This window comes from Cryptomeria japonica, chromosome 8, assembly GCF_030272615.1.
Source record: "Cryptomeria japonica chromosome 8, Sugi_1.0, whole genome shotgun sequence".
Classification (NCBI taxonomy): Eukaryota; Viridiplantae; Streptophyta; class Pinopsida; order Cupressales; family Cupressaceae; genus Cryptomeria; species Cryptomeria japonica.
Genome location: NC_081412.1, coordinates 175,760,065 through 175,904,243, shown reverse-complemented (window position 1 = coordinate 175,904,243; position 144,179 = coordinate 175,760,065). Strand labels below are relative to the sequence as shown.

At 36.9% G+C, this 144,179-nt stretch overlaps 1 protein-coding gene across 1 annotated transcript; it reads left to right on the top strand.

Annotated features, from left to right (window-relative positions):
* The first annotated feature begins 122,173 nt into the window (after positions 1-122,173).
* LOC131050645 (heavy metal-associated isoprenylated plant protein 39) lies at positions 122,174-123,741 on the top strand. The gene is made up of 3 exons (XM_057984850.2): positions 122,174-122,280; positions 122,380-122,455; positions 123,068-123,741. The coding sequence occupies exons 1-3, from the start codon at positions 122,272-122,274 to the stop codon at positions 123,541-123,543; spliced, it is 561 nt and encodes a 186-aa protein (XP_057840833.2). The 5' UTR covers positions 122,174-122,271; the 3' UTR covers positions 123,544-123,741.
* The last annotated feature ends 20,438 nt before the right edge of the window (positions 123,742-144,179 follow it).

The window sequence follows — 144,179 nt, the reverse complement described above, 5'->3', positions numbered from 1 at the left end:
ATAGGAGAGTTTCTGCTATCAATGTTAAACTCAGGAGTAGTATTATCTAGGGTCTCCATGTTAGCACCGGTAATTTTATCATTGGGAGGCAGAGTATCACCTTCCTTCACTATGTTCCCATCTTCTTCAATATCATCTGTTCTTTTATTGGGGTCCAAAGGATTGGGTTGGACATTTAGAGAATCATTCCCTTTCTTTGGGCTGATATCAATGATGACAGGGCTCCGCTTATTTTTCTTCTTAGGCAATGGGGTAACATAATCACTATCAGTCTCCATCCCCTCATCATCCTCTTCATCTTCTTCAAGCCAATTGTCCTCCTCCTAAACCTTACTCCTTTTTCCTTTAACCCCTTTTCCAGCTTTCTTTTTTCCGGACCCAGAAGCCATATCTTTGTCCTTCCCCTTGCTAGAACGTTTAGCAGAGGTAATCCTGTCACCGTCATCTTCCTACTCAGTATCAGACCCACCATCTTCACTATCTTATAAGTTCTCATACACATCATCCAAATCTGAAATATCAGTGATAGAATGCTGCACAAAGGAGGCCTTGACATGGTTTTATAAAAGCAACATCAACCCTTCATGCATGGGAGGGTTACTATCTGGATTTTCCCTAAAATCCTTAATGCTAGTGTTAAGGGAGCTAAACAGATAGAAGGGTATAGATACCAAATCTTTATGGAGAAAATTATTTAGAAGAAAAAAGTGATAACCATAGACATGAGCATATCTACCATCAAGAGTAACATATTGCATGATAGAAAACAAAACCCATCTCCATACCTTCTTAATCACTTTCAGCAAGTAGTAGCTCTTGCTAGATTTCACCAACTTGGTTTTCTTAGACTCCTCCTTCGGGAATCGCTTGATAGAAGCCTTTGTGAACTTTTTCTCTCTGTAAAACTTTCTACCTCCCATCTTCATGCCAGTGAATTTCGTGATCATCCCTTCATCAATATCAACCTTTCTTCCTCCTATGGTAATTTTTCCTTCTTTCCAATTCCTCTTGAAAATTTTGGTAACGGTAGGGTTTTTCGCAACAATTCTCTCCATATACCCTATCATCTTGGTCATTTCCAGAACAACCCATGCCTTCGACTTATCTTTCCATTCATCATAGGAGAGCAACTCAATTCTTTTCTTGTTACCTCCCATGGCATCAGCTACTAGATTTTATCTTTCATTCAGAATGTAGAACAGGGTAAAAATAGAGATCAAAGTGTAGATCGGGAAGATCTTCAAAATAGAAATGGGCACCCACAAAGCATGCAAAGTCTTGTCTGTATTAAACGCCAACTCAATCTTCGAGCACTACTCTTTCTGATTCATTATGGCTATTTTCATTGATAAGTATGTTATCATTATTTTTTATCACTCCCTCATATCCATGCACACTATCATAAATCAGGAAGGCACGGGCCTCATGAGGAAGATCTAGTTCACTTGTCCAACTCATAATATGATCGGCATGAACAACCATGTTAGCAGCCCAATCAGCCATAGTGTTGGTTTCTCTATAATTATGAGATATAACACACTGCTCAAAAGACTTAATCATCTCCTTGGCTTGAGATATGGTATTTTTAATGGTCCATGATGGGGAGGACAAACCCTTTAGGCATTTAACAATGTTATTAGAATCTCCCTCGAGCCAAACTTTACTAAACCCCAATGATTTAACAAGGGCAAGGGTTCGTTAAGAATCCATGGCCTCAGCTAAGTGGTTAGTCTATGATCCCATGGAGAGTGTCACCACCACAATACAATAGCCAGCCTCATTTCTTATCACTCCCCCACACCCAACCAACCCCAGGTTTCCCTTGGCCGCCCCATAAGAATTATCTTTGATCCAACCAGTTGGAGGAAAAGTCCACTTACTACTTTCTCTCTTATTTTTCTTGTCATCTCTGTCTATGCAAGAAGAAACATTTCATTTTTTGAAGAGGTCCAAATCATCCTTTCTCCTAAAAAGAAGAGGCTTTCCATCAGCTTTCAAATTTTCCACAATGGCCCGCTTAATTTTAGTAAACACCACTTTAGGAGAGGAGAAGGAGTCTCTGAAAATCTTGTTATTCTTTTATTTCCAAATTCCCCAAACCACATGAGGCAAGATGAGGTCCCATATAAATTTGATGGAGTTGTTCAAGGAAAGGCATCTCCAAGTAGTGAAACAGTCTTGAATAGAAGCAGGAAAGACCCAATTCACGTTCCAAAGCTACAAAATCTGTGACCAAATAGCATGTGAGAAGGGAAATTAGATAGCTATATGGTTAACATTTTGTTCCTAATTATGGCAAAGGTAACACCTATTTGGCAGATGGAAGCCTCTTTCACAAAGATTATTAGTGGTGAGGATTTTATTATGCAGAAGGATCTAAAAAAATATATTGATCTTGGGAGTAAGACCACGAATCCAGGCTTTAGACCAGAAAGGGGGAGGTTCAAGAGATTGGGACAACAACATAACAACAGAGGCAATCAAATAACTACTAGAGGAAGTTCCTACCCAAATGATTTTATCTTCAAGCAGAGGGTCCATCAAAACAGAGCAAAACCATAATAGGGTTGAGGGCTAGGTCTATGGAACTTAGATTCACCCAGTCATTATCCCTCCATTTATTAGCCACCCTACTACCAAATCTGGCCTTGCACTTAGAGATAAAGGGAGAAGAAAAAACCTTATTGGAGAGGGGGGTCTCCAACAACAAAGAGTCCTCTCAAAAATTAAATTTTTTGCCATTACCAATAGTCCATCTTCTACCTAATCCACCGACCATTTTAGATTCGACAACATTGTTCCAAGTTGTAGATCCAGAAGGGGCTTCATAGGAATTAAAAAAATCTATAAGAGATGTCTAAGGTTGCATATATTTGGCTTGCTAGATTGAATTCCAATCACTAGTTTTTCCAAACAATCTCCAGATTTGTTTGGCAAGAAGGGCTTTATTAATGGTTTTAATGTTTCTCAGACCAAGGCCACCCAATTTTTTAGGTCTACAAAATTTTTCCCAAGCTATCAGAGAAATCCTTTTCCTCTCCTCAACCCCTAACCAGAGGAAGGACTTTTTAATCTTTTCAATAGCTTTAACAAGCTTCGTCAAAATTATAAATAGACTTAAAGCCTACACATGAAGACTCTGGAGGGAGGATTTTAATAATTGGATTTTCCCTACTTGGCTTAGAAGGGCCCCTTTCCAGCCGGCTATTTTTTTTGTGAAATCTATCCACCAAGATACTCCAAAATGTCTCAAGGGGATTTCTGCATAGAGGGAGACCCACATAGATAGAGGGGAGCAAGTTGATATGACAATCCAAAATTCTAGCAATTCTTCCTTGCGTATCTTCAAGAGTGTTGAGGAAGAAGAGGGAGCTTTTCATCTAGTTAATTAGCTAACCCATGGCTTGGAAATAGTTGACCAGAGCCGATTTTAGGGTTCTGGCTTCCTTGATAGTATATGCACCCATCAACACCGTGTCATCAATCAATTATTGATGGGAGTAGATCCTGCCAACTAATGACAGTCTGGCACCTTTCAGTTGACCTTCAGAAACAAGTTTGTTGATATATTTGCCTAGACTCTTAGCCAAAATAACAACCAAAATAGAAGATAAAGGATCCCCTTGTCCGAGACCCCTTGAAGACCTGAAGAAGGGGGTAGGAGAGCCATTGAAAATAACCAAAAGTGAGGGAGTAGAGATTAGTCAAGAGATCAACTGAATCACTCTCTTACCAAATCTGAAAGCTTTATGGATTCTGCGAAGAAAGAACCAATCCACTTGATCATAAGCCTTTGATAGGTCAAGTTTCATCAGGAAACCTTGGTTTTTGGAGACTTCCAAGGAGTGAATAACCTCATGTACCGATATGATGGAATCCAGAATCTGCCTTCCAGGAATGAATCTGGTCTGTTGTGGATAATTGCTATCTGGAATAATAGAGAGAAATTTAAGGGTGAGAACCTTAGATATAATCTTGTAAAAGGAATTGCACAGACTAATCGGTCTAAAAAGCTCCATAGAATCAGCACCTGGGGTCTTAGGGATAAGGACCAAAAATGTGGCATTGATTTCTTTCAAAATCAGCTTAGATCCAAATAATTCTTGAACACCCTTAGCAATGTCCTGGCTAATAATGTGCCAAAATGACTGAAAGAAGAAAATCGGGAAGCCATCCAAGCCAGGGGATTTATTACCTTCAAAGGAAAAGGCAACTTGCTTGATCTCAACATCAGAAGGGATAACAGAGAGAAATTTATTCTAGTCTCTCCTAATCATCTTTGGGATTGCAGCAAGGAATAAGTGTTGTGCACTTTTATCTAGATTGCAATCCACTGACAAGAGAGACGAGAAGTAGGATCTAGCTTCCTTTTTATTTCATCTTCCTCAAAGGATAGAGTCCCCCATATGGACATTTTTGATATTCTATTGGCCGCCTTGTGTTTTATGGAAATCATATGAAAGAATCTTGTATTTTTATCACCTTCCTTAAGCCACAGAGAACGGTAGCATTGCTTCCAGAATATCTATTCTTTTTTAATGATATCATTATACTTAGATAATATCTCATTCTCAACCTCACTATACCCATTAGCTTGGATTTTGGCCTGAATATCCTTAAGATCAAGTTGGATCGCATATTTAGAGGCAAAAATATCACCAAAAACTTCCTTATTCCATCTCTTAACCTTGTCCTTCACATGCCTTAACTTTTTGACCACCTAAAACATGGCAAACCCCTCCACCAAAATGTTCCACCAATATTTAATAGCTTCCTCAAGCTTGGGGTGGCTCATCCACATCTTTTCAAATCTGAAGGAGAAATTTCTCCTCCTAGAGATGGGGTCTGTCGCAAAAGAAATCAAATAGTAATTCAAGCCAATATGAGGAAGTGCATTTAAGGAACATATGTAATGATTAAACCAATCATTAGAGATAAGGGCCCTTTCAAGCCTCGCCTTGATAAGATTGGAGACAGTTCTTCTATTAGTCCAAGTATAATTACCACCCTGCAGTTCCACATCATGGGGCGCCTAATTATCAATGAAGTTCATCAAATCCATCCTACTATCAAGATGGGAAGGAAACCCCACAAATTTCTCATTCTCCTTGAAGGGAGTGTTAAAGTCTCCCATCACTAGCCAACCTTCATAATTAAATTGAGCTCTGATAGAGTCTAACTTATTCTAGAATCTACTTCTTCCAAGTTTAGAATTCGATGAATAGATATTAGATAAAAGCCAAGCAGTCTCAACTTTAATATGAAATCTAACAAACATCATATTAAATTATCAAGCCAAACAAGATTCCCCTAGACATGTTGAAGGTTCCAAAAGAGAGAAATACCTCCAGAGACACCATCCGAGCTACCCCAAAAAACCCAATAGTTCTTAAACACTTTGATTTTTTCTACTTTATCCTTAGGCATTTTAGTTTCTTGAATCATAACAATATCAGGTTTGTGATCCCTAACTAAGTTCTTGAGAATCCCTTGTTTATCTAGACCATTAAGTCCGTAAATGTTCCATGAAATAATATTCACATTCGTTTAAAAGAGCATACCTCATGGATGGTCAACTGGGTACCATCTGCTATATTCTTGCTAGCTTCCAGCTCCCTCATTTGAGTAGGTGATCTCCTTCCCGGCGTTACTGGATTTGAACCCACATTAGCTTCGGTCCTCCTAGTTTTCACAGGAGTAGTCTGGGGTGTAGATTTGGGACCCTTTTTTCTTGCCCACTTTTTCTTTGTGACATTATTGATCTTGATTTCATCATCCATAGGGTTCTGGGCATGTGCTTTTTGCAAAGCATCAAATTTTCCTTCTTCATCTGCCCATTTAGAGATTATATTGAGAAGAGAAGTTGTCGGTGACAACGAAAAAGTGGATTTAACATACTCAACAGACTTTTGGGATTTAGAAGAGGAGTTTCCACCAAGAATATTGCATTGATGGGCATCTTCAACTCTGGGATAAGGCTCCTCACTATTTCAATACTTAAAAACAGAGTTTGATTCCTCCTCCACATTGCTAGCTTGCATAACAACATGGATTTCAGCTTCCTCTAGGTCTTCATCCTTCTGCTCATCACAATTGGAGCTAGGCTTTTCTCCTTCGTCAGATCTATCCTGGTCGCCTTTGAAATATTCCTTCTTTGATTCCTCAATACAAACCATATTATCATTTTCCTTTTGATCAAAGGTATCAGGAATAATGGCATTCAGGATCTTTGATTCCTTCTTGTTGGTTTTTTTAGCTTTCCACTGCATCCTCTTATCTTTCCTAGCTTTATATTTTTTACCTTCAGGGGGCATTTTTTGGAAATATGTCCAAATTTTTTGCAATGGAAACATGCAAAAGGAACGCTCTCATATTCTAACAATTGGATCCATTTCCCAAGCCTAGAGTTAATCTCAATGGAGAGAGGCATATATGTTCCTTGAGAGACACCCACACAAATTCTTGCATAGGTAAGTCATCTTTTGGCTACTCTAGTAGGATCAATGGAAAGGAGTTCACAAAAGGAACATGCCAAACCATTAAAGACATCTTCAACCCAAAATTCTAGGGGTAGACCCAAGAGTCTTACCCAAATAGGGGCCTAAGAAAAGAAGGGAGCATTAAGATCAGCAATGGAAACCACTCCTGAAGCACCAAATCAATCTTCTCAATAACCCAAGGACCACCATAAATAATCTTAGTCCTATCTTCTTCACAAGAAAAGTTGAGGGCAAGAGCCCCTTTTGGCATAGCAATTATTTCCACCTGTCACTTAAGAAGCCACTTTTTCCTAGCATACTCCCTAATGACATCAATATTAGGTCTAGGACCTAGGAATTTACCGACTAGAGTCAGGGCCATCGAAGAGATATTGTGATCAATCACCGGATTTGGGACTTCAATAGAAAATCTCCCTTTCTTAGGGTCAGAAATATTGCATACCTTAGGGAGAGAAGACTTCCCGCATGGTTTGATGCCAAAAAATGAGGACTAGGAGTGAGATGTGTCCACCCAATTGGGCCCCCTTCTTGAGAAATCTCCATCACTTGTCGTTCCCCCTCCACCCGGATCCAAGGGTTTGTCACCCCCTTGTTGTTTCCTGATGATTGGATCCTTGCCATCCTCCTGAGGATCTGCAGTCTTAGGAGCATCACGTGATCCATCCTTACCACTAGCATCCTAGATTATAGGGACAACATAGGGTTTCCCACCTAAATCATAATTCAAAATTCCTCTCTGCATCTCCGCGTTCATGTTGTAATTAGTAAAATGCTATTATTCAACTAAGAATGTTATTTATTTATAAGTTCAAAATTTTCAATCAATAACACTAGAATAGAACTAGTTCTTTAAAAGAAAATATTTTTTCACACTTATAATTAGAAAGAATAAATTTAAACTAGATTATCCTATTTTTATAAACATTCAACCATTATTCTTCACTAAAATAAAATATAATGCCAAATGGGAACTATAGACACCTAAAAGTTGCACAATGAATTAAGTAAATTTAATTCATTTAATTATTCTTAATTCTTCCAATTAATTAAATTTAAGACTTAATTAATATACCCTTCTTCTATCTAAGACATTTAATTAAATACCCCCTTCTAGCCATTTTAATTAAATTCACATTTAATTAAAAATATCAATTTATCCCCTTTCCCATTTTAATTAAATCTACATTTAATTACAATCTCCTTCGCATTTAAATAAATCTAAATCTATTTAAAAATCCCCCACTTGCATTTTCCTACATCTCCCACTTGCTTCCTAAACCCCTTCTATATTCTTCTAATCAATTTTAAATTAGCCTAATCCATCTCCTAAATATTGTCACATCCCTAAGCAAAGGGAAGTCACTTCTCAAACCCTCAAAGTCTTCCAAAACATTTAAGGCTCTTACGTAACCATTAATGGTTAACTCAACCTTCTTACATGTTTAGAGACTTTCTCTCTAACTCAACCCTCATCTAACCCAAGGGTCTCATCAAGCATTGATGGTTTTAACCTAGGGTATCCCTTTAACTCTTGCACAAGAGTTTATCCCTTGGGTAAAAGCTTTATCCAATGGATAACCCTAACCTAACCTTAACCCTTACCTCCTAAGGTAACCTTCATGTCTTCTCAAGCATTTAATGCTTCTTACATCTCCTCTCAATCAACCTCTTGTTGACAATTGTCACCATTTCATTGGTGATAATTGTAAACATGGATTGATAACTTTCAATTCTGGCCCTTGATAAGATTATCCAATCTTGACCATCCATTGCCCTATTTTTCCTATAAATAGAGCTCTAATTCTATCATTTTCAGAGATCCAAGTTTCATGCCTCTAATTTATAGTCATTTTTACTAAGCATCAAACCTCTAGTTGTTAAAAATACATTAAACATTTAGAAGCATTTTAATATCACAGCATATCCATGTTAGACTAGTATATATTGTTAGGATAGGATTTCTAATCTTTATCATAGCATCATATTCATACTAGTTAAATCATTCTAGTTTCAATATTATACATGTTGTATGAATGCATTCATACTTATAATATAAAATCATGCGTTCTTGGAGTTATCATTCCCAAGTTACTTTGCTTAGTGATCTAAGAGAAAAGACATTGACTTCAGGGATCATGTGAGATAGAGAACAATGGAACACCCCTTGGAAAGTTGAGTTATTCAATATAGTTCCTATAACTTACACCTAGAGTCTTATTGGTGTGTGGACACTTTGAAAATTAGACTTTTGCATTTATGTCGCCCACATTTCCCACACACAAGAACTACTAATCAAAAGAAATGTGAGACACAAAATTAATTAACTTTATAATTCTAAATGAAAAAAAAGGGAACCTACAACTAATGTTTGGAAGTCACTTCCAAGGATGCAAATATTAAATTATATTTCCTACACAAAATGTAATAGAATATGTTGCTAAAACTATGTCTTTTCCATCAGAATCCATGTGCAGCTACACACAAGAAACAAGGACAAAAATGTATCCATACAAGGGGGAATAAATGAAAGAAAATAACTGTAATGGTGAATAATTAGGGTTTCACCATTAAATGTAGTAAACAACTAATTTTTTCTTAGTGACCATCACATTAGGGAAATATGGAATTTGATAGATCTAGATTCTAATCAGATTCCTAGTTTCCTTGAGACAACTCTTCTTTCCCTTTAAACTGAATTGAATTAATTAAAGATGTTTAAATTAGGGTAAATGTGTGGATATTGAGCCAATTATGCATAAATAGTGAGATACAATCATCAAAAAGAGCCACAAACTTGGATCTAAGCAGTAGGTGAAGGTTTGGACTTGTTCCCAGAAGTCCAACCTAAACTGTCAAGACCATTGTGGTGGTCACCCTGGTCCTTTGAACTTTTTATTATCCAAAAGGGATCGTCTGTCTTTGTGAATCCTATCGCTCCTCTAAAATGTATCACTATACTTGTTTTGCACATAGTGAAAAGGTGAAAATGGTTGGGAATAGGGGTTTGCCTAAGGTCAAACACTTATTTTGGAATTAACCGTGAAATAGAGTTGAAATGTAAATGAAGTACTATAATGGAAATACTTTCCTTTTGAGGGAAAGGCTATTCAAATGTCTAAAACACTAATGGTATACCTTTTAATGAAGTTTTGTTTGTCTTCACAAGGAATTAGGGTTTCATGTAGATAGTCTTCATACAACATAGAACATGAATAGGTAAAAGCACAAAACTATGCCACATTTTAGGCCAACTTATCAACACAAGTGAATTTAAGTAATTCTAACTAAAAATTAATTTTAGTCAAGCATATTGTCTATATAGATTCTATTGGAATAAATGAACATTGAGAGGGGGGTGAATCAATGTTTTCCAATTCATAAATTTATTAAACTGATCTATAAACCACCAGATGCATAAGAATGAAAGTAAAGTGCAGAAACATAAACCAATCAACCACAAAACCATAAAACCATAATTTTTATGTGGAAACCCGAAGAGGGAAAAACCACAGTGGGATTTGAACCCACAATATTATTATACTTTGATCAAGAGTATGATAATATTACAAAAAGGGGAATGCACTTACATTCAAGCACATTGCCTAGAGCTCACTGCTTAAATACAAAGAGGGCTACAACCTAGAGGAAGGCTCATTGCCTTAAAAATGTTTATAAGTGATTACAATAATGAATGAACTAAAGAATAACATCTACTAATACCAAATAGTAGTTCTGGTTAAGCACAATTTATCTTCTGGAACTATTCTATCTCTCTGTTATGTTTTGTTCCTGTGTCATATACAAGAGCACTAAAACCTTCAATCATATTCACCAAACTTTGCACATTCTCTCATACAATATTTTCACACTCATGTCCTCATCCAAAATACTCAACCAAATCAGTCTTATATATCAGCATCAATAAAATATATCAATTCCCATGTCAGCTTCCAAAAGTTGCATAACATGCAAAACATATATATGTACAAACAAGCTGACTAAATTCATCCACAAATCCATATGCGGACCTAATCAAAATGATAAGAATCTTCTCACGTGTCGACACAATATCCTTGAACTCAACAACAACCATCGAAATAATCCCAAGGATTCTGAATCATATGTTACACCAAAACAGCTCTGTTCTACCTGAATTATCAGATACCAGACCTTGAATCTTGCTCATGAATCAACACCGGATATTGGGATTACAAAATAAGCTACCTCAAACCTCGAATCATCTTCCTCTATTACCGCAACCAAAGTTATGTAACCAAAATCAAGATCTACATACTGTACTCATACTCTATTGGATACTGTATTCCACCTTCTAGACTTATGCCTAATGATGATACAACTTCCGGTAAATCAAATATGCATGTACCAGATATGATTTTTGAACTAAGTTGCCATCAATGACAACTCCTAAAAATTTCTCATGCAACAATCTTCATCGAAACAATGTCTCTTGCCAACAGATTCATTATAGCTATATTATATATGGGCCAGAACTTTTTCAATTGGAATTGTCTACTAAATGTATCTTTTATACCATTTTGAGTCTAATTACCAATTTTTTTATTTTTATTTTTAAAACTCAATGTTTCAACAACTCCTACTCTTATAAATAATACATTTTTTGAAATGTAAAAATACCCTTTTATAGATCTATAGGTGAATTTTCCAAAATATACATATTTTCATATTTTAATTAGTTTTTATATTTTATATTTTATTTTTATTAAAGGCAGGTCATCAGCGCTAAAATATAAGGTTGATTATCTTGTAAAGGAAAAATACTAAAATTTATTTTAAAATTTTGAAAAAATTATTTGCACTAGAGAAAAGAGTCTAAGTCAAGATGATATAATTATTTTCTAATTTGGATAAGTAATTAGAAAAAAACGTGTCACCAAGAGATAAGATAGACTAAGACTCCAAGAAACTTTAGGATCTCACTACTTCAATATCAAGATAAAAGGGACATTGTAAGAAAGAGGAAAGAGAGAGAGAATCATGACTACTAGCCTAGTAAGATTCGCTTACTATGAATCATGAAAAATAAAAAATACTAAATTACAAAGAAAAAGGCTTAGTTTGAAAAGTAACTTGAGTATCAAAACATGTGATAGTGTGTGCATAAAGTGAAACATTGAGCAGAGTGTATGCCGCCACATTAAATCAATTGCATATATTTTATTTGGATAAATTACTTTAAGGTATCATGCATCCAAAGACAAGAACGTTACCACAATTATATGCCCCCAAGAAAGGACAAATGAAAGGATAATGGTCATGAAGCATAAAACACATAAGGGATTCCACCAACTCCGGGGTTAGTATGCTCTTATGATAAATAATGTATATCATGAATATTTGTATGGAATTGAACTCATCCCCAAAAGGTAGTGGACCCACAAACACAATGAGAGAAGAGCACACGTGCCTTTTGAGTAAACATGAAAGAGACCAAAATAGATCTCAATGCTTTGCATCATCCCCAAGTAGACAACACAACGGACAACAAATAGAAGAATTGAGATACAAATAGAATAATGTCATGACAGATTCGACCTCTTTATTACCTTGCACCAACACAGTGACAAGGGTCATCCAAAGAGAACCTCACATAATAGAAAAACACATCATGGGGGAAACACATTATGAACAAGCAAAAGAGGAGAGAGGGAATCTACGACATGAATGAAGCTAATCAAGAAAATCATCCACCTCCCAATCTTGTTGAACATTTTTTTGGGAAGGTAGACAAGATGCAAGAGGAGAAACTTCAAGCATGGTAGATGGAGCTAATGCAAGTTCCAAACAATTAAAAATGCTCTAATGATGAGTCACTTTGTCTGACACTAGAAGCTAGGATTAATACTTTTGAAAATTGTTTACATAAATCATTGTGAACATCAAAAAGCTCATACATATCATCAAAATCATTGGAATAAACATTGTTAGCATGTACAACATCATCATCCATGTCTTCATCAAAATTAATAAAAATAAGATCTCTAATATGAATAGAACATGTGCTATCATTTGTCTTAAGAATTTTTAATTTTGGTGATTTAGGTTAAAATTCCTTCCTAGGGATAGGAGAAGGTTGGACAAATGGGACTACGTCAACATTTGGTGTCTTCGGGGAGGAAATGGTTTGATAAGAAAGTTCACAAGCCTTAGCACGATGTCTCCATCGGTATTCTATTGCATAAGATTTTCTTTTAGTTTTATCCAATGGTTGTGGAGGTTTAGGATCAATCGACATAGGCTTCTTATTTTCCTTTAAAGGAGGAGAAATAGGAGAAGGTCTACTAGGTTGAAAAATAGGAGATGTTGGGTGCTTTCCTTTGTAAGATGTAGGAGGTGGGACTTTGACATATATAGGAGGAATAGAAGGTATAGTAAGGATACTAGGTCCATCATGAGGATGAGGAATAGGTCTAGGATCTCTAGGCTTACTCAAGGATAAGATCATCTCATTCTTCCACATTTGATTAGATTGAAAAAGAGCATCACTTCAAGGCTTAAGTGGATCAAATTGTCTAGGGAAAAGTAATCAAGAGTAACATCTCCATGCATCATCGTGGGTTGATACATCCTATGATTAATTGTTATTATAGTGCAATTATAAGGAAATTTCAGATATTTATGAATTGTAAAAGGGATCACTTTCATGGAAGAGAGGCAAGGATGTCCCAACTTCATATGAAGTTGATCTGATGTAGAAATGATAGAAAAAATGGCATCTAAGAACTTAGTACCAACCTCAACGAGAAGAATGATAAAATGAATAGTAGGCAAGAGAAACCATCATACACCTTGACTATGCTACATCAGATAATATATCATATATTACTTGGTGCAATTGTAAAGTATAAAGATATTCTTCAGTGGTCACACTCACCATACATGTTGGATCAATGAGCACCCCTTGTGAGAGTTTGTCTTTGATATTTGTAGTGATGTATAGTCGGACATTAGGTACAATAATAGTCACACTAGCATCAAAGGTAATACATAGGTCCTTATGAGGTGTAGGTTTGTCAACAAGATTCACAACATTATTGGACTCAACATCAAGGTCATTGGGAGAAAATTCAAGAGGCTCAGATTCAACCAGATTAGTAGCATGGGCAAACAAATGATTATTAAAGATTTAGAGATTTTGATTAGGAGCTGTGGATTTGTTTCCTTTGCCATTCACACTAGATACAAATATGGCATTGTTATAAATAAATTCTTAAATTCTACTCCTTAAGGTATAACACTTATAAGTATCATGAACAGGTTGATGATGAAATTGGCGAAAGGCTTCGGGATCATGATAGAGTGGAAAAGGTTTGGAAGTATCAATTGGCTTGATGGGAGGAAGTTTCAACACATTTTTATTTATTAATTGTTTCATTATGCTATGAAAAGACTCAAAAATAGGAGTAAATTCTTTTTTAAAGTATTTGGATAAAGAGTCAACACCTAATGTCATGGCTACCACTTAAGTATCGATGTTTTCATTGATCTTGATGTATCTCTTATTTGCTTTAAAATTCACAAAATATTGTTGAGTACTCTCATTCTTATCAACTGGGGCCATTGAAGGAGATGATTCAAATTGACTCACTTGAAGTTCATAATTATGAAGCACTACGCACAACTGCATAAAGGAAGTAAACTTAGAAAAGAGAAGCTTATCCCTAATGTCCTTTTGTAAATTAGAAATAAAAATTCTTTGAACATCTTGATCAGTCATAGGATAAGCAATTTGAGAATACAAATGTTTGTATCTACCAATAAAATCTCTTTTTGTTTAACACCTCACTAAAAATGAATCAAATCAGTCAAAGTAATCTTAGGACCAATATTATTGTTGTTAGACAGTTCAAATAATTGGAAGACAACTGAGAGGGGTGGGGGGGGGTTGAATTAGTTGTCACAGATTACTAGAACTGTTAGCAATTTAAAACTTTAATACTAGAACTCAAAACATTAATACTAGAATAGCAGTTAAACCAGTTAAGCATAAACAATAATCACATAATAAAAACCATCCACATGACACCAATATTTATATGTGGAAAACTTGGTAAAGGGAAAAACCATGGTGGTAAGCCTACCCACATTCAGATAATACTTCTACAATAAGTATGTGAATTAGAATTGAGGGGTATGTACTTGCAGGAAGGTCAACAGCCTAGATCGCACTGCTCATCTCAAAAGGAGCCTCACCGACTACATATAAATCCATACTACAATATGGAGAAGTGTTGAACTGCAAAAGATAGCATCTCCTATGCCTGAGTACAATCCTGGTTAAGCTCAATACCGAAGGACTAAATCCTCTTACATAAACCCAATTTGATCTCCAATGATCGACCAAATCCTCTACCTAAATGATATTACATTATTCGTACATTACATTCCTTGACCATGACCTCTAACATAACCATGATGATCTACACTGAGATCTTACATCTATATATACAAACCCTCGACCATAAACAATTAGGTCGACCACTAGATAATAAACCAATTACATAATTATAAACCATGTTGGCCTTAGACCAAACAAACAATATCCAACACATAAGACATCCTGGAAACACATCGAGAGGTCCAATCCACACATTACATTAAAGTCAATCCATAACCTAGATCAACCAAGATCCAATATAGGTCCAGATGCTACAATAATGATCTCCATCCACCAAGTCTCGAACATGATCACCAATAGCATCCTAAAACTCCACCAAAAGCTTCACCAGCACCACTTATGCAATTCATCAAAGATCATCAAAATCTCTACTAGTGAAACCCTCGTCGGAACCAGGAACCAAGCTTCTAAGCAAGTGGGATAGCATCCGATTACCAGATCAAAACCAACTGACTAAATATGAGCATGAGTATCATGAATAGGCCAATTCCATCACCAAACTATAGCGGATCATGCCAAATCTAGAACAACCAGAATCCACTCAACCTACTAGGACTAGAAGGGTACTAGTAAAACATCCAAACAGCTCTAGTGTTGGCATCAATGACATAACATCAATGCAACACATAATCAATTCCACAAAATGGCCAACAATATCCCCCTTTGGAATTGATGGCAACACTAGATGTGAAAAACATTTAAGTACCAAAAAATTCCAAACAAGTCTCCCCCAATGGAAGACATCCAACAATCCAGAATCCACTCAACCTACCAGATCATATGGATCCTATCGGATCATGCCAAATCTAGAACAACTAGAATCCACTCAACCTACAGGGACCAAAAGGGTGCCAGTAAAGCATCCAAACAACTAGTGTTGGCATCAATGACAAAAAACATCAATGCAACACATAATCAATTCCACCAAATGGCCAACAATCTCCCCCTTTTGAATTGATGGTAACACTAAATGTGAAAACAATCTAAGTACCAAGAAATGCCAAACAAGTCTCCCCCAATGGAAGACAACCAACAATATCCCATATACAGCTCTGAATATCAATATCTCTCCCCTTTACTTTTCTTATTCATATCTCTCCCCCAATGATTTATTTCTTTTTCTTTCTTTGTCTTTTTCACTTCAATATCTCTCCCCCTTGGACATCAATGCTAGAAATCTGACAAAAAATATCAAAACAAAAACATAAACCACTGAATCATAAAGTTGACTACTCCCCCTAAGCAGTAGCATCCCACATCAGTGCTAGAATGAATAGTATCTCTGATAATGCATTTCGGACTGATGCCAAATAGTATCAATTAAGTCTCTACTGGAGGGGTAGAAACTCCCAATCTGTCTCTCAGGTACTCAAATAATTCCTTTGGAAAAGGTTTAGTGAAAATATATGCAATCTTCTCTTTAGTGTTCACATAAACTAGTCTAACTTCATTTGCTTCCACCTTTTCCTTCAAAAAGTTATACTTTATAGATATGTGCTTTGTTTTAGAATAAATACCAGATTCTTTGATATATAAATAGCAGCAGAGTTATCATAGTGAATAACTACTAGTGCATCACAATCCACCTTTATATCCTTCAACATTTGCTTTATCCATAAAACTTATGTACAGTTAGTAGCAGTAGCAACATACTCAGCTTCAACAGTAGATAAAGAAGTACATGATTGTTTCTTGCTGATCCATGAAACCAACTTCTTTTCAAGACAGAAAGCTCCACCGAAAGTTTTTTTCCGGACATCAATAGCTCAAGCCCAATCAACATCTGTATATGGACATAAAGTAAATTTATCATCCTTAGGGTACCACAAACCATATTCTCATGTACCTTGCAAGTATCTAAAAATCCTTTTCACCGCAATCTCATGATTTTCTCTAGGATCACTCTGAAACCTTGAAACAATACAAATAACATTCATAATGTCAGGCCTAGTCTGAGTCAAATAAAGCAGACCTCCAATCATAGATTTGTATCTTGTAGGATTTATTTGTGCAGAAACATCTTTTCTTGTCAAATTCTCACTTGTCACCATAGGAGTACTTACCAATTTAGAATCTCCCATAGCAAATTTCTTCAACAATTTCTTAGCATATTTAGTTTGACAAATGAAAATATCCATGTCAGTATGAGTAATCTACAAAACTAAGAAAAACTTCATCTCACCTATCATAGACATTTCAAATTCTTTCTCCATATTCTTAGAAAATTTTATGCATAGCTTATCTTCACCTCCAAAAATAATGTCATCAACAAATAATTCAATAATCAGTATATCATCATTAGTGTTCTTATAATATAAATTACTATCAGCACTGCCTTTATTAAAGCCAAGATTCACAAGATATTTATCCAATCTTGCATACCAAGCTCTAGGTGCTTGTTTCAATCCATATAAAGATTTCCTTAACCTGCAAACCATATTTGTACCATTTAATAGTGAAAAACCATCAGGTTTCTCAATATAGACTTCCTCATCAAGATCCCCATTAAAAAATGCACATTTAACATCCATCTGATAAACCTTGTAGTTTTTATAAGAAGCATAGGCAAGAAATAATCTTACAACTTCAATCCTAGCTACAGGTGCAAAAGTCTTTCCTTAATCAGTTCCTTCCTGTTGAGAAAATCCTTTACAAACCAATCTAGCCTTATTCCTTATAACTTGATCATCCTCATTCAATTTATTCCTACAAACCCATTTAGTTCCAATAATATTTTTATTTTTAGGTCACAGAACCAAGGTCCATGTGTTATTTTTCTCAATCTCATCTAATTCCTCTTCCATATCTTTCAACCAATATTCATATTTACATGCCTCAATTACTGATACCAGTTTAACTTGTGAGATTAAACATACCTCATTAGTTGTCAGTCTTCTTCTTGTCATCACTCCATTGCTCTTACCTCCAATGATCTAATCTTCTGAATGATTCAATCTCACATACCTAGGAGTCTTCTGACTTTCTGTTCCCCTTCCCTATTTTTCATTTACTGTATAATTCTCTGATAGTTCTGGAGTAACTAGTTTGACACTCTGTTCTAGTAAAGGTGCTACCAGTTTAGATATAATCATTTCCACTGCCGGTTCCTTCTCATAAACTCTAATTTGACTTATGTTCAGCTCATCTACTTTGAAATTAGCACTCTCCACAATTCTCTTCAATCTCTTTTTATAACATCTATATGCTTTTCTTTCATTAGAATAACCAAGAAATGTGCCTTCATCACATCTAGGATCAAATTTACCAATGATATCATCTCTCATGATATAACATTAACTACCAAAAATTCTGAAATACTTAACTGTAGGTGTATTTCCAAACCATAATTCATAAGGTGTCTTACCGGTTTCTCCTTGGATATGTACTCTGTTGAATGTATAAACCGTTGTGCTTACTGCTTCGCTCCAATAGATATGAGGTAGACTAGCTTCTATCATCATTGTTCTAGCAACATCCAAGATAGTTATATTCTTCCTTTCCACAACTCCATTCTGCTGAGGAGTCCGGGGAGCAGAAAATTGTCTTCTTATACCATGCTTCTCATAAAATTTATTAAACTCACTAGATGTGAATTCTCCACCATGATCTGACCTCAAACATTTAATCTTCAATCTTGTCTTAGTTTCCACTTTAGCCTTAAAGATTTTAAAATTTTCAAATGCTTCAAATTTTTCTTTAAAAAAAGTAACCAACGTCATTCTAGAATAATCATCAATGATTAGCATGAAATATCCACCACCTTGAAAACTTTTAACTCTAGTAGAGCCACACAAATTAGTATGAATAAGATCAAGAACACCATTCGATTTATCTTGTATAATCATAAAAGATGTTCTGACATGTTTACCCATTTGACATTCTTTACATACCCGATTATAGGGATTCATAATCTTAGGTATATCCCTAACTTCCTTAGTTGAAATGATCTTCACAATGCAATCAAAATTCACATGACACAGTCTTTTATGCCATAGCCAACTCTCATCAATCTGTGTAATCAAACATGTCATCTCACCAGAGTTCAAATGAAATATATTTCCGTTTGTCTGTGTACCAATTGCAATCTCCAAACCAGATCTGTTAATGATTTTGCATTTTCCATCCTTGAACTATAATTGAAATCCCCTATCCACCAATTATCCTACACTCAAGAGATTATGCCTTAAACCTTCAACATAATAAACATTATCAGTATTGTTCTTACCATCCAATGATATAGTTCCTTTTCCTCTTATCATACATGCTTTGTCATCTCCAAATCTAACTAGACCACCATCAAATTCTTGCAAAGATAGAAACTTTCCTTTATCTCCACTCATATGATGTGAACAACCGATGTCAATTACCTATTCATCTTTGTCTTCAATTTTACCAGAAAGTGCCTTCTCTTCAGGTACATTCACTTCTAATGCCAGAACATCTTCCTTGACATCCAGGAATGCCCATTCCTTCCCATTGTTGGAACCACTAGTAGAGTCTTTTGTCGGTCCATCATTAGAATCAGTATTGCCTTCCACATCCGCTATGTAGCATGATGTGTATCTATTTTTCTTGTACTTGTACTTGTACTTGTTATGATATCTAGGGTTAGGCTTAAATGATCTTCTAGCTCTTTCTTCGAATCTTGAATTCCTTTCAAGACATCTAGATGCAAAATGACCATTCTTATTACATGCAAAATATTTAAAAGGTGTGTTTCCTTTATACTTACTTCCTATCGGTCCTTTAGGTACTCTTCTAGAAAATAGTACTTCAAGTTTCTCAAACTCATCATCTTCTCTCTTCATATCTTCTAATTCCTTTGCATTTAAAGATTTCCAATCTTTCTTAATAGTTGTAGATGTAGATGCATGAAAACAAGATTCAGGCTTCAAAGCTCCAGAAGGTCCAAATTCTTCAAGCTCTAAAGCAGATAGCTTCCCAACCAAAGCATCTCTATTGACAAATGTATTAGCCATTGTTCTTAATTAATTAATAGCAATTGCCTTCATTTTGTAGGCTGGTGGTAGGGCTCTCAGAACTTTAGAAATAATTTCATCTTCGCTCAAAGTTCCACCACAACATTCAATTCCCATAACAATCTCATTTACCCTTTCCATGAATATAGTAATCCTTTCATCTTCTTCCATCTTTAGGTTTTCATATCTCACCCGGTAACCATCAAGTTTAGCAATCTTCACTATAGGGTCACTTTCATTAAGAGTCTCCAACTTATCCCATATCGCCTTTCCAGATGATTTGTCGGTTAATGCCATTATTTGGTGATCAGAAAGTGCATACAAGAGAGTTTCTCTTTCTCTACAATCATTCTCAAGCTCCTTGTCTAGGTTTTCCAGAGGAGGATTGCCAGATCCCATATTATAATGTGTGACACTATTCTGTGTGATCTCCCAAATCTCCTTGCCAATACATCTCAGATGAGTCTCCATCTAAATCTTCCATACTATGTAATTTGTTCCATCAAGCCTTGAAATATCCCTCCGAAAGATAGCTCCAGAAGAACTAGATGAGCTTGAACTGTTAGTCACTATAAGATCTTCCTCAAGTGGTTAAGCTTTCTATAGAGAGGACAAAATCTCTAATACCAATTGTTAGACAGTTCAAATAATTGGAAGACAACTAAGAGGGGGGGGGGGGGGTGATTCAGTTGTCACAGATTATCAGAACTATTAGCAATTTAAAACTTTAATACCGGAACCCAAAACATTAATACCAAAATAGAAGTTAAACTAGTTAAGTATAAACAATAATCACAAAATAAAAACCATCTACATGACACCAAGATTTATACGTGGAAAACCTGGTAAAGGGAAAAACCATGCTGGGAAGCCTACCCATAGTCAGATAATACTTTTGCAGTAAGTATGTGAATTATAATTGAGGGGCCTACAATTGCAGGAAGGCCAACAATCTAGAGCGCACTGCTCATCACAAAAAGAGCCTCATTGACTACATATAAATCCAGACTACAATCTAGAGAAGTGTTGAATTGCAAAAGATAACATCTCCTATGCATGAGTACAGTCTCGGTTAAGCTCAATACTGGAGGACTAAATCCTCTTACATAAACCCAATTCGATCTCCAATGATCGACCAAATCCTCTTCCTGAATGACATTACATTATTCGTACATTACATTCCTTGACCATGACCTCTAACATAACCATGATGATCTACAATGAGATCTTACATCTATATATACAAACCCTCGACCATAAAAAATTAGGCCGGCCACCAGATAATAAACCAATTACATAATTACAAACCATGTTGGCCTTAGACCAAACAAATAATATCCAACACATAAGACATCCCGAAAATACATCAAGAGGTCCAATCCACACATTACATTAAAGTCGGTCCATAACCTAGATCAACTAGGACCCAGTATAGGTTCACACGCTACAATAATGATATCCATCTGCCAAGTCTTGAACATGATCACCAACAGCATCTTGAAACTCCACCAGAAGCTGCACCAACACAACTTATGCAATTCATCAAAGATCTTCATCAAAAGCTCTGTTGGTGAAACCCTCGCTGATACCAGAAACTAAGCTTCTAATCAAGAAGGATAGCATCCAATCACTAGATCAAAACCAACAGACCAGATACGAGCATGAGTATCATGAACAAGCCAATTCCATCACCAAACTATATCGGAACCTACTGGATCATGCCGGATCTAGAACAATCAGAATCCACTCAACTTACCGGGACCAAAAGGGTGGTGCCTTGTGTAACTTCAAGTTCAGCATTTTATCAGCAACTAAATTATAGTGTTTACTTTATAAAAAAACTACATTCAAATATTTTTTTAAAATTTTCTTAAAATTACAAACATAAAATAGACAAAAGAACATAAATTTTATTAGTTTACATCATTTCAAAATTAAAAACATATATTTCAATTTCTATTGATTTACTTTAAAAATTTGAATCAGCATTGACCATTTCCTTTATAAAAGTGTGACACGACTTTGTACTTTTACCCGAGATCGTTGAATGAAAGAATTAGCTAATTGTTGAAATTATGGAATAGAATAAGGAGGAAAATAATAATACCATTGCAAAGCTTTATCCCTAAAGATTTGTGTAAACAATTTAGCCATAAGTCTTTAATCATGAGAAAATTCACTACACAAAGTTTGAAATGTTTTCACATGAGAGTCAAGGGATCACTTTTTTCATTGTAAAGATCCAAATGAGGGACTTCCATATGTTTAGGAGGGACAACACAAACAATGTCATCAGATAATGGGCTCTCTACATCAAATTATGGGCACATTAAACTTAGATTGGGTAATGAAAACCAACTATTGTTATATGGATGAGATAGTTTGGGCTAAGTTGTTGATGGTTTCTTTTGTTGGCACCTTCAATTTTGAGAGAAATTTGAAGTGCCTATGTGTGGAAACCAGTTGCAGCACTCAGAAGAACGAAGTAGACTAAAGAAGAACCCAGATAGAGGCAACAATAGAATGGACCTTCTAAAAGCTCTAAGCGGATATGGAGGAATTTATCATGAGGTACATAACTCTCGATGGCCTCTTTGCTGGTATATTTTCCTCTCAATTTACTATTCTGAACCACTTTAGGCATAATAAAAGAATTTCAACTCCGTTCTATTTATTGTCATCTCTTGAGAAGTTCATCCATAAGCATCTTGAAAATGAGGAAAACCCAGTTGTGCATGAGGGTTTAATCCTCCTGATAATAGAGTTCGCTAAGGCCCGTGAGGTTAAGCCCTCCCTAGTTATGAGAGACCCTAAGACCTTATCCATCGATGAGATGCATGATGTTTTTGATATAGAGTTTGGCGAGGTGGAGGGTGAAGTTGCTATGAACTGGAATGACATCTAGGTTTCAGAGGTTTTTGAATATAAACCCTCGGAGGATGAGGGTCCCTTGTAGAATCCCACACCTGGCATAAATAACAGAAGGAAAAATCCACCTAGATGGGTAGATAAAAAGTTGAAATCCTCTATGTCTCATTCCCAAAACTTGGGCCCACAAAATCCTTAAGAATACAAAACTTGAAGAAAGGCGCGTATTCAAGGAAAAGGGGAAAATGAAATTAGACTTGATATTCCCCTAAATGTGGACCCCAATGAGATTAAATGTGATGAAATGGATATTTACAAGCTCCTAGGTAATTTGTTGGCTAACCAAAAAAAAGCTTCTAAAGGATTTTTGGTGAAATTTTATAAACTTATAAAGAACTGAGAGGGGGGGGGGTGAATTAGTGCAAGCAAAAACAATAACACACATCTGATCACCACTTTAAATAACTCAAAGCTTAATAAACATAAAAGAAATATCACCACATAAGCTAACAACCAATATATCAAGCTCCTCATAACACAAAGATTTATACGTGGAAACCCAAAAGGGAAAAACCATGGTGGGAGTTAATACCCACAAGATTCACTATCTGTAGAATATAGATCTTTGACCAGTTAAGGTCTTACAAATATGCCCGGTTAGGAGCAGACCCTAATAGAAATCACCCTGTTAAGGGATTTACCTAAGCCCTGTTAAAATCTTTTCCCTGTTAGGAGTAACCTCGCAAGAGGATTTAGACTCAAGTTAATGAGCTACCCTACTAGGGGATTTACAATTTCAATCCTGTTAGGACCTACCCAATTAGGGGATTTGACTGCTGCAACTATTAGGAAAACAACAGTAAAATGATCTGCATGTAGAACCTCTATGCTTGATAAGATCTGCTTTAGTTCTACTTAATACATCAACAAAACATCAATAAAACATCAATACAAAGCTTCTAAGATTACCACACAATCAAACTCTCAATATTCGCTCACGATCTCATACAACATCTCATAACTCATCACACTTTTGTAAGCATCAACTTAGTCAGCTAATAACTATGGAACAATTTCCTGGGTTCAATGAATCTAGACAATCTTGCACTGAATGCTTTACTTATGTCGGCCACCAACATAACAAGCCAAAAATAAAACATTATATGTACCAGTTTACCGATCTTAGTGACTTTATTCTATCGGTTAGTTGTTCTTCATGATTGAGTGCTCTTCACATCATAACCTGCTCATCTTATTGAATCTTCCACTGCGCTATGAAACATAGCTACCCGATACAATCTCCAACACTACTGCAAAACCGCATCACCTAACTCTTCATTGATTGCTCATATAGATTGCTTGAATACAACTCTGTTCCTGTTTACTGGTTGAAGTCCTATTTGTCGGTTCACTGCTAAATTGTCTCCTCTACCGGTTATGCTTTACCGGTTCGCATAAAAGACTCAAATGGCTATCAAAACATAGTTTCCATCAATGACAACATAAATCAAATCATCAATCAACCTATTACATCAAAACATCATCATCAAGCCAACAATCTCCCCATTTGGCATTGATGGCAACACTTAGGAAACATTTTGTCTAAGTGTGAAATACAAAAATTGACTCAACTCATGACACATACTCCCCCTTAGCAATTACAACATTTTACAAGACTCATGTACTACTCCCCATTACAATTCAAAATTTTAACTATACTACTCCTCCCTCTTTGACAACAATGGCAAAGGTAAGAAAATACTTGAAAGATAAATGCAATATAGACAAAAAATTGCATTATCATATATAGATATAAACATTTGAATTGTTTTACAATGCCATCTTAGAAAATGCATCTTCAAAATGAGACTTTAACTGCTTCAAATTATTATGCCAAGTTTCCAAAAGAGTGCTTGTTATCTCAACATGTGTTCTAATCTGGCAAGCCAAATCCTCCATGGCATCAATTTTACTCATCTCAGGTAAAGCTAGAATAGCTTAAGTTTCCTTGTAACCTTTCTACAAGACTTCAACCTTAGGGATCAAAAGTGTTTGTAGCTCCGACAGTGACTTAGTCCTTTTGACCTAATCATTCTCATAATATTTTAGCTTATGTTGAAGTTTGACAATCGATCTACCATAAGTTATAGAAGAATCATTTAGGGGGATAAATGATTCACTTAGAACTTCAAGTTCCTTTTCATCTTCTTGTTTCTTTTTTATCATATCATCACAAAAAAATGAAAACTTTGCAACAGTGGATAGGATTTCACCTTAGGTTTCAAATGCATCTTTAATATGATCTTTATTAACCGTCAGAGAAACTTTGTCTTTATCAATATCATTCAACAAGTGCTCTATTCTTTTCTTCTTAAATTCCTTTTCCACATTCAAATATGTTGCATCTTCAAAACTTTTCATCTTTTCACTAGCATTAACAACCAATTGATAGCTTATCAATAAGTGTAGATAGTCTATTAGTGTCCGTTTATGGTAATAGACTAGACAAAATCTCAACTGCACATTGTATTGATTGAGCTTCCTTTTGTTGTTCCTTCATTATTTTCTTCTTAGCTCTAGATTGCATAACAAATGCAATATCCATTAGTTTTGTATAACTCAATCCATATCGATGGGTCCTTGTATACTTAATGCATCATCATCCTCATCATCATCAATTTTTTGCTTAGAAGTAGGTGATAAAGGTATCACTAATTTCAATTCTTCCTCTTCTTTCTTTTCTTCTATCTTCTCCTCTTCCTTCTCCTTGTCCTTTATCGGTGGTGTTTGTGTATCAACTTCTTTAGTGATTACCAGTGGCTATCTCTTAGTCTTCTTCTCTTCTCTTCTCTTCTCTTCGGTTCATGTTCTTGTTGTTTAGTCATCTGAACACCTTCATCTTGTATATCCTCAGTGTGATCTTTCTTTTCCTCCTAAATACCAGTTACCTTAACTTCTATATCATCATCTGGAATTATAATTGTTTCAGTTTGTACATTTATCAGTTCTGTCTTTTCTTCTTCATCTATCGGTTGGTTTTCCATAACAATCTCATCAAGAGTAAAATCACTGATATTAACATTTTTTGGAATATCTTGTGCCTTAAACTTCTCTGGTTTCTCTTCTTCAATATCTGCTCAGTTTCCATATGAACTGATTGGGTCTTACCAATTAACAGTCTTGTCAACCTTTTCTTAGATCTAAAAGATGATTTAGCCTTTGCAATAATTTCATCTATCTCCTCCTTTGTGGCTTCAGGTTAAAAGTTTATAAGAATAAATTCAATAAATACTCTATCCTATTTTATGGCTACTTGCCATCTAGCATCAAGCTTATCATACAAAGAATTTGAAATCCGCCCTTGCAATTCAATCAAGGCTTTACTATATTTATTCATCATAAAAACAATTGCATCCTCTATCTGCCTTTGTTCATCCTCACTAAACTTATCATACAGTTTATCCAAACCCTTAATAACACCATATTCCTTAATATGCATTAACATCTTTTCAAAAGGTGTAAGTTTAGTTACCGGTTTCTTGATAGATTTGACAGTAGATGCACCTACAACCTTTGACTTTTTTCCACTAGCTCTCAGAGCTTTCTTCTCACCTTCTGATTTAGTTGCTTCTTCATCATCAGCTGTTAGTTTCTTTGCTTGCTCCTTTTTCCTCTTCCTTGTAGTTACCAGTGGTTTAGGTGCAGGGGGCTCAATGACTTTACCTTTTCTCTTAAATTGTATCTTGGAAGTCTTCTCCTTCTTTGCCTCTGCAGGTTTATCCTTCACCACTATACTCCTTGTTTGTCTAACGGTGTTTGTATCGGTTGGGGTACTAGATGCTTCTGCTTGTTTAGCTTCGTATTTTTCTCTGTCCTTTGCTATTAGCTCCTTAGTAAATCCTTGTTTCTCAGCAAAATTCTCAACTTCCTTTCTCACTTTCATAGCAATTACTGGTCTGGAAAGCTTAGAATGCACCTTAATAGATTTCTCCTTATAGGTTCCAAACCTATCAATAGTAGTATCTACTGGTTGTGCTAGAAAGTGTTCAACATAAGCAACCAAAAGATATTTTTCAACATCGTATACCATAGGCATCACCCAAGTTGTCTTGGGATCAACTGCCTCCATCTGACATGTGTCTGTGTCAACCAAAAAATAGATGGTATCCTCATATTTCTTAACAACCTACGTTAGTATCCTCTCTCTTGCATGCAACTTTTTATGAAAATCTTTGAATTAACCCCAAGCAGTCTTACCAAAATCATTACCCAACATCCTGATGCTTTTCTTCATCTGTTATAATGTCGGTGTGTCCTTAGACTAGTGAACATCATTGATACCAGGAAAGAAATTCTAAAAATAAAAGAACAATCCAACAATCAGTTGTCCAAATTTAAACTTCATTCTTTTGTCTTTTTTGATGGATTCAAGATTGAGCACCAACTAACTTGTCAATGCCTTAGATAAATCATAATCAACATTTTCTTTGATCATCCGGTAAGCAGTATGGATGGCTGCAACAGGGATGTTATTCATCCTGCTAGAGTGATATACACAGTATCCTATGACCATTGAAGCAAATTTTAAAGCAGGATCATCAATCTCATTAATAATCATATCTCTTTCATCCCTTCATGACTTGGTCAGGTTGGTAACATCATTCTTAGGAACTGATCTCAGTACTGGACTTCACTAGTGGAACACAATCTAGTTACTGCATGAATCACTTCCTTAGTGATCTTATGTGGTCGATCAAGCTCAAAACATATCTCACAAGATCATATTCAAAATCATCAATAGAATTCAGTGCATGATGGAAACCTTTATCGGTAACCCTCCTATATTGTTCTTTTAATACTCCATCTTTGTCACACATTACCCTATATTGATCAAATATAGCAAAAATTCCAAGATCTTCCAACTTACAGTGAATGCATGATCTAATATCCTCTACATACAAAACTCCATATGGGACTCTGGATAGGGCTTCGATAGGATCAGTTTCAATGGGTTTAAAAGGGTGCCTCTTAAACTCTGGACGAGGCCTTACTGTAAAATCAACCAAATGTGGTGCATCTATCTTCAAAGATTCAAAATTAGAAGCAGATGATAGGATTTGTTGGATAAACACCTTTCAACACTTCCACAACTAGGGTTTCAACATTGACTATGCACTTTTATCGATTATCAATCGTAGATCACTCCAAATATTCTATTAATTTGATCAAATGTTTCTCACACAAGCTCATCTCTGCTCTTTTCTCTCTCTGAGTGTTCTCAAGAATGCAAAGTGACAAATGATATTCAAAAAGTCCTTTTATTTTCTCAATACCTACCGCATAAATTGTTATTCCCAGTTGTATAAACAAATAAACCCTAAAACACCATTCAATATACTACCAGTTCTCATATCACATAAAACCTACTGGTTGTTAGTCCCAACTGGTGCTGAGAGGGGAGGCGTGAATCAACACTTTATCGGTTATATCAGATTTAACCTTAATCAAGTTTTCTATTCAAACTTATTACTTATTAGAATAAGCAACATTAATAAATTACATGCACACACATGCCATTCACACAAGAACACCAATATTTATCTCGTGGAAACCCAAATGGGAGAAAACCACTGTGTGAGTAGAAACTCACAAAATCTGCACTCTTCTGGAGAACGCTTGGTGAGTAGCCATCCTTGAAAGGAGATTACAAAGGCACTGTTAGGTGCCACCCAGTTAAGGGATTTTCTTTAAGGCTTGTTAGTGCCTTTACCGTATTAGAGGTAGCCTTGTTAAAGGACTTAGGATTATCAATTAAGATGTCACCTAGTTAAGGGATTTTATAAAGGGACCTAATAAAGTCCACTCGCTTAAGGGATTTTGAGTTGCAATGGTTAGAAAGTAATAGGAAGTTGATCTGTTGGAATAACTATTGATAGCTTGATCATATCATAATAAATCGCATACTCTTTCTCCATCGGTTGTGTCTTCTCATCACTACATCGGTTCTCTACTCATACCCTTGGCTCTACACTCTGTTGATCCTCTTCTCATACCCTCAGCTCTACACTCTTCCAATCTACTTCACACACACTCTGCTCTTCTAAATCACTTAGCACTTCCTCACTCTTCACTCTGCACTTTAGATCGCCTCTCATAGGATTTGCACTATGCAAATTTTTCGATCAATCTTTTTGGTTTTCGCCAAAAACCTTTATACTATATTTTGCCAGCACATACATGTTGATTCCAATTAGTTTATACCTAACACTATGTAGATTTAAAATTCAAAGCTTTCCAAATCCTCCTGCACTCTCTGCACACTCTCCATCATTCTCGCCAACAACTAATCCTTATCTGCCACCTCAACTTGGAATTTCTGCAAATTTAGAGTCATGTTCTGTCCTTTTAATGCAAACCGGTGAATCACCACAAATCTTGCCTTAAATGACTATTAATTGCTGTAAAATTGACCACTAGAGTGATTGGTGATATCTCTCTCTGACTGACTCATCTTTGGTCATCGCATCCATCATATTGGTCACCGCTCTGAGATTCTTGGTGGAAGGTATCCTTCAACTTGTATCACCAGTTCTTCAACCTGTATCATCAGTTCAGTGATGTATCTCTTTATCTTCTACCATCGGCCATTGATCACTAAGAAGACTAATCACTTGTTTGTCCAAAGAGTTCCAATCATGCATAAGACTACTAAACTTCAATCTGACTCAACTCTTGTGACCGCATCATCATGTAAACTACATCATATGGCGATTGCTTCTTTATTCAGTGGGAGTCCAGTTGTTTCTTATGCAAACATCCTACATCATACAAGTTGTCGGTTGACACTTCTACACTAACTCACTTGTCAGTTGGAAACAATGCACTACCAGCATATCACTTACTGGTTTGCAGTCCTTGCACAAGTCAATCACCAACTTGTGTACCGGTGACTTCAAAGGTCTTTGTGTTGAAAGACATTTACTCACTTATCGATGAATATCAAAGACATCTCATTAGGTATGCAACAATAACAATACTGTACAAACATCTCTTACACTGGTAACCATCCTATACTGGTTGACATCAATGAAAATCACAATGCCAACAATCTCCCCATTTGGCATTGATGGAATCACTTTTGACTCCTCTTTAGCCATCACTCACTTTTGCTTCTACTGAATCGATTGATCTTTGAGTAATGATCCTACTCCCCCTTTCAACTAGCTTCCATTCATATTACTTTTGACTTCATTGTCACATCTGTCTCTATCTTCCTTCATGTTACATCATCCGTATTCAAACTTCTCCCCCTTTGACAACAATGCCAAAGGTGTAGTCTAGACACCCTATTTCACAAACCGCACTGAATTCTCCCCCTAACAGGAGTATTCCATAATCATCAGTCCAAATACATATATTTTTTCAGGAATAATTATACCGAATTGATGTTGTTCTGATCTTTACTCACTTTAGAGTATGCAGAGGAATTACCCCTAGCTTACCTCTAAGATACTCCAAAGTATCCTTATGTAGCAGCTTAGTGAATATGTTTGCAACCTATTCCTTGGTAGACACATATTCTAGTCTAACTTCTTTATCCTGCACCTATTCCCTAAGATAATGCAATTTTATTTCAATATGCTTGGTTTTAGAGAGCATTATCGGATTTTTTGATACGTTGATGGAACTTGTATTGTCATAGTGTATCACCATAGGTTCGGTCACCTTTTCCTAGATACCTTCCAATATCTTCTTGATCCATACTACCTATGTATAGTTGATTGCAACAACCACATACTCTGCCTCAACTATGGATTGAGAGATGCAATTCTTTTTCTTGCTTGTACATGACACAATCCTATGTCCACGAAAGAATGCACCTCCACTAGTGCTCTTTATGTCATCAATGTTCCTTGCCCAATCTGCATTGATGAAGTCACTTAAGTTGAAATCTCCCTTATATGGATACCAGAGACCATACTCATCAGTCCCCTTAAGGTATCTAAATATTCTCTTAACCGCCACCATATGAGTCTCTTTTGGATTTGCAGCAAATCTAGCAACCAAGCCAACTGCTTGTGCTATATCTAGTCTATTGTGTACTACATACTATAATTTACCGATCATGGATCGGTAAAGTATCTCATTTACTTCATTATCCTCATCATTTTTGGAGAGATTGCAACCTGTAACCATTGGGGTTCCAACAGGTTTGAAATCTTCCATTCCAAAAGTCTTCACTATTTCACTTATGCACTTGGTCTGGCTTATGAATATACCATTCTTTAGCTGAATGACTTGTAGACCAATGAAGAAATTTATTTCACCAATCATGGACATATTTCAAATTCTCACTTCATTTCATTTGTAAAAAATTTTCTCATCTCATTATCTCCCCCAAAGATGATGTCATCTACAAAAATCTCTATAATCAGATGTTTATCTTTTTCTCTGGTTTTCAAATACAAGTTGTTGTTGTCATTGGTTCTCATGAACCCTATACTCATCAGATATGAGTGCAACCTCTCATATCAAGCTCTTGGTTCTTTTTTAGCCCATACAAAGCCTTCTTTAGCTTGCATACCATGTCTCTTCCATATTCTGATACAAATCCTTCTGGTTGCTCAATGTACACTTCTTCCTCTAATATACCATTCAAGAATGTTGATTTGACATCCATTTGGTAAACTTTGAACTTCTTGTAAGCAACACAAGCAAGCAATATTCTAACCCCTTCCAGCCTGGCTACCGGTGCAAAGGTTTCTCGATAATCCAAACCTCTTCCCGAGCATATCCTTTGCAGACTAACCTTGCTTTGTTTCTTACTACTTGACTAGTTTCATCCATTTTTTTTTCTAAACACCCATTTGGTGCCTATCACATTTTTGTTCTCCGGTCTGGGCACAAGAGTCCAAGTTTCATTTTTCTCAATCTGCTCTAGTTCTTCCTCCATGGATTTGATCAAGTCTTCATCTTTTAGAGCCTCCTTTGTTGTTTTGGGCTCAATTTTGGAGAGAAAACATGTATTCTCTCTTTCTCTTCTTCTATTCAATATTCCAGCATCTTTGTCACCAATGATATTGTCAGCAAAGTGATTTTTTTTGACATACCTTGCTAGTACCGGTTCATTTCTTAGAGCTTCTACTACTGGTTGTGCAGGTTCTAATTCACATGCTTCCTCATTTGCCGCTACAATAGTATTCTCTTCAGCAGGTTCAACTGGTATAGTGTACTTGAATCCTTGATAATCTTCTGGTTCACTCTTGCTATCCTGTTCATTTTTCTCAGAGAACTCATCTACTCTGACATTGGCACTCTCCACAATCTTTTAGTCCTTTTGTTCAAACATCGATATGCTTTAATCTTTGTGGAGTAACCTAAGAAGGCTCCTTCATCACTCTTGGGATCAAACTTTCTATAGTACTCATCCCTCTTGATATAGCATCTACTTCCAAATACTTTCAAATAGATCACATTGGGTGAGTATCCACACCATAATTCATAGGGATTTTTATTTGTCCCATTCTTCACATGTATCATGTTCAAGGTATACACAACAATACTTACTTCTTCTCTCCAAAAGACATGTGGAATATCCTTTTGTATCATCAGAGTCCTCACACAGTCAATCAGAGTTTTATTTCTTTTTTCAGCAATCCCATTTTGCTAAGGTGTTCTGGGTGTAGACATCTATCTCATAATCCCCTGTTCTTCACAGTAATTTATGAACTCTTGAGAGGTGAAATCTCCTCCTCTGTCTGATCTCAAACATTTCAGATTCTTACTAGTTCCTCTCTCCACTCGATCCTTGAATACCGTAAACATGTGAAAGGCTTCAAATTTTTCTTTCAATAACACAACCCACATCATTCTTGAGAAATCATCTACAAACAACATGAAGTACCCGTCCCCATAGAAACTCTTAGTTCTCATAGGACCACACAAATCTATATGCACTAAGTCTAGCACATTCTTAGATGAATAAGATTTGTTGTTGAAGATAGATCCAGTCAAGTTTACTATTTTACATTCTTTACACATAGCATTCTCAAGTTTCATAATGTCAGGCATACCTCTAACAAACTTCATTTTACTAACCTTTTCTATACTATCAAAATTTACATGACACAATCTTTTGTGCCACAACCAACTATCTTCTACCTTTGCCATTTGGCAAATTCCTATAGTGGATTTTAGGCAGAACATATTTCCTCTAGTTTGTTTACTGGTAGCAATTAGACCTCCTGATTTATCACTTATTTTGCATATTCCTTCATCAAATTCTAACCGGTAACCCTTATTGTTAAGCTGTGCAACACTTAACAAACTATATTTTAGCCCTTCTACCCACTAAACATCTTCACAATTTTTTTTATCATTTACGGATATAGATCGCTTACCTTTTACTGCACAAGGAGCATCATTGCCGAATCTCACTATTCCTCCATTACAGTCCTCCATGCTAAGGAATTTGTTTCTGTCACTGGTCATATGGTGAGTGCAACCACTGTCAATTACCCAGTCTCCACACTGGTTTGAACTAGAGAATAGTGCCATATCAATTTCCTCTATGTTATCTTCCTTTACCACTACAAACATAATTTCATCTCCATCAGATGCTTCTGATTCTTCATCGGTAACTCCTTCTGCAAGATAGCACTCATTCTTTCTCTTGTCTTTGTAGCTTCTAAAATTATCCTTCATATCATTGTCAGGACATCTGGATGCAATGTGACCTATTCTATTGCAAGAGAAACACTTCAAGGAAATTTTAACTTTATACTTTACTTTTCCTCTTGGAAAACTTCTTGCTAATAGAGCTAAAATCTCATCTTGTTCCTGTTCTTCAGGGAACAGGTTGTCACGTTCATGAGAATGATCGTTTCTTATAGTAGAACTATTTCCGGTTTCTTTTCTTCTCCTTGTTGGTGCAAGTATCATGGAAGCTTTGAAGGCAACATAAATCTTTGGCATACTATTATCATAGTTGCTTAGTTCAAAGGCAGTTAACTTACTGATCAGTGAGTCAAGTGAAACACTAACTGTTCCCAAGGATCCGAGTTCCTGAATTACAGAAACCCTTATGGCATATTGTGGTAGCAAGGTTCTCAATATTTTTCTGACCACATCATCTTCTTCAAGATTTCCTCCAACACTTCTGATGGAATTTACAGCATCCTTTATTCTTTTGTTATACTGTTCTATATTTTCTCCTTCTTGCATCCTCGTCTTATCAAATTTGCCTCTTAAGCTATCCACCTTAGCCTTTTGTACATGAGGATCTCCTCCATAAACAGTCTTCAACTTATACCACATCTCATAGGCTATTTTCAGATCTTTAACTTCAACATACTCATTATCAGATAGAGTGCTAGCAATCACATCCATATTTGCAATGTTGTCTTGCCTATCTTTGATCTGATCTGTAGTGAGAACCCCTGTAGGTTCATTATACTCTATGTTCACATGATTCCAATATTGATCTCCTAGGGTTCTTAGGTATAACTTCATTATACCACACCATAACGTGTAATTATCCTTAGAGAACTTAGGGCCCTCCTTTAGCATCATCTTGGATCTTTCCTTAAGCTGTTAAGCTCTTCTAAATCTAAGGACCAGATCTCTAATACCAATTGTTAGTCCCAACCGGTGCTGAAAGGGGAGGGGTGAATCAACACTATAGTGGTTATATCATATTTAACCTTAATCAAGTTTTCTATCCAAACTTAATACTTATCAAAATAAGCAGTATTAATAAACTACATGCACACACATGACCATTCACACAAGAACACCAAGATTTATCTCGTGGAAACCCAAATGGGAGAAAACCACAGTGTGAGTAGAAACTCACAAAATCTGCACTCTTCTAGAGTACGCCTAGTGAGGAGCCATCCCTATTAGGATATTACAAAGACACTGTTAGATGTCACCCGGTTAAGCTATTTTCTTTAAGGCCTGTTAGTGCCTTTACCCTGTTAGAGGTAGTCTTGTTAAAGGACTTAGGATCATTAATTAAGATGTCACCTAATTAAGGGATTTTACAAAGGGACCTGTTAAAGTCCACCTGGTTAAGGGATTTTGAGTTGCGATGGTTAGAAAGCAACATGAAGTTGATCTGCTAGAATAGCTACTGATAGCTTGATCAGATCACAATGAATCTCATACTTTGTCTGCACCAGTTGTGTCTTCTCAGCAGTACAACGGTTCTCTACTCATACCATCGGCTCTGCACTCTATCAGTCCTTTTCTCATACCCTTGGCTCTGCACTTTGTCAATCTACTTTACACACACTCTGCTCTTCTAAATCACTTAGCACTTCCTCACTCTTCACTCTACACTTTGGATCACCTCTCACAAGATTTGCACTGCGCAAATTTTTCAATCAATATTTTTGGTTTTCGCCAAAAAACCTTTATACCATATTTTACCAACACATACCTAGTGATTCCTCAATCACTTTACACCTAACACTTGGTAGATTTTAAATTCAAATATTTCCAAATCTTCTGGCACTCTCTGTGTGCTCTCCATCATTCTCACCAACAACTCATCCTTATCTACCACCTCAACTCTTAATTTTTGTAACTTTAGAGTCGTGTTCTATCCTTTTAATGCAAACCAACAAATTACCACAAATCTTGCCTTAACTGACTATTAACTGTTGTAAACTTGACCAACAGATTGATTGGTGATATCTCTCTCTAACTGACTCACCTTCACTCATCCCATCCATCATATCTGTCACCGCTTCAATATTCTTGATGGAAAGTATCCTTCAACCTATATCACTAGTCCTTCAACGTGTATCATTGGTTCACTGATGTATCTCTTTATATTCTACCACCTATCACTAATCACTAAGCAGACTGATCACTTGTATTCCTAGAGAGCTCTGGTCATGCATAAGACTACTAAAATTCAATCTAAATCAACTCCTGTGACCGCATCATCATGTCAACTACTTCATATTGTGACTACTTCTTTATTTGGTGGGAGTCCTATTGTTTCTTATCCAAACATCCTACAAAATACCGGTTGTCGGTTGACACTTCTACACTAACTCACTTTTCTGTTGGAAACAATGTACTGCTAGCATATCACTTACCGGTCTGTAGTCCTTGCACAAGTCAATCACTAACTTGTGTACCGGTGACTTCAAATCTCTTTGTGCTGAAAGACATTTCCTCACTTGCCGGCTAATATCAAAGACATCTCATTAGGTATGCAACAATAACAGTACTGCACAAACATCTCTTACACCGATAACCATCTTATATCGGTTAACATCAATGACAATCACAATGCCAACATTGGTTTGATCACAAAATCACTTCAAAACATCATAAAGCATCAAGATATGCAGTTTTATCTTACTGCACACCATGTAGGGGGGTTCAGAAATGGATCTAACATTAAGCTCCCCCTAAGCCTTTTAACAACTTAGTTTGCTGGTGATGAGTTCTCCACACTAGGTGAATAATTAGGATCTTCTAATGGTTTCTCATCACTCTTCTTTTTCCAGATCTTGTTCATCTCTACTTTGGTCTCTTCCACATCAACTTTCTTCTTCCCTTTCTAGTCAGCAGATTGATTTACCGGTTGACTCATTTTAGCTCTACATAAATTTGCAAGGTGTTCCGATTGGTGACAGTGAAAACATGCCATATTAGATGCTCTCCAGGGTCTTTCGTTGCCTCTACCAGTCATTGTTATGCAATTCATAGCTACATGACCATAGTTATGACAAATTGTATAAATCAAATTCATTCTCTTTTCCATCTCATAGGGACTAGACCAGTTAGCATAAGGTCTCTGCCAAGTAGGGTTTCTTCGATCATTAAAATTTCTTTGCCAATTTCCACCAGATCTTAGATTCATATGGGGTGTCAGAATATTTGCTCAATACCTGCATTCAACAACTCTATGCCCATACATGTTGGAAGTATAACAATATCCATTAAAGGTTCTAGGTTTGTATCCTTGATAGGCATTAGGTCTATAACCATCAAAAGAATTAGATCTACAAACATTAGCAATATGTCTTGGCTTATGACAATTAAAGCATACTGGTTTGTAAGGTTTCTTACAGGTGGATTTTTGGATCTTAGGTGCACATTTACCTTCCTTAATATTGTCCTTTGTACCGGAAGCCTCACCTTTCTAAAAATTAGTGTATCCCAAGCCATGTGTATCTCCATTCTACCTTTGTGACTGGATCTTCTTAAACTTTGCAAGTGTTTCATTAGCATCGACAAGTTCCTTTATAAGATCTTCATCCTTTTTCATCAGACTTTCTCTTAGAGACATTGCCACGTCTAGATCAAACTTTATTTCTTCTTGTTCATCATGAAGATGAGCATACAGGGTTCCAACCTCTTGGTTCAGCTTAAAGATCTCATGTTCTTTTTCTCTGATCTTGTCTTCAGTTGTCCTCCTTGCTACAACCTCTTGACTCATCCTGATGGTTAGGGCTTCCAACTCTCTCCCTAGGTTTGCCTTCTCCTCATTCAATTTTTCAACTTTAGTAACCAATGCATCCATGTTTGCTTCATCAAATTAACTATTTTTAGTAAAATCCATCAATTGTTATGCAAGCTCTCTTCTCTTCGCAAGTAAGGCTTTATACTTGCCTTTCAATGTATCTAGGACTTCTTCATATTCTGCAAGTCAGTTAGACAACTCTCTATAACTCATATCCCTCATGATAGCCTTAGGGATATTTCCCAAGTAGTTAAGCCTTAAGGGAATTAAGCTTTGATACCAATTGATAAACTTATAAGGCACTAAGAGGTGGGGGGGTGAATCAGCACAAGCAAAAATAATAACAGAAATATGATCACCACTTTAAATAACTTAAAGCTTAATAAACATAAAAGAAATATAGCCACATAAGCTAACACCCTGTTACTCCACTCGTAAGTTTTTCTTTTTAAAAAAAATATTCCAATTCGCGGGTTGCCTTTTTTGTGCCTTTTGTTTCCGTCAGGTCATTTGTTCTCCTCATACTTGAACAATTGAACTCTTTTTCAAAAGGTTCAAGGTTCAAGGCGCAGTTTAAAAATAAAGTTGTTTCGGTCTTTGTCACCAAATTTCAAGCGCGTTCCTTTGTTTTCGGTCATTGAAGTTTGAACCCGTTGAACCAAATTTCAAGAAGTTCAAGGTTCAAGGTTTGAAATGCCTTTTTGTGAGTCGCGGAAATGTATTTTTATATGACGAGAGCGAGTCTTTTTATGTTGAGTTGATATGCGGTCTTGAACCTTGAACCAAATTTCAAGCGCTTCAAAAGGTTCAAAGTTCACTTTAAATAGTCCTTTTCTTTTTCCGCTTGTTCTTGGTGTTGTTTATGTGCCGAGCATTACTGTTTTATTTCTTAAGTGAATTTGAACCATTGAACCTTGTGTTCAAGTGGTTTAAGGTTCATAAGTTCTTTTCTAACTAATCAGAAAAGCTTTTTGGTGGAAATAAAAGCGGCGCGATAGGAAGGAATATTCCCTTATTCAGCCTTTTAAAATTCTAAATGTGGAAAGTAATCATTAAAACATCAAATTGTCTATGCAGAAGTGATGGGTAATTAAGAAGGTCTCAACTTTCTTATTTCACAGTTACTTCGCATGCTTGAGTGAATCATGATGAGGCATGTGTAGCCCTATTGATATTTGCTCGTTTGATTAAAAGGAAAATGTATAAGTTTATTTCCATATTTAGGAAGGTCACAGTTGCCATACTTCAATTAATTGGAGGTTCCGAAGGTAAATCTAGCTTTGTTCTCCAGAAGAATTTCTAGTTTTCATGGTGTTATCAGGTAAGTTCAGTTTTCTTCTCCTATGTTGTGTTTCTTTGTGCACTGAATTTTTAACAGTATATAAAAGGGGTAAATCTAAAAAGAATTGTTGGGGTAGCATACTGGATTGCTATTATAATTTCTTAGTTAAGGGAATAGATAGTTAAATTGAGGCCAGTGCTGTCAAAGCTTGACCAAACCTCATGTTTAGTGAGTATCTTGCCAGAAATAGAAGACACCTCCTTAGTTCATGTAGATTTGGAGAGTTTCCTTGAAAGGACTAAGAATCCTCAGAATGGGTCACTAATGGAGAAGATAGTTAAGAGTGGTCTTGTGGAAGTTGTTGCATTCCCGCTAGCCACACCGTGTCTAGATTTAGTGTTGGCTTGTATGAACAGATATGACTCTGAGAACAGGTATATCAGAACCAGTGACAGTGACGTGTTAGTTAGGATTAATAGGGAAACGGTGATGGCAACAATGGGTATTCCGCATAAAGAGGAGTATGAGGATTGGACCATTAGAAATTCATACGCCTATTTCTCTGAGAGGAAGAGCAAGTATAGAAGTGTAATTGCAAGAAATTGTCTCTTGAGGGTTCAAAAAGGAGGATCACGACTACCCAAACCCTTCACTAGAGAACACCTCATCACTGAGGTGTGGAACATTGTTGTGCTTTTAAACAGAGTAAAGGGAAATTCACATTCCTTCTACTAGGAAGATTGGATGTACTTTTTCGTCCAAGTGGTTCTATCTGGTGACAAATTTTTGGATTGGTCTCAGGTTATTGTGGAGAGGCTTCACGAAGGACTAAGCAATTTTGTGGGTATGACTGGGTTTTACATGTCTTCTTACCTGTTTTATATTTTAGCTTGCACAAGAGATTAGCCTGGATTACCCAATGAACCTTGGGTTGACGGAATGAGGGTTTACAATTTTTACCCTTTGTTGCAACAACAAAGATGTATTGAACAAATTGACAAATGGAATGGAGTCTTTGCAGGAAGACTGGCCTTTGAACTTCAGGGTGATGCCAACAAGAGAATGTCCATAGAGACTATGGAGTTTGTGAGTATTTATGGGAGCTTCTTTATCCAATTTGCATGGTTTACTTATATATGGGTAGGTGTTTTTGAAGGCTAACCATTCAAATTGCCTGGGTACACCTTTGATAGCTTCGTACTTACATAGGTGAGCAGGCAACTGGCTCATATAGATAAAAGACTAGGAGAAAAGGGAGAATCTGGGGTGGTTTTTCCCATTGAGCTTGGGTATTACAGTTACAAATCGATATCAGATGCTCTGAATCTGGAACTAGAGTTCAAAAGGATGAACTTGTAGCCATATGTGGCTAAATAAAGGTTTGATAGCAAAGGTTATGGAAGGGAGAACCTTAACATAGATAGTCATTTCTGCCATGAACCTCAGATAGAGGATTATTGGGAAAGAGGTTGTTGTCAAGATTCATTTTGCGGCAGATAGTTGTCTTGAGGCTCCCAATTAATACATTAGGTGTATTGGAAGATACAAAGGAAGATGTTCTGGACCCTGAGTTTGGTACTAAGATTGAAGGGAAACCAATTCCAAAAATTGACTTGAATAAAAAACAAGATGATAGCATTCAAACAAGGACCTTCAATTTTGTCAGGAGAACAGAGAGATGGTTGAGGAAACTGAAATTCAAGGAGGGTCCTTCCATGTCCCCACACGAATCAAGAAGTGATTCACATATCCTAGTTCAATCTCTTGTTTTTGCTACTAATAAAATTACTGATATTGTAAGTGTCTCAAAGCCTGCTATAGAGAAAATACTGCCAAGAAGGTCAGGAAGGTTATCATCCTGTCTTACTGCTGCCTGAGTAACCCGGTCAAGAAGCAAGAAGAAGAGTAGAGAGCTTGTTCTGCAATAGATCGTGGTGGACTTAGACCCCAGTGAAGAGCCTGAAAAAATAATAGACCCACATGATCAAAGCGAGCCTGGGATGCAAGAAATGGATACAAATGAAGAAGTGGGAATTCAACAGAATCCCATAAATACTCTGGAAATCGTTACTTCCTCATATGCATAGATCACCCCACCACCTAAAGAGCCTACCGAGGCACCAAGATCATTGGAGGCTGCCATTGGAAAGAAAAGGAGTGTGGTGTCGGTCACCATTCCATTGGAGGACATGGTTAGTAAATTCTTAGGAAAAGCATTAAATCCCAAAAATCTCAAAACACAAGCAATGCTTGATGTGGATAACACAATAGGACACTGGACAACTGAAGTGGCCAAGCCCATTCCTAGGAGAGATGCAGATAAGTGCATAGAGGAAGATTTTACTGTGGAGAAAATAGATTTGGGCATTACATCAAGGGCCATGGATGTAAAGCATTTGGAATCTTCTACAAAGAGGATAATCTCAAGGACTTGGAAAGATGAAAAAGACAAGAGAGAAATGAATCAAATGGTCACACAGATGGTAGAGTACATCAAAACTAATCATAATCCAAATCCTCAACCATTGTCACAGATACCAGTGTCATTTGACCCTAAGTTTCCAGCAAATCAGAAGATGCTTGATCAAGTTCAAAGGAACAAGGTAGTGACAGAGATGTTCAACAAATGGCTGGATCTAATAATTCAACAAGGATCAGAATATATTAATAATCTGGTCAAGGTTTATAAGGATGCAAAAACTATGAGTAAAGAGCTTGAACTAGAGACAGTCACCTAGGAAAAGGAATGGATTAAGTGGGTAGCGGTTCTCGAACAAATGCATGATGTTCAAAAGTATGGAGTGATGAAGTTCCTAGCTGAGAAACTAGTAGAGAACCTAGATGATAATGTGCTATACGTGTCAAAGAAAAACATGGAATGATGCAACTCAATCATTGGGCAGGGCCATGAAGAGTCCACTTAGCTACTCAGGGGACTGACTGATTTGATTGACACTATACAGAAGGACCTTAAATGTATTGATGTCCAACTCATGAAGGAGGGAGATAAGGTGATTGAGGAGGTTTTAGACATGATTAAATTTTTTCAAGATAGATTTCGTTCCATTCATACCACAAAATCTTTGACTACCGATGAATTTTTGAAGGTAGCAAGGATTGCATCAATGCTCATTGTCTATTCGGATAACTTGGAGGTTCATAAAGAGAAGGTCACGCAGGTGAATATGGACAAGGAAGTGTGGAAGAAGAGGATCATACACATTGGCCTACCCTATTTCCAAGTTATCTTGAACTTCAGCTACACACCTAGAATGGCGAGGATCCGCGACAAAACTGGACAAACTCGTAACTTCCTCAGTTGCGGTAGATGCTTAGTTGTGCTACAATGAAATGTTGGCCTTTCAATGGCTATTAGTTTAGCTTTCTTTTGTGTCATTTGAATGGTTTCTTTCAACAGTTTCTTTTACTGAAGTGAAAGTAAATGTTATTTGTTAATTATGTAAAAACTATGGCCTAGTGGCTATTTAAGCTGAAAAGCTTTCCTTTGAACTGGTTCTGAAACTGTGATTTTGGAAACAATAGAAAAAAAATTTGATACGAATTGTGGGAAATGAAATAATGGCTGATTATTAATGGAATGTCATGATATCTTCGAATCTGTGCATTCTGAGATTCGTAATTCTTCTTAGGTTGTTATGTGGGCATAATTTAATCTGATAATCAGTTATCTCTGCATTTCTATTCGGTTCATATTTATTATAGATTGTTGGATGACTCACATGGTGTTAATGTGCTTGATCCCCCTTGCCCTGTGAGGCATGAGAGAGTCTTGATTAAGCTACTAGTTTCTCTTGTTGAGTTCCCATTTTGTTTTTGAATGTATGTAGTAAATATATATATTAATCAAAGTCTGTGAACTCCTCTTTGAGCAATTTTCTCAGGAAAATTTAGGCATTTATTTGTGCTGATGGATATATGCTGAAACCTTTTCAATACTTTCTGGTTAAAAGTGTTACTAAAATCAATTGTATAGTTAATTCATTGTAAATCATACGAGGAGCTGCCCTCTAATGCAAAGGTTGAATTATCATTAATTCTTCCAACTATTGGTATAGTTGTTTCTTTCTAAAGGGTGAATCAGAGTCATATTTTGTTTTATATTAAGATTTTAGAAAAGAGACAAATTCGTTTACCAACTGATTTTTGGCGAATCTGCTGGGGAATTGAATTATAAGATTGGTTGCCTAGTTGCAAGTCTAGAGTCAAGGAGATACACTAGGTCCCAAAGAAGGGAAGGGGTTTTTGATTCTCTTTCAAGAGTTACAGAACCTAGATTTTCAACCCACTTTCTCACCTCAAAGAAGGGCAAGAAGTAGGCCTCCTTCCTCTTCGCCATCACCACCTGTGTCCTTAGTTTTTCAAGCTTTGACCTTGTACGGTGTTATTATACCTAATATAATAAACCCCACTCCCCTCAATATCATATTTCCAATGGCAACGAATAATCCTTGGGGGCAGCTGTAGGCCCATTGAACTTAGGTCTGAATCTTAATCCCTTACCAAAAGGTGTTAGGGATCATTTGCCAAAATTTAGTGGTGATGGAAATATTACCATTGATGAACACCTAAATTCCTTTAATGTAGCATGTGGAATAATAGCAGTTCAACATGAGGATGTTGCAGTGAGATTGTTCGTCCAGACACTAACCGGGGTAGCAGCATATTGGTTTTATCACTTACCAAATAGTGTGATAACGACCTGGCAAGATCTAAAAACGCGATTTAAGGCAAGATTTAAAGTAGCAGAGGATGAACATTCCCTCTTAGCTCAATTAGCCCAGTTAAAGAAGGAAATTCCTCAATCTATGAGGGATTTTGTAGCAAAGTTTGATAAGATCTTGCACAAGATTCCAACTAATCAAAAGCCCTTAGATGACAATCTTAAGTATTTTTCTATTAATTCTATGCCTTCCAAAATAGGTTTCCTCATATGTGTAAAAAGAGTTGCAGATTTAAATGCTACAAAAACCCTTGCAGTTGAATTAGAAGATGATCTAATCACAACAAGTAAATGGAAAAGGGAAGTACATACACCTAATGCTCAACCTTCAACTTCTTCTTCTTTTGATCTTGTTATCTAGAGGTTAATGAATGACGTGATCACCCTTAAAAGATAGTTGCCCAAAGCTAGTACCTTGTACCCACCCCTTTACCAAGATATATCTAGAAGAAATGTGAACCAGTCTCTCGGCTATGGGAATAAGACCATACAGTTACCCCCTGCTCAGCAAAGATTAGCAATTGAAGCACCTCCTGCTAAAGGGAATATGTTTGTATTTCACCTTACTAATAAACATGATGGTTGTTCTTGTCCTGATATGGTACGGTATGCGCAATTGATGAATTTCAAATATACCTCGAATGAGTGGGGTGAAGAGGAATCTCCAAAGCAACCTGGCGACTCTGAAATCCATTTTCTTGAGTACGAGTCAGATTCAGAAAGAGGCGGTGATATTTTGATTACTTTGGAAGATCCTTCATGTGTTGTGCTCACAAGAAACCAACAAAATATGAAACCCCAAGTGTCTTCTTCTTCATCTTAGATGGCCTTCAAAGGTAAAGGGATTTATTCAAAATTGCATAATAATGATAAAAAATTGCAAGAGCCTTTATTTTCAAAGCCTATTGAAAAAGAAAGTTCTTTTGATATAGTAGAATTTTGCAAGTATTCTCAAATTCAAATCACACTTGCTGAGTACCTAAAGCTAAATCCTAAAGAATTAGATAGACTGGTACAATTTGTGAAAGGAAATAATGCACAATAGACTAATGGTATGCAACAGTCAGTAAATGCCATATTGCCCTCACATAGCAATGAGTTGGTTCATCCCTCAGTTTGTGAAAAGATTCTTGAAATAACTACTCTTCAAACAGATGATTATGTTCCCCTTCTTAAGTCAAAACCAGAGCCCTTTTATATATCCTTATTCATTAATAGTAATAGGTTGAATAATTGTATTATAGACTCAGGTGCATCTGATAACATAATGCACTCCACTGTAGCCAAAGCATTGAGGCTATCCCTGACCAAAACCTTTGGTAGATGCTATTCCATGGACTCAAAACAAATTCCTCTACTAGGCCAAATTAAGGATGCTCAAGTAGCTCTTGCCTCCCACCTAGATAAAAGGATCAAGTTGACGATTCTGATAGATGATATCCCAGTTAGTTATGGCACGCTGTTAAGTCATACTTTCTGTAAGGACTTAAGTGGTGAAATCAAAATGGATTGGTCCCAAGACACAATTCCTATTGGGAAGTAGCAAGTCATCCTGTAGCCTGAACCAAAGTCCATATTCACTGTTTTCCCATCTGATGACCCTAGGGCCCAGATTTTGTATCATGATTATCAATTTGGGAAGTACATGATTTTGTCGGATAGTGAGGTGGAGGGTGATTCATCTCAAAATGAGGGAAAAGAAAGCTTGTGGCTAATGGAGTTCGATGGCAGTTGTGCAGTGGCAGGTTCTGGTGCAAGGGTCATATTAATACCACCTTCCAGCAATCCTATTCCTTTTTCCTTCAAGATAGAGTTCAAAATAACCAACAATACGACTAAGTATGAAGCCTTGTTGTTAGGCTTAGCCGAAGCTAAGAGATTGGGAGTGAAACTCCTGTAGGTTAAAGGAGATGCTGAACTTATTGTGAAGCAGGTCAGGGGTTGTTTAGTGTTAAAAATGAAAGGCTGAAGCACTATCGAAATAGAGTTTGGGATGAAATTGAAGGTTTCGATGCATTCTCCAATGAAGAAATACCCAGGGAGTTGAACTCAAAAGCAGATTCATTAGCAGTCTTTGCTTCATTACTTGTCCCGCATCCTGAATTTGTTGAAGAAATTTAGAGGGTAGAGTAGGTGTATTGCCCTAGTGTCCCAGACAACTCTGACTCATGGCAGATATTTGAGAATGATAAGCAAATAAATAATTTTATGCATGGCTTAGATATGTTTTCTGCTATGTATTTTGAAGGTTCTATGCGGAGTGCAAAGAATTTTTGCCAGAACGAGCCAAGGAATTGCCTAATGGATGTTGGCATTATGTGAACCGGTATGAGGACATAATGATATTGTATGTTGTCATTGATGTCAATATGTGATATGAAGAGAGAACTGGCATATGTGAGAACCGATATATATGCCAAAGTAAAGTGATATATTTGTTCAAGGTGAACCGGCATGTAGTCATGGGAACTAGCCCATGGAAGCATTGTATGACTACTGGTTGGTAGGTAGTTTCCACTTCAGGATTTCCGGTTGGAGTATCTTAAGCCTATGTGACTCAATCAGTGATCTTTATGTGATGAAGGTAGCATGATAACGAAGAACAGGTAGTGTTGCCATGTAAGCCTTGTGCGCGTGAAGGATCTTGCATAAAGAAGAGTGTTCCTATCTACCTCAGGAATGTGCGAAGTCTGTAAACGGTGATAACGTGTGATGGGTTATCAGCCGCCATGAAATCAGTGGAAAACGAATGATGGAGAATGTCTTGAGATTGGATCAAGACCGTTGCATTCAATATAGTATGATCAACAGTCAGGAATGAACCGTTTGAATTCCTTAACCTATTAGGTTTAGGGTTTAGGGTTTATGCTTCCGACCTAACTATTTTCTATAAGGCGATGTTGTGATTCTTTCAAAGTTTGTTGGCAAAAGTTGTGTGTGTGTATCTAAGAGAAGAGATACATGATTCTTGCCAGATCAGAGGAGAGAAGTCATATCTGCAAAGCGTAAGTGCAAAAGGTGAAGAGGAGCTTAAGCGGATTTGCATTGGCATTGAGTGCTATTATCAGGTCACTGATATACTTGTTGATCTTTAACTACTTCAACAGTTGTGAAATCCCCTAATAGGGTAGCCTTAACCGGCTTGTTAAAAATCCTCTAACAAGGTAACTCGAAGCTATTGAGTCATTGATATCCTTTAGCTATTGAGTTCTTGAAATCCTCTGACAAGGTACTCTTAACAGCGTTTAACCCTTAACCGGGTGATCCCTAATAGGATCGGTTCCTAAAAGAACCTATTGTATTTGTCTTTAACCGGACAAGGCTCCTAACAAAGAAGACTTCCAAAGAGTTCAAAAACAAGCTTGTGGGTATTCATCCCCACCATGGTTTTTCCCAGTTGGGTTTCCACGTGAAAAATATGTGTGTCATGTGTGATGTTATGATTGTTTTTAGATTAAGTGGTGATGCATGTTGATCTTGCTATAATATGTACATCTTTGATGGTAGATTGTTTGTTCATGCATTAGAGTGAAATGGGAATGAAGAGTTAGATTATATGAGAAGATCAGTGTCAACCGGTCTTTGCTCGTCTTAGTTACACTGGGTTCTACCAGTTGAACTCTATTGAAGGACTGGTGGTGCCGTTTGTCTGTCAGTGCATAAGTGTTACTTGACAAACTAGTTTAAGGTTGATTTTTTGCTTGTACTGATTCACCCCCTCTCTCAGTACCGGTTTGGTACTATTCGTTCATCACTAAGTTATCAATGGAATCATGCAGTTGAAAGGAAACAAAATTCCTAAAGGACTAGTTTCTTTAGAAAATATGTTTGACTATAATGATGCCTATAAAAATAAAAAAGATGATAGGCCCTGAGAGGCCCAGGATAGTGGAGGTTATGAAAAGGTCAACATTGGTACTGAGAATGAACCTAAATATATCAATCTAGGAAAGCGTTGTATACCGGCAGAAAAGGAGAGGTTCATTATCCTCCTGGTAGAGTTCAAGGATATGTTTTCCTGGTGTTATGATGACCTTAAGAATTTTAGAGAAGGGAGATTTTAGTACCAGATTCCTTTGAAGCTCGGAGCAAGCCCTTTCCGGCAAAAGCTTAGAAACTTCAATCCAAAAGTGGTGCAGGCTATATTTCAGGAAGTGGATAAGATGTAAAAAGCCAGGATTATATATCCTATTCATCATTCTACATGGATAGTGAATATAGTACCAGTCAAGAAGAAGAATGAGGAAATAAGGGTTTGTGTAGATTTCAAAAATCTTAACCAAGCTAGCTTAAAAGACAATTATCCCTTGCCGATCATGGGCCATATTCTACAAAATGTCTCAGGGTCAGAGATGATGTCCATGTTAGATGGATTTTGAAGATATAATCAGATCAACATTCAGGATGCTGACCAGCACAAAACAACCTTTATCACTCCCTAGGGTACATTTGCATATAACTGGATGCCCTTTGGTTTGATCAATGTAGGAGCAACATTTCAGTGGGCCATGGATTTGTCTTTTGGCCACTTAAAGGATAAGGTAATTGTTGTATATCTGGATGATTTGACAGTGTTCTCAAAAAGAAGAAAACATCACATTCAGGACCTGAAGCGAGTGTTGTAGAGATGTTGCGAGCATGGGGTATCCTTGAACCCCAAGAAATCAGTGTTTGGAGTCATAGAGGGTAAGTTGCTCAGTCATATTGTTTCTAAAGAAGGGGTGAACATAGATCCTAAAAGGGTAAGAGCAATTCAATAATTAACTTTACTGTCAAGCAGGAATGTTGTCAGATCCTTCTTTGGGCAAGTGAATTTTCTTAGGAGGTTCATTCCAGACTTTGTTGAGACTACCAAATATATCATGAATTTGATGAGTGAGAAACAATCTTTCAAATGGAGCGAGGAAGGGAAGAAGGCATTCGCCTCAATAGAAGATGCCATTGGTCATACACCTGTCTTGGTTAATCCTAATTTCAATAAAGATTTTGTCATCTACTTCTATGCATCAGAGCACACTATGTCAAGGATTTTGCTACAAAAGAATGATAATAATGATGAGGTCCCTATATCATTCATGAGTGTAACTCTGAAAAAGCATGAACTTAAATACTCAATAATGGAAAAGAAAGCATATGTGGTCATAAAGGAAATGAAACAGTTCAGGTATTATAGTCTCCATTCTCACGATGTGTTTTATGTACCTCATTCGGCAGTCAAGAGCATTCTAACGCAGCAAGACATAGGGATGAATGAAAGAGATTCTTGGGTATCAAAAATTCAGGAGTTCTATTTAGATATTCAACCCACAAAATTGGTGAGGGGAAAGGTTTGTGCAGGCTGATCACTGAAAGTAAGGAGGAAGTGATAGAGGAATTGCCTTTAGTTTTATTTGTTGCTCTACAAGATTCCTGGTTTGCGAATGTAGCTTTTTTCTTGACATATGGAGATTGCCCAGAACACCTTTCTGCAAAGGAAAAGAGGAACCTAAGACTGAAAGCTGCTAAGTACGTCATATTTAATGATGTACTATATAAAAGGGGATTAGATGGGACCTTCCTAAGATGTGTCCATAAATCACTCCAGGAGTCTCTTTTGAAAACTTTCCACGATGAAGCCTGTGGGGGTCATTTCTCTTCAACAGTGACTGCTTACAAGATCTTGAGGAACTGCTATTATTGGCCAGGATTGTTCAGGGATGAGTATGCATGGGTGGCCAGGTGTGAAAAATGTAAGTTGTTCACCGGTAAACCTCAGCTCGCAGCATTACCACTCCGACCCATGGTTGTGGATGAACCTTTCAAGCAGTGGGGTCTGGATTTTATTGGTCCCTTGACACCAACCTCTAGTGTCGGTCACACTCATATTTTAATAGCCACATATTATTTTACTAAATGGGTCGAGGCCATTCCAGTACAAAAGACAACCTTGGAGATTGTTTGTAATTTTCTAAAGGAGAACATCTTAGTTCGATTTGGTATCCCATTTAAAACTGTAGTAGACAACGCTACCAATTTATCCTCCGCTGAAATTTGTTTATTTTGCTATAATAATGGAATCTCTCTTGCTCACTCATCTAATTATTATCCTCAGGGAAACAGCCAAGCTGAAACCAGTAATAAAAAGCTCATTAATATCATGAAAAAATTAGTGAGTGAGAATTTTAAGGATTGGCATAAGAACCTGTATGAAGCTCTTTGGGCTGACCATACATCGCCAAAGAGGGTAATTGGGATGTCTCTGTTTGAACTGGTCTATGGTGTTGGCACTCAGGTAGCACTTCCTTTAGAGTTGGCAGCCACCAAGTTACAAACAGTGATTGAAGACGCCTACTTCCAGAATTCTTTAGAAAAGCAAGTCATCGACCTGACAAAGATTGATGAAGAGAGGGATAGACTAGTGGACCGGATAACAAAACATCAAATGAGAGTAAAAATAATATTTGACAAGCGAGCAAGGCCTCAAAAGTTCATGCAGGGTGATCAGGTACTGCTCTGGGACAGAAGAAGAGAACCTAAGGGAGCACATGCTAAGTTTGAATCACTTTGGAAGGGACCATTCCTGATTCATGAGGTAAAAGGACCAAATTCTTTTAAACTTGCATATTCGGATGGTACTATTCTTCCTTTGACCTATAATGGTCAAGATTTCAAATTGTATCAACTGTAAATGAGAGTCCCTTGTAGTTTTTGTAAATAGTGTCTAGTTATTTATGTGTTTGTGTGTCTTTTTGGTTTAGTTAGTTTGTGTCTTTGAATAAAGTTTGGCATGCAAAACTAGAGATTCTGAAGTTCATTTCCAGTTCCTTCACAGTCCTAGTCCCCAGTCAGAGCTAATGTTAGTCCACCCGTAAGTTTTTATTTTTAAAGAAAATATTCCAATTCGCGGGTTGCCCTTTTTGTGCCTTTTGTTTCTGTCGAGTCATTTGTTCTCCTCGTACTTGAACCATTGAACTCTTTTTCAAAAGGTTCAAAGGTTCAAGGTTCAAAGCGCGGTTTAAAAAGAAAGTTGTTTCAGTCTTTATTACAAAATTTCAAGCCCGTTCCTTTGTTTTTGGTCATTGAAGTTTGAACCAGTTGAACCAAATTTCAAGAAGTTGAAGGTTCAAGGTTTGAAATGCCTTTTTGTGAGTCACGATAATGTATTGTTATATGATGAGCGTGAGTCTTTTTATGTTGAGTTGATATGCGGTCTTCAACCTTGAACCAAATTTCAAGTAGTTCAAAAGTTTCAAGGTTCACTTTAAATAGTCCTTTTCTTTTGCCGCTCGTTCTTGATGTTGTTTATGTGCCGAGCATTACTATTTTATTTCTTAAGTGAACTTGAACCATTGAACCTTGTGTTCAAGTGGTTCAAGGTTAATAAGTTCTTTTCTAACTAATCCGAAAAGATTTTTGGTGGAAATAAAAGCGGCGCGACAAGAAGGAATATTCCCTTATTCGGCTTTTTGAAATTCTAAATGTGGAAATTAATCATGAAAACATCAAATTGCCTGTGCGGAAGTGATGGGTAATTAAGAAGGTGTCAGGTTTGTCATTTCACCATTACTTCACATGCTTGAGTGAATCATGATGAAGCGTGTGTATCCCTATTGATATTTTCTCATCTGATTAAAAGGAGAATGTATAAGTTTAATTCCATATTTAGGAAGGTCACAGTTGCCATACTTCAATTAATTGGAGGCGCTGAAGGTAAATCCAACTTTGTTCTCCGAAAGAATTTCCAGTTTTCATGGTGTTATCGAGTAAGTTCAGTTGTCTTCTCCTATGTTGTGTTTCTTTGTGCACTGAAGTATTTTCAGTATAGAAAAGGGGGAAATCTAAAAGGAATTGTTGGGGTAGCATATTGTATTGCTATTAGAATTTCTTAGTTAAGGGAATAGATAGTTAAAATGAGGCTAGCGCTGCCAAAGCTTGACCGAACCTCATGTTTAGTGAGTATCTTGCCCAAAATGGAAGACACCTCCTTAGTTCATGTAGATTTGGAGAGTTTCCTTGAAAGGAATAAGAATCCTCAGGATGGGTCACTAATGGAGAAGATAGTTAAGAGGGGTCTTGTGGAAGCTACTGCATTCTCGCTAGCTGCGCCATGTATAGATTTAGTGTTGGCTTGTATGAATAGATATGACTCTGAGAACAGGTGTATCTGAACCAATGACGGTGAGGTGTTAGTCAAGATTAATAGGGAAATGGTGATGGTGACAATGGGTATTCCGCATAAAAAGGAGTATGAGGATTGGACCATTGGAAATTCATACGCCTATTTCTCTGAGAAGAAGAGCAAGTATAGAAGTGTAATTGTAAGAAATTGTCCCTTGAGGGTTCAGTAAGGAGGATCACGACTACCCAAAACCTTCACTAGAGAACACCTCATCACTGAGGTGTAGGACATTGTTGTGCTTTTAAATAGAGTAAAGGGAAATTCACATTCCTTCTACTAGGAAGATTGGATGTACTTTTCATCCAAGTGGTTCTATCTGGTGATAGATTTCTGGATTGGTCTGAGGTTATTGTGGAGAGGCTTCACGAAGGACTACGCAATTTTGTGGGTATGACTGGGTTTTACATGTATTCTTACCTATTTTATATTTTAGCCTACACAAGAGATTGCCCTGGATTACCCAATGAACCTTGGGTTGATGGAATGAGGGTTTACGATTTTTACCCTTTGTTGCAGCAACAAAGATGTATTGAACAAATTGACAAATGGAAAGGAGTCTTTGTAGGAAGACTGGCCTTTGAACTTCAGGGTGATGCCGACAAGAGAATGTCCGTAGAGGCTATGGAGTTTGTGAGTATTTATGGGAGCTTCTTTATCCAATTTCCACAGTTTACTTATATAAGGGTAGGTGGTTTTTAAGGCCAACCATTCAAATTGCCTAGGTATGCCTTTGATAGCTTCGTACTTATAGAGGTGAGTAGGCAATTGACTCATATAGAAAAAAGATTAGGAGAAAAGGGAGAATTCAGGGTGATTTTTCCCGTTAAGCTTGGGTATTATAGTTGCAAATCGGTATCAAATGCTCTGAATCTAGAACCGGAGTTCAAAAGGATGAACCTGTAGCCATATGTGGCTAGACGAAGGTTTGACAACAAATGTTATGCAAGGGAGAACCTTAACATAGACAATCATTTCTGTCATGAACCTTAGATAGAGGATTATTAAGAAAACTGCAGGGATGAGTATGAAGTGAGAAAGAGATTGTGGTCAAGATTCACTTTGCAGCAGATAGTTGTCTTGAGGCTCCCAATTAATACATCAGGTGTATTGGAAGATATAGAGGAAGATGTCTAGGACCATGAGTTTGGTACTGAGATTGAAGGGAAACCAATTCCAAAAATTAACTGGAAAAAAAAACAAGATGATAGCATTCAAACAAGGACCTTCAATGTTGTCAGGAGAATAGAGAGATGGTTGAGGAAACTGAAATTCAAGGAGGGTCCTTCTATGTCCCCACGGGATTCAAGAAGTGATTCACATATCCTAGTTCAATCTCCTATTTTTTCCACTAATAAGATTACTGATATTGTAGGTGTCTCAAAGCCTGATGTAGAGAAAATACTGCCAAGAAGGTCAGGAAGGTCGCCATCTAGTCTTTCAGCTACCCGAGTAACTCATTCAAGAAGCAAGAAGAAGAGTAGAGAGCCTGTTCTGCAACAGGTCATGGTGGACTTAGACCCCAATGAAGAGCCTGAACAAATAATGGACCCATAGAATCAAAGAAAGCCTGGGATGCAAGAAATGGATACAAATGAAGAAGTGGGAATTCAACATAATCCCATGAATACAATGGCAATTGTTACTTCCTTAGATGCACAAATCACCCCACCACCTATAGAGCCTACCCAAGCAACAAGATGGCTGGAGGCCTCCATTGGAAAGAAAAGTAGCATGGTGTTGGTCACCATTCCATTGGAGGACATGGTTAGTAAATGCTTAGGAAAAGCATTAAAGCCCAAAAAGCTCAAAACACAAGTAATGCTTGATATGGATGACACAACAGGACAGTGGATAGCTGAAGTGGCCAAGCCCATTCTTGAGAGAGATGCAAATAAGGGCACAAAGGAAGATTTTACTATGGAGAAAATAGATTTGGGGGTTGCATCAAGTTCCGTGGATGTAAAGCATTTGGAATCTTCTACAAAGAGGATAATATCAAGGACTAGGAAAGATGAAAAAGACGAGAGAAATATGGACAAGGAAGTCTAGCAAGGATTGAATCAATGCTCATTGTCTGTTCAGATCACTTGGAGGTTCATAAAGTGAAGGTCACACAAATGAATATGGACAAGGAAGTGTGGATGCATGTTAGTGAACAGATCTTGTCTTTCTTTTAATTGAATTGATTCGAAACTCTGTTACCCTCTTTGAAAGATAAAAGTTTAACTAAATAGTTGGGTAAGTGTGACATACATCACTTCCCTCTGAACTTTAGATAGGTACAGCTCCCTCCATTAGTTATTTGGGGAATAATCTAACTAAATAAAACTAATATGCTTTTAACCTCAAAGCACGTAAGGCTACCTACTTCATTCTTAGATGAGGGGCTAGTAATTTATAAATATTTCAGAAAAACCATTCTTCAAGATGCCTCACCATGAAAATCAAAAGTAATCGAAATAAAGTTCAATAACACTGACTCGGCACTTCATAAAAATAAACCAGAGCAATAAAGTCTATTTTCAAACAAATATCCTTCTAAACAACATACAAAGAAGTCGTAGATTAATAACAGACAATTTGATTGGATTCATATTTGCAAAGAAACACTACTCCATGGATTCAAACAAAAAGATTTTCCACCTCAAAATGCATATGATCTTTATACGTATATTCCATGCAACAAAGACATAAGAATAAATGCATAAGTTCTTTCCAATTTCAGATTGTGGAAAAACTGATCACTTCCTTCAGACAAACAAAATTTTCTAAAAAAAACTAAGTCTACCTTTCTAACCCCTTCTAAATCTATTTTCATCTAACTTATAGTAGTCTCTTAAGAACATAGGTCTCCCTGAAAACCCGACCTCCTCTGAAACAGTTATAAAAACCAACAAAGTATTTAGGGGACAAGTTTCCCGAAGTCATTGCAAGGTTTGAAAAGCATATAAAAAATAAAACAAAACATAAGCATCATCCTCCCCCCCACTTTTTCGAGCATCGTGGGCGGTTGCAAGCTCCTGAATTATAGACTAACTCGGATTCTTCATGGCATTGATCTTCACTTTTGCAGCTTCCTTTTCCCACCTATGTTTCACCATTTTGTCGGCATGCTTAGGTAACTGATCATTACCAATGAACGTCATAGACTCAATTTGGGCGATCTATGTTATATCTTCAAAAGTAAAGTTTCCTTTGGCCTTAACTTTCTCCATGTGCAGCTTAAATGCCTTTACCGTGTCCTGTGTATTCAGCCCACAAAGTCCTAGTTGCTAATCATGGTCTGGGTTACCCACTTTATTGTCATTGACCAAGATACACTGAAGTTCCTGAAGCTTGTAAACAGAGGCCCTGGCATTAGAAATTACATACTTGATTGTAATTACCTGCCATGCTATAGTTTTCTTCAATACGAAGAGCTGGCACTCATCAATTACCAATTTAATTGAATTTTCTGCTAAAAACTTTGTGGCTCCATATTTTTCTATCTTGGTGAACATGGGTAATACATTTTCCCATTTATGCTCTTCTTTTTCCCATGGCACAATCTGAATCTGGATCTTCGTAGTGAGGTTTTGCATTTTATCGCATAGCTTCTTGGAATTTGTAATATATTTTTTGCATTCTCTAATCACCCCTTCAATCCATTTCTCTACGACCCCTACAATGCTCTTGGATTGCTCAACTTGATTCATCAGTTTCTTGTTCTCTAGTAAAGTGAGGTCAAAACTTTCTGAAGCATGCGATATGGGAAGTGCTCCAAAATAGCCTATGTTATCAATGAATTGAGCTAGAATCTTGATATGTCATTTCAGTTCTCTTTTCTCTTGTCCATCTTTCTCTGACCCGGTGAGCATCTTCTTAGCCATCACATTGAAAAGGTGACTATCAGAGTCCCTGCTCATGTTTCCGAGATCTACTTTTGTGACCTCAAAATCTTCTGCATTTATTTCTTTACTTTCTTCCTTGGGTTTATAGGAAGCGATTTCAGCAACCCATCTCCCGATCTTTTCATCAGCGTCCAACCTAGTGGTTGTTTTGAACTTCTTCTGTTTAGGCCCTTTCTCCATGTATTTCACCACCATGTCTTGAACTAGGATAGACATTGGGATCAAACTCCATTTTTTGATTACTGAAGTAGTTAACCATTTGGGAGTTGTGCTTGAACTAGCTGTTCCTCCGGTTACTTTAGGTGGCGGTGTCATGGCTATAGTGATTGCATGAGAATCCATGGTATTGACAATGTCACTATCAAGGTCCTCGACCTAAAAAATCTGAGTATCAAGGATCTTGTCTTTCACCTCTGTATCTCTAACCTGGTCCATTTTCTTCTATGCAACACGCTATGACCTTGTGTATCGAGGAGCAAGAAATTTCAAAGTAGGATTAAGCTCGTGCTTGCTATGAGATGAATTCTTATTTTTACTTGCATGGACAGGCATAGAAGTGGTGTTAGAAAAATGTTTTGGGGAACGTAGAGAAACCACATTATCTCTTGCAGGATTAATCTTGATGCTTGATTTCATCGCTCTTTTCTTATTAACCCAATCTGCAGTTCTCTTTAAGACTCCTTTTGTTCTGAGTTGTATATCATCTTCCTCTTCCACATCCCAGTTAATGTAGGATGTTTCAGGTTCAGGTTCATTTTTATCTAGATACCCAGGTTCAAATAACTCCATATACTCATCTTCGATCCCACTTATATCAAGTTTCACCTGCAGTGAAACTACCTGTTCCAGAACCATTCTCATATTTGCTCTTTTGAACACTTCAAGCTCATCACAACAATCTTACCAAAAGTCCTCCAAGTGTGGGATAGGAAGGTGTGGCATCAAACCAAGACTCTGTGAGAAACCTTCATTATCAAAACCCTTCCTTTCAGGATACAGTTGAAAATTGAAATTCTTCAAGTTAGCTCCTATGTTCAATTCATCTGACATTGAACTACAAGATAAAATACCCAATTGAATAGGGAAATGATCCTCCCATTTATCTCTGGGTTGAGCTTTCTTAATTATAGTAGACAACTGCCTACAAATCTCAGCAAGGACAAAACAATCTGAACAAAAATGAGGAAGTCTGAAATGATCTTCTTCAAAACCACCTACCCTTATATAACAGAAATGAGGAAACTGAACAAAGAAACTACCATATCTTTTCACTAAGGCCTGGGCATCTTCAGAAATCCTTTTAGATTTCATGTTCTTCAATTCATAAGTCTCTGAGGAAAGAATTATGCACTCTTCTAAAATCTTGCAATGCATTATCTTTTTGCAGCATGGGGTAAAAGTTGTATACAGAAACATCCGCTTGAGCAAGTTGCCTAGGAATTCCCAGTACTTCTTTGGCACATGCCAGACAATATATGAAATACAAAGACATAAAGAAATGTTTCTTGAACTTCTTCACCATGCTCAGTTGTTCCCTCATGGAGTCAGCAATAAGCTCTTCCCAGTCAAGGAACTACTTTCCTTCCAACACCAGTTGCACATAACAGTAAATCCAGTCATCAAAGTTATAGGCCTCAGTTGAACCTCTAACTCGGTATAACAACAACATAACATCATGGATGTGGGGAAGCATGTGATTTTTGTTGTGATATTTAGGTAACCTAGAGCCACCCCTTTGAGGAACTCTCAACCAATGCTTCACTATATTGTTCTGGTGTCCAGTTTTGTCTGCATTGAACTCAGTGACTGATTGGGCGGGGGAAATTTTTGAGAACTTATAATCAGGCAATTTGAAAATAGAAGAAATGAATTCCTTATTAATTTCAAGGAGGGTTTCACCATTGTCCCTCTTGATAGTTTCAGAAATAGGGTCATATCTTGCAATGCACTCCCTAACTAATTGTAGGCAAGGAGTAGTAGGAGGAAAGGTTGCCGCCTCTATCAGGCCACTACTTAGAATTTCTAAACCAAAAGAACCATCAATATTTTTAAACGCCCTTTCCTTCAAGACCTCCTAATTCTCTCCTTTCAGGTCTGTGTCACTAACAATGGGTTCTGTGCAAGCAAGACTGAAAATATTTTCAAAAAGATGTAGAGTGGACTTCATAATTCATAAACAACATCCCTTATTTATCTCAACAATTTTATTACGAGAGAGAAAAACAGCTAAAAATCACTGGAGAAGATAGGAATCAAAACTCACCTTCATAGTTGAAACCAATCGAATGACTACCAGCAAACAAACCTTCTATCAAACACTTCGCAGCAATGAAGAGCATGTTTCAAAAATTAATCACTTCATACCTTATAGCAAATGAAGTGACAAAAGCTCATTTAGTGCATTAATTTCAGCTGTCAACTCCAATATGCCCAGAATTGGAATTTGACATCATGCATGTGTATTTTATGCATGATGGCGCTCTCAGCATAACTGCCAATTTGCAAAAATGATTACTTGCCTTCAAAAATTGGCAGATTGACGTCACCCAAGATATGGTCAGATCTTCATCACACTTGGCAATAAATGCACCATCACGTTGTTTAGTCTATGGGACTTACCTCATTTGAACATGCATGAACAATTTGAACTGACTTCATGAGGGTTCAGGTAGTTCAAAGCATACGTTGCACCAAGGAGATTTCCTTTTGAAAAGATTAACTTTGTTGATTGTCGTTGGCCCTTTGAACTTCATCGAATATGTTGAACATCACTAAACTATTTGAACTAAGTTCAAACTGTTCACAGTCTAGAGAAAGAGTATATGAAACATCACCCATGATCGTGAAATAGAGCTACTGCAAAACACTTAAGTGAACGTTAGCCTGAAAATTTCTTAGACACAACTTAGAACCTGCGGTACCTAAATGAACACTATGAACTCTTTTCAAGATGGTTCGAGGGGTTCGTGAGGTTCAAACAAACCATTGAAACTTAATGCTAAGGATTAAGAAACTATTTACAAGCAGATTAAGGATTGAACCAACGAATTTTTAAACAAGACAAGGACTCAACTAAAAATTTTGCAAGGCGACTCACTCTTGTTATGAGGAACGAATGACAAGGTAACATTGGCTCTGACTGGGGATTGCATTTTCTGAAAAGTGCAAAGAACTCTAAATCTCTTGTTCGCACAATAAAATAGAAAGGAGACGAAAGGATACACACCAAAAAGACAAAAACAAACAACTAATCTACTATGTACAGGAACTCTTGATCATAGATTTCAAATTTTATAGAGCTTCATGTCTTGCCCATTATAGGTATAGGGCATAACCGTTCCATCAGGATAATTCAGTCTGAATGCATTCAACCCCACTACTTCATGGATCTTGAATGGACCTTTCCACAATGAATCAAATTTTCCATGGGCACCCTTTGGTTCTCTTCTGTTGTCCCACAACAGTACTTCATCCCCTTTGAGGAACCCTCTTGGTCGACCTCTCATATCGAAGATTTTTTTCACCCTATTCTGATTCAGTAATTCTATCCACTAACATCTCTCTTTCCTCTTCCAACTTCATCAAATACATGACTCTCTTTTCTAGAGCATTTTGGAAAAAGGAGTCCTCGATTACAGTTTGAAGCCTTGCTGCTACCAATTCTAGAGGTAAAGAAACCTTTGCACCAATCCCATACACCAATTCATAAGGTGCCATTCCAATTGATCTTTTAGGGGTAATTCTATTTGCCCATAAGGCTTCATATAACTTTTTATGCCAGTTCTGGGCATTATCATCAACTAACTTCTTCATGATTGCCACCAGGTTCTTGTTGCTCGATTATGCCAACCCATTACCTTGCAGGAAGTAATCGGAGGAGTGTGAAAGAGTAATTTGATGTTCATAACAGAGCATGGTCAATTCCTCAGAAGAGAAATATGATGCATTATCTGCGACACTCTTCTGAGGGACCCCAAAACAGACTAAAATGCAATCTTTGAGAAAATCACATACTACCTCTGAGTTTGTCTTCTTAGTGGGGATAGCCTCCACCCACTTAGTAAAATAATATGTTGCTATTAGAATGTACATATGGCTAGCACTAGAATGAGGATTTATTGGGCCTACGAAATCAATACTCCATTGTCTGAAAGGTTCATCTACTACCACAGGTTTCAAAGGTAGAGCAACTAACTGTGGTTTTCCAGAAAAGAGTTGACATTTTTCACATCCCTTAACATAAGTATATGCATCACGGAACATACCAGGCAATTAAAAAAATTTCTTAAAATATTAAAAGTGGTTACTGAGGATGAGAAATGTCCACCGCAGGCTTCATTGTGATAAACTTCTAGAAGTTTCCACTATTGTGGCTTATCTACACATCTCAAATAAGTACCATCCAAGCCTTTTTTATACAAAACATCTTGCTAGATAACATACTTAGCTTCTTTTAATTTGAGATTCCTTTGTTATTTAGTTGACAAATGACCTGGGCAACTACCGTAGGTCAGGTAATAAGCCACATCAGAAAACCATGTATCTTGCAAACCAACAAACAGAGTCAATGGTAGTCCTTCATCTGCTTCCACCTTATTTTCTGCAATTAATTTGCATAAACCCTATTCTTTAACAATCTTTGTAGGACAAATATCCAAATCATATTCCTTAATTTTGGTTACCCATGTTGCTCTTTCGTTAAGCCCAACTTCCTGCTGAGTCAAAATGCTTTTTTCTACATAATCCAGAACAAAAATAACAGAGTGAGAATGCAAAATATAATACCGGAATTATTTTACAACTTTAACCACAGTGAAGGCTTGTTTCTCTAAGAGCGAATACTTAATTTCGTGTTTCTTAAGAGGAATGCTCATTGATGCTATGGGCGCTTCAGTCCCAGATCCATCTACCTGTAACAATATTCTCGACATTGTATGTTCTGAGGCATAACAGTATATTATAAAATCCTTTTGAAAATCTGGGTTGATGAGGGTTGGTGCATTAGCAACTGAACTCTTAATCTTTTCAAAAGCCTCCTTAGCTTCATCGGTCCACTTAAAAGGGTACCTCTCACTCAACAAGCCAATAATATGCTTAGAAGTTTCTACAAATTCAAGTACAAACTGTCGTAGGAAATTTACCTGACCGAAAAATGACCTTACTCTAGTCCGATTTGAAGGGAGGCTGAGGTGTTGGATTGCATTAACTCTTTCAGGATCAATCTTGATGCCTTCCTTCAAAAAAATATGCCCCAATAGCTTGCCTTCGGTTACACAAAACACCAACTTTTTTGGATTCAAGGAGATACCATGTTCTCGACAACGTTGCAGAACTGCCCTCAGATCTTGGAGATAATTCTTCCTTTCTTTTGAGACTACAGTCAAGTCATCTAGGTAGAATACAATAATCTTGTCATGGAAATCCTTAAAGGAAGAATTCATGGCCCTTTGAAAAGTTGCCCTGACATTAAACAGACCAAAAGGCATAGAATTATATGCAAACGTTCCTCAAGGGGTGATAAATATTGTCTTATACTGTTCATTTTTTGCAACACTAATTTGATTGTAGCCAGAAAAACCATCTAACATTGACATCATTTCTGATCCAGCTACTATCTACAAAATATGGTCCATATTGGGTAAAGCATAGTTATCTTTAAGACTTGCCTGGTTCAGATTGTAGAAATCTACACAAATTCGTATTTCCCCATTTTTCTTCCTTACAGGTACTATATTGGCTACCCATGTGGAGTGGTGGATTGGGTATATAATTCTGGCTCTCAGCATTTTATCTACTTCTTTGAAAATCGCTTCTGACATCATGGGATTGAAATTTCTCAGTTTTTGTTTGAAAGGAGAAACACCAGGTTTCAACGGAATTCGATGTTGAAAATGGCCACTCCTAAATTCTTTAAAATCATCATAACACCATGCAAACACGTCAATGTATTCTTTCAATAACTCAATGAGCATTCACTTCTCCTTAAAAGAACAACATTTGTCGATTGTTACCATTTTAGGATTAGATTCATCACCAAGATTAATCTTTTTGCAACCCCCCTTACTGTCATCATCAGGAATTTTTTTGCCAGTGAACACAACATTACGGGTGAAAAACCTTTCTAGAGTCACCAAACCTTTTGGGATTTTGTTCCCCTTAAAAGCTGAATAAAATTCTTATCAGAATCAATACCAGGATCTGGACAAAATTCTTTACAACTATCCTCAGGACCCTTGAAATATGATTGGGCAAAGGAATAGGCACACTCCAAAAAATCTTTAATCTGAGCATTCGTATCAAATATTCGCCAATGATTCACATTGTCAGGTACACTAGGTCTGTAAATCATTTCAACTCTATACGAATCATTCTTAAAGTCTGGGTGTGGTAACAAGAGAGAAGCTAAAACAACTAATGAATCCATCCTAGTATTCTTCTCTCTTGGTATAGCTTCAATTGATAAAGCATCAAAGAACTATATCTCATCCCAAAATTTGTTTCTATAATGTTTTAGTCTATTATTTTTAACAGAGTAAACATTGCTTACCTATTTAACAATCAACCCAGCATCACCTTTCACCCTAAGCAATTTTATGCCCTTACATTTGGCTTCATTTAACCCTAAAAGTAATGCCTCATATTCCACAGTGTTATTTGTATTCTTGAAATCTAATTTGAAAGAAAAAGGAAAAACATTACCATTAGGCAAAAGAAAAACTAGTCCTGCTCCCAAACCAAAATTGGCACAACTTCCATCAAATTCCATTTGCCATAGTTTGTCTTGTTCATCAACTGCTTCTTATAACTCCTTTTTATCAGGTGCAAGAATGAGATAATTTCCAAACTCACATTCTTGGAATAAAATCTAGGCTTTGGGATTATCATAAGGAAAAACTGTATATTTATTTTTCAGTTCGAGTTCGAGTTTGATCTTTTGTTTTCCTAATGGAATAATAGCCTCTGACCAGTCCATCTTGATTTCAGCCCCTAGATCTCTATAGAAAGTCCTACTTAAAAGAATCCCATAATTTGCAGGAATGTCAGCAACCAAAATGGTCAGCTTTACCCTTTTATCAGGACACACTGCAAGTACTGCTTGAGCATCCTTTACTTTTCCAATGAGAGGGACCTGCTTCCCATCCATCGAGTAACATCTCCCAAATGTCTTAGTAAGTATTAAACCCAAATCTCTGGCAACAGATGATGGCATTATGTTATCTGACGCCCCTGAATCTATAATACAATTGCTAAGCTTCTGACCATTCAGAAGGAGAGAGATATAAAAAGGTTTGGGTTTCAAAACTTCAGTATCAAGATTATCTTCAGCATTGTGAAAGGCACATGGATTAATCGAATCCATGGGAGAGCAAGAAGTAGATTTAGGTTTTTCAACAACAAACAAATCATTATCAACCACACACTTATGCACTGAGGACTCTAAGGTAGGATCTCCTTTTACATTTTTGACCAACTTGTCTAATTCTCTCGGGTTCATTTTCAAATATTCGACAGTGGAAAGTTGAACAGTTGAAGCTTTGCAAAATTCAATTATGTCAAAAGAGGGAGAGGGAGAAGAATTATTTTTACTTTTAGTATTTCTTTGTAAAATCTTAACTTCATGAGTCTTTGCATGAAAGGAATAATCATTACTTGTGGGACCCTTACCCTTGAAATTAGTTCCAGTAGAGTTCGCAAAAGGAGCAGGTTGGGAGGTTCATTGATTCCTTGTAAGTATTGCACATGCAGGGTCTTCAAGAGTTACCAAAATATTACCACCTCTTTCTGAATATGATTCATATTCAAGGTAAAATGATCCAGAGTTGCAAGGTATTTCTTGAATCTTCTTTGCTTCAATGAATTCGCTGAGTTCATCCTTTGTGCTTCCCATTTGAACATGCCTTATCATATCGGGACAAGAATTCCCATCATGATCTAAAGTAAGGTGAAAAGAGCACATGGCACCTTTATCAGGAGGACCCTCTATTTGCAATCTTTACGAGGCAACAAGGAGTTGTAAAGTTCACCCATAATTGTGCTAGTTTGGTTGTTTCCTACTTATATCCTGATAGGATTGTGGGTAAGAACCTCAAATTTTCAGAATTTGCCTCTTCAAGGCGATCATATCATTGACTAGCCTTTGGACAACTAGATCAGTCAAAGAAGTGGAAGCTTGAGATTGAACTTGAGGAATTTGCACATCTTTTCTCCACTTCCCTATTGTTATTAAATCATCTTCAAGCTCTATAGCCTGGTTTTGTGCAGTATCAAGATCAGCTGGCCTATTTCTTCTGAGATGGAAACCAACATCAGGAGGCATAGAGTTAATAAAGAAACATTGTTGGTTATCAGCAGTTGGTCTTTTAGCCTGGGGAATTTTATAAATAAACTTATTATACCTAGCCACATAATCTTTCATTGGCTCATTAATCTCCTTCTTCATTTGTGTGAGTTGAGCCAAAAGTGAGTGTTCATCATTAGCGCTCTTGAACCGTTTCTCAAAAGTAGTTTTCATCATTTGCCAATCAGTTATAGTTCCTGCCTACAGATGACTGAACCAATCTGTCGCTCCCTCAATAAGAGTTTGAGTGAAAAGCCTAACAGCCACATCTTCATGTTGCACAACCAGTATCCCAGTCACTACATTAAAGGAGTTCAAGTGTTCCTCAACTAAGATCTTCCCATCTCCATTAAACTTAGGTAAAACATCCCTAGCCCCTTTTGGGAGAGGATTATGAGCACCAAGAGCAAGAGGGTCGACTGCAGCACCCCATGGTTGGGCCATGATGAAAATAGGGTAAATAGTTACAAGAGGAGAAGCTTGAATTCCAAAAAGAGTTAATGCTTGCCAGTGGCTAGAAGAGAGAGGTACTTTGGGAGTAGTTTTAGTAGGGGAAGAAGGTCTACTTTTAGCAATCCTCTTGGGAGTGAAATTTGTAGAAAATGAGAGCCCTTGCAGTTCTTCAAAAAAGTTATCAACGACTCCCTCTCTCCTCTGTGATCTAGTATATGGACGAGAATCCAGTGCTATTTCTTCTAGGGTCTCTAAAAATGTAAGCCAAGTTAAGGCACAGGTTTAAGTATGCGTTGTCCAGTCTATCAACAGGTACAACCTTGACTTACTCAGTTTTTTACAAATATCTAACATACTGACCTATTGAATGTTGACGTTCCCCAACAGAGTTGCCAAAAATCTATTAGTGAACAGATCTTGTCTTTCTTTCAATTGAATTGATTCAAAACTCCGTTACCCTCTTTGAAAGACAAAAGTTCAACTGAATAGCTGGGTAAGTGTGACATACGTCACTTCCCTCTGAATTTTAGATAGGTACAACTCCCTCCATTAGTTATTCAGGGAATAATCTAACTAAATAAAACTAATGTGCTTTTAACCTGAAAGCACATAAGGCTTCCTACTTCATTCTTAGATGAGGGGCTAGTAATTTACAAATATTTCAGAAAAACCATTCTTCAAGATGCCTCACCATGAAAATCAGAAGTAATCGAAACAAATTTCAATAACACTGACTCAACACTTCATAAAAATAAACAAGAGAAATAAAGTCTCTTTTCAAACAAATATCCTTCTAAACAACATAGAAAGAAGCCCCAGATTAATAACAACATTCACCATCAAAAAGATAATCACAAACAATTTGATTGGATTAATATTTGCAAAGAAACACTACTCCACGGATTCAAACTAAAATATTTTCCACCTCAAAATGCATATGATCTTTATACATATATTCCATGCAACAAAGACATAAGGATACAGGCATAAGTTCTTTCCAATTTCAGATTCTAAAAAAATTGGATCACTTCCTTCAGACAAACAAAATTTTCTAAAAAAAACTAAGTCTACCTTTCTAACCCCTTATAAATCTATTTTCATCTAACTTATAGTAGTCTCTTAAGAATAGAGGAGGTCTCCCTGAAAACCCGGCCTCCTCTAAAATAGTTATAAAAACCAACAGAGTATTTAGGGGATAGGTGTCCCAAAGTCATTCCAAGGTTTTGAAAAGCAGATAAAAAATAAAACAAAACATAAGCATCATGTTATGCCTCATCTCCAGTGTCATCCTCCCCTCCACTTTTCTGAGCATCGTGGGCGGTTGCAAGCTCCTAAATTATAGAATGACTCAGATTCTTCATGGCATTGATCTTTGCTTTTGCGGCTTCCTTTTCCCACATATGTTTCACTATTTTCTCGTCATGCTTAGGTAACTGATCGTTACCAATGAACATCATGGACTCAATTTGGGTGATCGGTGTTATATCTTCAGAAGTAAAGTTGCCTTTGGCCTTAACTTTCTCCATGTGCAGCTTAAATGCATTTACCGCGTCCTATGTATTCAGACCACAAAGTCCTAGTTACCCATCATGGCCTGAGTTAACCACTTTATTGTCATTGACCAAGCTACACTAAAATTCATGAAGCTCGTAAACAGAGGCCTTGGCATCAGAAATCATAGACTTGAATGTAATTACTCACCACGCTATAGTTTTCTTCAATACAAAGAACTGGCACTCATCAGTTACCAATTTAATTGAATTTTCAGCTAAAAACTTCGTTGCTCCATATTTTTCTATCTTGGTGAACATGGGTAATACATTTTCCCATTTATGCTCTCCCTTTTCACATGGCACAATCTGATTTTGGATCTCTGCAGTGAGGTTCTGCATTTCATCACATAGCTTCCTGGAATCTATAATATATTTTTTGCCATCTCTGATCACCCCTTCAATCCATTTCTCTACAGCCCTTGTGATGCTCTTGGCTCGCTGAACTTGATTCATCAATTTCTTGTTCTCTGGTGAAGTGGGGTTGAAACTTTCTGAAGCATGCGATATGGGAAGTGCTTCAAAACAACCTATGCTATCAATGAATTGAGCTAGAATCTTGATATGTTGTTTCAGTTCTCTTTTCTCGTCCATCTTTTTCTGACCTGGTGAGCATCTTCTTAGCCATCACATTGAAAAGGTGATTATCAGAGTCCCTGCTCATGTTTCCAAGATCTACTTTGGTGACCTCAAAATATTTTGCATTTATTTCTTTACTTTCTTCCTTAGGTTTATAGGAAATGATTTCAACAACCCATCTCCTGGTCTTTTCATCAACGTCCAACCTAGTGGTTATTTTCTAACTTCTTCTATTTAGGCCCTTTCTCCATGTATTTCACCACCATGTCTTGAATTGGGATAGACACTGGGATCGAACTCCATTTTTTGCTTACTGAAGTAGTTAACCATTTGGGAGTTGTGCTTGGACTAGTTGTTCCTCCGGTTACTTTAGGTGGCGTTGTCATGGCTACAGTGATTGTATGAGAATCGATGGTATTGACAATGTCACTATCAAGGTCATCGACCTCAAAAATCCGTGTATCAAGGATCTTGTCTTTCACCTCTATGTCTCTGACCTGGTCCATTTTCTTCTGTGCAACACTCTGTGACCTGGTGTATCGAGGAGTAGGAAAGTTCAAAGCAGGATTAATCTCGTGCTTGTTGTGAGATGACTTATTATTTTTACCTACATGGACAGGCATAGAAGTGGTGTTAGAAAAGCATTTTGGGGAATGTAGAGAAACCACATTCTCTCTTGCAGGATTAATCTTGATGCCTAATTTCATCGCTCTTTTCTTATTAACCTAATCTGCAGTTCTCTCTAAGATTCCTTTTGTTCTAAGTTGTATATCATCTTTCTCTTCCACATCCCAGTTAATGTAGGAAGTTTCAGGTTCATTATGATGTAGATACCTAGGTACAAATAACTCCAGATAATCCTCTTCGATCCCACTTATATCAAGTTTCACCTGCAGTGAAACTACTTGTTCCAGAACCATTCTCATATTTGCTCTTTTTAACACTTCAATCTCATCACAACAATCTTCCCAAAAGTCCTCCAAGTGTGGGATAGGAAGGTGCGACATCAAACCAAGACTCCATGAGAAACCTTTATTATCAAAACTCCATTCATGATATAGTTGAAAATTGAAATTCTTCATGTCAGCTCCTATGCTCAATGCATCTGACATTGAACTACAAGATAAAATACCCAATTGAATAGGGAAATGATCCTCCCATTTATCTCTGGGTTGAGCTTTCTTAATTACAATAGATAACTGCCTACAAATCTCAGCAAGGACAAAACAATCTAAACAAAAACAAGGAAGTCTGAAAGGCTCTTCTTCAAAACCACCTACCCTTATATAATAGAAATGAGGAAACTGAACAAAGAAACTACCATATCTTTTCACTAATTCTTGGGCATCTTCAGACATCCTTTTAGATTACATGTTCTTCAATTCATAACATGTCTCCCAGGAAAGCATTATGCACTCTCCTAAAATCTTCCAATGCATTATCTTTTTGCAGCATGGGGTAAAATTTGTATACAGAAACATCCCCTTCAACAAGTTGCCTAGGAATTCCCATTACTTCTTTGACACATGCCAGACAATATATCAAATACGAAGACATAAATAAATTTCACTTGAACTTCTTCGCTATGCTTAGTTGTTCCCTCATGGAGTCAGCACTAAGCTCTACCTAGTCAAGGAACTGCTTTCTTTCCAACATAAATTGCACATAATAGTAAATCTAGTCATCAAAGCTATAGGCCTTAGCTGAACCTCTAACTCAGTGTAACAACAACATTGCATCATGGATGTGGGGAAGAATGCATTTTTCGTTGGCATATTTAGGTAACCTGGAGCCACCCCTCTGAGGAACTCTCAACCAATGCTTCACTATATTATTCTGGTGTTCAGTTTTATTTGCATTGAACTCAGTGATTGATTGGGCAGAGGAAAAACTTGACAACTTATAATCAGGAAATTTGAAAACAGAAGAAATGATTTCCATATTAATCGCAAGGAGGGTTTCACCATTGTTCCTCTTGATAGTTTCAGAAATAGGGTCATATCTCACAATGCACTCCCTAACTAATTCTGGGCAAGGAATAGCGAGAGGAAAGGTTGCCGCCTCTATCACGCCACTACTTAGAATTTCTAAACCTAAAGAACCATCAATATTTTTAAATGTCGTTTCCTTCAAGACCTCCAAATTATCTCCTTTCAGGTTTGTGTCACTGACAATGGGTTCTGTGCAAGCAAGACTGAAAATATTTCCAAAAAGATGCAGAGTGGACTTCATAATTCATAAACAACAACCCTTATTTCTCCCAACAATTTTATTACGAAAGAGAAAAACAACTAAAAATCACTAGAGAAGATAGGAATCAAAACTCACCTTCATAGTTGAAACCAATCAAACGACTACCAGCAAACAAACCTTCTATGAAACACTCCGTAGTAATGAAGAACAAGTTTCAAAAATTAATCACTTCATACCTTATAGCAAATGAAGCGACAAAAGCTCATTTAGTGTATTAATTTCGATCGTCAACTCAAATGTACCGAGCATTGGGATTTGACATCACATGTTTGTATTGAATGCATGATGGTGCTCTCAGCATAACTGCCAATTCCCAAAAATGATTACTTTCCTTAAAAAATCGGCAGATTGACATCACCCGAGATATAGTTAGATCTTCATCATGCTTGGCAATAAATGTACCATCACGTCGTTTAGTCTATGGGACCCACCTGATTTGAACATGCATGAACAATTTGAACTAACTTCAAGAGGGTTTAGGTAAATCAAAGCATACGCTGCGCCAAGGAGATTTCCTTTTGAAAAGATTAACTTTGTTGATTGCCGCTAGCCCTTTAAACTTCATCGAACATGTTGAACATCACTAAATTGTTTGAACTAAGTTCAAATGGTTCACGGTCTAGTGAAATATTATACGAAACATCACTCACGATCGTGAAATAGAGCTGTTGCAAAACACTTAAGTGAACGTTAGCTTGAAAATGTCTTAGACACAACTTAGAACCTGCGGTACCTAAATGAACACTATGAACTCTTTTCAAGATGGTTCAAGGGGTTCATGAAGTTCAAACAGACCATTGAAACTTAACGCTAAGGATTAAGAAATGATTTACAAGCAGATTAAGGATTGAACCAACAAATTTTTAAACAAGACAAGGACTCAACTAAAAAAATTTCTTGGTGGCTCACTCTTGTTATGAGGAATGAATGACAAGGTAACATTGGCTCTGACTGGGGATTGCATTTGTGAAAAGTGCAAAGAACTCTAAATCTCTGGTTCACACAACAAAATAAAAAGGAGACGAAAGGACACATAGGAAAAAGACAAAAACAAACAACTAATCATGGTGGGAGTTAATACCCACAAGATTCACTATCTGCAAAATAGAAATCTTTGACCGGTTAAGGTCTTACAAATATGTCATGTTAGGAGCAGACCTTGTTAGGAGTCACCTGGCTAAGGGATTCACCTCAGCCTTGGTAAAAGATTTTCCCTATTAGGATCAACCTCACAAGAGGATTTAGACTCAAGTTAATGAGCTACCCTGTTAGGACTTACCTGGTTAGGGGATTTGACTACTGCAACTATTAGGAAAACAACAATAAAATGATCTGCATGTAGCACCTTTGTGCTTGATAAGATCCACTTCAACTATGCTCAATACATCAATAACACATCAATACAGAGCTTCTAAAATTACCGCACAATCAAACTCTATATATTTGCTCACTATCTCATAAAATATCTCATAACTCATCACACTCTTATAAGAATCAACTTAGTCAGCTACTAACCTTGGAATAGTTTCCTAGTTTCAATGAATCTGGACAATCTTGCACTACACGCTTTACTTATGTCGGCCACCGACATAACAAGCCATAAATAAAACATTGTGTGTACTAGTTTACCGATCTTAGTGACTTTGTTCTATTGGTTAGTTGTTCTTCATGATTGATTGCTCTACACATTATAACTTGTTCATCATGTTGAATTTGCCGCTGTGGTATGAAACATAGCTACTTGATACAATCTCCAACACTCCTACAAAACCGCATCACCTAACTCTTCATTGATCACTCATATTGGTTGCTTGAATACAACTCTATTCCTATTTGTTGGTTCACTAATAAATTGTCTCCTCTAGTGGTTATGCTTTACCGGTTGGCCTAAAAGACTTAGATGACTATCAAAACATAGTTTCCATCAATGACAACATAAAACAAGTCATCAATGACAACATAGTTGGTCTAAAAGACTTAGATGCCTATCAAAACATAGTTGCCATCAATGACAACATAAAAAAAGTCATCAATCAACCTATTACATCAAAACATCATCATGAAGCCAACAATTTAGCTTCCTAAAATAGGGGCTAAAGGATATTTTGAACTCTTTCACAAAAAATCTGGCACCTAATAAAACTAGCAAACTCCTAAAGTTGTACCAAAAAATTGTGAAAGACATTAAGGTTATGAAGACTAAGCATGAGGCTAGGATTGATAGGTTGGAGAATGAAATCTAGGAGTTAAAGAGTAAGCTTAAGGGTTTGGGGGAAGTTAGTAAGCAAGCAATGCATAACAGTGTCGAAGGTCTCATAACAGTCAATGAGGAAATTTCCTTGTAGAAAGTTCACATGACCAGATCTGAATTATCCTTAGATACTGATGAATAATGAGAGGGTGGGTTTATTAGTATACCAAAAAACACTGAACTCAAACTTCTAAACAGTTTAGCAAATAATCAGTATGACAAATTCACTAATAAACCGGTTAAGATAAATCCAAACCAAATAGCAAATAAAGCATTCACCCACAAGAGAAAAATCACCATAACACAGGATGTTTTGACGTGGAAACCCAAACGGGAAAAACCACCATGAGAAGAAACTCACAAGTAACTATCTGCAGAATAGAAACCAGACCGGTTAAGGTTAGACCAGTTAAGGTCATACAATGTTCTTCACCAGAACAAATCCTATTAGGAATCTAGATCTTTGTTAGGAGATAAGTCCTGTTAAAGACTACCTTGTGAGAGGATTTTAGATTCACAGTTGTGAACTACCTTGTTAGAGGATTTACAAAGGCTTTTCTAGGCCTACCCGATTAAGAGTTTCAGACTTGTTGAAGATATGAGTAATCAACAAGTGAGTGATCTAGATACTAGCACAGTATGCTTGGTTAGATCCTTGATAGCTCATTGTTAATGCATTTCAATATTACTTCAGTCTTCAATATCTCCACACTCCTACTCTTCACACAGACTTAATCTTCTCTTTTGTGATTGCACATACAAAACCCTCATTCTCTCTTTAAACCCTAGACATGATGTCCTTATAAAGGAGTCTGATTTCATGTCGGTCCAATAGGATTACATTACAAGTACCTAGGTTCAGTGCATCTAGACACATTTGGTAACACAACACAAAATCATCGCCAAAGTGTCGGTGGATGATAACTCATCACAAAAATACTGGTTGGTAGCTCATCACAAAGTAATACCGGTTTATACAATTTACCGATTACCGGTTGTCAAAAATGAAGACTGGAAAAATGTTAACTACCACTTTGTTCCTTTGTACCGCTTGAGATCGTCTAACCACTTGAGGTCTTCATACTACTTTGAGTCTTCAGTCAATTTGTGACCAGTAAACACCTTCTGCAAAACTTTGATAGTCTGAAGACTATAATACATAATACCGGTTGGAATAAATATCGGTTGAGCATAACTCATACATAAAGAAAGTGATCACAAAACAAGTGTGTGTCCATCAATGACAATCACAACATCATCAAAATTCCAACAATCTCCCCCTTTGACATTGATGGCAACACTTGGGAAAATTACTCCCCCTAAGCATATACACTATCCCTTTTGTAGAAATTACAATGTCTACTACTCCCTTAAAGTGGTAACATGAAAGTATACAAAACATTCACCAAAATTTTAAATACTACTCCCCCTTTGCCAACAATGACAAAGTACTGCAAAATAACCCTTGTTTCTCATTAACATTAAAATGGAGTAAATGTTTATGACAATAAAGAATGAAACTTGTCAAAAACTAATTTAAAATCCTACAAAAATGTCTTCATGTCTAACGACCATGACTCAAGTAATGAGGTAGAAACCTCACTTTCTATCTACATCTGAGATATCTGCTCTTCCATGGCATCAATGGTACTCATCTCTTGAGTTACTGTTAGGGCTTCCAGATTGAGAAAGAACTTTTGAAGAATTTGCAGTCTTGGAAATAAGACCAGTTTGAGTTCCTGCAAATCTCTTGACTGGTTGCTAATCTCCAATTCTATCTTGGCAGACTGAAGCTGATACTGGTGAGTTGTTTGCCCATATGTAGTGAAAGAATCATATAATGTCTTGAAGTTGCCTATGTATGCATATAGCTCCGATTGGAGTTTATCTTTTTGTGCAAGCACATCATCGCAAAATAGATGGGGTTGGCTAATTTTTCTCATCACTAGTTTGCCCTCATCTATAGCATCTCTTATCCTTCTATTGTTTCTAAAGTTGAGATCGAAGCACATTCAGTTTCTTGACCAAGGAAGTGTTTAATGCCTTTTCATGCTTCAGCAACATCTTCCAAGCATTGTACTTGGTCCTCTACAACGGTGCATAGAAGTTTCAATTTGGCCAGAGAGGAATCAATACTGGGGAGGTTAGAACCTAGAATCAAACTGGTGAGGGTATCAACCGCAGTTTGAATGACATCCTGTTCCTTTTTCCTCCTCAATGTTTCCAATCTTTCTTGTGCAAGCTTTATGCTTTGCAACAGCTCCGATTCATCTACAGATTGGAGGTCGATAGGGCTGGTGATGTCAACCGGTTTGGCTTGACCACCAGTTGCCTTTGGAGTCTCCACTTGTTTTTCTTTCTTTGTTTCCTCCTTCTTTGCACCTCTTTTCTTTTCTGCTTCTTCTTTCCTTAGTTCTTCATTCCTCTATCTTCTTCCTGCTTCTTCTTTTCTTCCTCCTTTTTCTTCTTCTCCTATTCTTTCCTCTTCTCCTCTTCTTTTCTCTTCTCCTCTTCTGCTTCTTTTTCTCCTCCTCTTTCTTTTTCTCCTCCTCTTTCTCCTTTTTCTCCTTAACAACCTTTTCCTTGTCCAGTTTCTCTTTCTCTGCTTTTTCCTTATCATCCTTTTCCTTTTCTGTGTCTGGAGTGACATCTTCACCATCCAATGCATCAACATCAATAGTGTCCACCTATTCCGTAACTCTTTCTCCTTCACCATCAAATACCTCATCCGGTTTGGTTGAGGATATGTCAAGTTCTTGTTCTAATTCTTGTTGGCCTCAGACACTTGATGCAACCAGACAGCAGCTTTGGCATGTGAATGAGTGTCCTTTTCCACTTCAGAGGTTTTTCCTTCTAGCAGCCTTAATTTTCTTCTTCTCATGAAGAAGAGACCTTTATGCGTGTCCATTATCTCAAATAATTCAGAATTGGAGGCTTCAGGAAAGTACTGAGGAAATATTTTCTCTCTTATTTCTTGTTCTTTTTCAATGCCAATGCGCCATTTATTGTCTAAAGAATTGTACAAATAATCAGGTGTCACCGATCTAATTTCAGATGGCGACCAGTCATTTACACACAGATATTTAATCATTTTTTGCTCTACTTCTTCCTTCTCATTATCAGAAAAATCATCAAAATATTCTTTCAAGTCATCAAGCACCTTTCTCTTAATATTCTTTAAAGTCCTTTGACAATGTGTCAAAGGCTTGTAAGAAGAGATATCTATATTTACCGGTGTTGATGATGCAAGTGCAGTACCGGTAGACTTAGCCTTCTTTCTTGTTTGCCTGGTCTTCTTTGGCTGCACTTCCGATTCGGTATCCTCAAAGTCCGGTGAGTTATTTTTGGCCTTCCATTTTCTTTTAAATACTTTAGCGGGTGCAACTTCTGGTTTCTTCTTGGCAGGTCATCGCTTGGTCACTTTAGGACTTGCTGAAGTAACCGGTGTCAATACCAATGGCACTGCCTTTCCCTTTTTCATTGTAGGATCTTCAACCGGTGTTACCCTTTCCAAGTAGGTGTCAGTTCGCTTTTTCTTTTCATCAAGAGGTGAGGCAAGCAAGGTAGAGGAATACCCATCTAACATGTCATACATCACCTCATATCCCATAGGTTCTACTTCTTCCCTTCTGGGCTCTACCACTTCCATTATGCATTCATCTACTTTTACAGTAAAGCATATGTCCTCTTCATATTTCTTAACAATATCTCCAAATATCCTCATCCTCTGACTCATCTTCCGCTTGAATTCATCAAAGTATTTATTCAAGACTTCAGGATATCCGGTTCCCACTTCTTGGAGACTTTCCCTAATTTGTTTAGTGACCGGTTGGTCAGCAGACCATTGAATATCTCCAACTCTTGGGAAATAGCCTTAGAAGTAGAAAAATAGGCCGACCAAAATTTGTCCAAATCTAAACCTCAGAGTACTATCATGTTTGATGGATTTTAGGTTCAATAGAAGTTGTTTTTGCAAACAGGTACACAAATCAATAGAGGCATCTTCCTAAATCTTTTTGTATGCAACATTCACCGTAACAGCAAGGACATAGTTTATTTGGCTCACATAAAACACTCTGTAGCCGATCACCATACATGAATACTTAACCAAGTCATCCTTGATGGGATTGACAGTCCTTCCCCTTTGGTCACTTAGAGAACTAGTGAGCTTAGTCATTTCTGTCTTGATGACTTTCCTTAGGGCTGACACCTCACTAGTGTTGCAGAAACTGGTGACTGCATGAATTGCTTCTAGTGTTATGTCATGTGTCCTTTCGAGATACATTTTGTCACCATGTACTCTACTCAGGATGATGCGGATGTGTTCTTCAATGAACTCTTCAAGAAAATAAACAACATTATGTAGTTTCTTCCTTTCTAGGATGTTGTATTCCGGTTTGATTTTCTTGTCATCCCCACAGAATAGACCTAGTTGGGAATGAATCGCTAAGGATCCTAGGTCTTCCAATTTACAGTCAATGTACCCTGAAATATCTTCTTCAACAATGACTCCGGTAGGTATTTGGGACAGGGCATTGTATTTTATTTTCCTTTGAATAAATTCAGCTGAGTCAACAGGTACACTAGAATTGGATTGCGATGGAGAAGCCATGATTAACAAATTTTTTGAGAAATACCTTCACAATTTCAAAATTTAGGGTTTCCAATGCAGCTCACGACACACCACTTTGGCTGCTTGGTTACCGCTTAGTGTTCTTCACCGATAGAATGAAAATATCTCTAGATTCTCCTGCAAGACTTGAATTCTCTCTGAATCGCAAGTCGAATTGCTCTTTATGGCTCTACTCTTAAAAATTTCTTCACTCGTAAACTGATAATTGAAAATGACTTTGAAAATTCATTTTAAACAAATTCTTCACCTACCATAATAAATGCTCCACCGCTAGGGTACAAACCCTAATTTTTCCTTTTTCCACTTCAAAAACTTCTACCAATTGATAGGTAACATATACCAGTTTGGGTCTTTACTGATATAAATTGTTCCCCCTAAGCTTTTCTGAAGCTCAGTTTGCTGGTTCAGAAACTTCCACACTAGGTGTAGAAACTGTTTCATCCTGTAACACTTCTTCAGATTTCTTTTTCCAAGTTTTATTCATTCCCACTTGAACGGTTTCAACATCAATCTTCCCTTCTGGAGTGATCGGTATATCAACCGATAGGTTCTTTCTCATTTTGCAAGTTCTGGCAGTGTGACCTAGTTTGTTGCAATGATAGCATACCATTCCAGGTGTTCTCCATGGTCCATTATTCATACTACCATTCTTCCTTCTGCATGTTGCAGCAGTGTGACCACTACCATGGCAGACTAGATAAGTTTCTCTCCAACAAGTTGCCACTTGATAGCCACCACCACGTGACTGATGGTTATAAGAATTATACTGGTTGGGATTCTGGTTCACAAAGGATTCAGGAAAAAATCCTTGAGTCCTTTGAGGATATCTCCCAGTTTTGTGCATAACAGACCTGCATTCAAATGCTCTATGCCCAAAATTGTTGCATGCATAACAGTTCCATTGAATCTATTGGATCTAGGCTTATTGTTTAGAAAATAAGGAAAATTATTGTAGGCCTTATTTCTACACACATTAGCAGTATGTTCTTCTTTGAGACAATTAAAGCAAATAGGTTTAAACTTTTGCTTACCTTTATCCTTTGATGTTGGTTTCTTCTTTGATGCTACATCTTTTTTTCAAGAGGTCTCACCTTCCCCATAACCGGAGAATCCAAGTCCAGTAGTATTCTTTACCGGTTTTGTTGATTCAAGCTTTTGCTCTAGCTTAGCAGTACTCTGATTGAATTTGGCAAGTATCTCCTTTGTCTTAGTGAGTTCTTTAGTAATAGAAGCATTGGATTCCTTCAAGGTTGCATTCTCATAAATAGCCATGTTCAGTTCATCTTGCATTTCTTCTTTTTCCACTTTACTCTCTTGGAGATGAGCGGTAATGACACTGATTTATTGCTTCAGCTTGGAGATCTCATGATCTTTGTCTTTTACCAGATCTTCAGTTTTCCTTCAGTTCTCAAGCTCTTGACACATTCTAATAGTCAGTCCTTCCAGTTCCCTTCTCTGGTTGGCATTGGATTCATTCAATTTTTCAACTTCTTCAACTAGGGCATCCATGTCTTCTTCATCAGAAGAACTATTTTTAGTAAGCTCCATTAGTTTCTCAGCATACTCTCTTATTTTTGCCAGAGAGGCTTTATACTTGACTTTGAGTTCATCATAGGCATTCTCAGTCTGAGTGAGACGATGAGTAAGTTCCCTCATAATGTATTCCCCCATATCTCCTTCCAAGTGGTTAGACTTATAGAAAGGTTGGCTCTGATACCAATTGATGAATACTAAGAGGGGGGGGGGTGAATTAGTATACCAAAAAAACACTGAACTCAAACTTCTAAACAGTTTAGCAGATAACCAGAATGACAAACTCACTAATAAACTGGTTAAGATAAATGCAAACCAAATAGCAAATAAAGCATTCACCTACAAGAGAAAAATCATCATAACACAAGATGTTTTGACGTGCAAACCCGAATGGGAAAAACCATGGTGAGCAGAAACTCACAAGTAACTATCTGCAGAATAGAAACCAAACCGGTTAAGGTCATACAATGTTCTTCACCAGAACAAATCCTATTAGGAATCTAGATCTCTATTAGGAGATAAGTCTTGTTAAAGACTACCTTGTGAGAGGATTTCAGATTCACAGTTGTGAACCACCTTGTTAGAGGATTTACAAAGGCTTTGCTAGGCCTACCCAGTTAAAGGTTTCAGACTTGTCGAAGATGTGAGTAATCAACAAGTGAGTGATCTAGATACTAGCACAGTATGCTTGGTTAGATCCTTGATAGCTCATTGTTAATGCATTTCAGCATTACTTCAATCTTTAATATCTCCACACTCCTACTCTTCACATAGACTTAATCTTCTCTTTTGTGATCGCACATACAAAACCCTCACTCTCTTTAAACCCTAGACATGATGTCCTTATAAAGGAGTCTGATTTCATGTCGGTCCAATAGGATTACATTACAAGTTCCTAGGTTGAGTGCATCTAGACACATTTGGTAACACAACACAAAATCACCGTCAAAGTGTCAGTGGATGATAACTCATCACAAAAATACCAGTTGGTAACTCATCACAGAGTAATACCAGTTTATACAATTTACCGATTACCGGTTGTCAAAAATGAAGACTGGAAAAATGTTAACTACCGCTTTGTTCCTTCATACCGCTTGAGATCCTTGAACTGCTTGAGGTCTTCATACTGCTTTGAGTCTTCAGTCAGTTTGTGACTGGTAAACACCTTCTACAAAACACTGATAGTCTAAAGACTATAATACATAATATTAGTTGGAACAAATACCGGTTGAGCATAACTCATACATAAAGAAATTGATCACAAAACAAGTGTGTGTCCATCAATGACAATTAGAACATCATCAAAATGCCAACATATACTAACTGGGACAAGAGAATCTAGGATATGCAGGCATCTACAGGGCCCTCTAGCAGGACCAGGAGCAAGAAAAAGGAAAGAAGCAGTTTGAGGTTCATCATGGAAGAACTCCATGAGATCAACAATAGAGTGATCCAGAAGAATACTAAGCTTTTGAAAGCTCTTAGTTTTTAGGGCTAGTTTCCCTTATTTTTGTTTTGTTTTTTGCGGTTAGACTTGCTAGGGTGAGCCCCTATTTTTGTTGTTGTTTAATTATTGGTTAGTTACTAGTTAACTCTGTTTATTTTTTGGATGATTTTGGATTTCGGGTCTCTATAAAACCCGTTTATCTTAATAAAAAACACTTGTGTGATTTGCCTAAGTAGCTCATTTTGGATAGCTATATTTTGAATCTCGATGAATATAATGGGAAATGGCTTTGGGAATGTGTTTAGATGTTATTAATAAGAATATTAATCAAGTTACAACCCTCCATGATTAGATTGGATGCATTTTTCAAGCACTTTCTTTAAGGGATCAACAAATGTTCACTATGTGCAAACTTTTACAAAAGCCTGAGTAGCCTACTTTGCAGGCTTGCATTTTGTACCCAGTTATTTGTCATGACAAACCACTTATTCCCTTGTGTTCTTAGCATATTTTTGTACCCTTATGTCCATTCTTAGATCCTTAGGCCTTCATTTGACATGTTTGCCAAGCCCAAACCATTTGCAATTTGTCATATTTTGCAGATTGCACACTGAAATGTTTTTCAAGGGAGCTCACTTTGAGCATTTATATTTCATATCCATATGATTTTTTCATCACGCCCATATGTTTTTATGATTCCATATATTCAGATGAGCTTATATGCCAGTTGGTAGGGCTTCTAGATTCCATTTGATGTCTTCCCCAGGTCAAAATGAAATTTAGATTGTTCAGTTTTACTGAAAAAATCAGTGTTAAAGCCATTAAAGTAGCCTTGCATTTGGATTTTTATCTTCCAACCCATTGTCCTGCACATTAATCCAATTGGTTTCCTAATTTCCCTGTAGTTCAATGATCTCCTTTGCAAGTTTCTAGACCTTCATGACTTCATTTGATATTTTTTCAAGATGTGTTTGAAATAGGGATTTAAGGGGGTTCTGGCAAGTTGCAGTGCAGAAACAGCTGAGTAGTCAAATTCAGTGATTAATATCTTGCACCTTAGGCATCGTCATGACAATCCATTTTGCAACATGATTCCTAGTATATCAGTATATGTGCTTGTTAGTTGCCATGGTCTCATGTGGTTGTTTGATCAGTTTTTAAAGACTGTTTCCAAAGGTTCTAAGCTCATTTTGGTCATTTTGCAAATGGACGAGAAATCAAATCTCAGTGATTATATTCTATATATTTTTGGTCCACATGAATGTTTAAATGGTTTTATATTAGTTCCAGGGCTCAAGAGTGTGCAAATGAAAAAATTTCAAGTCAGGCTCACAAGGGACTCTACTTGCCTCATCAAAGTTGTTGTAATGTTCTCAAAATGGATAGTAATCTTTTTTTCACGATTTAAATAATACTATATATGTGAGAAATGAAGGCATGGTTTTAAGTAATGTGGAGCCTATTTTCCATGTCACATAATTTTAGAAGTATTATTGAATAATTTTTTATAACATTATTAAATGTTATCATTGAATTGCAAAACAACACTTCAAAATGTGGGGCCTTCCACCATAAAGCATCGACAAAGGTGATTTTTGATCTCAGCGAGTGCCGAGGTGAGAATTTGAAGGTAGGTTTTGAGGGACCACTTTATGTTAAGCATGAAAAGAGTATATATGTCTTGGAGCTCGGTGAAGTTGAAAAGAGATTCTTAACGAGTTCGGAGTGAAAATCTATATGCCCTAATGTTTTGGGCCAAGAAAGGTTAGGGTTTACTGTAACGAAAGAAAATCCATGGTGACATCAAATCGTAGCGATGATAAACAAAATGGCAATGATCATACAATGTGCATAGAATGGATTTGTTAGTAAGACCTTCCCAGCCTGCACAAATATCTTCTATGCCTAATGAGCCACAGGTGAAGAACTGATGTGCTCTGCATTAAATAACCAATGCTTCAAGGAAATATGTTTCATGAAGGTGATAATCTACGGTGATGTGGCAAATACATTCGTTGAAAGGCGGTACAAACTTCAAGCAAATGCATTTGGCAGGTGTGAAGCCGACTACCATAAAATCTATGGGAGCCATGGACCAAGGCGTGGATATCCATTAAAGTATAAATGATAAGAATATTGTTGAACGTTCTAGTTGTAGCCCCCTTGGCATGTAGGTAAAGCATGGGCAATTTGAAAATGTGCTCTAAAGTAATGTGATCTCAATGATTGTAGAATCAGCTCACAAAATACATTTGATGCAAGGACTTTAGAAACAGTTTGAGCAAATGTAAATAACAGGTGGAAGCCAAATGCCACGCCATCTCCCAGTACCCTCCCTGAGAGTGCCAATTCATTAGACCTGTGCATAATAAAGTGTTGAAAGGGTGTTAGAAGCTTTTTGGCAAATGCAATGGTAGACATGAATGTAGAATAGGAAATAGAATATAGGGCGATGCATTTATTAGCATGCCTCAAAGAAATAGAACTCTCATGGGACGTGTTACATATAGGATATACATGAAGGATTTGGCTGATAACACTATTAGGCAAATGTAGAAGCAGATGAAATATCATATTCCACAACATTTTATAGTATTTTAGCACCTAAGTGGAGTTTTGGAACAAGTTTCCCATTTCAAATGATGAGGCATTGAGTTAAGAAGGCAAAACCCCAATCTATGTCAAGTACCAATAAGCAATGAGTGCTAAGTTATGCCCGGTTGGTGTACATAGAGATGTTGTTCATATACATGAACTATTGATTTCTTAGAGGATCACTATCAAAGTGGATAGGAATAAGGCAATGATAATTAATGGATATGGTTGATCCATGTATAGTGTGAACATATTTTAAGCACTTTATGATAATAATAACAGGCAAAATGTGCAACAAGTGAACATGGGATGAATGGTGTGAGCATGAAAGAGTAAGAAAGTGCCTCTACCAGAATAATCTTTTACCTAAAAGAAATAGGTATCATGAGTGAATAAATGTAGTATTGTAGGTTTGATGCACTAAGAACCTTAAATAATTTCAGTAAGAAGTTTTGGCAAGAGTATTGTGTAGAAATGAAATTAGAATATTAATGTGTAGTATGTGTATGGGCTTCTTTCAAGGAAAGAACTAAATTTTGTAGGCACACTACTGTGAACTAAATAGTATAACAAGGATCTATGAATATAATTTCAAGGCAACAAGAGAAGATTCGTTAATGTCAAGCATTAACATGTATTGAATCTATTGGTTTCAAACATTTTGCTAATAAGATGTTTATTGTAGTTGTATGTCAAGTTTCATGGCCCATGGATAAGCACTGGTCTATTTAGGAGCCTAATGCAATATCAGATACCACATATAGTCAAAATCATCTTTCATTTCCCTTCCTTTCTTTTTGTATAAGTTATTTGAGTTGTGTCTCTTTTGGTTTTTCAGTTTTATAAAGGTTAAGTTGGAAGGAATTTGTTTAATCTATCATTCCTTTATGTATGTGATAAGAGGCTCATAAGTTATTTGTTTTTATTTATTTCCAAACTATGTGGGATCAAGTTTAAATACGAAATAATGTATAAGGAGCTCTTATAAATCTAAGAACAATCCATCTTCCATCGGTTTCTATGGTGTTGGTGTTAAAAGGTTGTTATCAATGCAGGCCCAAAACTAGGAATACCCTCTTGAGTATGATGGAGCTCAAAGTGAAGAAGGCTATGAAAGCCTTGTTATGTTGTGTTTTCTTGTCTTCAATCTATTGATAGTGCAGGCTGTATACTCTAGGTTCTCAATCCCACAACCTAGAAACTTTATTTCTCCTTAGGATTGGAGGTACCAAGAAAAATCCTCAACAACTTCGATAGATGGAATGAAATTGGAAATATTGGATTGTGATAGAGGAGTAACATTGTTGTATATAGGTTGAGGTTGAGAGTAAGGAAGTGGAACACTATGATATGTGGGTGTTGGAGATGATTGGGTTACAAATGGAAGTGGTGTAGAGCACCTAGCTCAAAGTTGTCTTTTATTGCATTTTAGAGTTTTTGTGTGATTTAAAGTTATTTTATGTTGTAATAAGATGGAAGAAATCTTATGATTCTTTTTTAAGCCATAGTTTGCTTGTCCACAGTTTTGTTGTGCTCAAGATCCAAAATTGTCATTATCCTCAAAAGTTGTCAAAATTTCAATTTTTGGTTTGTACCTAGTGGATGCCTGGAAACTTGATAGAATGTTTGTAAATGGTTTAAATCCATTGTGAGATGCCATTTGAGTGATTTTTCAGGCCTTGAGAGCCTTGGAGTGTGTTTTTGCACTCATAGGTAAAAATTGTCAAAAATTGGTCATGACAACTTTTGCATTTTTAGGCAAAAGTTGTCCATGAAGGAAATGGCGTTGGAAGTTGGTTGAAACCAAATTAAAATGGTGTATAAAACCTTATAAGCATATCCAATAACAGGTTAATCAACTTTTGGTTTGCATTCAATTCATTTGCCAAGGGTTTCCTATGTTTTTTCTCATGTTTGGACTATTTTTTCTTTGAATTTCTGATTTTGTACGACCTGTATGGTCTGGTACGGTGCTCATAGTAGCATATAAATTTATGAATTTGTTTTAATTTTGCAACAAGTATAATATGAAGGTCTGAAGTGCTTTGAATCAAACGTTATCACTATTTTTGTAAAAGTTGCTCACAAACCCTTGAAATTTGGGGTTATGATTGTAAAAATGCATTTTCACTGAGCATCCATGAATGGCACAAGTTGCAATCCATTGGATGGCTTGGTTAGGCTCTGTAAATAGTTTTAGAGTATGAGTTTTATGTTTTTGCAAGCCACAAGGAGGAGAATGGGTGATATGAATAATACACAAGCTTGTAGCTAGTGTGTGAGGGCAGCAAAGATTGCTCATTTTCAAAGCCATGGAGAAGTGATACCCCAGCAACCCATAGTGTTTTTGAAATTTATATGGGTGTAATAAAAGAATCCAATATTTTTTGAGTTGGTGATTTTGACTGGTGAAGAGTTTGGAGCACATCTTCCGAAACTGCCTAGAAGCCCTAAACCCCTTAAAAATAGCTCTTTTCAGTTACCCTAGTTGTACAACAAACCCAGATGGTAAAATTTGTGATATTGATTAACTTCGAAATGGGTATCTGAATACGTAAAAATATCTAGGGGTTGTCAAGAAATTTTGGGGGAAAAGACAAAAAAATAGTCCAAGAAGGGCTAGTCAATTAGGCCTAATAGTAGCCAGTAGAAGCAAGCTGAAAGCCTAGGGCTTGGGAGGAAGGTGTAGACCTTGTCAATGCATAAAATGACCTTGTAAATACCTGCACAACATTACCATAACCTTTGAACATCCTTTTAGAGGGAAGATCCTTGGTGGAGGTCTTTGGAGCCTAGTTGGAGCTTTGGGAACCTAGTAAGAGACCATCTCAAAATCAGAGATTTGGGTCAAAACCAAAAAGAAACCTCAAGAGGCTATACCTAGGAGGAAAGATAATATATTTTAGGCCTTGGAGGTCTAAGGAGTGTACCCTATCAAGTTACCTTGGAGGAGCTTTAGTAGAAGGGTGAGTAGAGGAGTTGGGGTAAGTAAAGGTGAATTGGAGAGCTAGGCACAGGATCTCTGCATCAGAGTGCTATCCGAGCCATTCTTTGAAAGATTTGGTGTATGTCATATTGTGAAGAATCAAAAGCAAGTTCAATGCCTCCAAAGGCAATGACTCTAGAAGCCATCCAACAGATGGTGGCAAAGATGATAGAAGGATTCAAGGATACAGAAGGAACCAGAGGAACCAGAGAGGCAAAGAAGGAGAAGGGAAAGGTTAAGAAAAAATGGGGTGATGAGATTGATAAAGAAGTGGAAGATGGAGAGGAACCGGCAACAGTAGCTATACCTCAAGACCAAAAGTTATTCCTAGATGCAATCAAATCTACTTCTAAGGACAATTTGGGTGGATTACACACATATGGAGGAAACCTCAATGGAGAAGAGTTTCTAGATTGGATAGAAGCTCTCAATAATCATTTTGATTACAAAGAGGTAGCAGAAGAGAAAAGAGTTGATGTGGCCAAATCAAGAATGAGAGGATCAACATTGGTTTGGTGGAATATGATGCAAGAAGAAAGGATACAAGAAGGCAAAAAGAAGACAACTTCATGGGACAGTATGAAGATCAGACTTAAGGCACAATTCCTTCCAGGAGATTATGAAGTTCAAATTCATAAGAGACTGCAAAATCTGAAACAAAGGGAGCTAGATGCCAATGCTTACATGGAGGAATTCCATAAGCTAAGCCTCAGAGCTAAGAAGCATGAGAATGAGGTGGAGAAATTGGCTAGATACATGAATGGATTGAGACAAAATATACAAGATGAAATCAGTATCCTTACCCCTAATACCGTTCATAAGTGTTTTCAGTTAGCATTAAGGGTAGAAGACAAAATCAAGAGGAGGAGTGAACAAAATAAAAAATTTAGAGGTGGCAAATCCTTTAAAGGAAGGGGCACTTTTATTAGAGGACAACAAACATCAAGGAATGAAGAAAAGTCAACGCAAGAAGGTGGTGGAGACTCTTCAAGGGGGACATTTAGAGGATCCTTCAGAGGAAGAAACAATTCTAGGGGCAGATTTGGAAGCTCGGGAAAAGGAAATTCAGTTTTCACTAGTAGATGTTATAATTGTAATCAAGTTAGCCACACAATGGGAAGGTGTCTGGAGAAAGCAACCAACTCTTCACACTCATACATGGGTGAGAGAAGAACACAATTAGTGCAGGAAGAAGACAATCAAAGTGTGTCTTTGTTGGCATTTTTGATGATTATGTTGTGATTGTCATTGATGGACACACACTTGCCTTGAGATCACTTTTTGTATGTATGAGTTATGCTCAACCGATATTTGTTCCAAACTGGTATTATGTATTATAGTCTTTAGACTATCGATGTTTTTTGCAGAAAGTGTTTATCGATCTCAAATGGTATGAAGAGCCAAGCGGTTCAAGGATCTCAAGCAGAATGAAGGAACTAAAGCGGCAGTTATCATTTTCCTAGTCTTCATTTTTGTCAACCGGTAATCGGTTTAATATTTAAACCAGTATTACTCTGTGATGAGTTACCAACTGGTATTCGGCAAAAGTTGTATAAACTGGTAATACTCTGTGATGAGCTACCATCCACCGACACTTTGACGGTGATTTTGTGTTGTATTACCAAATGAGTCTAGATGCAATGAACCTAGAAACTTGCAATGTAATCCTATTGGACCAACATGAAATCATATTCCTTCTTAAGGATATCATGTCTAGGATTTTAGATGAGAGAGTTGTTAGGGTTTTTGGTGGTTGATGAGTTTTTGTATGTGTGATCTTAAAAGAGAAGATCGAGTCTATGTGTTGTAATAGAGTGTGGATTTGCTGAAGACTGAAGTAATGTTGAAATGCATTACCAATGAGCTATCATGGATCTAACCAAGTAGACTGTGCTATTTGCTAGATCATTCACTTGTTGATTACTCACATCTTCAACAAGTCTGAAACCCTTAACCGGGTAGGCCCAGAAAAGCCTTTGCAAATCCTCTAACAAGGTGGTTCACAACTGTGGATATGAAATCCTCTCACAAGGTAGTCTTTAATCGGACTTATCTCCTAAGAAAGATTAAGATTCCTAATAGGATTTGTTCTGGTGAAGAACATTGTATGACCTTAACCGGTCTGGCCTTAACCAGTCTGGTTACTATTCTGCAGATAGTTACTTGTGAGTTTCATCTCACCGTGGTTTTTCCCATTTGGGTTTCCACATCAAAATCTCTTTGATATGGTGATTGTGCTTCTATGGGTGAATTCCTTATTTGCTGTTTGGTTTGCATTTGTGTTAACTGGTTTGTTAGTAAAATTGTTATACTGGTTTACTGCTAAACTGTTTTAAGTGTTTGAGTTAAGTAATTTTTGGTATACTAATTCACCCCCCCTCTTAGTATTCATCAATTGGTATCAAAGCCAACCTTTCTATAAGTTTAACCACTTGGAAAGAGATATGGGGGAATACACTGTGAGGGAACTTACTCATCGGCTCACTCAGACTAAGAAAGCCTATGATGAACTCAAAGTCAAGTATAAGGCCTCTCTGGCAAAAAGAAGAGAGCATGCTGAGAAACTGATGGAGCTTACTGAAAACAGTTCCTTTGATGAAGCGGACATGGAAGCCCTAGTTGAAGAAGTTGTAAAACTGAATGAGTCTAATGCCAACCTAAGAAGGGAATTGGAAGGACTGACTATCAGGATGTGTCAAGAGCTTGAGAACCAGAGAAAAGATGAAGATCTAGTAAAAGACAAAGATCATGAAATCTCCAAGCTGAAGCAAGAAATCAGTGCACTTACCGCTCATATCCAAGAGAGTAAAGTGGAAGAAGAGGAAATGTTAGGTGAACTAAACATGGCTATTTCTGAGAATGCAACTTTGAAGGAATCCAATGCTACTATTTCCAAAGAACTCACTGAGTAAGGGAAATACTTGCCAAATTCAATAAGAGCACTGTTAAGCTAGAGCAAAAGCTTGAATCAACTAAATCGGTAAAGAATACTAATGGACTTGGTTTCTCTGTATATGAGGAAGGTGAGACCTCTGGAGAAAAAGATGTAGCATCAAAAAAGCAATCAACATCAAAGGATAAAGGTAAGAAAAATTTCAAACCTGTTTGCTTTAATTGTCTCAAGGAAGGACATACTGCTAATGTATGTAGAAACAAGGCTTACAATAACTTTCCTTACTTTCTAAACAATAAGCCTAGATCCAATAGATTCAATGGAAATTGTTATGCATGCAACAAGTTTGGGCATAGAGCATTTGAATGCAGGTCTGTCATGCACATCACCGGAAGGTATCCTCAAAGGAGTCTTTCCTGAACCCTCTGGGAACTGGAATCCAAACTGGTTTAATACCTATAATCATCAACCAGGAAGCAGTGGCTATCAAGCGGCAACTGGATGGAGAGAAACATGTTTGATCTGTCATGATAATGGTCACATTGCTGCAACATGCAGAAGGAAGAATGGAAACATGAATAAAGGGCCTTGGAGAGAACCTGGAATGGTTTGCTATCATTGCAACAAACCGGGTCATATAGCAAGATTCTACAGAACGAGAAAGAATATATCAGATGATATACCGGTCACTCCGGAAGGAAAGATTGATGTTGAAACTATTCAAGCGGATATGAAGAAAACCTAGAAAAAGAAGCTAGAAGAAGTGTCTCAAGAAGAACCGGTTTCTGCACCTGGTGTGGAAATCTCTAAACCAACAAACTAAGCTACAGAAAAGCTTAGGGGGAAATAAATCGGTAAAATGTTTCGAACCCCCAGTTTACACCGGTAAAAGACCTTAACTAGTATGAAATACCTGTCAATTGGCAGAAGACCGGAAACAGTAAAAGGCAAATTAGGGTTTACGCCCTAATGGTGGAGCATTTATTATGGAAGGTGAAGAATTCATTTAAAAGGGATTTTCAAGTCATTTTTCACTTATCAGTTTGCAAGCGAAGAAGTTTTCAAGTGCAGAGCGACAAAAGGCGATTTGTCTTGCAATTCGGAGAGATTTCAAAACCTTGAAGAAGAATCAGAAGACAATATCAATTGGTCAAGTATAGAACTCAAAGCAGTAATCCAGCAACTAAAGTAGTGTGTGGCGAAGAAGATTTTGCAAGCCCTAAATTTTGACTTGCGAAGGTATTTTTTGAGTTTCTTTGTTTATCATGGCTTCTGCATTGCACTGTAGTTCTAGTGCACCCATTGATTTAGTAGATTTTATCCAATGGAAGGCAAAATATAATGCCCTATCCCAAATACCCACTGGTGTTATAGTTGAGGAAGGTATTTCAGATTATATTGGCTATAAAATTGAAGACCTAGGATCTCTAGTGATCCATTATTAGTTAAGCTTATTCTGTGGAAAGGACAAGAAGATCAAACCGGAATACAGCATCTTGGAAAAGAAGAAGCTTCAAAATGCGGTCTATTTCCTTGAAGAATTTATAGATGATCACATTTGCATCATTCTAAGAAGAGTGCAAGGTGACAAAATGTATTTAGAGCGGACACATGACATCACACTGGAAGCGATTCATGTCATCACCAATTTTTGTAATGTTGGAGAAGTGCCAGCCCTGAGGAAGGTCATCAAGACCGAAATGACCAAGCTCACCGGTTCTATGGCCGACCAACGAGGAATGATAGTCAATACCATCAAGGATGACTTGGTCAAATATGCCTGCATGGTGATAGGTTACCAAACATTCTATGCTAGCAGAATCAACTCTGTTGTTGCTGTAGCGGTAAATGTCGCCTACGGGTTGATCATGGAAGATGCATCGTTTGATTTATGCACCTATATGCAAAGGCAACTTTTGGTGAACCTGAAGTCAATTAAATAGGACAATGCCTTGAAATTTAAATTTGGACAACTATTGGTCGGATTGTTCTTCTACTTCCAAGGCTATTTCCCAAGAGTCGGGGATATTCAGTGGTCTGTTAACCAACTGGTTACCAAGCAAATTAGAGAAAGTCTTCAAGCGGTTGGAACCGGTTATCCTGAAGTCTTGAACAAATAATTTGATGAGTTCAGACGCAAGATGAGCCAAAGGATGATAATATCTGGTGATATTGTCAAGAAGTATGAAGAGGACATCTACTTCACCATCAAAGTAGATAAGTGCATAATGGAGGCGGTTGAGTCTAGAAAAGAAGAGGTGGAACCTATGGGATATGAGGTAATGTATGATATGCTAGACGGGTATGCTTCTACCCTAATTGCCTCGCCGCTTGATCCTAAGCAGAAGAGAACCGACACCTATTTGGAAAGGGTTACACCGGTTAAAGAGCCTTCAGTAAAGAAGGGAAAGGCAGTGCCATCTGTATCGGCACCGATTACTTCAGCAAGTCCTAAAGTGACCAAGCGATCACCGACAAAGAAGAAACCGAAAGTTGCACCCACCAAGGTATTTGAGAGGAAGTGGAAGACTAAAGGAAGCACACTAGACTCAGAGGATATAAAATTTGAAGAACGGCCTAAGAAGACTAGGTAAACAGGGAAGAAGACAAAGACAACTAGCAATAAATTGGCATCATCAACACCGGTAAATATTGATATTTCCTCTTACAAACCTTTGACACATTGTCAAAGAACTATTAAGAACATTAGGAGAAAAGTGTTGAGTGATTTAGTAGATTATTTTGATGATTTCAATGACAATGAGAAGGAGAAAGTAGAACAGGAAGTCATTCAATATTTATGTATTAATGACCGGTCGCCATTAGAAATTAAATCTGTGACACCGGATTCTTTATACAATTCTTTAGACAACAAATGGCACATTGCCATAGAAAAGGAACAAGAAATAAGGGAGGAAATATTTGCACAATATTTTCCCGATGTATCTAACTCAGAACTTTATGAAGTTATGGAAAAATATAAAGGCCTCTTCTTCATGAGAAGAAGGAGACTCTTGTTGCTAGAAGGGAAAATTCCTGAAGTGGTAAAAGATACCCACTCTCATGCCAAAGCTGCTCTGAGGTTGCACCAAGTGTCCAAAGCCAACAAGAAGGCTGGACAAGAACTAGAAACTGGAAAATCGGATGAGGTGTATAACAGTGAAGGAGAACAAGTCCCTAAACAAATGGACCCTATTGATGTTGATGCCTTGGATGGTGAAAATGTCACCCCGGATACAGCAAAGGACAAAGTTGACAAAGAGAAAGTGGACAAGGAGAAATAGGACAAAGATAAGGCTGACAGAGAGAAAGTGGAGAATGAGAAAAAGAAACAAGATGAAGAAAAGAGAAAACATGAAGAGAAGAGGAAACAAACAGAAGATGAGAAAAAGAGAAAAGAGGAAGAAAAAAAGAAACAGGAAGAGGAGAAGAAAGAAGAAGAGAAGCGGAAAGAAGAAGAAAGGAAGAAGGAAGAAGAAAAAAGAAAGAAAGAAGCAAAGGAGAAAAAGAAGGCAGAAGAAGAAAAGAAAAAAGCCAAGGACAAGGAGGAAGCGGCAAAGAGCGTACAAGTAGAGACCCCAAAGGCAACCAGTGGTCAAGCCAAACCGGCTGACATCGCCAGTCCCATTGACCTCCAATCTGCAAATGAATCAAAGTTGCTACAAAGCATTAAGCTTGCTCAAGAGCAACTAGAAGCGCTAAGGAGAAAGAAGGAGCAAGATGTTATTCAAACTGCGGTGGAAACTCTTACTAGTTTGATTCCCAGTACCAATCTCCCAAGTACCGATTCCTCTCTAGCTCAACTGAAACTCTTATGCACAGTTGTAGAGGACCAGGTGCAATGCTTGGAAGATGTTGTTGAAGCCAATGCTCAAAAGAAGCATCAAAAGGCTCTGAACATTGCCTTGGTGAAGAAGTTAAATGAGCTTCGGTCCGAACTACAAAAAGAACAGAAGGACATAAGAGATGCTCTGGATGAGGGGAATCTGCTGCTAAGTAAGATATGCCAACCCCATCTATTCTGTGATGATGTGCTTGCTCAGAAAAAAAAATTGCAATCTGACTTACAGGCATACATAAGCACCTTCAAGACGCCCTATGATTCCTTCACCACATATGGGCAAACTGTTCACTGGTTTCAACTTCAGACTGTAAGAATAGAGTTAGAGATCAACAACCACACCTGAGATTTGCAGGAACTTCAACTAGTTCTACTACCAAGACTGCAAATACTTCATAAGTGTTATCTCAATCTGGATGCCTTAACGATCATTCAAGAGATGAGTACCTTGGACACCATGGAAGAACAAGTATCCCAGATGCAAACAGAAAGTGAGTTTGCTACCTCATTGCTTGAGTCATGGTCCTTATCCATGAAGACATTTATGCAGGACTTTAAATCAGTTTTTGACAAGTTTCACTTTTTATTGTCATAAACACTTATTATTTTTTATAATATAAACAGGGTTTTTTCAACTGTACTTTGTCATTGTTGGCAAAGGGGGAGTAGTATTCTGTGTTTAAAATTTTGCTCCATGTTATGTATACTTTCATGTTTCTGTAAGGGAGTAGTATACATTGCATTTTCTGCAAAAGGGATAGTGTACATGCTTAGGGGGAGTAATTCTGATTATGGCATATTTTTGTTGTAAAACACTTAGATGGCAAAATTTTTCCTAAGTGTTGCCATCAATGCCAAAGGGGGAGATTGTGATTATGTTGTGATTGTCACTAATGGACACACACTTGCCTTGAGATCAATTTTCTGTATGTATGAGTTATGCTCAACCGGTATCTGTTCCAAACTGGTATTATGCATTATAGTCTTTAGACTATCGGTGTTTTTGCAGAAAGTGTTTACCGATCAAACGGTATGAAGAGCCAAGCGGTATGAAGACCTCAAGCGGTTCAAGGATCTCAAGCAGAATGAAGGAACTAAAGTGGTAGTTATCATTTTCCCAGTCTTCATTTTTGTCAACTGGTAATCGGTTTAATATTTAAACTGGTATTACTTTGTGATGAGTTACCAACTGGTAATCGGTAAAAGTTGTATGAACCTGTAATACTCTGTGATGAGTTACCATCCACCAACACTTTGACGGTGATTTTGTGTCATATTACCAAATGATTCTAGATGCAATGAACCTAGGAACTTGCAATGTAATCCTATTGGACCGACATGAAATCAGATTCCTTTTTAAGGACATCATGTCTAAGGTTTTAGATAAGAGAGCTGTTAGGGTTTTTGGTGGTTGATGATTTTTTGTATGTGCGATCTTAAAAGAGAAGATCGAGTCTATGTACTGTAATAGAGTGTGGATATACTAAAGACTGAAGTAATGCTGAAATGCATTAGCAATGAGCTATCATGGATCTAGCTAAGCACACTATGCTATTTTCTAGATCATTCACTTATTGATTACTCACATCTTCGACAAGTCTGAAACCCTTAATCGGGTAGGCCCAGAAAAGCCTTTGCAAATCCTCTAACAAGGTGGTTCACAACTATGGATCTGAAATCCTCTCACAATGTAGTCTTTAATCAAACTTATCTTCTAACAAAGATTGTGATTCCTAACAGGATCTGTTCTGCTGAAGAACATTGTATGACCTTAACCGGTCTGGTTACAATTTTGTAGATAGTTACTTGTGAGTTTCATCTCACTGTGGTTTTTCCCATTTGGGTTTCCATGTCAAAATCTCTTCTGTTATGGTGATTGTGCTTCTATGGGTGAATGCCTTATTTTTTGTTTGGTTTGCATTTGTGTTAACCGGTTTGTTAGTAAAACTGTTATACTAGTTTACTGCTAAACTGTTTAAGTGTTTGAGTTTAGTAGATTTTGGTATACTGATTCACCCCCCCTCTTAGTATTCATCAGTCTTCCCCTCTTAGCAAGGCAGGCCCAATGACAGATGGCGAAAGTCTAATGCTAAGGAGGTCTTTGTTGAAGATTCCTCAAGCTCAAGAGCCACCATAAAGGAAGAGTTTGTTTAGAACAACTTGTAAGTCTCAAGGAAAGATTTGCAAAGTGATTGTAGACTCAGGTTCAAGTGAAATGGTGGATAAACTCAAGTTAAAGAGGCTACCACATCTCACTCCCTACAAGGTGTCATGGCTTAATCGGGGCCAACATGTCTTAGTTGATGAGCAAGAATGGGTAGACTATGAGATTGGTGAGTAGAAGGACAAGATTTTATGTGATATATTGTCTATGGATGCTTGTCATTTTCTGTTGGGACGTCCATAGTAATTTGATGTAAAGGCTCAGCATGATGGAGAAAAGAATAGCTATATCATTATCAAGAATGGTAAAAGGAATCAAATGGATCCATTACCTGATCCACAAGAGGAAAAAAAAAGTGGTATCAAGTGTGATGATGATGAGTGGGAAATATTTTCTTAAGGTGATGAAACAAGAAGGAGATCAAGGGTATGCTATTGTGCTCAAACCTAGTGAAGAAGGTAAGGCAGATCCAATGGAAGAAGTGCTAGAAGAGGTGAAAGGTCTACTCAAACAATATGAAGAAGTAATAGGAGAAGATCTACTTGATTCTTTGCCACCAATGAGGGATGTAAATCACCAAATAGACCTGATTCCAGGGGCAAGTTTGCCTAACAAGGCTACCTACAAAATGAAGAAATTGCCAAACAAGTATAGGAGCTCTTGGACAAAGGATTCATCAAAAAGAGTTTGAGTCCATGTGTTGTACCTACTATCTTAGCACCCAAGAAAGGGGGAAAATGGAGAATGTGTACACATTCTATAGCAATCAATAAGATCACTATAAGGTACCGGTTCCCTATGCCAAGGATAGAAGACCTGTTTTACAATCTTAGGGGTGCAAGATACTTCACAAAGGTGGATTAAAAATCAGGTTATCATCAAATAAGAATCAGACCAGGGGATGAATGGAAGACAACCTTTAGGACCAATGTTGGCCTCTATGAGTGGTTGGCCATTCCATTTGGCCTTACCAATGCACCTAGCACCTTTCAAAGGCTCGTGAATGAAGTCTTGGTTGAGTTCATAGGTAAATTTGTGATTGTATATCTTGATGACATTCTAATCTCTAGCAGGTCCAAAATAGAACATCTCAAGGATGTGGATATGGTCTTGAAGAAGCTAAAAAAGGCACAACTCAAAATCAACCTTGAAAGGTGTGAGTTTCTCAAGACTGAACTTGTATATCTTGGTTTTGTCATTTCACAAGGTTGTCTAAAAATGGATCCTAGTAAGGTTGAGGCAATCCTTAGTTGGCCTACACCTAAGAATATCAGTGATGTTAGGAGCTTTCATGGGTTAGCATCCTTTTATAGGAAGATTGTAAGAAACTTTAGTCATGTGTGTGCTCCCATGCTCAATACTATCAAAGGGGGAGTCAAGTGTCAGTTTAGGTGGACAGAGGAGGCCCAAAAGGGATTTGAGTTGTTGAAAAAGAAGATAGTTGAGTTACCTACCCTTATCTTACCTGATTTCAATCAGTTATTTATAGTTGAGTATGATGTTATTCAAAGAGCAATAGGGGCTGTTTTGAGTCAAGAGGGTCTTCCCATAGCCATTTTCTCTGAAAAGTTGAATGAAACAAAACAAAAGTACTCTGTGTATGACTTGGAGTTGTATTCCATGGTGCAAGCCTTGAAGAAGTGGCATCATTACTGCTGCCCAAAGATTTTGTGGTCTATACTGACAACCATGCCCTTAGTTTTCTTAATGGACAAGAGAAGTTGAATCAAAAGCACCTCAAGTGGGCAGAATACCTACAATCTTATACCTTCACTATAACGCATAAGAAGGGCACCTCAAATAAAGTTGTTGATGCACTCAGTAGGAGAGTCATGACCATACAAGAGGTTAAATTGCATAGTGTGGGGTTGGAGGAGTTGAGAGACCTCTACAAAGAAGACAAAGATTTTGTTGATATATATGCTACATGTTCTAATTTTTCTAACACTTCTCATGTTTCCTACTCAAAGTATATGATACATGAAGGTTTGTTGTTTAAAGGACATCTCCTTTGTATACCTATTGATGTGTCTTTTGTACAGGACCAAACACAGAATAAAATACCTAAAGGTACCTTATCCTCTCTTGAATAAAGCTCCCGAATGCTGAAGATATCGCAAAAGGATCAATCGAAGAAGCTTCAAGGTTCTGTTATGTAGGATCTCTATGTGTGGATAAGGTACCTTTAGGTATTTTATTCTGTGTTTGGTCTTGTACAAAAGACACATCAATAGAATTGGCGCTAGAAGGAGGGCCAACCTACTTTTCTATACAAAGTTTGATCATTAAGAGGAACAATACTATCTTGAAAATTAAAAAAAATAAAAAAATTAGCAGAATCTGAGATAAACATGTATCACCATGGTGTTGCCACATAGAGGATTGAATGAGGTAGTAAAACCTAATTTGGAAATAGGCAACATTCAAGAGGACATTATTTCTGGATTGAATGACCTGGCATGAAACCTAAGGAGAAGTGAAGTTGAATATACTAGGGTCAGAATTATTTTGGAACAAGAAGCAGATAGAGTTCAAGAACTTCAAAGAGCTGCCGCTAGAGAACTTTGTAACCAAAGGAGCCTGCAGTGGTCCTCAGAAACAAGATCTTCACGCTGGATTGTATTGGTTCTTTCTCACCTAAAAAACACCAAAGGATATTGAGATCTACACCAAGCACAAAAAATCTGACTGAACTCCAATTCACTTCAAGATCAAAGCAAGCTAAAAGAGAAGATACTCCAAAAGAACCTGAATCAAGATTAGAAAGCACTTTTGATTTATTACAAGCACCCTCTCTTCAAGAACAGGTACAAGCAGCAATTCAAGCAAGTATCCAGGCAATTTCTCAACTAGTAAGCCAGTTCAGTTCGCCAAGTTCTCAACCAAGTTTCCAACCTTCGGGAAGCATGATGGCTCACAATGCTCCTCCTCCTCCTCCTGCTCATACACTCAATGGCGCTACATGGATGATCGATAATTCATCACCATTAGAATTTGCAATATATCATGATATGCCTAAAAATCCCAAGAATTTTTCTCCTAAATTCAATGCCAATGATTTCAATCATACCGCAGAGGATCATATCAAGATGTTTGAAGACCTTCTTCACAACAAGCGAGTTGAATATGGAGATGTAGCTTGTAGGATTTTTCCCTATTCGTTAGGAGAGGAAGTGTACTTCTGGTTCATTCACCTACCAACAGGGTCAATCAAGACATGGGATGCAATGAAAGATACATTTATTACAAAGTTTGGAATCCTGACCATGCCAGCTGAGTTATATAGATAATTTATTGAGATCCAAAGGAGAGAAAATGAGCCTATCACTTCTTTCAATGACAGGTTCCATAGAGCTTACACAATGTTGCAACATCCATATGTCATTGCTGACCCAAGGGAGATTTATTATGGAGCCTTAGATCATCTCACTGCCATGTTCGTGAGAACCTATCCTATCTCGAATGATTTAAACACAACATATGCAAAAGCTATTGAGGTCAATAAGCACATGGGGCAAAATATTACTGGGCCGCTGCTTCATGTGGGACCTACTGCAGCACCTAACCAAATTCAAGCAGTTAGTCTGGCATTGGCAAATCAGACCCCAGTCATGAATCCTATTCCATAAGCAACATATCCGGGTATGTAGCCGTGAAATCATTTGGTGCTTCACCCTAGAGTTGCACTTTCACAAGCCCCACCAGCACAACCTATGTACCTGCAAAATGCAACAAACTCTTCAAGAACACAAGAAGAAAAGGACAAAATGAAAGAATTGATTGAACAAGTAAAGAAGCTATCAGCTGAGGTGACCCACTTAAGGAACCAAAATAACCAACTACCGAGCATGCAAAGAATCAATTAGGGACAACAAATGAACAATCAAAACTTTCAAGGGAATAATAATCAAGGTTTCAAAAACAACTATCAGGGAAACAACAATCAAGGCTTTCAAAGGAGAACATGGAATACAACTCCTAATAACGGAAACATGGTGACGCCACTAGAAAACCCATCAAGTTCACAAAATCAGGAAAATCATCCTACGAGTAAAGTGTTTCTAGCAGAGGCGGCCTTGTCTAGCTGGTGTAGACTCCACAGTACAAATCAACATTCTGAATTGCAATGTCCTGAATTCAAGATTGCAGCTGATATATTCCAGCAGGAGATGTGTAGCAATGATGCACCTGAAAACCCTCCTACAATAGGATATGAAATGGTCCCAACCACTCGGTATGACCAAGCCATGGTTGTACAAAGTTAAAAACATTTACCAAAAGGAGAGAATGACCAGGCCCAAAATGGAAGATTTCCGCCAGAATCAGCTAATGGACCGATGGTACCTCTTGGTTCCCAGTTTCCACCTGCATCAGCAAATGAACCTATTGAAGACTCAGAATATTATTTCCCACCTTTGAATAATAGTGTCTTGGTTGAAGGGATAAAAGAAGTATTCCACCAGTCTTCAAGAGGCGTAGGTCTGAGGGTATACCAAAGAAATCAGAGAAACCAGGAACCTCAGACAACATCCATCCCTCCAAACAACTTCTCTACTCCCCCAGATCCAAAGGCTAGCAATACCCTAGATTATCCGCAAGATGCACAAGAATACAGACAAAGGAATGCTCCTCCTCCTCCAAGAAATGAAATAAAAATACTGGCTATGTTGGTGTTGGAATAACTCAAAAAAGTTAAGATTAGCTTACCACTCTATGAGTTGTTGAAAGTGTCAGAAATTAAAGACACCGTGATCAATAGCCTGAATGAATCAAACACAGCAAGGCCAAATAATTAGATTACTTCCAAAGAAGCGGCCAACAATAATCAAGCCACCTTCAATGTAATTCAAGATGAAGTTGATTACAAGAAGTATTTTGACGAAGATGAGTGTATGGTCCAGACCATATCCTTTCCAACCAAAAGGGAGGATATGTTAGAAGGAAAAGTGTTACTTAAAAAAGGCGATGTTAAGAAAACTCAACCAACCGTCAAAGAAAGCCTCACTTCAATCCAAATTCTTCCAGAAAAATGGGTTGCTACTAAGAAGGATGTGATAAAGAAAGGTAAGTCTCCAAAGAAAATGAAAAATTAAAAAGAAGAAACCTCAGAAAAGAGTGACAATCCAAAGATCAATGAAGTAAAGAATCAAGAACGTGATGAGGACTCCTCAATTCTTTGCCAAGGAAAAGATGAGTCGGCCCCATTCCTACTATCAGTCAGAATCTTTGGAAAGCTATTACACAACTATCTATATGATTCAGGAGCTTCTAATAATGTGATGCCCCTGGCCGTCTGTCAGAAGCTAGGTATAACTCCTGCACCCACCAGAAGGAAAGTCACTCAGTTAGACAAGATAGAAGTTCCATTCATGGGAGAATTGAACAATATCCACATACAGTTAGCTGTAGAACCGAGGGTCCAAAATTTCATAGACATATCAGTTGTGGATATACCTGACACATATGGTATTCTTATGAGTAGAGACTGGTCACGAAAGTTGAATGGGTATGTGTCAAAAGACTTTGCACATATGTGGCTACCCTGGAGAGGAGTTTCAAACCAAATCAACAGAACTCCAAGATTGAGACTTATGATAACCGAGTATGGAGAAGATAATGAGGTTCTATTCTTAAAAACTAATTTGGGGACATACAAACCTAAAGTAGAAGAAGTTTTGATGATACAAGATCTATGAGAGAAAGGCAGTCAATAGGAAGTGATGGAATCTATAGAAATTATCATGGAAACTGATCAAGGATCCAACCAAGATGACGATGGAATGTTTGAAAATTTTAGAAAATTTGTCCACAAGAATGTGCAACAGAGTATGCAATTTGGTAACTTAGCATCCATTCGAGATCTACTCCTCCCCAACTGGTGCAGGATACATAATGTCGTCCATTCAAAATTACCTTGTGCTATGTGCAAGACTACATTAGAACAAGTATACGAGAGGGTCCCACAGACATTGATTATAGAAGAAATTGAAGATCCAGAAGTTGAAGATTCCTCAGAAGATGAATCTCTATCCACCATGTCAGAGGAAAGCCAAGAGGTCCAAGAGTCAGAAGACCATAAGATTTTAATATGGATGCTAAGGTTTGATGCATCTAAGTCCAAACAAGGATCTGGAGCTAGCTTTGAATTGAATAGTCCGTCAGGAGAAACCTTGACGCCCATAGGCTACAATTTCCATGCACCAACAATGTGGCCGAATACAAATCCTTGATTCATGGATTATTGTTAGCCATCAGAAAGAAAGCTGAAGTATCGTAGGTATATGAAGATTCAGAAATAGTAATAAGACAAATCAGAAAGCAGTATGTGTGCCATGACAAAAGGCTGACTAGATACCGAAATCGAGTTTGGGATCTCATTGAAAGTTTTGATGCCTTCGATATTAAGTCCATATACAAACATCAGAATCAAGTGGCTAATTCTCTTGCCCAGGCCGCCAGCTCTTTGGTTCCATTAGCTATGGAAGGACTGAAGAAGTTCATAGTGGAGCTGACCCTAGTACCTTCAGTCTCAAACAACATCACCAACTTTCAAGTTTTTGAAGATGACAAGCACATATTGGATTTGTTGACCAACATAGATGTCTTCTTAGCCCAAATCATTGATGAAGAGGAAGTGGAAGGAGTAGAATTGGATGCAGAAGGAGTCTTGAATCTAAAAACAAACACTATTCCAAAAGGAATGGTGGAGTTAGAAAGAATCTTTGATCCCGACAAACCGAGGGAAGTGAAAAGCCATAACATGGAATGAAATGCATGTGACACAATCAATGTTGGTGCTAACAGAAAAGTTAAAAATGTATTCATTGGGAAGACTTGTACTTCGCAAGAGAGAAATGGTATCTTAAAAAGTGTGAGGGATTTCCCAAATGTCATCGCTTGGAGCTATGAAGATCTCAAAACTTATGACACTGCAATCATCACTCATACAATCCCTTTGAAACCAGGAAGCAAATCTTTTAGACAAAGACAAAAACCGGTCAATCCTTTACTGGAACTGTTAATATATCAAGAGGTCAAAAAGTTGCTCTCAGCTAAAATCATCTTTCCAGTAAGACATTCGACGTGGGTCGCCAACCTAGTTCCTGTAAGGAAAAAGAATGGAGAGATCAGACTGTGTGTCGACTTCAAGAATCTCAACCAAGTTTCAGAAAAGGATAATTATCCACTACCATCGCTAGACAAAGTGTTGCAAATTGTTAACGAATCACAAATAATGTCATTTCTGGATGGATATTCAGGTTATAATCAAGTCTTGGTAGAACTTGAAGATCGATTGAAAACTTCTTTCACCACTAAGTGGGGGAACATTTGCATATAAAAGAATGCCTTTTGGACTCATCAATGTCGGGGCCACCTTTCAGAGAGCCATGGATATTGCTTTCAGGGACTTGATAAGGAAATGCATCATCATATATATGGATGATATCACAGTATTCTCCAAGAAAAGGGAAGATCATGTGGAGGATTTAAGAAAATTCTTCCAAAGGTGTAGAAGATATGGTGTTTCCCTTAATCCTAAAAAATGCATATTTGGAGTGACAGAAGGGAAGCTGCTAGGACATGTCATATCTGAGAAAGGTATTTCCATTGATCTTGATAGAGTAAAAGCTACATCAACCATCAAGCTGCCAGCTAGTAAGAAAGAACTTAAATCATTCTTTGGCAAAATCAATTTTGTCAGAAAATTTATCACAGGGTTTGCCAAGATAGTCTGACCATTGAATGAGATGTTGAAGAAGGACACCAAAATAGAATGGATAGCACCAACGAGAAGAACATTCAAGGAGATAAAGTCAGCAATTGTAGAAGCTCCAATATTGATCATTCCTAACTACATGAAGCCCTTCTATCTATATTCATTTTCCTCTGAATATACTTGTATAGCTATCCTCACTCAAAGGAGTGAAGAGAGAGACGAGAACCCGATTGCATTCATGAGCACCCCGTTGAAGGATGCAGAACTCAAATACCCTAATATTGAAAAATAGGCCTATGCATTGATCAAAGCCATCAAAAAGTTTAGACATTACCTCTTGAGGGCCAAGGTTCATGCAATTGTACCAGATGCAGTAGTAAAAACCCTCCTTATGCAAAATGAATTAGGCAAAAGAAGAGGCAAGTGGGTCACCATTATTCAAGAATTTGATATTGAAATCCAACCTATGAAACTTGTTCAAGGGCAGGCCCTAGCTCAGACATTGGCAGTTGATGGGTCTGGATTAGTCCAGCAAGTATATGAATTGGATGATGTCGTCCCAGATGAATGGTACAATGGAATTGTGACCTACTTGCTCAACCAGAAGTGCCCTGCTCATATGACACCTACTCAAAAGAGAGCATTGAGGTTAAAGTGTCAACATTATATGCTTCAAGGATCTGTCTTGTATCGCAGAAATAATGAAGGAGTCTATCTAAGATGTGTTGGCAGGGAGGAAGACAAACAAATAATTGAACACTTTCACTCAAAATTCGGTATGGGGCATGGTGCTAACCTAGCCACAGCTCATCAAATTCTGAGAGCGGGATATTATTGGCCCACACTATTCAAGGATACATTTGATCATGTCAATACTTGTCACACTTTCCAGGTCACTGCTTTTAGAGAGAAGAATCCTACCATGCCACTTAATCCAGTGATTGAAGCAAGACCATTCGCAAAATGGGGAATAAATTTTATTGGTGTCATCAAACCATTATCCTCGGTGCAACATAGGTATATCATCACTGCAACTGACTATTGTACCAGATGGTCAGAGGCTCAAGCTCTTAAGGTATGCACTACTGAGGTCGTGATCAAATTCCTTGAGGAAAACATTATTACGATGTTTGGTTGTCCTTATGCGTTGGCTTGCGATAATGGCTCGGCTTTCACATCATTGAGATTTTCAAATTGGGCCTTTGAGTATGGTATAACCCTTAAATTTTCATCTAATTATTACCCTTAGGGTAAGGGGTTAGCCGAGTCGACGAACAAAAACCTACTCAGTGTAATCAAGAAATTGCTAGAGAGAAGTCCAAGAGAATGGCATACCCAACTAAGATTTGCTCTTTGGGCAGATTGGATCAGGACCAAGACTCCGTTAGGGATTTCACCTTACTTCCTAGTTTATGGTCAAGACCCAGTATTCCCTGTGCAACTTAGGATCCCAACCTTAAGGTTTATCCAAGAACATGGAGGACACCGACATTGTGCAAGCTCAATTAACACAATTGTCGAATCTTGAAGGAAAAAGAGATCAAGCCTTAGAAAATTTTGAAAAACATCAGGGAGTTGTTAAGAGATGGTTTGATAGATAGGCTAGAATCAAGGCATTTCAAATCTCAGATCTTGTCTTATACTAGGATAAAGCACATGAAAAGAAGGGAGAGCATGATAAATTTGATAGACTATGGAAGGGCCCTTATCAAATCTATGAGATTCTAGGAGAAAATGCATTCAAATTGAAGACCTTAACTGGGGAAGATGTCCCATTAATTGTCAATGGGAGGTATCTCAAGCATTATTTCTAGTCCTAAAGTTCAGGAGGTCTGCCTTTGTATATAGATAGATTAGGTTCTTTTGAGTTCGGTTTGTTTGGGTTGGTGTGTGGTGTGTTTTGGGTTTTCCTTAGTTTTTGTTGTGGATCTTAGTTTAGGTGGTTTTTTGCGTCAGTTTGGCTGGTCTGCTTGTTTTGAGGGGTATCCATTTGAAAAGGGCAATTTTTTGTTATGAAGCACTCTGACATCCTGCTGGATTGTCCGTTTCATTTGCCTAATCATGAAGTCTTTTAGGAACATGAAGAAATCTTTCTCGATGGAATCTTGAGTCAAGCTGTGTTTGTAATGAAGTAAGATTGGCTTATTGGAGTGAGATATTAGTTTCCTTCAGTTATTATATCTTTTCACACTTATAATCTCCGAGTTGTTATGGTTTTCAGGCTAAGTTGTGATTGGTGAAAAATCTAAAATCTAGCTTCAGTGCTACCGCAATCCTCAAACCCTAGTAAGTTTCTCTGCTTACGAGCCAAATGAATTGACAGAATCAATGAAAAAAGCAATATCAAAAGAAGAAATGAGAAAATGAAAAAAAGGAAAATCAAGAAAAAATGAAATAAAATGAAATATCAAAATTGGCTAAAGGGAATATATGAGTAACTCCATCGGGGCTATGGACGCCTGGCTGGCAATGGAGAAATGATCGTGAGCTTGCAGCAATAACCTCGTCGGGACTATGGATGTCTGACTGGCAACAAGGCTCTATCCAGGATGCTTTTGAGGTTCAGATAAACTATGTAGCTAATCATAGGGGAACCTGGAGATCATGATTGTCTTGCTGAGGGGAATTAACTCATTGCACACACATGGATAACTATGGACTTGATATTCTATCTCAATATGAAAGTCTCTTCTTGCAAATGTTGTTTAACTCCTTGATTTATTGAGGGAAATTCTTTGAGTGGTCTTTAAAGATATATTGATTCTCAAATGTTTGGGAACATTCTTAGTGGTGTTGCCAGATGTTGTAACCATTTCACACATCGCCCCATTAGAATGGGGACCCCCTCCTTTTCTTAAGGTTTTGCTTTCCCTTAGTTAGGTTTTCTCTCTCCTTACTAGGTTTGGAGTGAGTGAGTGGTCGCCTGGGCTAGGTAGATTAGGGTTTCTTCTGAGAGCTCGTCTTAGGGTTTTTTTCAAGTTGAGTCTAGCCTGGTCTTGGGAGGTCATTAGTTGTCTACCTAGAACCCTAGGTTTTCCTTAGTGGAGCTTTTCCCTTTTAGGGGAATGAAGTTGGATAGATTGAGTGAAAGAGATGGTAGGTCTCAGGTCAGGGTAGGTCTGGAATGATGGTTTTCCTATCAGAATCTTGTTTTTTCCTCCAGGTATGAGTCGATTAAGCAGAGTCAATGGTTAGGGAGAGATGGAAGTGGCAATTTCAGAAATGGATGAGCAAATGCACTTGATGATGATTGAGGGAGTTTCAAAAGGATATCCAAGGTTTGAAGTATCAGAGTAATGGAAGATAGCTTAGAAGAGGAAATTAGCTCCTGACCCTTCCAAAGAGTCCAGAGCGAAATCCTCACCTGACCCCCAATTTTGGCCTAAGGCATGCAGAATGAAGTTTTTTGAGTCAAGTGGATGACAAGTAGACATGATGGTACTATGGAGAGATGAAGTTGATCAAGTCTGGATTGAGAAGGAGTGGAATTAAGTGTGAAATCAACCTAAAATAGGGATTTCGCTCCTGACCCTTCCAAAGGGTCCAGAGCGAAATCCAAATTTTCTCCACTTTGCTCCAAGATATGACTAAGGTTGTTGACTTTTGAGGCGTAATTGAGAAAGTTGATACATGTTTGCCTTGAAGAAGAGTTTTTAGACTTTGAGATGATGAAATCCATCCTGGGAAGAGAATTTCGCTCCTGACCCTTCCAAAGGGTCCAGAGCGAAATCCTCCATTTAGCCTTCTCTTGGTCTTAAAAACCTAGTTTAACCTTGCCTAGACCCAGTCGAATGAGGGATTTTCTTGATTGTGATGGAAGGAAGTTGAATTGATCAAGTTTGAGTGAAAATGAGATGAACCTAGGTGAGAAACTAGCCAAGAATAGGGATTTCACTCCCGATCCTTCCAAAGGGTCCAGAGCGAAAATCCCCTTAAACCTCAATTTCTCACTTATCAAGGTCGGGTTCATAGCTTCTAAGGCATGTATGGAAGTGTTTGACTTGTTCTAGCCTTAGGGAAAATTTGAGGTGGAGGAGATGAAGGATTTTAGCCAAGAAGATGAATTTCGCTCTTGACCCTTCCAAAGGGTCCAGAGTGAAATTCTTGAAAACACTCATTTCTCCCTTGGCCAAAGTCAAGATCTTGGTGGAGATGCAAGAGGAAGGATCTATGTTTGCCTCCCAAAGAGGATTTGACTTGTAAAAGTCAAGAATCAAGCTCAAAACATGATTTTCGCTCCTGACCCTTCAAAAGGGTCCAAAGCAAAAAATCCTTATATCCCTTGTTTTCTTTCTTGTTTTGGCTAGGCGTTGGCATGATGAAGGAGGAATTAGTATTTTCTTGCCCTAAGAGGGAGTGGGATGCTTTGGAAGATCAAGATTTTATCCCACAAGAGAATTTCACCCCTGACCCTTCCAAAGGGTCCAAAGCGAAATTCACTATAAGCCTCATTTTCTACTATGTTTGGGCATCAATCCTTGTTTCTTAGGTGGAAAATGATCTATGTTTTCCTCCAGAGAAGATTGAAGTAGGAAAAATGAGCAATCAAAGCCTAAATCATGATTTTCACTCCTGACCCTTTCAAAGGGTTTAGAGCGAAAATCTACCTAGGACTCATTTCTTTCCTTATTTGGCCAAATTTTGATGCCTAAGACATGTTGAAATGAAGAATGGACATATTTCTGGCTCTAGAAATGTTTTGAAGATGCAAAAGTGAAGGATTTTAGCCAAGAAGGTGAATTTTGCTCCTGACCCTTCCAAAGGGTCTAGAGCAAAATTCCTTACAAACCTTTTTTTAACCTTGCTTGGGCTTAAAACCTTGTTCCTTGGGCGAAAAGAGATGAAATTTTACCTTGCAAAGAGGATTGGAGTTGAAAGGATGAAGAATCAAGTCTAGAAAGGGAAATTCGCTCCCAACCCTTCCAAAGGGTCCAGAGCAAAAATCCTAAAACCCATCATTTTCTCCAAAATTTGTGCCACGCCATGCCTAGACCAAGGTGAGGGATGCCCTTGAGATTTCCCTTGAATTGATTTTTGTCTCCAAAAATGATGATTTTGGGCTAGAGGAAGAAATTCGCTCCTGACCCTTCCAAAGGGTCCAAGGCAAAAATTCTTCAATCACCCATTTTTCCTTGCAAAATCAAGTCAAACTTGGGTTTTTATAGCTTGGATGGATGAGGAGAAGTGTTTTCTTTCCTTTTGAGGTGGATTCAAGTTGAAAAGATGGAGGAATAAGCTCAAAACAAGAAATTCGCTCCTGACCCTTCCAAAGGGTCTAGAGCAAAAACCCTAAAAACCACCTTTTTCCCCAAGATTTGAGTGAAGTCAGGCTTAGACTAGGGTGAGAGAAGCTATTTGGAATGCCTTGGAAAGATTTTTTATTATTAAAAGTGCAAATTTTGGGCCAGAGGAAGAAATTCGCTCATGAGCCTTCCAAAAGGTCCAGGGCAAAATTCATTATAGGTCTTGTCCCTGGCCATGATTTCTAGCAAAATTCTCTTTTCTAGTCATTTTGAGGTCAAACAAGATGTTGCAAGCATGGGAGAGGGATCCAAGGATGAAATTCCAAGTATAGAAAGTGAAAAGGATGGACCTTGGTGAAGGAAAACAAGCAAAGAGAGAAATTCGCTCCTGACCCTTTCAAAGGGTCTAGGGCGAAATTCTCCAATCAACCATTTTCCCCTTGAGTGAAGCTAAAGCTTTGATACCTATGGCATGTTTGAGACTAGAGTGAGGTATTCTTTCCTTGTAAGGTGAATTGAAAATGGAGGAGATGGAAAATTAAGCCTAAAAGGTGAATTTCTCTCCCGACCCTTCCAAAGGGTTCAAAGCGAAATTCATAAAAAGTCATGTTTTTCTCAAAGATAACGTTGAGCCAAGCCAATGATCAAGGTAAATGGACCTTGGATATTGCCTTAGAAAAGGTTGTCAATCAAACAAAGGTGAGCTTTGAACTAAAGAAGGAATTTTTCTCCTAACCCTTCCAAAGGGTCCAGAGCGAAATTCCCATTATCACCTAATTTGCCCATGTGAGAAGGTAAACGGTTGAATTCCTAGGCTTTGTTAAGCCAAAACAAGCATATGCACACCTTTAAGTGGATTTTGGAGTAAGAAATGAGACAACTAAGGCAAAATCAAGGAAATCACTCTTCACCCTCCCAAAGGGTCTAGGGCGAAATCCTTAGGGAAGCCTATTCTTCACCTTGTTTGGGCTAGACAAAGAACATGAAGTGATGACAAATCTAGGTTGTGAGGATGTGTAACGTCATAAATTGTACGCACTTGCTAAAGCAGTACAATTTCACACCTAGTTTAGCACCCGCCTTGGCGCATTTTGCATTTGCATTGCATTTCCCCTTTAGCACTTAATTAATTAAATTAATTAGGTCTAAGGTTATATTTCATCATCTTCCACATCATAAAGTTGGGCCCTTTCATTAAAGTGTGCCCCTTTCATTTTATTCCTCCAATACATCATTTAATCAAAAACCCTAATTAGGTCCTATTTTGAACTTGGGGGCTTGATTTCGGGGGTCAAAACATCTCGAAATCACCTGTAACTTCGGGATTCTCTCTAAAATCATCATATCCGACGGTCCTGAAAATTTGGTGAAGTTGTCAGGACCATGGCGCCCGGAGTGCACATGGTCCCGGACATTTTTCCCGAAATTTTAGGAGCACAATCCAATCATAAAATAAATCTTAACCCCAAGAAATTGGCGGGAGATTCAATCTCTAGGTCAGCCAAAAGACGAAATTACGACCTAGGGTTTCATACATAAGAGCTCTCTTTCTTCATTTGAAAGGATCCGGAATTTTGTTTTCAGGAACCTCATATGCAGCGAAAGAGCAGATATTTGAAGACTTCAACAACATTCAACATCCCTCTATCAAGCATTTATCAATTCCATTCATCCATCTAGGGCTTGGAAGACATTGAAGAACAATAGGAGATTACCGACTGAAGATTGGCTTGTACCTCTCCCTTGGGGGTTGGGTATGATTTCATGTTGTTTTCATGTCTTTGCATAAGCTTCAATATATCCTTTATTCATGCTTTAGATCACTTTGCATCTTGATTTAGAGCATTTACATTATCATTTACAAGCAATTAGGGTTTACTTTCTAGGTTGCTCTAGTTTGCTTACTTGCATTTTAGGATCTTGCACACACACAAGGTCTGCACACACATTACTTTTACAATACAACTTGGCTATTCGTGGAGGTGGAAATCACCAAAGTGGGGGTTTGACTAAGGCAAAACCCTATATAGCCGCCCACCATACCCTTTTCAGATATAAGTGCAGGTTTCGGGATTCGGACGACGTCGCAAGTTGCAGATTCGGGAAAAGCAGGCTGAGACAGCACTCCACACCAAGTTTCAGAACAAAAGACCAGGACAGGGGCGTGGGGCACCCTGGTCCTGCCAGGACAGGGGTGTTGGGCGCCCTGGTCCCTGGGACAGGGGCGCTGGATGCCCTGGTCCTCCTGACAGACAGCAGTTTTCAGCATTTTTGACAGCTTTCCAGGTTGCAAAATAGCAGTTTCCGGAGTAGTTTCAGGGGCAGAATCAGGACAGTGGCGCCCGCGCCCCCGTCCCAAACATTTTCACTCAGATTTTGACTCCAGGTACGCATTTGCATTCTTGTCTTGTCCTTGTGTTTATAGCTTTCCATTGTTTAAGTTCAATTCTGCAATCTTGTTATTAGTTCATACTTGCACTTTGGGGTTAGGGATTGAACTTGCATCACTTTGTCTTTCAATTGCAACAAAGGAATAGAAACTCTAATAGGTAGCCCGTGGCTCTCTTTTCCACAAAAAGAAGTAGCCAATTGTGTGATACCTCTAGGCTCTTTCGTATTCCACAAGTGTGTAGTTGAAAGTGAGATTAGGGCATGTTTGCTTAGTGTCACTTTTTCTCCTACATAGGATGTTAATTAATGGAGTGAATAAACCTAGGTGAGGAGCTCAAACAAGCCTCCTTGGAGTAATTTAAGCCTTCCTCATATCTTAAGTATTTTAGTGCCTATGGAAAAGGTGAGCCTTCATCAAACCTTGATCAAATTCTACCATCAACTAGGCTTACTTATACCATTTCACTAATTTGCTAATTAAATCTCATTTGGAGACTAAGACAAATTCGCAGGAGCTAAGGCATTAATAAATTGATTAATTGACTCTTTCTAAGCCTTAAAATAAAAAAACCAACCTTTAGCTTTGAGATTAATTTAAACAATCATAAATTCACATTTTTAGCATTCAAAATTCATTATTTTCACTTTGCTATCAAGTCGGCCATGCTTTAAAGGGTTTTTTATTTTATTTATTTATATATTAACCAAGTCGGCCTAGAGGTGAAATAAGGTGAGTGCCCTATAAAGGAAAGGTTTTCTTTTGAAATCATTTGTCAATCATTCATGTTCTCTCATGCGAATTAGAGGAGCAGATTTGGAGGTGCGAAATTGAGCATATTGAAGGATAATTTCCAGATCTTGAAAGCTAGTTGAAGGCGAAATCATTGCTTGAAGGCTGATTGAAGGTTAAAGCCATCAAAGGGAGGACCTCAAATTCAAATTAAGGACCTTTGTCCAACATATCTCCATTTTTCTTCATCCATTTTTTCAAGGTTGATAGCTAAAAATCAAGGAGGAGGTACATGTAATCAGATTTTGAAGGCATATTGAAATTTAGATTTGATTTTATATATCAATCCTTTGTGAGGATAAGTCTTACACAATCTGATTTAATTCACAATTAATATCAATTTGAAAATTCATAATTCTAAAGGTTTATCATATTATATTTTCAAATTGTAGTATTTCTTTTCCTTGAAAGTGTCTCAAATCTCTTATTTGAAAGATATTATGCTCAAGCCTAACTTAGGCATTTCTTGTAGGTATCAAATGATGACCCCCCAGGCCAGTGGATCCGCTACTCGACAGGCTCTCATCAAGGAGGATCAGAAGAACGATGAATTGGAGACCAAGATCGTGTCCAAGTGGAGCAATATCGAAGACACCAATCTAAGAAACTTCAATGTGAAGAAGTTTCGGGAAGCGCCCTACATCAGCAAGCCATCACCTATCGCGAAGAGGATAATTGAAAGTGACATCATCAAGGCCGCAGGTTTCCCTCCTGTAGTCAAGTGTCATGAGTTGATGATCAAATGTGCTCGACAGTATGATTCAAATTCGAGGACGATCGTAGCTGAGGATGGAACTATCTAAGCCTACCTTTCAGAGGAAGCTATAAGTGAAGCTTTTCATCTCCCAGAGCAGAGAGACATGATCTACAAAATTTTGGAATGAGCTAGGTCTATCTACGAGGATGATCCTGATTCTTGTCTGAACTTCATCAACAAGAATTGGTTGCTCAAAAGTAGACCTCTCCTGAACAAGATTCCCAATACACCGCACAGAATTGATTTCCAAGAAGAATTCAAGGACTTGATAACCATGCTCAATCAGGTTACTGGTGCCTCTCAAGCCTTCTTCTTTGACAAATGGATGTTCTTCTTCATACAAGTGATTATGCAAGGAAAAGGAAAGCTCATTTGGGCTAGAATCATTAGTAATAACCTAGACATACAATTGAGGAGGCTAGCCCCTACAAAGTCTTTTCACATGAGTTCATATGTCATATATTCCTTAGTCAGAAGTTTTGAGTATGCAGGGCTACCACACAGAGGAGTTGTTGGGAGCGAACCCAGAGAAATAAGGGCTTGTGATTATTATATCCAACTACATCATCTGCCAAAGAATGATTACAAGATAATCAACGATACCTTCACGATGTATATCACCAGGACATTGTAAGGAGAGATTCACAATCGATTGTCTCTGGAAGCCCATGAGCTCGTGAAGAAGCATGGTGCATGGTTCATTCAAATTCCAAAATTCACATACATCAGAGTTCATGGATGTCCTTCACCTCCCTACATGTTGCCGAGATATCTTACAGATAGAATAATACTACTTGAAGTGACTAGACAATTGGCAGCTTATGCTAGAGCATCAAGACATAAGCATGGAAATGGAATTCCCATGCCCATCCTGCTAGGAAATTCAATTGAAGCGTGTCCTAATTCTCAAGCCATGGAAGATGCAAAGAAAGAATTATCTCTATATTCATTCAAATCCTTTGCCTCAAGGGAGAATTTTGACTCTCATGGTCACATGGAAGAGACAGTCGGGAAGAAGTACAAGCATGAGTTTCAAGTAGAGGATTTCTAGATGAATGTTTAGGATAACATGGAGGTGAAAAGAAAGATGCATTCCAGATTACAATTGGATCTCATCAAGAAGTGTAAAATTTATAGAGTAGCCAATCAAGCCCAAGACAGTGGTAGATGTCTCCAATCTTCCAATGAGAAGGAGGATAAAAAGGTGAAGGTAGATTGGAACGAACCCGAAGTTGCCGACCTAAGGGCATTGATGGATCCTGTTTTAACTTGCACTCACATATGGGTGGACGTACAACATCAAAAGTTGAAAGAACAGAATGTATCTATGGCATTCACCCTGGAAACAAGAATAGAAGAAGGAGAAGCAAGTTTGAGTGAGAATACTTCTCATTCCAAGGGATCAAAGAGAAAAGAAGGACCCGAGAAGAGAGAACCTTCCAAGAAGAATGAAAAAGTGAATCCTGATCATCCACCAAGTACATCTTCTAGGCATGAAAAAGAAGCAAGTCAAGGAGAAGATCAAAGACAAATAGTGTATGAAATTGACGAGTCTATGGAATCCATGGTGCATAATGATAATCAAGGTAAAGGACAGGCACCTCAGCATTCATCGAGTCAATCTCTCTAGGTTGGTGCTAATGAACAACAAGAAGAAAAGAATGATGATGAAGCAACATCTCCTTTCGGGGAAAATAGACCTCTGCCTAAAGAAATACAAGGGAAAGAAAGTCTCAATTCCAAATTGGTTAAAATAAATATTGACAAAGGCAGTTGTGGTCGAAGAGGAGGAACAAGTGTTCGACTTGGTAAGTTTCATAGGAAGTTCTCATGAAGAGATCAAAAAGAGGAAGGCCACAAAGATGTTAAAAGTAATTAGAGATGAAGCAGGATCCAAAAAGGTACAGATAGCTACACCAGTGGTAGACAAGTATGAGGATGAGATTCTAGCAGAAGAATATGATCTAGATACAGTTGATCTTGGCCCACTTACCTCTAAGCAGGCTATGGAAGAATTAATTGATTCAGTGAGAGCACTTAATGACAAACTCAAAGAAGAAATAGAAAAGGATAAGAAGCTAGAAAGGGAGGTCAGTGCTTGGAGGAATTATTTTAGCCATCTTAATCAACCTTTGAGATGATAGGATCCAACAATATCTCCTTTGCATGCACTTCCTCTTGAGTCAATAAATGAGGCAGAAAGAATGAAGAACTTAGCTCAAATCATGAGTTCTTGGATTGATGAATCTTACAATGTTGCCATTGAATTTGCAACAAGGATGATGAAGACGGTCCATCAGGCTATCCAGGTTCTTGAGATCATCCATAATCTATTGGTAACTGTGGATGCATTCACTCACACTAGAGATGTTGTCATCCTAGTCTTGCAAGTGATAAGAAGGACACCAAGACAGGTTCTAGCACAAGAGAAGATAATGAATGGAGAAGCCCATAGCCTTCTGCAGTGGTCAACTTTGCTCCAGATGAAGGAAGTTCTTTTCGAAGATATCAGTTCAAGATGTAGACGAGTTGAGGGAGCCATCCACCCTATTCAAGACAAGGTGTTTGAGGTATTGTGTACGATCCTTGACAGAAGAATTAAGATCGAGATGGATATATACATCCAGGAATTGGAAGACAAGATCAAGATCATCTGTTGCAAAGAGGAGAACACAGTCACCGAAGAGCAGCGAAATCAGATGTATGCTACTATGTTCTTGATTGAGAAAAAAAAAGAGATAGAGCTTGGATGGGAGATGACTCTTCTCACTGCCTTTGATCAAGTCCTTCACTTGGAAGAATGGATGAAGAATCTTCCTGAGATTCCCATTGCTGAGATTGAGGCGATTGCATCCAGATTCATTGAATATGCTAGAAAAGAGCATAGAAAGGGGAACAAAGTTCTAGATGAAAAGTTGTTATAAAATGACATGGCAACTTAATTCCTATTGGTCTATATCTCCTCGTTATTTGTGCCAATTCTTATTGGCTATGGATTGATAATGTTTATCTAAATGGGGACTTTTTTGTAACAAACCCTAATTAGGGTTTAGGTGTCAAAATCTCAGCCATCGATCTTCTTTTGATCTAGGTCATTCATTGTATTTGAGAGTGCTATATAACCCCTCACTCATTTCATTTTAAGTAGTGAAGAGAGAAAGTAAGAAAGAGTTAGAATTTAAGAGTTTAATATTGTCAACAGCAGAGAAATAAGAAGTGAAGAGAGAAAGTTGAACAATTGTTGCTTTTTGGCTATGAGATCAATGAAATATTGAAGTTATGGTGTTTTATGGCAATCCTTGTGGCTATTTTCATGGTTGTTTATCTTCTTGAATCACTCCTAGTAGAGATAGAATTTAAGTTTTAAGTTTGAAGGATGAATGTTGTGCTTGATCTTTGATAAAACTCATATTCCAAACGACTAGCTCCTTACTGATTGTAAGAATGCCCTGTGTGGTCAACTGGAAACATTGAGATTTTTTAAGAGTTCAATCATTGTTGGAGGAATTGATATATATCTTACTGATAGTATCTATCCCCTTAGTGATTTGAAAATCATTGAATCCCCTTAGAAGATTGCACCAATTCCAGTGGAGTTGTAACCTCTTGGCAATACTGAAATTGGTAGAGTCCTATCAAGACCAATCATCACTGAGTCATTCTTAGGATTAATTTAGTCTCACCTCCTCTAAACCTTTATCTTTTGATCTTTTTTGAAACATCAATTAGCAGTAGGAGAATAATGTTTCCTCATTTGAAAAGTCGCACAAACAAGATTTCCCTGAAAGTACATAAGGCCCCTTGAAAAATAGTAAATACAATGACCACTGGTGCTTATCCATGAGTAGAGAACCTATGTAACAGAACCTTGAAGCTTCTCTGATTGATCCTTTTTGCGATATCTTCAACATTCAGAAACTTTACTCAAGAGAGGATAAGATATCTCTGGGTATTTTATTCTGTGTTTGGTCATGTACAAAATACACATCAACAATACCCCAATGCTCTATGAGGAAAAACATCATTCAAGAGAAACATCAAGGGGGTCTAGGAGGTCATTTTGGCAATAATAAAACAATGGAGTAGGTTAGCTGATTCTACTATTGGCCCAAGTTACAATCAAAAGTAAGGATATTTGTCGAACAATGTGCCATATGTAAGAGAGTAAAAGGATCAGCAAGTAATGTAGGTTTATACCAGCCCTTACTCATACCCCAAAGGCCTTGGGAATGTTTGAGCATGGACTTTGTGTTGGGTTTACCAAGAACACCAAGAGGATTTGATAGTGTTTATGTGGTGGTAGATAGGCTCAAAAAAATGGCTCACTTCATCCCTTGTAAGAGTACCAATGATGCCACCTATATTGCAGGTCTTTTCTTCAAAGAAATAGTAAGAATCCATGGACTTCCAGTTAGCATTGTGAGTGATAGGGATGTTAAGTTTTTGAGTCACTTCTGGAGAACCTTATGAAAGAAGTTGGGTACTAGACTCTCATTTTCATCTGCCTACCATCCACAATCAGATGGTTAGACTAAGGTGGTCAATAGGTCCTTGGGTAATCTCCTAAGGTGTCTCACTAAGCAGCATGGTCAGACTTGGGACTTGGTGATCAACCAAGCAGAGTATGCATACAATGATTCAGTCAACCGGAGCACAGGCAAAAGTCCTTTTGAAATTGTTTATGGAATGCATCTTAGAGGTGTCTTGGAACTTAGTTATATCAGCACAATGACCCACAAGAGTGCTCAAGAAGAGATTTTTGCTGAAGGTATTAAGGAAATTCATGACAAAGTACGACAGTCCTTGCAACAAAAATCAGAAAAATATAAGGAACAAGCTGGTCAACCAAGGAGGAACTTGCAATTTAAGGTTGGAGACTTAGTTTTGGATTATCTCAGAAAGGAAAGACTTCCAAAAGGACAGCCAACCAAGTTGATGATGAAGAAGATTGGGCCACTCAAGATTGTGAATAAGTTTGGCCAAAATGCCTATGAGGTTGAACTATCGCCTTCTTTGGCCATATCTCCTATTTTCAATATTTGTGACTTGTATCCCTATAAAGGAGAATCTCAAACCTCTCAGATGGATACCACATTGCGATTTGAAGAGGATTGGGTGAAGGATTTACCAGTTAGTCAATCAGTTTAGTTGGAAAGCATCTTGGATACCAAGGTGATCAAGGAGACAAGAAAGGGAATCTACAAAAATTATCTTGTGAAGTGGGAAGGTCTACCTGATTTAGAGGCTATGTGGATTTCATAAGCTGACAGAATTCATCATGGAGTGCAACTCGCAGACCTGATAACTCAAGGGACTTGAGTTCCTTGCCCCAGGGGAGTATGGTGCAAAGCACCTAGCTCAAAGTTGTCTTTTATTGCATTTTAGAGTTTTTGTGCAATTCAAAGTTATTTTATATTGTAATAAGGTGGAAGAAATCCTATGATGCTTTTTGAAGCCATAGTTTGGTTGTCCACAGTTTTGTTGTGCTTAGGATCCAAAATTGTCATTATCCTGAAAAGTTGTCAAAATGTCAATTTATGGTTTGTACCAGGTGGATGCCTGGAAACTTGATAGAATGTTTGGAAATGGTTTAAATCCATTGTGGGATTCCATTTGAGTTATTTTTCAGGCCTTGAGAGCCTTGGAGTGTGTTTTTGCACTCATAGGTAAAAGTTGTCAAAAATTGGTCATGACAACTTTTGCATTTTTAGGCAAAAGTTGTCCATGAAGGAAATGGCATTGGAAGTTGGTTGAAACCAGCTTAAAATAGTGTATAAAACCTTCTAAGAATCTCCAATAATAGGTTAATCAACTTTTGGTTTGCATTCAATTCATTTACCAAGGGTTTCCTATGCTTTTTCTCATGTTTGGACTGTCCTTTCTTTGAATTTTTGATTTTGTATGACCTATACAGTCTAGTACAATGCTCATAGTAGCATAGAAATTTAGGAATTTTTTTTTACCTTTCCAAAAAGTATAATATGAAGGTCTGAAGTGCTTTGGATCAAAAGTCATCACTATTTTTGTAAAAGTTGCTCACAAACCCTTGAAATTTGGGGTTTTGATTGTAAAAATGCATTTTACCTGAGCATCCATGAATGGAAAAAGTTGCAATCCATTGGATGGATTGGGTAGGCTCTGTAAATAGTTTTAGAGTAGGAATTTTTTATTTTTGCAGGCCACAAGGAGGAGAATGGGTGAGATGAATAACACACAAGCTTGTAGCAAGTGTGTGAGGGCAATAGAGATTGCTCATTTTCAGAGCCATGGAGAAGTGATACCCCAACAACCCATAGCATTTTGAAAAGATCTATGGGTTTACTAAAAGAATCCAAGATTTTTCGGGTTGGTTATTTTGACTCATGAAGAGTTTGGAGCACATCATCTGAAATTGCATGCAAGCCCTAAACCCCTTAAAAATAGCTCTTTTTAGTTACACTAGTTGTACAACAAACCCAGATGGTAAAATATGTGATCTTGTTTAGCTTCAAAATGGGTATCTTAATATGTAAAAACATATGGGGGTTGGTAGGAAATTTTGGGGGAAAAGACCAAAAACCAGTCCAAGAAGGGCTAGTCAATTAGGCCTAATAGCAGCCGGTAGAAGCAAGCTGAAATCCTAGGGCTTGGGAGGAAGGTGTAGACCTTGTTAATGCATAAAATGACCTTGTAAATACCTGAACAACATTACCATAACCTTTGAACATGCTTTTAGAGTGAAGATCCTTGGTGGAGGTCTTTGGAGCCTAGTTGGAGCTTTGGGAACCTAGTAGGAGACCATTTCAAAGTCAGAGATTTGGGTCAAAACCAAAAATAAAACTCAAGAGGCTATACCTAGGAGGAAAGAAAGTATATTTTAGGCCTTGTAGATCTAAGGAGTGTACCCTAACAAGCTACCTTGGAGGAGCTTGAGTAGAAGGGTGAGTAAAGGTGAATTGGAGAGCTAGGCACAAGATCTCTGCATCAGGAAGACTCTTGGAAGGAGGTATATAAGAATAATTATTAACAAGGTTTCCTCCTTGACTAACATGTGTAGGATTAAAAAAATTGTGTGGAAGTGGTCATGATAGAAGATGTGAATGTAGGCACACTAGGCAAGGATGAGGGCATAGAAATTGAATGATTGACTTGACTAGTGGTTAGAGTGTAACCAAGGACTTCAACACAAATTTTGATAGGCATGATAATAGTGTCAACAATATGAGGAAGGCCACACAACAAATCAACACCAATTTTATCACTTTGCCCCATTATTTTTATTCTTTCAATCAATGGGATTGCCTCGCTTTCTAAATATTGTCTCATCCATTCTAGAAGATTTTTAAATTCATTCATCCTCTCCAATCAGTCAATATAAAATATAGTTAGTGATTCATCTGCATCATGAGTATTATCAAAAGAATATGGATAAATGACATTATTTATTGGGTTAGAGGAACAACTAACATTCTCATGAAATAAGTTATCCAAATTCGGCCCCATATCCTTAGTAATTAAACTTTGGGAAGCCTTAATTTTATAACTTCTTCCCACATGATTATTGCAGGTAGAGCTAATGGTAAAAGGTCCCGTGCACAAAGGAAGGGAAATTTAAAATTGAAATAAAAAGTGTGATCAAACAATGCAAAATTTTGTACAAGTTATTGATTAACCAATTAATTAAATAATATGATTTGTGAATTTGAAAGATAAATGCCTCTAAATCATAACATAGCATATCATAAAGATCGGATCTGAAAATAGATTTGAAAATTTATGCAACCCACAAGTAAATTTTAAAATTATTAATTAGGGTATTTTGTGAATTCAACCACTAAATTTATGTAATTCAATTGAAAATGGGATGTATGAGTGCAAATTGCATAAACAATCAGATTTGAAATAATGAATCCAAATTAAGCATCCCATAAGTTGAATTTTAGAATTATATATTAGGGTTTTTTGTGAGTTTAACCTCTAAATTTATGTAATTCAATTGGAAATAAAACTTGTAAATGTAAATTTGAATTTTAAAATGCCTAAGAAATCAAATATAAGAACATAAATAAAAAATTAAGATGCAAGAGGTTGGGCTTACCAAAATGTAATGGTGAAAAATTAGGGTTCCACCAATACATGTAGTAAAACCGCTAATTTTTTCTTAGGGATCATCACATTGGGGAAATATGTAATTTGATAGATCTAGGTTCTGATTAGATTCCTAGTTTCCTTGATAGAACTCTTCTTTCCCTTTAAATTGAATTGAATTAATTAAAGATGTTGAAATTAGGGTAAATGTGTGGATATTGAAGTAATTATAAATAAACAATGAGCTACAACTATCAAACGGAGCCACAAACCTAGATCTGTGTAGTAGATTTAGGTTGGATATGTTCCTAGAAGTTTAGTTTGAATTGTCGAGACCATGGTGGTGGTTGCCCTAGTCCTCCAAAAATTTTGGCATCCAAAGGGGATCTTGTTCGTCTCTGTGAATCATGTTGTTCCTCCAAAATATAACTTTGTAATTGTTCCTACACACAATAAAAAGTGGAAAACGGTTGGGAATAGGGGTTTTTCTTAGGTGAAACCCTGACTTTGGAACTAACCATAAAATATAATTGAAATAAATGAAGTATTCTAACAAAAATACTTTCCTTTTTAGGGAAAGGCTAAAAATGTCAGAAACACTAATGGTATACCTTTTAATAAAGTTTTGTTTGTCTTCATAGGGAATTGGGATTTCATGTAGATAGTCTTCATACAACATAGAACATGAATTTCATGTCCAATGCTTGAATTTTGACTTCAATTCTACTCCAATTCTTGAAAGAAGACTGATTACTTGATCACTTGAATTTTCTAGATCTCAATTTCTCTCTCTTGAGTTGATAGCAATTTGATATTAGGTTTAAAATGAGAGGGGTAGACCTCCTTTTATACATGCTAGTTAAAAAAAAAAAAAAATTCGGCATAGGTCAACATAGGATGTAGGTTCCTGCTCAAATTGAGTTACTGGTATGAGACCCCAAAATGGGCCATTTTTTAGAGGGCAATGACATTGGGTGCTCTGGTCCTTGAGGACCATGGGGCCTAGTGCCCTAGTCCTGGACATTAGGGTCCTAGGATTAAGAGGGGTAAATGCAGATAGTGAAAACTTGATTTTGATGCATTATGCGAGCAGAATCAGAGCTTCAATCTGGCCTTAGAGGATGAAAACCAAAGTGAGGGCCTAGTTGAGTGCAAATTTGTAAGGGAGTACAATTTAGGATGATACAATAATATAATCTATATGTTTTCAAGAAAAAAAATGATGACAAAGTGGGAGAAAGAAGATGCAAGCCTCAATATTATTGAGATAAATTTCCAACAAAATATATAGATAAGATAAGAGGAAAGGTTGTGGATATCTACTATTGTTTTGAAAGAATTCTAGCCCCTATTATGGATTTTTGACCTCCACCTAGTAGCTAGGATAGAATATTGATAAATAATTATTGTTTTAGTTGTTGTATATTTATAAAGTAATAATGGTGACAAGAATGTATAAATTTATTACTCTCAAGTCTACAGAGAAAAAAAAACTAGTGTGTCTATTAGTAGAAAATTTGATGTTGACCATAATAATTTTAAGAACACTATGATATATTTTACAACAATAGAATAAATAAAAGAGAATGTTGGAGCACTATCAATTTAAGAAATAGTCTAGAGATGAAATCTACAAAATTCAATAGAAATATAAACTTAGCAATGTAGATAAGACAAGTAGAACCCAATAGGATGTATATTTATTTAAGAGCTCTCAAAGAATTTGGTGAAGTATATATTATACTCAAATGACATATTGAATTCCTAAAATCAAGAGATGTTATCATATTTTATCTAAAGAGTGCAATAATTCTTGAGGCATCTTGATTGCTTGAATCATAGATTCAAATATAGAGTTGAAAGTGAGGATAGGAAGGTTTGTGGTCTTGAAATGCTATTTAGATTTTATTTAGAGTCATTATTAAATATATAGATGTGAAGTAAGGGAGAATATAGAAAAAAATTGACTATCATAAAATAAATTTTCAAAGGATGTTATTATATTTTGTAGACATCTACATGTTGCACAAGCATTTGGGTAGCTATGCCTTATGAAAGTTATAGATAATAGTAAAGGTATAGTTAATTGAGAAAATATAATAGTTTTACATAAAAAAGACCATGGGACAGTACAAGGGAAAGCACAAGTTTGTTACCATGGGTGGAAATGACTAAAGAAAATGCTACATAACCTTAAAACATGCTAGGGTACATGGAAACCAAATCGTGTCCACAACATTAAATAAAATTATACTTTGTAAATAATTTTATTATAGTAGCTTTACCTTCTTTCTATAAGTATTTTTCTAACTTCTCTTCTAAGATCTCATTAAAGTCAATTTAGATATAACTTTATGACTACTAGCCAGAAGTGATAGATGAGATATTCCCTAGACTTGTGTTGAATTTTTGAAATGATAAAAATTTTATGTTAAGGAATTTTTATTAATTACACTAATAATCCTTTTACATATTTTGTATATATGTATATATTTTTAAGTGAAATAAACCTAAAACAACATAAAGCAATTATTTTGTATAATTTTTTATTAGTTTATGACACTTTTAATTACTAGTTTTACTTTAACATTCATGAATTATTTATATATGAATGGTAAAGTAGGGAAAAAATATAGATACAAAGCACGCCCTGCATAAAACTTTCCACTCTCATTCAATAACGAGGCTCTTAAGACTTCTTTCTTTAACAACAATGTTTTGTGACCATTTGGCCAATGAACTGGCTTTGATTTCATAATCAACTTCAGACTCAACCTTTATAAAATAAACAAAAATAATTTTATTACATTCCTTGTCATCAAACTACCAAGTTAATGTTATCACCCTTATAGTTTTGTCCTTTGGGCAAGATCATATGTTGATAGGTCCAGAATGTTGGTTTTTTTCCTAGTTTTGAAACTTTTATTTTTCACTCTAGTTCATATATTTATCCTTTTTGCTAGCAAATAGTAAATTTTTATTATTATTATTATTTATAAAAATCAAGGATAATTTCATGAGCATGCAACAAAAAAGAATACAAAAACAATTAGAATACGCAATATAATTAAGAAGACATTATTGTACTACACACATACACACTTTTCCCAGTCACGACATGATTTGTCAATCTTTCCATTCTCCTATGAGGATTGTTTGTAAATGGCAAAGTCCTTAAAAGCTTATATGACACTATTTCTTCTAAGATACTTCATGTTAAAGATAAGTTACAAAATTGCAAATAACAAAGTAATAAATATATAAGACAACACCATAAATTAAAGAAGACTAATGTAAAAACACACATATTAAATTTACCAAAACAAAAAAAATCATGTACAACCACATCTTATGTACAAGAAAAAACAAACAAAAAAGTATAAAAAGGGTACAAGTACCTACCCTACCTTAATTTTTGGTCCAACAAAATTTAAAACAAAATAAATTTAAAATAATAGTTACATCAATGAATAACTTTGCAAACTCTATTTACTCTTTTTTATTAAATAAAATATCTTTTCCCTCTCAATCATTTAAAGCATAACTTTTTTTAATATTTCATTGTATTTTGTCTTTATATCTAAACATGATAGAAAGGACAAATCATTTTTAAACTTTAGAATTACATTGTAATTGTTGACCATGTTGTCAAGAATTTTTTAACAATAAGTATACATTTTAAATTGTCTTTAAAATATTAAAAAAGGTAAATATATAATTTCCTTAAAATCTTTCAAATCTTTCCTAATAATATATTTTTAAAAAGGTCGGCAAAACACAACAAAATTTCAGCAGCTAAATCTTCATGATCTCCATCCTCATTACTGTAAAAACATAAAAAATTAGTAAAAAAAAATAATGTGTTTTACAAATCTGAAAGTTTTTTACAGTACCATTTTGTGTAGAAATTAACCACCAACTTAAAAAAATATATTATACTTTAAAGTTAAAATCTCTAAATATAGCCATGAAATTTACAATTTTACAAATGGAAGAGGCCAATCTCTACATAAAATGGCACTGGATAAAAAATTTAAAAATTTTCAGACGTACAAAACATGACGATTTTTTGTGCATTTTTTTGCGTTTTTACAGCAATGGGATAAATTCCTGAAAATTTCATCCAAATCATTATATTTTACACATTTTGAAAATAGTACAGAATACCATTTTATGTGAAGATTAGGTGCATATAGTCATACCAAGGACGCTGGTTGATTTACTTACGCATCAAGTAACTTGCACTAGAAATTAAACTGTTAACATTGTCCACGAGACTTGGTCAACCATTTAGTGGGACCAGAAATAGTAACTAAAGTTATTTTATGCACAAACAACCATTATGGCCTCAATAAATACGTCTTACATTTGCTTTATTCGAACATCGAAAGAATAATTCAGAGATCAGAGCTCTGTGCAGATATACAGGCTTGCAGGAAGATTGCCCAGGATGGCTTATGTAAGGCGTTTGTCTGTTGTGTTTTTATTTATTAGTTTTGAAGTATTACAAAAGAGAAGCCATTAATCTCGTGGGTTGTTGTATGATCTGACATAGCAGAGGACTGTTATGAGCGTCGATATGGATTGCTACAAGTGTAAGAGAGTTGCCTTGCAGTCTGTAACAAAAATAGATGGTATAGTATTGTTGTACAAAAGTATTCTCTTCTATTGTTTCGATTTTCATATGTTACTCCAAAAATATGGAGGATGCAGGAAACCCTAAAGTTTCGTCCTTCAAATTTTTGTCTTTTGACTTGTTTAAAGTTTAGATCTCAAATTTTTGTCTTTTAACTTGTTTAAAGTTTAGATCTCTATGTGTTATTTGATAACTTATCTTTTAGAATTCCACTCTATTAGAATTCCCTCATTCCAACTTGTTTGAAAACTTAAACTTATGTATTATTACAAATCCACGACATATAAACAAAAGGGTATGTGTAGAATTTTTTTGTTATTGTTATGGTTGAGTTTTATGGAAGATCGATCAGATGAATGCTATGTTTTCACCTCTCTTGTTGAGGTCTACCCCATGTTTTCAAGTCAAGATGGACTTCATATTCACCATGGAATAGAGTTTCATTGTATCTCCTTTCCTTTATACTCTTTGATGTTTATTTTTGGGTAATCATTTGATTGCAGCTATGTTTTCAAGTAGAGATGGAGCTCATAATCACCATGGAAATGAAGTTTCATTGTATGTCCTATGATTGTTTGATATTTATTTATGGGTTATCATTTGATTACAGGAATAGATACAATTTCCATTAATATGAAGGAGAGGACCATAACTGTGGATGGAGATGCAGATCCAGTGTGCATCGCCAACGAAATAAAGAGAAAATTCAGATGTGCTCGCCTGGTTTCCTATGGACCTCCACCTCCACCCCCAAAACCATCAAAGGACAAGGAAAAGAAAGGTGATGACAAGAAAGATGATGGTAAGAAAGGAGACGAGAAGAAAGATGGTGGGAAGAAAGGCGATGGGAAGAAAGAAGATGGGAAAAAAGATGAACCTACACACCAAATTATAGTATGTCCTAGGTATCCTCAATGCGTGGGGTACTGCTCATGTCCACGTCCTCAACACTGTGGGTGCCATACATGTTCAAGCAAATCGGGTATGACACCATGGCCTGGGTATCTTCCTCCTAGGCCTCCTGCTAATGAAGTTTGGTATATCTGGAATGATGAAAATTATCAGCGCTCGTGTACCATTTGTTAGACAAAAGATCTTCTTCGTTCTGCCAATTGTATGAGATTAATTTCTTTCTACGTCTACGAGTCAGTGTTTTATGGTTAGATGTCATTGTACCTGTACCCACTCAAGTATGTTGTGTTACATAAACCCACCTTGTGAATGGAGGGAGGGATGTATCTTTTGTTTTACGACAGATAAACATCTACTCTACATTATGAGATACATTTATGTGTTCATGGACTACTTATATGTCGTTATGCGAACATGCTGAATGTGATTAGTGTATCAAACGTTCCTAAGCATCGACGAGACACAGAACTGTGAAAAGGTAAGGCAGAATGGACTGCACGCCAGACACTCGTGGTCCCCACACAACGCTTTCAATTGTGACTGGTGAAGGACGAATTTGTTTTTATAATGAATTAAGAATAAAAATACAACAAAAGGATAAAGAGGAAGGTGCAGCTGCTGTCGAGGGGCAGTCGTTTTGTCACTTTGGATCCCGTTAATGTTTTTGCAGCTTAAGTGGCAGATTTTTACGATTTTCTTGCATGTTGTTTATCTGGTTCTCACTCTACTTGAGTCACTCTGATTTAGTTTTTCAAGCTTTGTCTGTAAGACTTTGAAGGGTGACCTTGTGTCCTTCTATTCTTTTTGTGAATATTTATATTAGGTGAGAGGGCCCAGTGGTCATGAGGGCTAACTTCGTCAACATGTAGCCGTCACATGGAATATCGTAAGACCTCCTTTTGTTTTAGAAATGTAAAAGGGACACTTAATTATCTACAACTAAGGTTTGAAAACGTGGCTCAGCATGCAACTTGTCAAAATAACACGCCTAGTACAAAGTGTCCAAAAAATGACTTTTTAAGGATTTGACCAAAACTTAATCTAAAAATCCCTAGTAGTTGTGTAAATGATATTCAAATTTATGTTCAAGTCTGAAGTTGTATAATATTGTTATTCTTTTACTGATATTTTTTGTTGCTTCTTATGTCACAGGTTGTTGCAGATAACATTAATTATTTCTATGCATCTACAGCATTTCATTGACATATATATTTATAGGCAATGCCCACCGATCAAGGCAATGCCTTGATCGGGCATGAGACATGTCTTGATTGGTGCATAGGCACCGCTTCATTTGAGTGTTATACCGATAACTATCGATTCATGTCATTTAACATAATAAACCAATTACCAATCGGGTCACGTCAAATAGTATAATTAACCGATTAACAATCGGTTCACGTCAAGTAATATAATCACCCGATAAACAATCGGGTTATGTCAAATAATATAATCATCATATAATTGATCAATATAATGTGAGATTAAGATGATAACTATTATAGTTATCATATGATAGCATCAATCGATGCTATCATATGATAGCTATGATAGTTATCATAAGTCTGGTATGATTTTATTACAATCACAACATGAGTAATATGATTATAGTATGATCGATTATGCATATAAGATGATTATAACAAGTTCATTTATTTTAATCATAAGATCTACATTTAGATTGTAGTTATATCCATAAGGTAGATGATTGAATGAGAGATAAATGAAGTCTCTCATTCAATCATTTATCATACCAAAGATACTAAGTTTCAACACTCCCTCTTAGATAGGGAAGATAACTTGAGACCTATGTAAAAATAAGCATCATATTTCTCATAATAAAATGTGTCACATGACTTCATAATACAAAAGGATCATATCACATATGCTCATGACATGATGCATCACGTAATGAGTGACACGGGACTATATCACATCATCTCGTGATATAGATATCACATAACATGTGATATCAATATCGCATAACACGTGATACCTTGGATATAAAATACTTGAGAATGTTGAATTCCCTTATCCAGGTTATGGTATGTCCACTAACATTACGTCACATAATGTCTACCTTAACATATCATGGCACATCCATAAGTCAAAGCGATATCAAGTCAGCATGATATCAACATTACAAGATCGTCACCTCATAATGTTTAATACAAGTGTTCATAGTCTAAAAGATTGTCACCTTTTAGAAATGTACACAAGGGGTGGAGCCCATAAAGTCATAACACGATAAAAGAAGTTTACACATTAAACATCTCATATATTAGTACAGATTACAAAACTGATTATAACTCAATCATACCAAGACCTTTTCTGAAGTGTTCAACTTTCACTCTGGCTAGAGGTTTGGTCAGTATGTCTGTTGTCTGGTCTCCTATACTGATATACTGTAGCTGAATCACATTCCTATCCACCATATCTCTCACATAGTGATAAGGGATCTCAATGTGTTTGGATCTATCATGAAATACAGGGTTCACAGAGAGTTTTATGCAACTCTGATTGTCACAATGAATTATAATAGGCTTCATTAGTTCTCTGAATAATCCCACAAGTAGCTTTCGTAGCCATATAGCTTCTCGTGTAGCCATGGAAGCTGCAATATATTCGGCCTCAGTAGAGGTTTGAGCTACTGAAGACTGTTTCTTGCTAATCCAAGAAATCATGGTTGAACCCAAGCTGAAGCAGCACCCTGAGGTGTTTTTCCTATTAGTCACACTTCTAGCCCAATCTGAATTAGTGAACCCGTGAAGATTCAAATCACAAAACTTGCAAGTAATGAGTCATGAAACCTTTAATTATAACATAAGTTCATTCATGGTTTATATTTTATACTCTTTTATATCATGAACTAAAATATGTGCGTGTTATTTTTACAGGAATTTTTGCGTCTTTATGAAGCTGGTGGTCATGATCAGGGTACTCCAGGTAGTTCAAGTGATGACCATGTTCTGTGCATACACCAGCTCATATTTTTTACATGGTCTTGTCCTTATGTTAATGTGTTATTGCTCTTATATTTAATGTATTGTATATTTAATGTATTAATATTTAGGTGTTGTCCATGTTCCTGTGCATTCACCACCTCATCCGACCTTATCATCGACACCTATATTGCCGACTACAATGTCGGAAACACGCAACATGCGGTCATCGAGTACTACACCGACCTGTGCAACATGACATGCACCTGGGGATGCAGAGGCCACTAGTGGTGATATTTTAGCAACATTTCTTAGATCTTCCCATATTACTAGTATGGGAACGTTGTTGGTCACATTATGGTGATTGATGATTTTGTTCCCATAAAGATAGAGAAGGTTCCAAGTACTTTAAAATAATTATTATATATAGTCCAATTATAATTTACTGATTGATCGCTCGTTTTGGTATAATGATACCATGATTTTTTTACAAGCAATGATATTTTTTATAAACATCTAAATGATATTACATTGGAGATCTTTGAGCCCATCATATGTACACGATGGAATGCCCAAAATCAACATTTAAAAGATGAACTCATAAACCATTTGGTTGTGTTGTTCGGAAATGACACATTCAACAAAACCAAGGCCCTTCAAAAAGATGGCACATATCTAAAGTATGTGAGGGACCAATATAGGACACATTTAGAGAAGAATAAAAAGTAAGGGCATCCCCCCATGATTCCAAAGAGGGAGTGGAAGGACCTGGTTTCAAATGGAAAGAAGAAAGCTGAAAAGAGGAAAGGACATAGAGCATCGGGTGAAGGAAGGCATGTGATACTATTAACAATGTAATTATATACTAATTACTCTTTATATTTACGGGTCAGTGAAAGAAGATGAGTCCACTTTTTGGCCAAAAAGTGGAAGTGTTTTCCCTGATTTTCAGATTTTGTCTCATTTGAGCTTAAATTTTGAAAAACTTAGAGATTGAATCTTGAAAAAAGTCAGAAACATAAAAGATAGCCCTCTGAGTGTACTTTCCAAATATGTAATTTATTTTAATACCCACATAATAAAAAATAACTTTTTGAATGGAGTTCTGAAAACTATGTTTTAAAAATGCCTGTTTCAGGACCATACCATGCATGTGTACGACCCACACTTTTTGACACAATTAAAATTATTTTCTCAAACCGTTTTGGGAAATGGTTTGTAACACACTCAAGATTGATGAACATATTTTTCTGTTTTTTTTTTCTAATATTTTTTTTTTAATTAATTTTTTAATGGCCATAATTATCTTTTTAAAAATTTGACGTGTACAACCCACATAATTTGATGTAAACTTAACATTTTTTGATTTTTTTTTTTTTAAATATAAAAGAATTTTGTGTAGATTGATGACATATAATTTTTTTTCCAAAATTCTTTAAAATAAAAAAGTTTTGAAATTAACAAAATTAGTTAATATTTCAAATTTATGGACCCGATTTAGTATAAATTAAATGAAAAATACTTAAAATAATCAATTTTTAAATAAATTTACATATTTAGAATCTAGATAGAATAATCTAAAATAGGTTTTAATTTTGTATAAAAAATCTCTGATTAGAGGTAGGTAAACTATTTCTAAAGTTCATATTTATGCTTTCATTCATGGAGATTTGAATTTGCAGGTCCATGTCTCAGGTGTGGCCATCCCAGGCCCATCCCGAGCCTAATTCTGAGCCAAGTGGCGGGTTGTGGAATCAACTTCCACAAAACGAGCCCCCATTTTCAAACAAAGGCGGCTTGTGAAAAAAAAAGGAAAAATGCGATTTAGAAACGGGGGCCCGTTTTTTAAAAACGGGCTCCCATTTTGTTTAAAAACGGGTCCCCGTTTTGTTTAAAAATGGGTCCTTGTTTTGTTTAAAAGCGGGCCCCTGTTTTAGAACAAAACGAGGGCCCGTTTATTTTTTCTTCGGACCCCCATTGCCTTTTAGCTCAGGAGCCCGAAGCATAAACGGGCCCCCATTTATAAGAGCATGTTTTCCAATGTGCAGACTTCAGCGAATTTGTGACTCATAACCTTGCACTTGCCCTTACATAATTTAACATATTTCAAACTTTTCATAGGCTGCCCAACACATCAAAGGCAACTAAGGTAAGACTAGAAAAGCATGGTCAACACAAACTTGGCTCTAGTGGTGATATGAAAGTTGTCACGTGAATTGTAAGTATCAATAAATAAAATATAACATCAAAATAATAAATTGCAAACAATTGTTTTTAATCAAACAATAGAAGCAATATTCATGATATTAAGCAAAAATGCAAGGCTCTGAATTCAATAGAGCGCCCACAGAAGATGACATGAAAATTGCCTTCTAGCAAGGCTATGGAGCTATGGTTGAATGCCTAAGAGAATTGAGTGGGCAAACACAAGATTTCGATGCATCTGTCACATAGGTAAATAAGCTAAATGAAAATTATTTAAAATTGAATAATTGAGCAATAATCTATTCGATGTTAATTTCCAACATAAAGTGACTATATTTGTTTTAAATAAGATCAAGCAATGATAAAAATGCACATGGCATTGGAATGCAGCCTGCTTAGGGTGGAACACAACCTGCACATGATGAAGGTTGTGGTGTGCATCCCGGTACAGGAGGTATTCATGTGCTATACAATTTTTTTATGTAATTATTAATACAATTAAACATATTTAATTGAAATTGGTGTAGTAATTAATGTAACCTTTTTTGTTTTTATTTTAGAGCATGTAGAGAATGGTGAACAAGTGGAGAATGATCAGGGTAGACAACATCAGGAACATGATGTGCCCCCATCAGGTAAAAAGGAACACCATTATTCCTTTAAACAAATTTAATTGCAATTGGTGTATTGATTAATGTAACCTTTCATGTGTGTTTCAACTCTAGAGGATTTAGAGGGTGTTCAACATGTTGAGGATGAGGCTAGACAAAATGATCAAGAAGATGATGTGGCCCCATTAGGTAAAGAGCACCCCTATAATGTTCTTTTAATTAATGAAATACTTGTAACAATAATAAAAATATCTTATGAATTTAACCCATTTCTTTGTTATTGTGCAACAGAGCCCCCTTTGCCTAGGCATCCTCGTCGTGAGTACAGGACTAGGCATACATTAAGATCATGAGAAGAGGGCACAACAAATGAAGAGAGAAAAATGATGAAGAAAATGATGCTCCACTTAGTGTTTACTTAGCTTCAAAAAAAATTAAAAAAAAAAATGATTGTAATCATATTATTTGTTAATCAATGAATTTTATGTGTTAATGAATGTTAATGAATGATATGTGTTAATGAATGTTGATGAATGTTACGTGTTAATGAATGTTATGTGTTACTGAATGTTATGTGATAATGAATGAATGTTATATTTTATTAATGGATGAAAGAATAAATGAATGTTATATGTTAACAGAAAATTTAGAGTGATGTTGGGGGGGGCGGAAGAGCCAAATGAGCTTCCACCTTCACGTGGTTGGCCCTGTTTAGTAGAGAATAATTAACTATTCTTGAAACAAAGAGAAGCTCAAAAAGGTAATGCAATTTTCAATATGCCATTAGGCTCCATTGTTAATCTTATTGAATAATATGTAATGAATCTTAATTGCATGGTCCAACAAAGTCAACACGAACAACAACACAAGAAGCTACTTAGTGGAGACCATCAAAGGTAAGGTCCTTGTTTAAGATTTTTTTGTTTATATTCATATTGTTGATTACAGAAAATAGATTTTGTTGTTTATATTCATATTTTTTATTACATAGGTAAATATTCATTTATCTTTTTGAAAGGGTAGTCACCAAATACACCAAATAGTTATCTAAACAAGGGCTAGAACCCACTATGAAATATAGTTTACACTTGTCCTTGAACTAAGAACTTCAACATTTTAATGGACTACATAGGGTACCTCCTTAAAAAATGAGTCGACTTCACATGAAATTGGTATAAGGTACAAATAACGGTAAAAGGAACATCTAAGATTTTAAATTCAACTTTAACTTAAGGGTGATGGAACCAATGGTGGGACAAGTGAAACCATCATGCACCTTAATCAAGACTTTGGATTTATCATAATTGTCTTGATATAATGCATATGTGAAAAGATATTCTTTTGTATTCATATTGACCATACGAAGTGGATCAATAAGAATCCTACATGTGGGTTTGTCATTAGTTATAGCAGTAATGTATATTGGTCCATTAGGTGTATGCTTTGAGTTACCACTTTGGGTAAAGGTGATATTAGGTTCAATCTTAGGTTTCAGTCTATCTTGTTTAGGAACTAGTTCCATCACGTTCACTAGATGTTCAACTCAGTTGGTAACTTCAAGGGTCACCTTTTCATCCTAGTGACTGCTTTAAATCTTATGAATATCATTGTCCCTTGATAAGGCATGTTGTTCATTGATGTTGAAATCTATCCCTAATGCCTTTATCATATGACTGGATTATGTGAAGCTATACATTATCTAGTGCTTTTTCTTTCCTAACTACCATAGTTTCTCATACACCTCTTAATTACTTCAATGCTTATCTTGGTTCTATGTTGAGGCTTTAAACTATCAATGTAGCTTGATCTTTGAAATTTTGTGACAATGATTGCATTCTCTTGTGACTGGTAGTCTTGATAGTCTATATAACTATGAATTGTCTTTTTGTTTAAATGATGTTACTATTTTGACTATGTATTGTAGGTCTATCAGACTTTGGCACTATCAAATATTTATGCATATTGCTGCTATGATACTATCATTTTCTCATTCATCTAAACCTTATACCCCTTTAACCCTAAATCATTGTAACTGCCTTTGGCCCTTTTGGCATTGGATCAAATCCTTACTTGGGTAAAGTTGTTAACTACTTCTACTCTCTATCATTAACTTGCTACAATTTTTTCTGATCCAATCCTTGTATATGAACATCTTTGTTTATGGACTGTGAGAGGTCACTTTGTGGTTTGAGATCTTTATAATCTTAGTGTGTTACTATGATTGTAATCTTTGCATCTCACTCTCATATCCACGCTTTATCAAGGTCTTCATTACCCAAATAGCCCCTCTTGGTTGTGTTTGTACATTGTTAGAATATATGGGATTGATGATTTTGTATATTGTTAGAATGTATAGTTTACCATAGTTAGTTAGTCATATTGGTAAGGAGTTATATAGGGGTAGTTCAATATTTGAGAAATCTTATCAAATCATATTCCATATTTACATTGCTTTATATTCCCTGATGACAATTGGTTTTTTTTTAATATAGCATGTTCATCGGAATTCCAATGGACATGCCCATCATAGGCCTGACGAGAGTGTTGTATCTATGAAGAAATATTTCGTCACAGGCACAAAACTCTCGTCGGAGCTTCCTTGCATTTGTTGTCGGAATTCCAACAAAAAAGGACACTATGTTTCAATAGAAATGTTGTACCTACGATGAAACATTTCGTTGCAGGTGCACCATTCCTGTCAGAGCTTCCTTGCATTTGTTCTCATAACTCTGACAAAAAAGGGCACTATGCTCCAACAGGAATATTGTACCTGCAAAATTTATTTTTTTTGCAGGTGCACCATTCTTGTTGGAGCATAATGCTCTTTTTTGTTTGAATTACGACGAAAAACCCAGTGCATGGTTCATCGGAAGATTAGTGACTTTGTTGGGATTCTAATGAATTAGACCACCACATTATGTGTCAACTTCCGACAAAGAAGGCATTGGAATTTTGACAAACATCTGTCCGTTGAATAACCTGAAGAAATTTGAGCGACAAAAATCTTTTCGCCATTTCGTTGGATCTATGACAATAATACGTCAAAATTACAACGATAGTTCATCGGAAAACAACCCCAAATGTGTTAGTGATAGGGTTCATAAGCCTAATTTACCTTTGAACTACCAAGATACAATGTGGGTTTTTGGAACCCTAATGGATCCAAATGTATCATTTTCAGAAGATTGTTCATTTCAAAATGGATAAAATGGTTTATTAATTGCACTTCTTTAGTACTGATGATTTTTCCTATCATAGTGTTATTATTGTGCAAATGACAAAGGCTTGTCCAAGCAAGAAGGCAATGAAGTTCAATAAGCAGGACCCACATCCAGTCTTCCTGCCTTCTTCAGTTTCATCAAACATAGATCATATAAGGGACACAAAGATAGGTCATGTTGACCTATCTAAGTTTCTAAAAAGGGTGAAAAATCCTCCTTCATATTAAAAAATGGAATCCATCCTCAACAGTGGTATCCATTTGGTTATGGCTTTCCCTATGTCTACTTAAGACCCTGAATTCGTCATAACAGTTGCAGGTCACTTTGATCCGGCTAGCAAAAGTGTAAAAGATGAAACTGGTAACAAGTTGATCAAGCTCGATGGGGATTTCTTCAATACTATCTTTAAGTGTCCAAACATAGAAAAATATTCAGACATCACAATGCAATCAGCTCAGACCTACTACGGTAGAAATTTTGACAAATGTAGGAAGAATATGAATAATATCTGGCTGAAAACCCCAAGGCCTACAATTACCATATGGTCAGAGACTCTCCCTAGAAGTGATTTCATTGAAGAGGTAAATGATTGATATCTCTCCTAAGTAGGGTTAAAGTTCTTCCCATTTCTAACACTTATTATAAATGGATGTATCAATATATCCATGTTATTAGACAAAATAAGGAGAATATATTCTAGGGAAAACAAATCAATGATGCAATTTGTGAGCATCTTACCAAGGTGCCTACCACTCATAAGTTCTACATGACCTCCTACTTGGTGTATGTAGAAGCTTTAATGAGACATTTCCTAGGACTATCTACAACAAGAGACAAAAGGTAAGTGTTGTGCATGATTACTACTCCTAGTTGGTATTGAAGAATACTCTCAATCATTTCCAAAGAGTGAATTATGCTTTCTTTGGATACCATATGTGTATGTTGAATAATAATAGTACAATAGAATAGTATTAGAGCATGCTTGGGAGGTGTTAGATGAATACAGGTGTATGTTCCTTCAATTCCCTAATTTCACATTTTTCAGGGCTAGATGTTTCAATGGTGAGCCATTTACGCTCCCGAGGTATCCATCAGACATAACTGTTTGATGGAGTTGGCTCGTCAGATGGTGGCAGTCCATGGGGCCCAATCAAGTTCTCACAAAATAAGTTTGAAGTTTACTTTCACCATTGGTATATATTATATCAACTCAATCTTTAAAGCTAGAGCAATGGAGGAAGAAATGAGAAGAGTAACCATGAGGTTCTTTAAGGAAAGGAAAGACTTCAACTACAGGGGAATGTGAAGTAAGTTGAAAAATCTTATATTCATGTTCACTGTATTGAAGATGTTTGGGTTGATTGTAGTATTGAGCATGACATTAGGAAGCTAGATTATTATCAGCTGACAGTTGATCAAATTTGGGAATTCAACCTTCCTGACATCCTAGATGATTTGGAAGAGGATGCTAATGTCTTGGACTTTACCTATGCTGAAAAGAAGGTATCCTCTTCTCCTTTGCCTTTGATTCAATGGTTGCAAAAACAATCAACTTCAATCAAAGACAAGTTTCAAAGTATTCTCTCGAATACAAATATGTGGCTTTCAAGCAAGTGTATTCCATTGAAACCCTTCTTCTTTGGCTCTGATGATGATACTGTTGGTCAAGTTGGAAAGAGTTTAGAAATCAGAGCCAAGAATAAATAGGATCCTTCCACTCTAGCAAAGGTTCCTAAATTGAAGTTCATAGTTGGGACCAAGAAAGGAGAACCATTAGCCTCTAATGTTCATGGAACACAGAAGTTTGAAGTATCAGATGAACAATTGGAAGGTAAGAATCCTAATCAATAACCTATTGATGTTGACCAATTGGGAGATGGTTAGGTTGGTGATCAAGAATAAGAAGAATATGGTGAAGAAGGACTACCACAAGAAAATAAGTCCTTACCCCCAGTATCCCTTTCTTCATCCATGATGCAAGTTCCTATTTCTACTTCTGAATCGGAGCCCCTTGTGGTCACTTGTATTTCTCCTAGCAATGTTGTTCATATTTCTTCTGCCAGTGCTAGTGAGTCTACCCTATATACCCACCATGATAACATTGAAAATGTTTTCTCTGCTTCTCCCAATTTATTTGAGGTATCTGCCTCTATGTTAGATGACTTTGATAAGTTTATGATAGAGAGTGTTCCTAAGTCAAATGATTTATCGCTTTAGAATCCTACCAATGTTGTTACTATGAAATAACCTATTGTAACTACCACTATACAAGAGTCAATCAATCCCTCTCAAGATGTGGTGACAGGTGAGGATGATGATTCAACTTTGCCACCTTGGTTATTTTCAAATGCTTCTAAAAGAAAGAAGCAAGTGGTGTCTCCTAGTGACTTTGATTTTATTCCTTTTTTTTGTCAAACCCTAGACCACCAAGAAAGATAAAACCTTTTCAACGATAAAGGTGGATAAAGAAAGGAACAAGTATGTCTAGGTTTTTATTCCTCCTCCAAAGACAGATATTGACAAGACCTAGGATTTAGACTATGTCATCAGTAGGATTGAGTTAGGAAAGAAAACTCATGACTCTACTACCCAAGATGATTAGTCAACTCTAGAGGCTCTTGTATTTAGGTATGATGAGGATAAGGCTAAAAAGGATCAACTCAAGGCATGAGTTAAACAACTCACCTCAATACTCATCAAAGTAAGCAAGTCCTCAGAACTAGTGACTTCATCATTGGATGAACAAATTGTGAAAGGAGATGAGAAAGTAGCATCATGGATGGACATGATGTTGAGTCAAGGTACATGAATCCTAAGTTCATCTTTTTCCATTGTCAATTGATAGACTTATAAAGCACTGAGAGGGGGGGTAATTCAGTGACAGCAAAAACAATACCACTTTAAACACAAATCGGTAAAGATACTTAACTAGTTTACTTAATACTATACATGCAATCCAAAAATATATTAAAGCATACACAACAAGTAAAGCATCCACCATAACACAAGTGTTTATACATGGAAAACCCAACTAGGACTCACAAGTTAACTATCTGTAGTAATAGGTAACTGATCGGTTAGGGTCTACAAAATGCTCTGCTAGGAGCGAATCCTATTAAAGATCTCAAAGCCTTGTTAGGACCTATACCCTTTTAAAGGTAGTACCCTGTTAGGAGTAACCTCGGTAGAGGGTTTCAAACCCAAACTAATGGATCACCTTGTTAAAGGATTTGTACATTGAAGCTTGTTAGAGCTTACCCGGTTAGGAGATTTGACTGTTGTAGTGATTAGAAAACAACAGGTGGTGTGATCCAGAAGTAGCACAACTTGCTTGAATATATCCTCTTCTGCTCACTCAAAACTGCATCACTGACATACTCTGTTATGCCTTCAGTAAATCACAACAACTTAACACATATCTCGCATCATGAAAATAGTTCATCATAATTTCATTATATAGACATTGGATTTCATGTCGGCTTAGGAATCATATCACAATTTCTTAGGTCTAGTGTATCTAGACAATCTAACATAACTCATCACAGATTGCCGCCAAATCTGTCAGTTAGGGATAACTCATCACGACCGGTGATAACTCATCACACAATCAGTGAAACTGGTTGGAACACCAATTTCAGCTAAGAGTTAACCTCTTGCAACTCATAGACTGATTGTCCTCCATTTGCTTCTTTGAATATCTTTGTTGAATCTCCAAGTTGGTGTCATGCCATTCTTGAATGTACCAGTTGTCAACATATACAGGTTAGACACCCTCAAGACCATTTGGACTTTACTATACATATAATATTAGTTTTACAATACAAAGACTTAGGAGTAATATATGTTTGTCTTAACTAAGATGACTAAGACAATGTGAACATATGTGTGTGTATATATGTTCCATCAATGACAACACATGAAATCATCCATTACAATCATCATCAAGCCAACATCAATAACCTTGATGTCGTAAGGATAGAAGTGGATAACACTATAGAAGCTTTCTCCCAAGAACTTGAATCACAAGAGAAAGATTTTGAAATGTGTTTGAAATTTGAAGATGTTGATCTAAATGATCTTATACAAAATGGTGTTATTCCTTCATGGAATATGTATGTTGAGAAATAAGAGGCATTGGAACATCAAATGAACATTATAGAGCTCATCTAGTTAAGGACATGATGAAAGCCCAGAAAGAATGTGTAGACAAGAAGAAGGAGATTATTGATAAGATTTCTGAAATTTCATGTGCTTTCCTTGATGAAAATGAAAAAATGTTTGATATTGATGAGGTCATTTAAGAGTTTAGCTTGCTTGTGACCACTAAAATTAATAGAGAATATTTTTCTTTATCCTTAGTTGATAGATTGGTTGATCTTCAGTTCATCTTAGATTTTTTGGAATTACTTTTGAAGAAACACGGGAAGTGTTGCACTAACTTGGAGGAGTCCATCATGCAGGTCAAGATCATTACCAGTCATACTCAGGGGCCTGATGGAGTTCAGATGAAGAATGTCTTACAAAAATTTGGAGAGTTCCAAAAATGAGATTCAACATGAAGAAGATGACACTTAGTCATTTTTGTGTTTTTCCTAGTGGCATTTTGTTATGTCAATCGACACCTTAGGTTTCATTTTGTATACGTTCATGTGCACATGGTCCTAAATCAAATTGAACTCTTCTTTTGACTTAGACTTAGAATTAGTTGTAGTTTCCTATTGTCATGTTGCACCCCTCTTCTATATATATGAAGGTTATTATTGTAATAAGGATCTTTTTTTCATCATTGTTTATGCAACAAAACTCTACCAAAGTGAAGAGCAAGTTGAGAGTTAGTGTTCGTTTTGTAAATTTGCAATTTAATCAAAGAGAAGAAAAGTTGGGCTTTCAAACTTTGCATTGAGATCAATTTTGTGTATGGTATAAATGTTCTTATGTTTTGTATGTCATATTTTCTTGAAAGATTAAAGCTGAGTATAGTTGTTGATGCAAGATATTGAAAAGTTGTTTGAGTTTTTATGTGTAATATTTATGTTACTTAGAAAATTTAAAGAATGCAAATAGGTTGAGATGGTTGTTTAAAGTCTTTAGGATTTTACAAGTTATCTTGAAAGTTTATATTGAGAGGATATGAAGTAAAGTCTTTGTGTTGTGTTGATTATCTTGCTAGAGTAGAAAATCTTGCAATAAACCTGTAAGTCTTTGAGCTAGTTGTATATTTGTGTTTGGGTTATAGTGCTTGATAGGATAGGTATTCAAAAGAATATTTGAGATCTTCATGTGCACAAGGCCCGTCCCCACATCATTTTTAGAAAAGGGAAGTAACATAAGACTTTGTTCTTTCACAAACACTTTACTTCCTAGTTAGCTTGGTTTTAATATTACTGCAAAATTAAAATAATTTTAGTTAAAGGAATATGTTCTAAAAAGAGAATTAGATATAACTAGTTTTGAAGAAAGATGAATAAGTTAATGTTTCATCTTGGAATAGTGTAAAATTAACAGGTAAATAGAATAGAAAGTGATTACAGTAGAAAGGGAGAACCTTTCCTTACAATTAGGAGAGATCATATCTTGTCTTTTGAGAGATATTATCTCATGTGTTGTCATGAAACTCACATTTTGTAAAGCTTCATTAGTTTAATTTTGTTTTACCCAACATTATACTAGGTGGCCTTTCGATTCTTGAGTTGAACTCTTCCATTTCAAGTTCATTGGGGATGACTTTAATGCAATGGGACAAGCCTTGAGATGGTTGTTTTAATGATAAAACCTTGTGCTTATTGCTTGCTACTTATACTAAAAATTGCATGCACTAAATGGGATGGTTATTGTTGTCACAAAAGTTGAACCTGCTTGATGAAAAACCTTGATCATCAACCTTGTGCAATGTGGAAACAACCTCCCAAGTGTGGGACTTGCAAAAGTGAGGTTGAATCTCTGGAGAAGGTCAACTTCCTTTCAATTAGATGCAAAGTGTTAGACAAACCCAACACATGAAAGTCTAATCTATTGATATGACAAGGAAAAAGGAGAACAAGGAAAGGGATACTGAAAGAGGGGAAAAGGGGTTTTCACCTAGATTAAAACTATGATCTTTCTGCCTATAACTACACAAGACATCAAGAAAACTATCTCAGGTATGCATAGATTTCTATCCTAGTTAGCTTACACAAGAATGAGTGAAGGTTAGGATTCTTATGAAAATCAAAAGGAGCTGCACTTATCTCACATAGGAAGCTCTAAGAGGAGTTAACACAACCACATATACTTAGAAAATAGACAAGAATGCATTCAAGCAAAGAGGTAAAACATTATATAGATTGCAAGAACTGAAAGGAGGCAAGTTAAACTAATTTTATTAATGAAAGGGAAAGGAAAAATTTACAAGTGCAGAGAGACATAAGAATTCTACAAAAGAAAGAAAGAAGATACTGAGGAATATACAAAAAATGCCTTTATAGTTGAAGCATAACTCAAAATTGAATCACAGTTGAAACCCTAACCCTCTTAGGGTTAGATTATAAAATATCTGAGAGGAGGAGAAGATCAGATCAAGGACGATCTGATAGCATGTTGAATTCAGCTATAAGAACATCCTCTGCCATTGGAAAAGAAAAATTCCTGCACACAAAGGGGAGATCTTTGTGTAGATGCACCCGCAGGGCAAAATATCGTCATCTTGCATTGAATGAGCATGGGCAACATTCAAAATTGGTTGTAGAGGCATGCGGAGGGACAATCATCTCCTAAAAAATTAGGAGAATTCTACATTGGGATGGTGTCTGAAAAAGGCCTTCAGACCCATAAGTCTTCCATCTATAATAAAGAGTAGTAGGTGACATCCAAAACTGGCCACAGGGTCATATCTGGAATAATGGAAAGAAAATTTGGTGGTTGGATGAAATTAGGTAAAAAATTAGGCCTTGATTGCCAACCTTCATGTTATGTTCCCTCACACCTGGAAAGCATTTAAATTTTCCACCTGCCCACGGGTTTGAATCCTAGCTGTCAGATCTATCATTTTGCGCGAAGATGGATGCACGAGATGGCATCAAAAAGTCTCCACAGGTATCGATAAAACATAAGACATTAGTAAGACAAAAAAATCACTTCATTTACATTTAGAACTCTGGCCCAAAATGCCTTCACTATCTTCCAATTGGGTCCATTGGAAGCCTGTGTTTTGCTAAGACATTGCCTTTCAACTAGACAAAATAATTTCTTTATCGGTCCTCAAAGGTTTAGCTGAAAGGGCCCCTTCCCATTCACAAGCCAGACCCACCAAAATCCACCTATCCATGTAGAGCACCTATTAATTGCCAATCAATCCACTTGGTATGATGTGTCATGTGAGACCCTCTTCACTTATCCACAAGGCAAGTCACACCATCACATATCATGTAGTCACGCGAAAATGGAATAATCGCCAAAAGGAACAAAAACTGAAAAATCTTCATCACATGATATAACAAGGAAATCTACCAACAACCTCATCCCTTCTCACCATCTCATATCACATTTTCATGTGAAAATGGAAGATCGAAGCAAGGAACAAAACTCAAAGTGTTCCTATCTGATGCGACAATGCGATAAGTGAACTCTGCCAGGTAGTAGCGGGTGAAAGTGGTCGGTTCTGCCATGGACTTAACATCCATCAACTGGTAGTCTTAAGTTAAATTGACCGCCCCAACTGGTCAACTAAAAAATAGAACTTAGGTCCCTAAAAAGATGAAAAGACCCCAACTGCTCCCTGCCAACAAAAATTCACATAACACGCAGGTTATGCAAAAAAAGCATTGAAATTCTCTGATTGGATCTGCAGTTAACTTGATAGAAAAGGGTCAACATTTTGGTGACTCAGAGGGAGACCTAAGCCTACTTAAGGCAAGACCAGATATCTGAAGAGTATCTATTGGGCATAGAGTCACAAAAGGAGAATAGAAAAGAGAACCCTCCCTGAATCCATAAAAGATCAAAATTTGGCCAATCTGAAGGGACTGCCCTGTGCACGATCACTTATAGAAATCAAAAGAGCATAAATTATATATATTCACAATATTTACAAAAGGATCTATAAAGTCACCCTAAGAACATGTTTTGAGGTGTATACTATTAACTGCAATAGGGAGGTCTTCACTGTTTAGCCTAGATAGACTAAAAGAATAAGCCTCCTTGTAGCCTATAATCACATAGGGACCACTTCATATTGCATCAAATTTTGAGTGTCTCCCTATGTTTTCTTTGTCAGTATCCCATTTTAGGACAAAATTTCCAACTTAGAAGGTCCTTAAAATGTATTTCTCTTTACCTGTCCTTCATGGACATTTAAGGTCTCCTTAGCTCTCTCTTTGACCTCCTCAAGCTCTATAAGCTCTGCATATCTTACTGGTAGTGAATCATTTTCTAAGAGCTCCAACTAATATGTTAGGTCTAGAGATGACAACTCAAGGGATAAGGGAAGCCTTGCTTCCCTTCCATATAATAGCATGAAAGGTGAGTTGCCCAAATATCTTTTGGGAGTGATTCTATTAGCCCTTAGGGTTGTTCCCAGCTTGAGGTGCCATGACCTCTAGTTGTCTTCAAGAGTCCTCTTGATGATTCTAATGAGATTTTCATTGGAGGACTCAGCAAAGTCATTTCCTTGGGGATAATAATTTGATGATGTTTTCAATAAGACATCATGTTGGACTGCCCATAGATTGATCTGAGATCCCACAAAGGCCTTATCATTATTTGATATAATTGTGGAAGGGGCCCCAAATCTAGTTGCAATCTTCTCAAGGAATTGAAGCACGAAATTTTTAGTTGCATCCTTTAATGCAACTGCCTTTGTCCACCTTGTGAAATAGTCTATGGTGACCAAAATCGACTTGTGGCCTATACTTGACATTGGATTGATAGGGCCAATGAAATCAACCCCCCATTGTGCAAAAGCCTAATTAGCAGAGATAGGATGAAGGGGCAGAGTTGTTAATCTTTGTTTGCCTACAAAAAGTGCACACTCCTTGCACTGTCAGATCCATTTGTGAGCATCACCAAATAAGAAAGGACAATAATAGTCTTCTCTTATTATTTTCATGGTTGTGGTCCTTGTTGAGAAATGCTCACCTAAGGGTCCATTATGAAATTATTTTAGCAGCCTATTGGTCTAATCTCCTTGGATGCACCTAAGCAGGACACCGTTTAGGTCCCTCTTGAATAGAACCCCATCCACCAAAACATAGGAGATGGACTACAACCTGAGATATCTTCTTTTGGTTCTATCAAAATGAGGAGGATAGTTGGCATTCGTTAGGAAGGCAATCATGTTTTGGAACTAGTCAGTTTGCACATTTTCTTGATTTTCAATTTGTTCTTCCTCCTACAACAAGAGAGAGACCTCTGAACCTTTCTCAAAAGATGAATTGAACTACTCACAAAGTCCTCTTCCCCTTACTAACCTATTAATCTTGATGTCAAGATCATACTACATGACCTTAGTGATCCATCCAACTCTCTTCTCACCTATGTCCTTGTTGACAAGGAATTCTTTCACACTGGCATGTGGGACTAAGAGTTGAATCTTGTTGTTTGAGAGTATGTGCTTGAACATTTTTAGTGCTCTCACAACTATGATGACCCGCTTTTCCACATAGTTATATCTGAGCTCATAGTCATTTATGCCTTCACTAAAAAAAGCTATGGACTGCTCTAACCCCTCCTAATTTAAGTATGTTAGGACAACAGATATACTTGCATCTCCTCCCAATTTATAAAGGATGAAATCCTTCTCATAGTTTGGATTTACTAGGGTAGGAGCCTGAGAAATGGCCTGTTTGATTTGATCAAAAGCCTCCTTCCCTTCATTGGTCCATTTGAAGGACAAATCTTTCTTCAACATGGTTGTGAGGGACTTAACTAGGGCTACAAGGTTTGAGATAAACCTTCTAATAAAGGTAATTCTTCCAAGGAAGCTCTAAAGTCCTTTTTTATGATGTGGAAGTGGAAGAGACACAATCACTTCCATTCATTCTAGGTCTATAGCCAGACCATCTATGGATATAATATGTCGCATCTACATTTATTAGTCCAAAAGGCATTTTACAATAGGCATAAGTGCCCCACTTAGTAGTAAATAAAGTCTTAAATTCATCTAATTCTTGGACTAGGATCTGATTATAACCTAAGTATCCATCCAAGAATGAAAATCTATCAAAGCCACTAACTTTATCTGAAAAAAATTCCATAGAAGGGAGGGGGAAATGATCTTTGAGGGAGGCTCTATTGAGGTCCCTAAAGTCTACACACAATCTGATTTTCCCATTCTTCTTCCTAACTGGAACAAGATTAGTTGGCCAAGAAGAATTATTGATTGGAAAAATAATGCTAGATTCTATAAGCTTGGATAGCTCCTTTCTCATCAAAGGCTCAATTTTGGGGTTTATAGGTCTTTTCTTTTGTCAATCAGGCTTAGCACTAGGATGTAATTCTACGATATGCTAACCTAAGCTAGGGTCAAACCCTTTAAGATCCTCATATGTAAAAGAAAAAATATCATTATACTCTTGACAAAGATTGACAAAAGTACCTTGATCACTTTGGGAACATACCTTTCCCAAGTTGAGAGCTCTTCTATTAGATATGGGGACTGATTTGTAGTCTCCTTTCTTTGCAGCTAGGTTCATTTCTCTCCCTTTCATCTAATCATTAGTGTTGAAGATCCCCTCCAAGGTAATCAGTCCCTTGTGCAGTTTATTTGAGCTCAGCTGCATAATCTAACCTCCATATTGGTCCTGCAACATGCCTTACTTTTGATGTGAGAACTCTACCTCATCTTGTAGGAAGCTCAGAATTTGTTGATCAGAGTCAAAGACCTGCCAATTCACTTAGTTATCAGGCACTGCAGGTCTCACCACAAGTCTGATTTATTTCTCTTTCTTTGCTGCAACCCCCCAATTGTTGCTACTCTATCAACATATTTATTTTTATTTCTAGGGACACTAGAAATATTGAAGGCCTCAAAACCTTCAATTAGGTCCCATGCTCTATGCATGTAGGACTTGAGGAGGTTATTCTTGGTGGTGCTTCGAGCTCTAATCTAATTTACAACCAACTCACTGTCTCCATGCACTTTTAAGGATTTGATCCCTCTTCTTTGTGCCATTTGGAGACCCAAAATTAAAGCTTCATACTCAGTTACATTATTAGTCCAGCCAAAATGAAGTTTGAAAGAAAAGTAGTATTTCTCCCCTCTTGGAGAAATAAGAAGCACACCAGCACCTACACAATTCTTGTTCCTTGAGCCATCATAAAACATACCCTATATTCCATGCATACTATTGCCTTCTTTTGAGAGATTGGGGATAAGGGAATCCTCTTCATGGATGCAATAGGTACCTAAGCATGTGTCTTTGGTCTCATCAATGGGATGAAACTGGAATGCATTTGCCCACTCATCAAGTAAGCAATCAGAAACCTCCTCCAACTGAATTGCAGGCTCTCTGACTGAAACTTATTCTTTCTCCTCATGGAGGGTATAATTCCTATTGATAGGACTAGGAGTATAAGGCTCTATGTGATCATTGGCAACATGCTCAACCCTAATAGTTACTTTGGTACCATATCCTTGTCTTAAACAACATGTGAGACCAATCAAAAGATAGGTAGCTACCTATATTAGTAGCGAATTCCCTAGATAAACAAATGGCAAAATAAGCAGGAAGGTCAATCACTGAAATGTCTTGCAACACACTACAACATTTTAGTGAAATGTCTTGCAACACACTACAACTCAGGTAGGCATGCAAGGTTAGATTTAAATCCTTAATGACCCCTACAGTCTAAACTGA

Excerpts from the sequence above, each read along its gene's own strand:
- LOC131050645 (XM_057984850.2), top strand. Across the intron at positions 122,456-123,067 it reads GTCTGTAACAAAAATAGATG|GAATAGATACAATTTCCATT; the intron begins GTATAGTATTGT and ends ATTTGATTACAG.